The following is a 128990-nucleotide window of genomic DNA, read 5'->3' on the forward strand; positions in this document are numbered from 1 at the left end:
GGTTATTTTGGGTGCACCCTGTTAACGCCCTGACCACATCAGTTTTAGTGAATATGGATTTTTAAACAATTTGACATTCTGGACCGCCCCCTCAGGAAGCGAAATATTATAAAATGCCAATTTTGGTTATTTTGGGTGCACACTGTTAACGCCCTGACCACATCAGTTTTAGTGAATATGGATTTTTAAACAATTTGACATTCTGGACCGCCCCCTCAGGAAGCGAAATATTATAAAATGCCAATTTTGGTTATTTTGGGTGCACACTGTTAACGCCCTGACCACATCAGTTTTAGTGAATATGGATTTTTAAACAATTTGACATTCTGGACCACCCCCTCAGGAAGCGAAATATTATAAAATGCCAATTTTGGTTATTTTGGGTGCACCCTGTTAACGCCCTGACCACATCAGTTTTAGTGAATATGGATTTTTAAACAATTTGACATTCTGGACCGCCCCCTCAGGAAGCGAAATATTATAAAATGCCAATTTTGGTTATTTTGGGTGCACACTGTTAACGCCCTGACCACATCAGTTTTAGTGAATATGGATTTTTAAACAATTTGACATTCTGGACCGCCCCCTCAGGAAGCGAAATATTATAAAATGCCAATTTTGGTTATTTTGGGTGCACACTGTTAACGCCCTGACCACATCAGTTTTAGTGAATATGGATTTTTAAACAATTTGACATTCTGGACCGCCCCCTCGGCGGCATTACTCCCTAGGTTTTTTTCTGTTACATTACTTCCATCAGTTCTACAGTTTTAATGATTCTTTTGGAGATTTCTCCTGGAATGGCTTCAAGTATTGGTAAATAATTTTGTCCACGTCTTATTGCCCTTTACCGGCTATGCCAGTCGGCTGGTATGTCGGAAATAGACAATAAAACAAATTCTGAAGACACAGTGTGTTGTTTTATTGATAAATTGAGGAGGTAATTTGTGAAAAATTACCACTTGTTTTGGTGGGATTCAAACCTACGACTCCGTATCGCTAGTCCGGCGCCTTAACCAACTAAGCCATAGAACAAGTTAAGATTCTGTGAAATAGAAAGCCAAACTGGATTCGAAGCACCACCCGCGTTAAGTGCTCAACGCATATTGATTTCGCACTGACCATTCGGTCGGTGAAGAAGCATGCGGTTGTCGTAGGGCATCAAATCTCTTTGTATAGACAACAATTCGCGCTCATCATTTCGAAGGCGCAACCGCGACAGTGTGGGAGATTGACATCTAAGCCGAAAGAGAGATAAAGTAGTGAAAGACGGACCCGGTTGGGGTGGTGCTTCGAATCCAGTTTGACTTTCTATTTCACAGAATCGTAACTTGTTCTATGGCTAACAGTATGACCCATAAAAAAATGCGAGAGTTTTCAAAGTCGTCGTTCCCTTACTTCGAACTGATTCACCTTGCATGTATTTATTGGATAGTATGGTAGAACCACCAATCTGATAATGGCAAGGGAACATAGACTGATTTCATTCACATGCCTTTGGAAATATAACGTTGAACATATGGATGTCGAAAACGTCCACGCGCCAGAGGTCGTTTTTTAAGGATATAATTTTCTTTAAATTGTTTTCAGTCACATTCAATCAAATTTTATTTTCAAAATAGTGTTTTCATAGCTGGACAAGGTCTTCAGGAGATCGTTGGTTCATCGAACAAGAACGAAAAAAATATTGACTTATAAATTAAGAGACATTTTCTGAAAATTGAATTACTTGACAAATGATAATTTTTAGAAAATATGTTTTAAGCATGAAGTTGTTTTAAGTACTTGTTTTTTGTTCCTATTATAAAGGTAGGTTTAAAGGCCTTCATCGACAAAAAAAAGTTCAAACAGTGTTAAGTTTTTAATTAATTTATCCTAAATACAGTTTTTAATATGTAGCATCTTTTTTAGTTTTTGGTTCCTAAACATTTGAAATTATTTTCAAAATATTTTTCAAACGTGGGCGTACTATAGAGTTCATATTTCTTCGTGGTTTCCATGTGTTTAAAAGTTTTTATCTTAATTCTTTTTGCTCTGAAAATTAGAGCAAAACTTAATTTTGTTTAAGAAATTTTTAACAATTATAAGGTATCCCGTATACGTAACCAATGAATATTTTGACAAAAATTTTAGAGATCCTGTATGACAATGACCTCTCTATTGTATCCTAATCCAAAAAAGTTTAATTCATTAGGATTATTTCACTAAAAATCATCAAACACCGCAAAAAAATAGAATGTCGCATTTTTTATGGGTCATACTGTAGTTGGTTTAAGCACCGGACTAGCGACACAGGGTCTTGGGTTCGAATTCCACCGAAACAAGTGGTAATTTTTCACAAATTTATCTCTCAATTTGTCAACTGTGTCTTCGAATTTTTTTTTTTTTCATCTGCTTCCTCCGTGATTCTCACCCAGAATTCTTTCAAGCATTGCTCCCAGTCCGGAATTCCTTCAAAGATTTCTACTGAGATTTCTCCAGTGATTCCTATCCAAAATCGTCCCGAAATTCCCGGGGTTCTTTCCCGAACTGCGTCTGGGATTCCGTCTAAGATTTCTCCCGGTTTTTTTTTTCTGAGACTGGATTCCCGTGGTTTCTGTGAAAATAAGATGCAAGGGGCAGGAGAAGGTCAACTATTGCAAAAAGACCATAGACCATCTGGAAATTTTAATCCATATGCAACTGGTGCAAATGGTCTAAATGAAAAAGGGTTTAACTTTTTCAAAAAAAGTATGATTGCTAAAAAAAGGATTTTTTTAGATAAGTAGACTTTTCTGTAGTAAGTAATGTATTTTTTTATCTGTATTAACGAAATTTTTAGCCCTAGGCTAGTTTATCTCGGGACCCACGCTTTACTTCCCTTCCAAAGGAAGAACTCTAATTTTGTAAGTTTGTCGGGAGTGAGATTCGATCCCAGGTCGTTGGCGTGATGATCACGTAGTTTAACCATCACACCCGGTCCGCTCCGCAAGTAATGTAATGTAATCAGTCATTTTTGTATTCTTTTAGAGTAGTAGCCATTTCTTCCACTCGTTCAGAGTTGTCTTGTAGCTATATGGATCAGAATGTAATGGTAGTATTAAAATTGTGCTGAAATAGAGCTTGAGAAAATTATCATATGTTCAAAACCTACATTGAAGATCATTTTGTTATTTTTTTTTTTAATTATACCATACATTTTCAACTTTTCCATAAAATTGTGAGTATTTTATTGGACCTTGACTATTGATAACAGTTTTACTTAATAAGAGATGGCCAAAACTGAGTCTACGTAGTTTATAGACAGCGCCAAAGTCACGTCAAGTCACGGTAGATGTAACAAGATTTCAGGGTGTTCCAGGGTGTTGTCTCAGAGGGGCTTCTAGGGGCGTTTCAGGGGTATTTCAACACGTTTCAGGGAGGGTTCAGAGGTGTTTAATGGGGTTCCAGGATGTTTCAGGGGTGCTACATGGGATTTGGGGAGGTTTAAAGGGGATTTCGGAGTCATCTCAAGAAGCTTCAGAGGATTTTCGGCGGGTTTCCGGAATGTAACAAAGGCGTTACATAGGTGTTACTTAGGCGTTTCAGGGGTTTTAGAGGATTTCAGATACATGGGGTCCAATGGGATTTTTGGGGGGGATTTTTTTTAGAAATATTACGAGGCTTCAGATGCGTTTTCGAGGGCTTCGGAGAGTCTCAGGTGCGTTACAAAGGGTCCGACGATATTTCAGGAAGTTCTGGACGGTTTTCAGTGGGTTTAAGAAGCATTACAGAGGGCTTCATGGGCGTTTTAGATGCTTCCAAAGGTCGTTACCCTCTGACACCTACAGCAACCCACCGAAACTCTTCAAAATGCTTATGTGACGCCTCTGTAACGTCTCTGAAATCTACCGAAAATTCTCTGGAACTTCCTGAAATACCTCCGGAATCCCCCTAAAACCCCCTGGAACCCCATGTTGCGTACTTGAATCCCTCCGAAACCCTGATAACGCATATGTAACACCTCTGTAACGCCGCTGTAACGTTCCTATGCAACGCCTTCTTCTCCCAAGCAAAATTAAAATTGTATTATTTTCTATACTTCGTGCTCAGAAGAACTGATTTTGTTATCATTCTGTTATTTATTATTACATAAAAACAACATAACTGACACTGAGGAAGATTACAAGTGGTAGTCGAAATACGCGTATCTGTCAAAGGATAAGCAACATAGGGCGGAATTAAAAAGTACAAAACTGATTACACTCATTCGAACATAAAAACATATATATTTCTTGTTTGTTGATTTTTTTTTCGGTGAGACAATACCTTATCTCACAATACAATAGTATTGTCTCACTGAAAAAAAAATCAACAAACAAGAAATATAAAACTCAACGGTGACCGAAACCCCATAAAGAGAAAAAAAGAACATAAAAACAATTTAAAAAATTGCTATTTTTGTTATGATAACCTTTCTTGTTCTTATGGTACGTGTTTAAAGCTATTCGTCAATAGTAGAAAAATGATAAAATAACCTTTGCTGGCAAAATATGTTATTTTATTATGTGTTTGTTCTTTGTGTCTATTCAAGAAACTCTAGATGACTCCCTCGTTACCTTGACTATAGTGGAGACAGGGAGCTTGGTTCGCATTACGACATCGTCCATGGACAGATCCAGCTAGCCGCCAAGTTATCCGGAGCGTTGTCAGCTCATAAATTTGGAAACGTTAGCGGTGCGACGAGTGAAGCTTCAGCGGCTATTTGTCTTCGACCTCTTCAGTGGGAAAATTGATTGTCCAGCTCTTCTTGGTGAAATCCCGTTGAATGTCCCACCACGGTGATTCCGTAGCTCATCTATTTTGACAATTCCTCGGCATAGGACAAATTATGGTCAAAATAGTCCTTTTTGTGCGTGTTTAAGTGCTTTTTTTTTGTTCTTTTGTCAGGCTAAGACCATGGGTTGGTCCATCTTGCCTTTAAGTGCTTTTAATTAACATTAACATAAACTGTTAACTGTGGTTTCAACATGTTAAAATTAGAATTTAAGAATAGAATTGGGAATATAGGATAATAAAACAATCTGTGCGTCTATGACAAAAATGATGAACAAATAAATAAATAAAATGGCTCAAGGAAGCTTTATAAAGATGGGAGCTGCAATTTTGTGCATAGAAGAATGGTTGGTTATAACTATAGTGCAAAGTGACATACATCAGTACCCCAGGGGCTGTTCATAAACCACGTAGACCAGAATTTGGCCATCTCAGACCCCCCCCCCCCCCCCTCCCCCCTCGTAGACTTTTGTCCATACAAAAATTTTGAAAATTGTATGGAGCGTAGACTTTGGCCAGACCCCCCCCTCCCCCCAAAAAGTCTACGTGGTTTATGAACCGCCCCCCATGGAATTTCTATTGATTTGCTCAGACCACTCTATTGCAAACCCTTGTTCAAACTGAACGAGCGACGACTGACTGATTGACTAATAAAGAAACATGATTCGCGTCACTGGATATGTACCGGTCCGATGGTCACTTTTTTCGATTTTTTGTCGTTCTATTTTTGCCTACACCGTTCAGTCCGCCGTCGAGTGGCCGCATCCACCTCCGCACACCCATCATGCACCACAAACGCCAAGAATAATGCAAATACTTGTACAAAACGTTAGTGGGTATATGGTATGGAAATAAGCTGGACGAACATGACACCGACCAAACCACACCAAAGAGCTTTCCGTCACGTGCTTTGACTGGAAATTGCATTCATAATACCTACCTACCTAAGAGAGAATACCTACCATATGCACGGGTGTGCGTTGGCGTCTGCTCCCCATGTACATTACATATTCTGCATCAAAATTGAATGACCGGTTCATTAGGAAGGCGTGTGCTGGTACCTACGGTAATACAGCTACGTTCTGTGGTTTCCTGCCTGCAAACAATAAAGAGACTCTGGGGGATGCAATGCGGTTCATGTGGTTAACATTCCCATGTCACTTGTTCCTATTCTGACGATTTTCATTGTAAACTATACTTGTTCGGCAGTTCATTTTCGACCAACTAATAAACCTGAATTTCTTCAGAGAAAAGTAAAAGGAATATGATAATACAGCATTGAAAGTTGAAGCATATCACAGTGGATTGCACATAGATAGACAATGAAGGCCAAGGCTAGAAAACTTTACTGCTTCGTTATCTTATCTAATAAAATGCGCAATCGGAAAGTGGGGACAATAACAGTGACGGACAAAATAATAATAGCATTTAGCATTAGCATTAGCATTAAGCGAGTCGCACAAATTCGTAGGTGGTACAGTCCTAGACCGCTGTTATGAGGGTTGCCTCCTTCCCGTCTGAACCAAAGCACAAAGATTTGGGACTAATCTCTGACTCTTAGACAAGACTGACGCAATCCTCCAATGGTCGAGCACTGTCCTGGCCACGTCCTTGCGACTGCTGGGGAATGGGAAAGGATGGTTAGTTTTGGACAGCTATGAAAAATGTAGACAACTCTACGATCTCTCAGGCCTAGGTGTCACGGGAATTTGGGTGTTGTTAGTGGAAGGGTAAACTCCAAAGGATACGCTTGGTCAACGTTCAGGCACACCATTGTTAGCCTTCTTCGAATCAGTTGTCTGCCCGAATCATCCTTGTTTCCTCGTCGTCTTGATGGTATTTGGTTTCTTCGGTTGATAATCTGAAATATAAAATAATATTAACATTGGACGGACAAAATAATAATAATACCAATAATCAATATAAAAAATCGGAATACTTATGTTTCACCGAACAAGAAATAAAATGAAGCTATAGTAAGAACTAAAACATAGAGTGGTAATAAAAAGCACCATTTTTGTTTTTTTTTAGTGAATTACGAGCTTAAGCGAAACTGGAAGCATTCCCTCATTTTTTTGGTTTTTGATTTTTTATTAAATAACGAAGCAATATTTTCAAAATCGGTCTTCGTACACATGTAGAGTATGGATCAAGGTATCTACTGTATTTTTTTGAGGTGTTTTCCTTTTTTGCAGAAACCATTTTTTTGTGAAATTTTGTTCAAACATGGTTTCTGCAAAAATGGCAAACATTTTCCACCTCAAAAAAATTCAGAAGATACCTTGATCCATATTCTACATGTGTACGAAAACCGATTTTGAAAATATTGCTTCGTTATTTAATACAAAATCAAAAACCAAAAAGTGAGGAAATGCTTCCAGTTTCGCCTTAAGTAATGTAACTCAACGCTTCTTACTTTGGCATTTTAAGCATTTAGTACTTGATTTTGATTTTATTCTTATTTCCGAAATATAGATGATGATATGCTGATTACCGTTTTGCACTGCTAGTGACATACTATTTCGTTTACCACTGTATGTAAGCTAAATCGGAAGCAGTGATAACAAGTTGGTATGACACATTCTCTGCTATCAAAACAACGGTGACGTACGTAATTCTCCAAATTTAGACATACCAACCAATTGGGTTACTGTCTAATCCTTCGACGAAATTTAATCCAATCAAACAAACTGTACGTAGAATCGTGCAATCCATGAGCAGTTGGTCACACAGCACGAAACTGGTACAGACGCCCCCGAAATTGATTTCGCCAGACTACGCAAGACAAACATACGTGGCTTGGCGCTCCGAAAATGTTTCTACATATAGCAATGTATCCCACTAAAGAACTCTCTATCGTTCTCCATGTGCGCGGTATGCGTAATCAGATTTGCGCACTACAACTGTTATGCCAGAGGAATAGTGCCAGTGCAAAACTAGGTTCCCGCCGAGCGAGCCGCATTCTCCCGCTATTTGTAGCAGACTTCCTCCGCTTCCACCAGCGCGCACCGTCAGCGATGTGTGCCACCCAACATTTCCATACAATGTGTGTTCAAGTACCCACAACTGCATGGAACGCCATCGGTAAAAAAGTGAACCGTGTGTGCGATTTGTTTCTCTCTATAAGGTGGATGTTAGAAGTCAGCTGAGTCTACACCAGTGATTCTCAAATGTATTCCATGCTACTATGTATACGGTACCGTCTTACTTCGCTAATTCGCTACTCTTCAATTTGACACTTTTTCATATCTCGCTCACTAGCCAAGCCAAGCAACAATAATTCATACTCCGTCAATTGTATTTCAGTGTTTTTTTTCTGCAACCGGTGAGATTCGAACAGTATCTAGAGCCATATATACAATTGGCGAAGTTACCAAAAAGTACCTAAATGGTCCCATGCCCTGCGAAGCTATTGTTTGTAATTTTCAAAATAAGGCTTCATGGAATTACAAGGCGGTAATATGTTAAATGAAGAAAATGTATTAGAATGAGTCAGGCTTAGCGGACTATGACCCATTGTTTGAGAATCGCTGGTCTACGCTCATTCCATCTGCCACACGTGAACTCAACCGATTTGATCTGTGCAATAGGCTGGCGCACACGTGCAGTCAGTGGAGGCGGGATTTTAATGCATACGTTTCTCCGTCATCAAAAGTAGTAACGAGACGTGGTCTACCATATTCACATGAACCCAATATCAAAATTTTTATTTTAGCGTAGCTTCTAAGCACTGAAATAAGGTAGAACCTATTCTGCATACTACAAAAAGTACTCAAAATTCTAGGTGTTGATTTCTTAATGATGACAGTGCTGCCTATATGGTCATCAGAAATATTTCCTTTTTTCAATCATAGACTATTCTTTCTAGCTTAACTGTGAAGCGATTAGTAGGCGTTGAAACTGTGATCATTTTTATTAAGAGATTTTTCCTTCTTTGAATTATTGGCTGTTCTTTCGTATTAAACTGATATAGAAGACAGTTCCATGATCACTTAAGTTCATCACTCCCTTTTCAGTGAAACAGCATTCGGCCAAACGGCGTTCTACCAAATGGCCTTCGACCAAATGACCCGGAACCTGGAACTGGATGTATTCCCACATTTTTTTAGTAGTTTAGTTTTAGTATTCCATGAGGTTTCTGAATGCTCTAGCGGTGTGCCTAAGGTTTCAGGGCGTTCCTGGAGTGTTCCAGGCGTTCCCAGAGAGTTTCCGAATGGCCAAGAACGTTCCAAAGGCTTTCAAACGCTTGAGGTTTTTGAGGGTGTCTAGGATATTCTAGAGGCCCCAGAGCATTGCAGGGGCATCCGCTCCATCCAACGGAAACCTCTGTAGAACCTCCCTGCCGGGCGAGCTACACATCTACAACATATCTGTAATCCCGTTGGAAGCTCTTTTGGAACCCTTCTAAAAACTCCCATGGAACTAGAAAAAGGAAATCTGATATATTTGTTATAGATCAATTGAAATTTTATCAGAGCCGTCGAACAATCAGCGATAATCGACCAATATTAGAATGAGCTAGCTTAAGGCTGTGTTCAACATTTGGGTTCCCAACTTCCGGTACAAATGTTACAGTTTTCCTAGAAAATTGAGTTTAAGATTTTTCAAATTCATATGGCGGTGTAATGAATGACTGGAGCAAAACGATCATCGGATATTTTTTTCTACTAGGTACCGTAAAATTATGCACGAAAAAATAAATAAAAACAAAAACTTCATTACTAATAGTTCAACAATTGACGAATTGCCCTAATGGTTATAACATGATTGTCGCATAATTATACATTTTACTAGAGTCACTCTAACATGTGAAGGAAAACTCTGTTGGGACTGTAATGCCGATAAATCTAGCAGTTTTCGTGATTTTCTCGGCATAAGCTGTTCCATGTCATGCGAGTTTTTCAGCATAAGCTGTCCCATCTTTCAGTTTGCACCATAAGCTGTCACATGTTGAATTTAACAAATGATATCAAGAACGTCCTTAACCCTAAAAGGAATACCTTCATGGCCTCAGTTTCGTCACCTCGCTGAGTGTGTTCCATCAAAGATGAGCTCTGAAAGGCGCCTGGGGTCCAACGGACCCCAGGTATCCCTTTTAGGGTTAAAGGGCTCCTGAAATGCACTGAAACAATCCCATGAAACGCCCTGAAGCGCCTTGGAACCAACTGGAACTTCTTGAAAACAGGCTTGGCCCCACTTCAAATGCCCAGGAGTAAGACCTGTTCTCGCGAACTAGATTCCATCATTAAAGTCCACTCACTATTCGCAACTTAAAATTACAAAACACATAAATTTTATTGATTGTTTTTGTGCTCGTGTGCTTTGCTTTCATTGCTCATTCCTAAATGGTTACTTCTCACTGTTTCACGCCCATTACTGTTCATTAATCACTGCTTACTGCTCAGTCCTCACCCTTCATTGCTCACTCCTCACTCTGAATTGTTCACATCACACTCCTCATTTTTCACTGCTCAGTACTTAATAATTACTGCTCACTCCTATTACTCATTGTCAACTCCTCACTACTCACTCCTCATTCCTCAATACCTCACACTTCAAACTTTATACTTCATTATTCACTTCTCTCCTTCGCCAATCACAGCCCACACTTCACTTAATGCCAAACTTCTCACTTATCAGTCGATATTGCTCACTTGTTACTCCTAACAGTTCCACATTCTGCACTTTTCACAGGTTACACATCGCAACTTACTCAAACTTCTCACTTCACATTCTACATTGGCCATATCTAACTCTGCATCAGGGATGCCATACAAACAGATTGTTTTGTATATTACATATTTTCAAGCATCCGTACAGATTGCGTTTTGTATGAAATACAGATTTTTCAGCTAGAGGGTTTTTTTTTCGCATGGGATACAGATTTTTCATACGAATTTTGTATAGGATACATATTTTTGAAACAGGTGATACAGATTTTTCAAAAAATCATCTGGCATCCCTGCTCTGCACTATCGTCTCTTTACTCCTGACTGCTTACTTCTCATTCCTCATCATTTGTGGTACAACATTTTCGTGCGTATAAACTGAACATGAGACAGCTATTGAGATGTAAAATAAACATGAGACAGCTTATGATGACAAAATTGGACATGGGGCAAAGTAGGTTTATGTTGTTTTCATAGAGTTTCTGTACAATGTATTCTAACCGAGAGTGTAGCCTGAAATTTTACGTAAAAAATCGTCAAAAAGTAACACGGGACGTCTACGCTTACTAAGTGCGCTCAGCGAGTTTCTTTTCATTAATGTGTTTTTCTTTCTTTTATTCCAGGTAAAATGTCACGGTGGTTGTTCTACCATGGAAAATGCAAAACCTGTGTTAAGTATGGATTTATGTATAGTTGTCGTCACCCTGTCTAGAACTATTACATAAAGAAAGTCTCTAATTTGTCATACAATTGAGTAGAGTTTGGAATTTTGGATACACATTGCAGCTAAACATGTCTAACACCATCAGCCCGAAAATCATATTCGCTTTTTTATACTGATGAACAAACGAAGCATGTTCAATCAAAAACTTTTTTTTCGAATAGATGTTCTTCTTTTCAGTTACATTGAAGAAAAAAATAACAATATTTTAAAATCAATAACCACTCAATATGCTATGAAAAAATACAGCTTAGAATTTTTTTTATTAAAAATTTATTAATGCACTTCCCCTAGTGGTTCGTGAATGACAACTCGTGAGTGTTTTTTTTGTTTTCGTGTTGCCTAGTAGTCACGAATCAGAAGGGGGAGAATAAATTCACTCACAGCTGTTTTGTGAACTACTTCATGATGGGAATGCTATCCTTTTCTTCAACTGACTTGAATTCTATAGGAGTATTGCTTCTAATAGATAGCTCAAACAATCTATTTTTATACAAGGAGGCACTAACCTAGCAGCGTAGCTATGATATTCTTGTAATCAAAATATCGAATGAAATGGTCTTGGTTTTGCACATGTTTAGAGGCCGTGCATTTATTATGTTAAACCGTGGGGTACTTTCTGGGATTGCAACTGGAGATTTTCAAAGCATGTGTATATCCTTTGTAGTTCTTTCAGAGACCTCACTTGGAGTTCCTGCATGGATCCTTCCAAGACTTTTCTTATTTTTTTTTCAGACAAACTTTTGGGTATTTCTCCAAGAATCCATAAGAAGATATCCTTCAAGAATTTCGCGTGGAGTTGTTTCAGATGTTACTACACAAATTTCTACAGGGAAGACCTACAAGAATTCCTTCAGGAACCCCTCCAACGAATCCTACAAAAAATGCACATAGCATCTCTTCGGCAATTCCTTCGAGTTTTCCTAGGATTCCTCCAGGAATTCCTGCAAGTATTTTATCAGTAAACTCTGCAAAAAAATCCCTCAGCAATTAATCTACGTACTTTTCCGGTAATCCTCCAAGGTTTTCCAGCAATTGCTCCAAAGGTTACTTCATAATTTCCTCCTAAATTTCCTCCAGAAATTATTTCTTCAGGAATCCGCTGAAAGATTTGCTCAAAAATTAGCACAAGGATTCCTTGAAGAATTCATCTGAGGATTCCTTACAAATCTTCTCCTATGATTCCTACAAGAATTCCTTCTATGATTGCTCAGAAATTTCTACGTTGATTAAAAAATCCATTTAAGATTTTCTTGAACAAATCGTCCCAGGATTTCTCCAAGGAATTCTACAGAAATATTCCCTAAGATTCTTTTGAAATTCCTACAAAGTGATTTCTCCAATAAATTCTTTAAACAATCTTCTAAGAATTCGTTCAGGAATTTCTCCAAGGATTCCCTCAGAAATTCCTCCAAAAGACATCTGCATAAGTTCCTCCAAGAATTCACCATACGTTTTCTGGAAATTCCTCCAAAATTCATTCCACATTTACTTCAAGGAATGTAACAGGATTTTCTTATGAACTTAATCAGAAATTTATCCCAGGATTCTTTGGAGAAGATTTTTCAGGAAATCCTCCAAAATTCATGCAAGAATTTCTTATGTATTCTCCAAAGATTTTTTAAGAATTCTTCCAGCGATTCCTTCAGATATTCGTCTCAAGAAGCATTCAGGATCACCTCCAATGATTATTTCTGAAATTTTCTCATGTATTCTTCCACAAATTCCAGGCAAAGATTTCTTGATGATGATGAGCCTGGGCTTATTAGTGGAATACCTGTAAGTAAAAAAGAAAATCGGTTTGAGTACTGTTTCTTTTAATTCAATAAAATTTTGCATCCTTTGACAGGTACGTATTTCGACCTCAACTGGTCGGCGTAAAGTCAGACCGGACCATCTGTTTTTCAATGATTTTGGGTAAACGTCCTGCAAACACTTGGGATATCAAATCGAGTGCATTATTTTCTGTAGCACTGTAGTTCTTTTATGTAATGACCCATCTGCATCAAAGGAATGCCGAAAAGTTCAGAGTTATCGAATTGCTTCGCTTATCTTTACCTGCCAAAAAAAAATGTGTAGTACACTCTGACTTAACGCCGACCAACTGTAAGGTCGTCTTCAGTGTCTTGTGCTTGACTCGACAAGTACAAGATACTGAAGACGACCTTTCAGTTGAGGTCGAAATACGTATCTGTCAAAGGATGCAAATTCTTAGTGGAATTAAAAGGAACAGTACTTAATCCGATTTTCTTTTTACTTGAAGATTTCTTCATAAATTTCTCCAAAGATTGCTTTAACAGTTTCCCAAGGGTTTCTCAGGAGCTCATTCAAGGATTCTCTTAGGAAAACTTCAACGAAATCTTTCAGTAATTCTTCATGGATTATTTTATGATGATTCTTTCAAAAAAATCTCCAAAGAATTTCAAAAGAATTCATTCAAGTATTCCTTCGAAAATATCTACAATTATTTCTTAACCCTCTTGAAATGATAGGATTTTCGCATCGCGATGGCGAAGTGCACGTTCAGCGTACCTGTCTTGGTCATATTGACTACAACATGTTACTAGGGTTAAACATTTCTTCCAAAACCTCTATTCTCACGAGTCTTCTTGTGGAATTACTCCATAAGTTTCAAGATTTTGTTTTTCAGAGATACCCGCAGAACTTCCTTCAAGAAACTCTCCAAAGATTCTTTCCGGAATTACTTCTATTTCTTCAGGAGTTTTTTTATTTTTTTATCGGGAATAGGAGATTACTGTTTTAACTTTCCTACGCAATTTGCAACCAATCCAGAAGTTAGTTACCAATTAGTGGATTGCGTGGTGGATTTGAAATACGATTTACAGCTTTACATCTGTCCATAAACTACGTGAACTCTGAGAGTGAGGAGGGGAGGTTTGGACAGAGTCTATGGTCTATACATATTTCTAAATGTTTGTATTGACAACAGTCTACGAAGTCTTACACTGCAAAAAATGAGTCTACGAAGTTTATTGACAGCGTCTTTGAAAAAAAAAGTTTCGAAAAACATTTATGACCTTTTGAAATGTTGGCATCGAAGTGTAGAGCACCATCAATTCCAGCTTTCTAAATTCTCTGACATCCCAAAATAGTATCAACGTGGTTTATGAAAAAGGTTTCCAAACCTTCTATGCTCCACACCATTACTCACCTTTATGGAACAGTCACGACCCCGACTCAGCATACGGTGCCAAAGCACATACCACAACTAGGTACCACCTACGTAAGAAATCAAAACAGTAGCAACGTAAACCAGTCGGTACGATTTTTTTTTTTGCGTTCCCAAGCACTACTGGCACGAAGCTATAATTATGGTACCCACAAACCATCCAGTTCCGTACGTGCCGAAAGCATCTAAATTCGCACACACAAATGGCAAATACGGGGCACGTCTGCTGGTGTCTGATGATATTTTGGGCTGCCTTCGCAGGCCGCAGTACCGCTTTTTCAGTTGATTTTCTGTGTGCGATTGGATAAGTGTGGAACAGCTCAATAGATCGGCTGCAACTCGCTCCGTTTGTTTGTTGATTTTTACCATTTTTGCTTTTAAAGTTCTTTCAATGTTCAGTACTTTGAGGTATGGTTTTGGCCTGACTGTTGTGGAATGAAACAATCTAAATCTGTAAGCATTGTGCTTTGGACGTAGTCAAAAGATGGAATTGATTTTCATTAAATGAAATAAAGGAAATAATGGTTTCTTATATGTTTTTTTTTTTGCCAAAAAGAATGATTTGATCAACAGTATGACTTTTTAATAGACAGATATATCTCAATATCTGTGAAAAAGTTATCAAAAAGATCGTCGGCTTGGCATTAAAATGTTCCATGTCCGCTTTCTCGTGCCCGGATCATTCGATAAATCGGAAAAAACGAAGAGAATAAGCATCAGCGCCAATTTTCCCGTTCAATTCAGTATATACCGGGAGTATAGACGCCAAGGCCACTCCACCGCACAAGTTGTTTAGTTCCGAATCTATCGAGTGTGGGAAGTAACCTGATCGATCACCTCGTGCCAACCAGCCAGCTGACTCAATGGGAAAATAATGAGTGTTGTGAAAACATTCGTTCCTCTCTTCCATCTGGGGCAAGTGCATGGATTCTAATTCGAAAGATAGAGCTCGTTGATCCGGTGCGAATTTTCTTGATTCGGCTTTCCACTTGAAATCTGCTCAAGATATGTTAATTAGGAGTGGTTGGTGTTGGCGCATTAGCGTAAAGTGAATTTTGCATACTTCACGCCTTGGATCAATCTTTAGTGGTGGTGGCTGTCGCAGGAAGTGGTAATCTATTTCAGATACACGCTCTGTTTGGTATGCCGCTCAGGGAGACTGCTTGGAGTTTGCGCACAATTCTGGTCGGTCAGCTGCATTCAACTATTATGGATTATAATGACCAAGACACGCCTTGGATGTGGCACAGATGACTCTTTGTGTGCTGATTGTCACGGGCAAAGGAAAGTCAATTAGTATTCCGATGGAAGCACGATGTGTCAGATTTGAATTTAGGCGTCTCGTTGACGTTGTTTCTAGCGAGTCGGCGTGGCGTTTGTTTTCTACACATACATGGTTTTTGGGCATTAGGTACATTATAAACACCTGGTGGTGCTAAGGTTCGTTGGATAAGATTGCCATTCTAGTCGACTTGCGTTATTTTCTTATTAAAACTGCTCCACCATGCGCCCCTGAGTCTGTATTTGATTTGATGCCATCTAATCGTTGGAGATTCAGTTCTGCGCCATCATTTACGTGGTATATACCATCTGTTGATACATATCTTGCAGCTGTTGAGAGTTGTTACCCATCATCTCTCCGAGACTACCAGAAAGTACTGCTTTCGGAGAGGGGATAGTGAAGTTCGCACCCTCGAAGTGCTACATAGTCTTAAAGCTACGGATTTCATGACTCTCTTTAAAGAGGACACCAAGATATAACACTGTATAGACGTTTCCGCGTTTAACTAGCTTACAAATTGGCCTTATACCTCCCTCGGAAAGCGGGGCAAAGTCGGATCCAATCTAGGAAGCTGCCGCCAAGACAGCGATATATCAAGGAATCTTCTGCGTGGCCGAAAGTCCGATATAGACTGTTTCAGAAATTATAAATACACTTTGTTTATTCAATTAAATGAACTGTTCTAATGATTTTTACCAACTTGTTTCAGAGTATAGCATATTGTACTCCATATTTTTATATTTCCTTTCAATTGTCTTGATATTTTAAAGAACAGTCGAGTTCTCTAACAAATGACTTTATTTTTCAAATTTGCATTTGCACAAAGGTGTTTTTTTTAATGATTTCAACATTATTTATAACTAAATACCAAAAATTATCTAAATTTTTATCACATTCGCTTTCTTAACAAGTTGTCTAAGTAATGCCTTGATCAAAATTTGGGAAAAAATGATAAAGGCATTCCCACAACATTTTTTCGGAGATCAAGTTTCTTATTTTTTAAGGTTTTCTACGAAACATAAGAACTACCACAAAGTTTCTTAGCTTTCCTGCACGCATTTAATCTAAACCAACCCCCTGAAGAAAGCGCTAGTTCTTGAAGCCGCCGCCTTTGGTGGGGCGCCACAGGTTTGTTTACGAAATATCAGTCTGCTGACCAATCTGCTACGTGCGGAAGCGAACTTTGTCGTGCGAAGATAAATTCGTGAGCGAAAAACGATCATTTCCACATATTGTTGAATGGGTTCAATGTTCTTGGTTAAATTTACAAGACGCACAGGTATGAAAATACATTTAACCCATTTAAAACAACACTAAAGTCAATTAAATTTGAATGTCGCACCTCCTCCAACAGAAAAAATCACTGTGTTTTCAGCCTTATGCAACCGCCGATTCAAATCAGCACCACGGCCAGCACCATATTTTTGGCTTCAATCCAGTTGTATGTGGATGACAGCCGTTTCATGGGGTTGATCTAAACAAACTATTTTTTCAGCTCATTCGATCCTTCAGATGGCAAAGCTTGTCATACCATAAAAACGAATGCATTAAGTAGTAATTAAGACATTCGTTTGCTTAACGTTTGTTGCCACTGGTGTTGTTGAGAAATTTAAAACAAAAAAATTTGTATTGAGAGGGCCCGTAATGGTGATTCTTGATCAAATATTCCAGTAAAAATTACACTTACCAATCGAGAATTATCTTTTATTATCAATACAGCAATTTTTATTCTGTTTGGAAATTTAATATTTTATCTGTGAGATTTTTTTCTTTTCTACTACGCTACATTTTTTGACCACTTTGTGCAACTTCAAATTTTAATCATCTAGATTACACAGCCCTAGTTTTTAGCTTTTAGCAGAAACATCAACTAAATTAATATTATTTGCTTCGTTAGCATGTTTACCATAAGAGCTAGAAGAAACTTTTTTGGATATTGCGCTCAAATTGAAATGGCCGTTAATCGTTGATGTATTTATAATTTCTGAAACAGTCTATAGTAGGGTCAAGTTTGATCGCAGGATATCGACATGGTCTGTGTAGTCGACTTCCGACCCTAAGACCATCTTTTGGTTCAACTGACATAGCCACTCCTCGTATCCGCGTGCCACACGAGGCCGGCGATGACCATGACCTCAGGGAATTTCAACCACAACACCTCGCCGTATATTACTTACCTTACCGATCAGGCTAAGACCGGGGTGGCCTATGTTGTACATAGTAGCCGTCTCCATTCCACTCGGTCCATGGCTGTTTGTCTCCAGTTCCGCACTATGCATAGGGTCCGCAGATCGTCCTCAACTTGGTCGACACACCTAGCTCGCTGCGCATCACGTCTTCTTGTACCGTTAGGATGACTCTCGAGAACCATTTTAGTCGGGTTGCTATCCGACATCCTGATGACGTGACCCGTCCACCGTAGCCTTCCGATTTCAGGGTGGCCACCGAACCGGGAAAAACGGGAAAACCGGGAAAAAGACGGGAATTTGGAACGACCGGGAAAAAAGCGGGAAAAAGCCGGGAATTTGAGATGATTACCGGGAAAATTGTTGTTAAGAGTAACTAGGTGTGCATATTTAAATGTTTGCACCTAATCGATAATCTACAAAACCAAAGCCAAATCCAAATACATGTATGTTCCGTTTTGGTCAACACGGTTGACGACTTTCAGTTGACAAAAACAGAATAATTTTCTGTAACAAAATATTTTGTAACATTTGAAGCATATGTTTCCTTCTGGAAAGCATTTTTTCACAGATTTCTATAGAAGTTTCTCCTGGGATACTTCTACAAAATCTCAATAAATTCGCCTGTACGCTGTACAATCACTTGGAATTTCCTTAGAACAGAACTTGGGATTCTCCAAGAAGTTCCTTCTCGAATTCCTCAAGAATTTTCTCCTGGAATTCCATCAAGAGCTTTTTTTAATCAATCGGGAGTTCTTTCTGGGATTCTTTACAGAGTTTCTTCTGGTATTTCTCCCGGATATCCTTATGTGAATCATCCATTTCCACGAGTTCTTTGTAGGATTTCTGCAGGAGATCTTTTTTGGTACATATGCGCAGCAGGAGTTCCTTCTGAAACTTTCTGAAACCGAGAGATTTTGCTGAATTTTATCTTTATTTTATATTCGCTTTAGGAATTTCTCCAGTGTTTCTTACTGCGTTTCCTCCAATAGTTCTTCTTGGGCATCCTCCAGGAGTTTGTTCTAGAAAACTCCCAAGGCTTGCTTATGAGAGTCCTCCAGGAGTTGCTTTTGGGAATCCTTCTGCAAATCATCCAGAAGTTCCTTCTGGGAGCCCTCCTGGGATTCCTTACAAAAACTTTACGGTAGCTCGTTCTGGAAATACTCCAGAACCCTGGAAAACAAACTATTGCTAGAGTTCGAGAAATCTTGCAAGGGTTTCTTGGCTAACCTTCTAGATATATGGGGTTACTTTGAGAGCTTCTTTTGGGAATCCTTCAGGAGTTTGTGGGGAAATCCCTAGATCGAATTCTTGATCCCAGACCAAACTTCTATTCCCTTATTATCAACAGACTAAAACCCTATATGACGAATTTCGCGCCAACTCGACCAGTGGTTGGCAACACCCTCTCAGAATCGAATGAAACTTGGTGGGCATATAGACTAGGTTTTTATAAGCAACTTTGCATACTTAAATTTTCGAAAATTTTCAAGAGTAACATTTGAAGAGGGCCTAACTTTTTTTCGAAGATTTTTTTAAAATCGATGTAACTCAAAAATGACAAGACCTATAGAAAAGTGTTGTATGGGGGACTTTTAGAGAATTGTCCAAGCTTTCATGAAAAAATATTTTAAAATTCTTAATACATTTTTACATGCTAAAAAATATATTTTTAAAATTAAAAGTCAATTTACAGAAAATGCCCACTTTTTTATGTTTTGAAATTTTTTTTCCAAGAAAGTGAACATTGTTGCCTAACTTTCCTCCATACATCACAAGATGGGCACTTTTAAGGAAAAAAAGTTTTTCTAACAAAAAATTTTTCATGTTATTTTCTTTAGCGTGTTGCGCATTAACTCGTACAGGATGTATCAAGAATCCTTATACCCATTTAATAACACTCAATGGGCATTACAACTTTGTTTGATTGGGTGCCTTCTTTTTCTTGGCGTTACATCCCAACTGGACCTGTTTCTCAGCTTGTTTTGATATCTGAATGCTTAAAACAGCATTCTGTTTGCTGAAATTGTATTATTGTGTGCCTAGAACCAGTGAACTAACATCATTATTAGAAGCGAATGATAAAGAATCGGTTTTATTTCAACAATGGCTAACCACTGATCGATGCAATTTGGAAACTATTACTAAGACTATAGACGAGTTTGTTCCGTATTTTGTAGAAAAAGTTGATAAGCTTATAACTCATGATTTCATTTATAAAGAACAATCCTCATTTTTGCGGGATAAAAAAGAATCTCTTAAACAGGGTGAAGTATTAACAATTTGTGACTTTTCAGAAAATTATTCATTTATCATTCAAAATTCAGCTCAAGGTTACCATTGGAATCATTCTCAAGCACCATTCACCCCTGTGTACTACAGAAGTGTACTACAGAAAAGAAAATAAGTTGGAAAACTTGAGCTTTATAATAATATCTGAAGTACTTACACACGATACAACAGCAGTTCAGTTATTTATATCAAAACTGCTGGATTTCATTAAACAATCGATTGATTTCTCAAAAATTACTTTCATGTCAGATGGAGCAGCAGCTCATTATAAGAACAAAAAAAAAATTGCCAGTTTGCGCAGTTTTCGGTCCAATTATGGATTGGAAGCAGAATGGCACTTCTTCGCAACTTCACATGGCAAAGGTCCATGTGACGCTGTTGGAGATACTCTCAAGCGAATGGCAAAACGAGCAAGTCTTGCTCGAGATTATGGAAACACAATCACAACTCCTCGAGAACTGTATGACTGGGCAGTTAAACAGTCAGATATACATATAACAAAATTGAATTTCTGCTTTATTTCAAATGAACAATATGCAAAAATGACGGACGAACTTGAAGAACTATACACATACAGTCACGTAAAAACAATACCTGGTACACAAAAATTTCATTCATTTGTGCCAATTTCTGAAAATCAAATTGAAGCGAAAAAGGTTTTGAATTCAAAAGATAATCCAAAAAAGTTTACTTTGTTTCAGATAGACTAAAGATCTAATATTCAAAAAACGTTACAATAGAATGTATAAAAGAAGGATGTATATATTGTAGAAAAGAAAATAATTGAATACACATATACATATGTACATATTTCATCAATACACAAGCGTTTTCATTGATATAAAACCCTAAAAGCAAATTTGTCTTGAGCCCTTTCCAATATCAAGCACGTTTTCAATGTCAAGCACGTTAAGATATTAAAAAAGTAGTTGAGCCCATTAAGTTTTAATGGATTGTCATTAGGATTCTGGATACATTACTGTACGAGTTAATGCACAACACGCAAAAAAAAAATAAAATGAAAAAGTTTTTTTTAGAAATTTTTTTTTTCCTTAAAAGAAATTTTTTTTTCCTTAAAAGTTGTCTTTCTTGGGAAAAAAATTCAAAACATAAAAAAGTGGACTTTTTCTGTAAATTGACTTTTAATTTTGAAAAGATATTTTTTAGCGCGTAAAACATTTTTTTTATATTTTTTAAATATGTTTTCTTGAAAGCTTGGACAATTCCCTAAAAGTCCCCCATACATCACTTTTTTGTACAACTTATCATATTCGAGTTATATTTTTTGTGAAAAAAAAGGCTAATGCGCAACACGCTAAAAAAACTAACACTAGAAAAACTTTTTTTCCTTAAAAGTGCCCATCTTGTAATGTATGGAGGAAAGTTAGGCAACAATATTGACTTTCTTGGAAAAAAACTTCAAAACATAAAAAAGTGGGCATTTTCTGTAAATTGACTTTTAATTTTAAAAATATATTTTTTAGCTTGTAAAAATGTATTTAGAATTTTTAAAATATTTTTTCATGAAAGCTTGGACAATTCTCTAAATGTCACCCATATATCACTTTTTTGTACATCTTATCATATTCGAGTTATTTTTTGTGAAAAAAAACGGTTAAAGAACTTTGACTCTTTTTAAATGTTAGTCTAGGTTAATTTTGAAAAAAACAAAATACGCAAAGTTGCTTGAAAAGGTAAAGTCTTGAAACCTACAAAATTTCATAACATTCTGAGGGGGTGCTGCCAACCCCGAAGACGAGTTGGTGCGAAATTCGTCATGTATTCCCTAAAGTAACCTATGAAGTATTTCCTGGAGAAACTCTCAGAATAAATCCATTAAGGTGAAACGGGACGCCGTGTTATTTTTCCTATCTTGCCTCTCTTTCTAACAATTTGCCTCGCGATTTTGAAGATGGTAATCTTGAGTTCTATCGCACTGAAGATGCTGAAAAACAATCAGCATATGCACTGCAAGTGAGCATACACAGTGATAGGTTTTTGTTGCAAAATATGAAGTAGAATCTGAGATTACCATCTTAGTAGCAAGAGAGCAATGGCGGATATTTCCCCGACCGTCCCGTCCGCCCTTAACACGTTGATGAAATTAGTGTGGTGCTGGCGGTAGTCGCCAACCGCGCGAGTTACGAAAGGTTAAGGAATTTGGAGGAATCTACAAAAGATATACAAGGTGGAATCTCTAACAGGAGTTATTAAAGAGATCCAAGATAGTATTTTTGGAGTAATCAAAAGATAAAATCTCGGACAAAACTCTGTTAGAATTTCCAGGTGAAAGTTCTTGGGGGAATAATGAGTTGAACATCCTGGAGGAATCCCCGGAAACAACACCAATGAAGTTGCGTTAGGGCAAGGTTCGATTACACTTTATGATTTGGATAATCGAGTCCGACTTTTGCTGATTTTATATGCACATCGCACCTATTACAGATCTATCATAGTTAGCTATCGCTTTTACACTTGTTTTTTTTTTTTCTAAAGTACAAGAAACGAAATAAAATGATGCTTTAGGGAATGCTTGAATTATGCACTACATATTTGGAGTTGAATAACAATGTGTTGTAAGCAATTGTGTCGCATACGGCTTTCATGTCATCATTTGTGGTTATTATTCCTTTTCGGGTATCTAAATTACTGCGACCAGTTGTTAGATCTATCATTTGTGGTTACTTCTATTTTGTCCTTAGACACATTGCGTCAAGAATAATGTTAAACTTTAGTATTCACAGGATTGCAAGTGCTTTTTATACATTGTTCGTGTCATCCATATGAAACGAAAATTTAGCGTCACCTACTAAAAAAAATGTGCACTTTAAAAACCGGGAAAAGTTCAGTAATCGTACCGGGAAAACCGGGAAAAAGGCGGGAATTTCAAAACTGAAAATTAGTGGCCACCTTGATTTTCGCGGTATGGACGATGGTTGGTTCTCTCAGCAGCTGATGCAGCTCGTGGTTCATTTGCCTTCTCCAAGTCCCGTCTTCCATCTGCACTCCACCATAGATGGTACGCAACACCTTTCGTTCGAAAACTCCAAGGGCGCGTTGGTCCTCTGCACGTAGGGTCCATGTTTCGTGCCCTTAGAGGACGACCGGTCTAATCAGCGTTTTGTAGATAGTTAACTTCGTGTTACGGCGAACTTTATTCGATTGTAGAGTTCTGCGGAGTCCAAAGTAAGCACGATTTCCTGCCACAATGCGCCTCTGAATTTCTCTGCTGGTGTCGTTGTCGGCGGTCATCAGTGAGCCCAAGTGCACGAATTCTTCAACCGCCTCGATTTCATCACCGTCGATATAAATTCGAGGTGGCGGGCGCGATGATTTCTTCTTGGAGCCATGTACTTTGTCTTCGACACATTAATGACTAATCCGATTCGCCAGGCTTCACTCTTTAGTCGGATGTACGATTCCACTATCGTCTAAAATTCACGATCTATAATATTTATATCATCAGTGAAACCAAGCAGCCGAATGGAATTCGTGAAAATCGTCCAACTCGTGTTTATCTCCGCTCTCCTCATTACACCCTCTAAAGCAATGTTGAACAGCAAGCACGAAAGACCATCACCTTGCCGTTCCTATGCGAGATTCGAAGGGACTCGAGAGTGTCCCTGATACTCGAACTACGAGCATCACTCGATCCATCGTCGCCTTGTTCAATCGTATCAGTTTATCCGGGAATCCGTATTCGTGCATAATCTGCCATAGCTGTTCTCGATCGATGTATCATACGCCGATTTGAAATCGATGAACAAGTGATGGGCACGTTGTATTCGCGGCATTTCTGCAACACCTGGGGGATGGCGAACGTCTGGTTCTTTGTAGCGTGTTAACCCATACATCCAGCCTGATATTGCCCCACGAACTCTCTTGCAATCGGTGATAGACGGCGGCATGAAATTTGAGAGAGTATCTTGTAAGCAGCGCCTTAGGCAGCGCTCAGTGGTGTGGTCGCGTAATTGTTCCCGCAATCCAACTTGTTTTTTTTTTTATAGATTCCAAACATTCCTCCGATAATACTTCCTCCTCCAAAATCTTGGTAATGACCTAATGTAGTGCTCTCACCAGTGCTTCTCCACCGCTTTAGAAGCTCGTTTGATAGTTGATCTGCTCAGGGTCGGATCTAAGAAGGGCGGGGGTCCAGGTCCCCGAGCCCCCACATTTTAGGGGCCCCCACAAAATTCATTTTTGCTTGTAAAACTTTTTTTTTTCATTTTGCTCGAATACTGTTCAAAAACAAAGAAAAACTTGTTTGCTCATGGCATTTGTACCTCCGAGAAGTCCCCACATCCGCTCTGGCTCCGGGCAATCCCTAATCCGGGCCTGGATCAGCTCCAGCGAGGAGAATTAAGAAAATTTGCTCAACAGACATCTAAGTTCATGATGTGAGATGTGGGATTAAAACGGCCTGTAAAGCCAACGCTGGAGACAGGACTACCTTGCAGGACTGAAACCAAAACCATATTGTACGCATACCCTTTATCTCTCCAGGACCACTAATAGCTATTGCTTCGGAGAGCTTAGAACTTCTTCGTAAGCTTTCCACCCGGTTGACCTACATAGAATTCAACTCTCTAGATGCTCTTCTTTTCTACAAGCAATGAGGGGAGGTGATAATATGGAAAAGAAGCTAACATGGTGGGTAACTGAAATGATCTCCAATTTCAAAGAAGGTGACCACCATTATTCGGGACCTCCAGAACGTATTGCTTCGATCAGCTACTGATTTCATGACTCGCTCTTTAAGTGGAACATCAAGGTATGCAGCTGTATTAACGTACTGCCAGCTTCCAAAGTGGCCTCATAACTTTCTAAGTCCTCGGAAAGCGGGGCACAGTCGGATCCAATCTAGGAAGCTGCCTCCAACAGTCCATCAGTAGGGTATAGTTTGACCGCAGGGTATCGACATGGTCTGTGTAGCCGACTTTCAACTCTGAGACCATCTTCTGGTTGTAGTAACTGACAAAGCCACTCCTCGTGTCCGCGCGCCATCTTCTCTGTAGAGTGTAGATCTTAAATGATATGGGCGATAGCCGTCTCTGCTTTCCCTGGACCAGATTGTCCGGAGTCGTGTCTTCAGCATTTGTGGAAAGCATGTGGTTACGAACAAAACGTGTTTCTCGGTTTCTTGAAAACCTGCACAAACACGGCACTCTGCAAAATCATCCGCGTGATAAAAACTGTGCAGATACTGTGGATGTCAGCCATTGCCCGAAATGATCTGATTCAATTGGAATTCTACTTCCCCATGGTGCCTGCGGACCCAACTAGCTACCCTTGGAATGCACCTGTTATGAAAAACTCTTTAAACAGATTCGGAAATCCTAAGAAAAAGTGAGGGACAAATTCTGAAAAAATCCCAGGAGAATTACTTTGCAAACTTATGGAAGAAAAGTTTGAAAAATGCCAGAAGAAATCCTAGGAACATAGCCTGGAGAAACTGTAAAAACTGTACCTAAAATATTATAAATTTAAAAAATTCTTCGAAAACGGTGTAGTGCGCCCTGTGTGTTTCCTTGGAGATTTTTTTTATAAAATATTCTGATAGATCCTCTGGAGCAATCATAGCGAATCAATAACGCGAATATTCAGAGATATTTATGAAAACACTGTGGTAGGACTACATCCATATAATCCTTGGTTGGAATACTCTAATAAATCCTGGAGGCATCATCATCTGAAAAATTTAACTAGATATTCTTGAAGAAAAAACTATTGGAAAGAATCTTGAAGAAGCCTTAGGAGAAAACAGGAAATTGCTAGCAGAAGCAACCGAATTCGAATTTTCAAAAAACCTTTTGAAGCTTCTACCAGCAATTTCTTTGAGGATTTCTCAAGGAATTCCTTCAAGGATCCTTTCTTGCCCAGCCAGCATTTTTTTTTTTTTTTCAAAGACTCCTTCAAAATATTCCTCAAGAGACCTGTACCAACTTTTCAAGCCCTCTAAGCAGAATACCTTCTTCGAATGAGTGTAATCAGTTTGAACCTTTAAATTCCGCCCTCTTACCTTCAGAAATTCCTCAAGAGTTTTACTGGAAAGGATTACTACGGAAACGATTACAAGAAAATGACTTTGGAGACTCATGTAGAAGTACCTTTTAAGATTCTCTTGGAAATAATTGAGGGGTTTCTAGGGATTTTAAGCCAGAATTCCTTCAAGAATTTATACGTAAATTTCTATATGGATTCTTCCGGGATTTTTTATTGCAATCCTCCAGAAATTATTCAAAGATTTCCCCGTGAGTTTTGTGAAGGAATTTTCTAGGAATTCCTTTAGGGTCCCTTCCTAGAATTTCTAGAATGATAACTATAGAATTTCTTGAAGAATTTATCCAATAATTCCTTATACGATCAGGAATAACATCAACGATTCATCGATAGGCTGTGGTGCTCACAAGTGCCTACCACATACTTTCACGGGTCAAACGATGACAAAGATCGCCAGCTAAGAGTGCAGCCTAGGCACTGTTGTCCTTTTGACTTCAGCTAAATTGATGAGGTTTATCTCGAGCGTCTATTTATCATGGAGCGGCGGCTCAAACAGCATCTGTTTAGGCCAGCAACCTACTGTTCCCGAAACCCCAAAAAACGTTACAGAAAACGAAAATGAAACTTTCGGCCCTTTGCACCACCCATGGGTGCCCAGCAGGACTGAATGCATTCATCAAGGAATTCCTTCAAGATTTTCCAGAAGGTTTCTTCCATTTTTTATTTCGTTGGTAAATACATGAGTTCCGTATAGGCTTCTGCCAAGAAATTGTTCATTAATTCCTTCAAGGAATAGCCCATGAGTTCTCTGAAGGATTTCCTCTGTATTTCCTTCGCAAATTTCTGGAGGTATTCCTTCGACGTACTCCTGTAGTTTTTTTTTTTTTCTTCAAGACTTCATTAGCAATTATGTATAGGATTCCTCCAAAAAATCCTTCAAGGATTTCTGAAGTTTCTTAAATATTCCCGTCTAAAATCCTCTGAGAATTACTTTAGCATTCTTACAGAATTCATTCGTGGATCACTCTTTGAATTCCATGAAAAAAACTTCTTGGGGTTTCTTAAAGTTTCTTCCATCAATTTCTACAATCATACCTCCAGTATTCCTAAATATTTATCAAGAATTTTGTCAAGGATTTTAGCAGGTATTTCATCAGAAATTCCTTCAATCCAACAACTCTTTTCAAGCCCCCTTCAGGAATTCATTCAAGTATATATACCTTCAAGACATGCTTCAAGATCTCCGCTAAGGTTTTTTTCAGATATTTCTTAAAGGTTCCTTCTAGAACTTCTTGAATAATAGATCCGGGATGTCCTGGAAATATTTTCCAGGATTCCACTATTAGGTTAGAAGCATCAGTTTTGGCCAGTCGGCTGTTTTGACCGTATTGCGTTATTCAGCCTGTTGCATTCTAAAGTTATTTTTTACTACTAGATCCTAATATAATATAATGCTTGAAGGTGTGAAAACCATAGATTCACGAACAAAGAAAAAAAAAACCATAGATTTTGATAAAACAAAATGCAAGAAAAAAAATCCTTAAAAAATCAGTTCTCATATGTCTATTTTGGCAAGGGTGCCAATGTGGTCACTCCTATAAGATATACACGTGATTGGCCAAAATAGAAACCAATGTTGAGAATCTGGCCAAAGCTGATGCAGTGCTTATATTTTGACCAATACCGCTTTCAATACGAAAATCAAGTATAAGCTCGGTTTCAGCATTCTTCCTACACAATCTAGAATAAAACCATTCATTTGACACATAGGTAGCCCGAGCAAAGTCCAACAACAAAATTACAGCAAATCGAAAACATGATTTGTATTCAGCAACAAATTGATATCATATTTTGATATCATTTTATCTTTACTTAATTTGATTTCAAATTTTGCTTTCAGTTTGCTGTCATGTTGAATTAATGTGAATATTTAGTGTTTTTAAATCTTTTTAGTAAACTATGTGAAGTAATTCTAGGGATATATCATTAGTGCAATTGCATTATTGCATTTAGAATTTGATATCAACCGAAAAACTCTACATTTAACGATTTTTCATTTTTCTTGCGCTGATAACAAAAACAGTTATCAATTTGCTATCATCGATAGCAGGAATAGTTTTCAATTTGCTGTCACAGGAACATTTTTCTGCTCTCATTTTTGATGTTTTAACCGTTAAAACGACCAAAACGACAACAACCTGAGTTATCAAAATTTGCAATATCACAACATCAAAATTAGTTTTCAATTTGCTATCAGACTTTGTTCGGGAGGTTTCATAGGATTATAAATTATGTTTATAAAAATGATTACCCTTAGAGTAGCTGAAACCAGCGCACGTACACTTGTTTTTTTTTAGGGATATCTAAAGCGAATCTCTTCAAGGATTCCTCAAGGTCCCTTCCAGGATTTTACCAGTAAATACTCAAGAAGTTCCTCCTAGAAATCATCCAAACAGACCTTTAATTATAATTTCAAAGAATTTTCCAGCAATTTGTCTAATGCAGTGGTGCTCAGGCTGGAGGATACCACGGGCCAAATTTGCAATTCGGGATCGACCTGCGGGCCGCATAAACCATCGATGCACAAAAACAACAAAAAGAACAATTCTAAAGCATATTTATTAAAAATCTGAACTGTTCAATTTAGATTCATAAATTTGGTTGAGAAAAACAATTGAGCTTCAAATTGAAATTCGAACAAACAATTTTGCAATTATTGCTTTGAAGCTTGAAGCCACTTCAGGAACTTGTCAAGCAGCTTTTACAAGAATTTCTTTTGAATCGCTCCAACAAGGTTTAGTGGATTTTCTTCTGAAATTTCTTGTGGAGTTGCTCCAGAAGGATTTCGAGAAATTTCTTGAAGTTTGTTTAGTATTTCTAGAATTCTCTTGGAACACCTTCAAGAACTCTTCTTAGATTTGCCTTTGGAACTGCCCTTGAGTTACTTCAGGATTTTCTCATAAATCGTGTCCAAGAATTTCTCCTAGAATAGCTTCCGGAATTTTCCGAAAAGATTTTAGTAAATTATTTCCATAAGTCTCTTCTAAAGTTGATGAAATACTTCATCATCAAATTTCTTCTAACATTAGATTTTTAACAATTGATCCCGGAAATTTCTTCAACATTATCTTCTAAAGCTGCTGCATAATTTGCTTCAAATTTATTATTCAAATTTTCCTCAGGCGTGTCTTGATGCAAAAATTTTTTTTTGTTCTTCGAGGAATTTGTTCTAAAGTTGTATAAGAAATTTCTGTTAGAGTGGCACCGGATCATTTTTCTAGGAAATGCTCATATAATTTCCATGCAGTATCGCCACAACTTTCTCATTGAGTTTCTTCAGGTTTATTTTCTCCAGGATAATTTGAGTTTCTCCATATATTTCGAAAAGAGTTGCATAAATTTTTCTCCAATAATGTGTCCTGGACTTTCTCCAAAAATGTATCCAAAAGTTTCTCCAAAAGGGCACAGGAGTCGCTTTATGAATCTCGCCTTAGATTTTCTTCTTCTTTGAGTTCGTTCAGGAGTTTCGCTTGGACAATTCAAATTGGATTTGTAAGTTTTGTTTCGAAAAATGTGTGAGTCTTATAATAGAAATTTAAACAAATAGTGAAAATTAAACAATATTGGCAACCTAGTTGAGATTTGTTGAGAATTTTGTCAAAAACTTCGGGCTTTGTGTTTTTATGTACTTGGGAAAAGCGAAATGTGAAATATTTGCTCAGCGTTGCATTGACTGCGCTTAGAAACTGCAACAAATTTTTAAATGATTCAAGATTACATTTTTAACAAACTTTCATTTGATTCGTACCACTTATAAATAACTATAAGCTGGCTTCGTGACTTAGCTGAAATGCCGAAATATTTTGGAGTTGCGATTTTGAATCTTACCAGAACGGATTGTTTTTTTTTTTGTTTATTTATCATTTAATTTGTGTTCAACACTATGAAAATTTATCAGCTTTTTTTTGTTTGATTTCTTAATAAATTTAACGAGTTATTTCAAATAATCGTTCAAAAATTTCGATTCGTCTTAAGGACAAGGTATTTGGAGTACATAGCTCAAAATTTCTAGAGCACTGTTTTTTGGCATCGTTGAACGGATTTGGATGAAAACGCATCACGCTAATTGTTCAGTGGTTGTCAACAGCGTAATGCATTTTAATCCAAATCCGATCAACGGTTCTAAAAAACGGTGCTCTAGAAATTTTGAGCAATGTACTCCAAATACCTTGTCCTTAAAGTACTCCGCGGGCCGCATCTTAAGGCTTGGAGGGCCGCATGCGGCCCGCGGGCCGCAGGATGAGCACCACTGGTCTAATGATACCTACAGAAATTCCATCATGGATTTATCCTAGAATTCCTCCCAGAGTTTTCTACGAAATATCTTTTCAGATTTCCTTTAAGAATTTTTCCAAAATTTTCTCTATTTTTCTGTGAATATTCCTTTCGGAATACTTCTTCACATTTTCTTTAGAAAATGAATTTCCCAGAGTTTTCTACGAAATATCTTTTGAAAGAATTTCTGGAAAAATCTTTAACATCAGTTTTGGTAGTATTCATGAAGAAATTTCTGGAAGATTTTTTTTGACAATTCCTAGCAGAATTTTTAAAAAAATCGTGAAGAAATTCTTGGTGAAATTATTGGAGGAATCCTTGAATGAATGAACATTGTGCTCTTGAAAATTTAATCGTCTAAAATAGTTTTATAGCACTATACTTAGATGTTGGCTTCGTAGCCGTGCGGTTAGCGGCGTCAGTCGTCTAGGCATTTCGTAAGCTTCGGAGTGTGGGTTCGATTCCCGCTCCAGTCGGTGAAAACTTTTCGACAAACGAAAAATTCTCCACTGGACCACAGGATGTTTCGTGAAATGTTCGTTGTCTTATGTTAGTTATCGGTACAGCCTGTGCATCCTCTGGTTGAAGACGGTGTAGTGTCTTTTAAAAAGTTGAAGTATTGTGAAGCAATGTGTGGTTTAGCGGAAAAATTGGGAAATATTTGTGAAAAAAATATCACTTGTTTTGATGGGGATTTGAACCCACGACTCCGTATCGCTGGTCTGGTGGTATAACCAACTAAGCCACAAAACAACTTCAAAATTCGATGTTTATAAAAATGCTGTTTCCCCATTTCGAATACGTTACATTTATCCGTCAGTTATTCTTTTCTTATTCAAACGAATTCCAACTCGCCGCTCAATACAGAATGTATGCCGAAAATAAAATGGCCCTTGATTCGTACATGACCATCATCGGCTGATTTATATCTCTATTAGTGTTGGCTTCACGCTTTTTGATTTTAACCCCAGTCAAAATTGCATTCATAGTAGGTATGCATGATTATCTATTTCCAAACAGCTCCTAAAATGGACCAGTATTGTACCCACAAGATGCTCGCATTTCCAAACCAATTCACCGATGATTGTTTGCAAAGCGCCAACTCAAGCAGTACAGTGTGGCTAACACAAAGACTCTTGGTTCCGCTGCGGAGAGCACACTAAGGCAGCAGCAGCAGCGCAACTATAAAATGGGGTGGCCTCCCAATGAATACATCATAAATCACTGACATCTTTATTATTATGGAGGTAGGTATTGCCACCGACAGACCAAACGACCGGTCACCACCATCCACCATGTGTATGGGTGGTTGAATCTGCTGCAAATTTCAAGAATTCAGTAGAGCCCCATAAAAACTCCCCTTTGCGCTTGACTGCATTTGGAATTTGAGCTCTTTTTGCAACGTGTGTCCACGTTGTTGATTTGGTTTTGAAACGATGAATGGTGTGTGTAAATAGCAGTTGTTAGTAACCAACATTCTTAAATATAAACTCATGAAATTTGAAATTTTCATGCAAATTGGTAATGCTCCACCAAGTTTTCCAGTATGCCCCATGAAGTTTTAATTTTCAAATATCTTTGAAAGACGAACTTTTTTTCTTAGGCCGATGCAAATATTTAATTTGTTTTATGTCACCCCCCCCTTCAAGAATCCCGAAATTTTGAAGGGGCGAAAAAAAACATGGCGGCTCATGACTCCATCTTCAACAGAAAAAATGTTTTCAAGCAACAATTTTTCAATAGTCGAAAAATATTTTTTCAATAGTGGATGTAATTTTTAATTTTTCAATAGTTTTTTTTTCGTTTTTATTTTTTTGTTCCTTATTATTTTTTGTCCCCCCCCCCTCGTACCCGATGAGAGGTCTCGGACATAAAAGAAATATAATATTTGCATCGGCCTTAATTGATGTAACTAATTCCAAATTAAGTTAGACTTTTTCTTTTGATATTCCTGAATAAGTTTGCTTGCCATGCTTTTTTGGAAATATTATAAACATCGAAGGCATAGTGATTCTAAATTCAATAAATTTATTTTGAATGTTATATTATAATGGCTTTGTATTATAAGGATGCCATTATGAAGCTGCCATATTGAAGTTACCAAGTCATATACACTTCATTTCTCGTTTGTTAGTTCACTGGATTTTGGTTGCCGTTGCCAGTCACTAGAAAAAGAGGTTGAACACGTGCATGAAATTTAGACACTGTGTGCCTGAGCTTTGTTCAGCAAATTGTGGTTTATGCACATTGTCGTCGTCACCGCATACCTTCTACCTCTAATGGATTGTGGATGTTGCCATTCTCGGGATGCCCCCATCATAATGCTGCTGAATGAAAGGTGCGCAATAAGTCGCAATTGTTTCTTCGCCATAAATCTCAGAAGCTCGTCGTACGGAGCAGGGAGAAAATGCATGCTGGTTACCTTGAGATTCTCTAACACCCGATGAATACCAATGAATCCAGGTGATGAATATTCTAGTGGCAAAAAAAGATATATTGCAATTGTGCTTACGTTGAAAGCAAACGACCGTAGATTAGATTCTTTACCGGTTTGCGAACAAAGTCGATCAAATTGAACCATTTGAACTAACCACCTTCACGAGTCTCATTCACTCATCCACGCTTCGATGATCAGTAGATCCTTGGAGGCACACCGCCGCTTTGTTGAAACAGTGACCAACTGCTGATTTAATCAACTCATGGACTAGCGCAATACTCCTCCGAACAACGGCATCGTAGGTTGTGGTAATTTAGCGGTGCCATTAGACCTTTTCTTGGTACAAAACAGCAGCGGCACTACGCATGACGTGAATTTCAAGATATTTACCGTCTTAGGTACGTCCACTGTGGAATCTTTTATTTTTCTATTTTTGCACACTTGGAAACCGTTTGCCACGATGGATGACAGTGCAGTACTCGTCAAAGTTGCATCTAGAAACTGCATCCACTCTGCATTATATGCATATGCTAATTAGATTTGAATCACCACCTGCCCAGAACTGGACAACAAAGTTTGTTAACAAACAGCGAACGAGTCATCATTGCTCAGGGGTTATTCACTAACCACGTAGAGTTTTCTCTTATAACATTGTGAAAACTAGTAGGGGAAAAGCACTAATTTTCGCCACTGCTCTAGTTTTTGCGAAGATTAGAGCATTTCTCGGACACCATCCGGAGGTTCGAATATTGACTCGGATCATTATCTTGTACTCGCAAAAATTCTGGCGTGATTATCCAACTTCACAAAATAAACATTTATTTTAACCATGCGTTTCAATATCCAACGCATGTCGACCGAAAAGATTGACACACAGTAGCAGACGAGAGGATAGTAGAGATCAACGGTTCTGGTGATGTCAACAGTTTATGGGAGCTTATCCATGAAACACTGACAGTCACAAAGGGCTCATATTCCTTTCGGGACGGAGCGCAAAAAAATAAAATCTCCCATCCAAATAAATAGATCAATTTTGGCTTTCCAGAACTCTTAGATTTCCCAACAAAACAACAATTATTTTTCCACATTTAAAAGATGTACTCTTAATCTTTCGATTTCTAGCTTTGACTATCTACATACATACATTTATTTGTTCAACATCACATTTAAGACAAGACATAATCAACAATAGTACGCCATCATATTCGCCATAATCGACCGATCCATCCTCGGTCGCGCCCAATGCTCGCGAGGTCACGCTCCACCTGGTCCGCCCATCGTGCTCCCTGCGCTCCACGCCTTCTTGTGCCAACCGAATCAGTTGCAAACACCAGCTTTGCAGGGTTGTGGTCCGGCATTCTTGCAACATGCTTGACCACCGTATCCTTCCGGCTTTGACCACCTTCTGGATGCTGGGTTCGCCGTAAAGGGGCTGTCCATAAACCATGTGGTCATAAGGGGGGGGGGGGTTCGGCCAATGACCATTTTGTATGGACCAATAAAAAATTTTGTATGGACTAATGACCACGCGGGGGGGGGGTGGTTGAAAAGTCCCAAAAAAATGACCACGTGGTTTATGGACAGCCCCAAAGTGCAGCGAGCTCGTGGTTGATCCTTCTCCGCCACACACCGTTCTCCTGCACACCGCCGAAGATCGTCCTTAGCACGCGTCGCTCGAAAACTCCGAGTGCTTGCAGGTCCTCCTCGAGCATGGTCCATGTCTCGTGCCCGTAGAGCACCGGTCTTATTAGCGTTTTGTGGGTGAATCTTTTTCGACCGCAGTTTCTTCTGGAGCCCGTAATAAATTCGACTTGCGCTGATGATGCGTCTCCGAATATCACGGCTCACGTTGTTGTCAGCAGTAAGGATCCGAGGTAAACGAATTCCTCCACCACCTCGAAAGTATCCCCGTCTATCGTAACATTACTACCCAGACGGATCCGGTCGTGTTCGGTTCCGCCTACCAGCATGTACTTTGTTTTTGAGGCATTCACCACCAGTCCGGCCTTTGCTGCTTCGCGTTCCAAGCGGGTGTACAGCTCTGCCACCGTTCCAAATGTTCTTGTAATAATGTCCATGTCGTCCGCAAAGCACACAAATTTACCGGATTTTGTGAAAATCGTTCCCCGCCTGTTGAGCCCGGCTCGTCGCATCACACCTTCCAGAGCGGTATTGAAGGGTAGGCATGAGAGTCCATCACCTTGTCGCAGTCCCCGGCGAGATTCGAATGAACTGGATAGTTCACCCGAAACCCTTACGCAGTTTTGCACACCGTCCATCGTTACTTTAATCAGTTGAGTCAGCTTTCTAGGAAAATGGTTCTCCATAGCTCTGTGCGGTCGATACTGTCGTATGCCGCTTTGAAGTCGATGAACAGGTGATGCGTTGGGACCTGGAATTCACGGCATTTCTGGAGGATTTGCCGTACGGTAAAGATCTGGTCCGTTGTCGACCGCCCGTCGATGAAGACAGACGACGGAAGATGACCTGGGATAGCACTTTGTAGGCAGCATTCAAAATAGTGATCGCCCTGAAGTTCTCACATTCCAAATGGTCGCCTTTCTTGTGAATGGGGCAGATTACCCCTTCCTTCCACTCCTCCGGTAGCTGTTCGGTTTCCCAGATCCTAACTATCAGCAGATGCAGACAGGTGGCCAACTTTTCTGGGCCCATCTTGATGAGTTCAGCTGCGATACCATCCTTACCAGCTGCTTTGTTGGTTTTGAGCTGGTGAATGGCATCCTTAACTTCCCTCATCGTGGGAGTTGGTTCATTTCCGTCCTCCGCTGCACTGGCGTCGTGGTTTCCTCCGTTGCCGTGGGCTCCCGTGCCTACGTTCTCCACGCCGTTCAGGTGCTGATCGAAGTGCTGCTTCCACCTTTCGATCACCTCACGTCCGTCCGTCAAGAGGCCTCCGTCTTTATCCCTGCATATTTCGGCACGAAGATCAGGCACTGTAGCTGCTGCCTTGGTTGTTGCTGTTTCTGGGAGGTGGTGATGCCTCCCGCCACCCCATGCAACAACGGCAGCAGCAGTGCTGCTGATAAAAGAAAACAAAAAGCCGTTTGTTGGATCACTAATCAGTAATAAATCAATAACTTTTTCCACAAGCATCCAATCGTTTTGCGGTCTTCGAAGGAAAGTTTCATAAATGATTTTCCTACAAGAAGCGGTGATCGATTTGAATTAAGGAGACAAAGGGCGACCTCTGGGATTTTGTGTTTGAAAGTGTAACTTTTCCCATAGTAAATCATATGCAAACTTTGAACCGCTTGCGCTAAATTATATGTAGTTTCACCGATTGCGCTGAAATTTTGTACAGTTCATATGGAGCCTAAATGGGATCTAAAAAGTCGACCGGAGCGAGGATTTATTTTTTTCATACAAGCGTGTCCCATACTACTGTGCACGTTTATTATGCTGAAGTTGAAGAATCGGCTTTTTGATCCTCAACCTGCACATTCTTTCGTCGATCGGCCACCAACCGATCACGCGCCTCTGCATATCACCCATCACGATGAAAGCTGTTCCCAGCTCGCGTGTGTTGCCGCAGCTCTGGTAGATGGTATGATTACCTCTAAACGTTCGCACCATGGATCCTGTCCAACACACCTCCTGCAGCGCTACGATGCCGAACCCGCGGTCCTTTAGTAGATCGGCGAGTATGCGGGTGCTCCCAATGAAGTTGAGAGATCAGCAGTTCCACGTACCGAGTTTCCAATCGCATGTCCTTTTTGTTCGCTGGGGCGTTGCCGTTGGTCTCGGTTCGTATTATTCTGTTGCTGGTTTTCCGTTACAATGGTTTTTTTACGGCTGGCTCGTAGGGCCTGACACCAACTCCCTACTTTCCGGAGGACCATAGTGCACAGTTGAGCTTAGAGTCCTTCCCTGGCACTCGGACGTAGATCAGCCGCCCCTAACATGGGGATCAGACGCTGTTGTGAGCCGCTCCTGGAGAACAGACGCTCAGGTTTACCGAAGCAAGCCCCCTCCCTTCCCTGTCAGCCTACGACCAAAGTTCCCACCGGGGTTGGTTACCCGATCTTCCCTAAGGTTGCTCATAGTTTTCGGCCGGTACCGCGTGGAGGTAGGGATAGGAGTTGCTGGGCAGAGGCTAGTGGATCACCATTTAATATGTCGAAAACTGTGTTCAAAAATAGGTTAACAAATTTAGAATAATATGTTTTTTGTTTAGTTTAAGTTTTACAATCTGTGCGACTATGTTGAAGATGGAGTGAATAAATAAATAAATAAAATGTAGCAATAACAAATTTCAAAAATTCATAAACTGCTCCAATGGCTGAAACGATCCCTAGAATGCACTAAGGGCCAGAATCGCAATCTAGCGGAACAAAATTATTTACTCCAAAACGAAGCATTTCCGACACATGGTGTCTTCGACAAAGTTGTTTGGCATCAGCAGCGGCATCTATTGCTAAGAACGTAGCATTATTTGCTGAACATACAGTCAAAAATTTGGAGAGGTATTTTTTTGGTGTTTTTGAGATAACTTGCCGTCGAACCCACCGTCTCCGGATTGACGATCCATAGCCTTAACCACTAGGCTAACGGGACAACCGCGCAAAGACAACCAGTGCGATATAGTAGAATTAGAATAAAATAAAATTGGGCGCTGTACAAAAATCTCATTAACATTGAAAATATCGGCGTAACGGCATTTTCCGTGTTTTGGGCTGAAAATGCTCTGTAATAGAATTGACATTAGTGACTATAATAGTTTGATCTTTCTCATAATTTTGATTATCCCGTAAGACTTACACTGACATATGTTGCCGTTTACTGGCATTTACCAGATTTGATGGTATGTCATAAACATACAGAAAAACTTATAGTTAGAAGGCACGTGGCTTCGTGGTCGTGCGGCTAGTGTCACCAAGCATTTAGTCGCATCGTGCTAGGAGCGCGGGTTCGATTCCCGCCGCAGCTGTCAGGAAAAGTTTTCGGCTGTGCCACTGGGCGTTGCACGCTAGTCCGTTGTCTAGTGTCGTGCTTCCTTCAAAGAGCGAATAGAGCTCACTGGAAGTACTAAACGTGTCCGTGTCTTTTTTTTTCTTTTAATTTTGTCAATTGGCTTCTTTACCGGTGTTGAGATAATTCCATATTCTGAATCTGCATGCAAAACTGAGCCGAAATCCAATTTTCATGAATTTTGGTGCCCGGGAACCTATTTAAAAATCAATTTGAAGTAGGTACCAAAATAAAGTTCTAAAAATCTGAAAAAAAATCATACTGGTTCAGGAAAAGGTGCTCTTTCGTATGAAATCAAAAAATCAATACATTTTTCTTAATTTAAAAACCCAATTGACATATTGAGAGAGGAATTTGTGAAAAAAATCGCGTTCTGGTGGGATTCGAACCCACGACCAGAGTTGATGTACACGTGCTGTAGTCCCATGTACGGGAGCCACATGGCGAGCGAGCTCCCAGGAGCTCTGTACATTTTGAGACTGAAAGTTGTGTGCCTCATTTTTCTCAAGATGTGTCTCATGAGCTTCGTCTCATGCGCTGATTAAATTAGAAAATTTCACGACAAAAACTTCCTAAACGAACGAGAATTGATACCTTAACCTTTGCATTGAGAGTCCCTAGTCGTATCGTATAGACCAACCAGACACTTGAGTTGTGTACGGAAAAAAGTTGTTGAGGTTCTTCGTTACCAAGAAATTGTTTTTCACCTTAGATACCAACAGCTCACGCAGCGCATGAGACGAGCTCCTCGGGAGCTAGGCGCTAAGCTCGCACCCACAAGATTTTCGTGAGCCTCTTAGCAGCGCAGCACACTGCGATTTTGAAGAGCTGGGAGACAATTTGGTAGGAGGCTCGCTGTCACATTTATGTACACATGAGCAATTGGAAACTCTGCCCACGACCACGTATTCGCTAGACCGGTGCTTTAACCAACTAAGCTACAGAACAGGTAATAAGTCTACACCATAAACATTCCTTAAAGCACCGGTCTAGCGAATACGGGGTCGTGGGTTTGAATCCCACCAGAACGCATTTTTTTCACAAATCGATTTGTCAATTAGCAACATTCTGTGCCTTCCAACTACAAGTTTTTCTGTATCCCTAAGACTTGTTATACTATTTTCCCCATTCTTGATTGATTGTTTAGTTCCTTGCATGTTTTTCAACTATACTGCATTTGCCGGACTGGTGGATATAAATGAGCAAAGCAAGTACTTATAACTTATAAGGGGAGCTTGGTGTTGCCGGTTAATGAAGATCGCGGCGTTTACTGCTCGTATTGTTATTGCTGAGAAGAGGTCAATGTTCTTGTTGAACACGCACATCGCGATTTTATTGTTGTTTCGATGCATGTATGTAAGTAGTAAGTTCGTACATCTCGTAGGGTAATCAGCTTCAATCGATTAAGTACAAGAAAATTAAATTAGCATATCAGTACAACTTTTTCAAAACGAGTTTTATTATTCAGATGTGTGTTTATTCTCCATTCAATTACTGTCGTGACAATAAATTTATTTTCGGTAAAATAATGAGTTTATAATAAAACAAAGTTTGTTTCAATGATCGAAAGCATTTCAAAAGTGAATCACTCATTCGTTCACTCGACGCATTTGAAACTGCATTCTTTCGAACCTTTTGAAAGTAGCATTCCTGCCTTGTTGACGGTCCACTAATGATCCCATTTGGTGGTTTGATTGATGTGTTGTTTTGTGCTTGCATTGGCTTTTAATGATCGAACATGATTGGGAACGAGAGAATTACATTTTGATGGAATCTAGCGTCATGTCCCAATCAGATTTCGATGGTCAAACGTTGATCAGTAAAAAATGCTTAATGACTTTTTTTTTCTGTTCATTTCATCGAATGGGTGATCTGAGTTAGCTCCAATATCGAAGTGTTTCTTTTTGTACACTAAGACTCACTCTAAGCTACGACAAGCATGTTTTGATATGGATTGGGGCTTCGCTCCCTAGATGGTGGTGATGCGACAACGCAGGCAGAGCGTGGAACTTTTCTCATGGGACACAATTATGCCAACCGTACCTATAGGCTGTCGAACATCAACCACCGGGTCCACTGCATACCGCCACCGCGCCGGATGCAATAACAATCCGAAAGCCCCCGTGCGGAAAGCATGCATCAACTCTCACTGTCTTTTTACACTGCCGATCAATAGTTTCCGATATTCCCTGGTTGTGCAAAGCCTATACTTTTCCAACATTAGTTAGAAAGTTAAGCGCCTTTCAAACTCAAGAACATGGCCATTCGTAGAACCTTCTTACAACACAGTCTCTCTTAGTATTACACCTGATGGAGATTAGACAGAATAGATCATCAACTACGTTTTGAATAACGGACAGAACTTCTCCGAAATGATCGACGTCAGGACCTACCGCGACGCTACATATCGACTTTGACCACTACCTGGTGACGGTCAAACGGTACTCAAAAGTCTCCGTCTACAACAATATACAGTACCGACGGCCGCCTCCGTACAACCTAGATCGACTGAAGCAATCGGATGTCGTCACGTCACTGCATATGCGTAGAGTTTCGTAAAAGATCGCAGTGAGAGCGGTAGTGCTGCAGCATGGAACATGTAACGAAAACAAACAGAAGCAGCAGAGACATTTATGCTGATTTCGGGACCGGGGGACATTGCAACGAAGACGAGGAAACGGAATTGAGCGTGATTCCAAACTTTCAATCGAGAGTGTATGCCGGCTGCAGTAGCGGGCAAACCTCCAGCTCCTCGCGGGTGATAAAACGCACGATTGTCTTCCCCGTGATTAAGTATGAAGAAAGGGTGCAAAACAATTTCATGGCATCTTTACCAGCAGCAGCGGGCCCGATGCTTTGCCATCCTACCTGCCTGCGCACCTAAAGGGTGATCTTGCTCTTGCATTTTTCGGGGGAAAATTACCACCAACAAACGCTTCAATGTTCCGGCCGGCCGGCAGAGGGTGAAATGCCTTAGCGGCAGATTTTTGCTTTACCTATTATCGTATGTCTGCCGCAACAGCAGGCAGGTTGTTCCTAGGCTATCGACTTGCGCAGATTACGACGCGACTGCGGCGCGTGGTTTAGCACCGTGAAGGTGGGACCCCTGTCGACTTAATCGAATTTTCCGTTGTTGTTGTTGTTGTCGCCCGGTTCGTCACTTGAATGCGTGAAATAGTAGCGGTGCGAGGTCTTTGAACGTCGGTGGGCACGTACCGGTTAACGGGGAAACGGATGCACTGTTTTGTCGACATGAGCGGAATTTCGAGAGAATCTAATGGAGTAGGTTCCCATGCGTGGCGTTTGTGGCTCTGTGTTAATTTATTTGGATAGTTGAACACTCTCTTCGAGAGGATCGGTATTGTTTCTGGTTATTGTCGCTTTAATTGAGAAATCTTTGTTGGGTTTACGGACGTTGAACCTTATATCCTAAGATATAATAACAAATATGGATATCATTCAGTTATAAATGCAACTCAAGCATTAACTCTCATTTGGTCATATCTCATAATTTAGATCACCAAGAAAGTTCGTGTCTTTATTCGTTATGGTTGAGATTTGAGCGGGATATTTAGGAAAACAAAATATTGCTGGCAGTCCACTATTGGTAAGAAGTCCGTCATCCTAAAGCTTAATGGTTGCTGAATGAACTCTGGATTGGATCTTTGGGGGAATTTTTACAGGAATTCGTAACAGAATTCTTAAAAATCCTGTATATTTTTGGGAATTTTCTTGAAATAATCCTTAAACAATTCTTGAAAGTTATTCCGGTATGAATTTCTCGAGGGGTTCTCGAAGGAGTTCTTGAAGCTTCCTTCTTCCTGCAGGAATCTTTAAAAACAATTCTATTTATTTTTTTTTGTTGGGCCATTCCTGAAGAAATCCTTGTAGAAGTTCCTGAAGTATCCTTTGGATAAATTTCTGATGAAAACCCTAGGAGGAGTTCATGAGAGAATTCCTGAAGCAGTCCTTTAAGGAATACGTAAAAAAGTTTTTGAAGAAACTGCTTGGAAAATTATTCGAGTGATTCCTTGAGCAACCCTGGGAGAAATGCCGGAAAACATGTTTGCAAGCGCTTTAGAAAAAGTCATGGAAGAATTAGTCAAGAAATTCTTAACGGAGTTCCTGAAGCAGGAATTGAAGAAATTCTTCAATTCTGAAAGGAGTCCAGTGATTTGCTGGACAAATCATTGAAGGTATTAACGTAAGATCTTTAAGAAATTTCGGAATGAAGTGTTGAAAACTGAAGAACTCTTGGATAAATTCCCAGAATAATTCTTGAAGAAATTCTTGAAAAACAATCTTTGGAGAAATTTCTTATGTATTCCTTGAACAAATACCTGAAGGAATTTTCGTAGACATTTTTGAAAGAATAGTAGGAGTTCCGGAAAGAATCTTTGGTGTCAATTTCAATGTAATTTGTGCAGAAGTTCCTAAAGGAGTCCTTGGCGGAATTCATGGAGGAATTATTGATGGGATTTTTGAAGAATACTTGGGGCAATCCTTGGATAAATCTCAGAAGAAATTCCTGGAGAAATTCATAAAAGAATCCTTAGAGGAGTTTCCCAAGGAAAACTTAATTGAGCTACTACTGACATCCTGCCGAAGGAATTCTTGAAAAATACTTGAAGTATTTTTTTCAGGAAACCTTTGGAACTGTTTTCAAACCTATACATAATGATACTTATGAAGGAATCCTTGTAAAAGTTCCTGAGGAAATACGCAGAGGGTTTTCCGACAAAACATTCTTGGAAAAGTATCCGAAGCATTCGCTGAAGGAATTTTTCAAATAAGTTGTGAAACAATTCCTAAAAGAATAAGCAAGAAATTTTCAGAATCGACCAACGCTTCTGGTAGAAAATTCATCCATGAAACTTTCCTTCGAAGGCTGCAAAACGATTAGATGACTGTGAAAAAAGTTATTTAATAATGTTTTATCTGTAGCACTACAGCTGCTCTTTCTGGGGGTGGTGATGTCTCCCAACTCCCCATGCAACAACAGTAGCAGCTGCTATTGCGCAGCTCTGCGTACAATTCCTGGAAGAGGCTGGGAAAGAATTCCTGCATGAATTGGACTTTTCAACGGAATCTTTAAAGGAATAGCTGAGATCATTACTAGAGAAACCCCTTTTGGAATGACAAGAAGAATGTTTTGAGAAATTTCAAAAGAAATCCCAAAGGAAAAAAAACTTGGAGGAATTCCTGGAAAAATCAGTGGAATAACTCCTGGAAGTGTCCCTACAGAAAATTCTTAAGGAATACCTGATTGAAACTATTATTCGAGGAATGTCTGAAAGAATCGTTTAGAAATATTCTTAACGAATTTCAGCAAGAATTATTAAACGAGTTTTTGGATGAATTCCTAAAGAACCTCTTGGAGAAGTTCAAGTTTCTAGAAAAATCTATTGTGACATTTCCATGACAATCTGTAGATAAATGCTATGGATAAATTCCTGGAAGAATTCCAAAAAAGATTCTCTGGAGAAATTCCTGGAGAAATTTCTAAAAAAAAGGGGAGAGGAACTCATTTTCAACTTTCGGAAAATTTAAGCAGATACGCAATAGGAAAGGTACAGGTACAGTGCGAAAAAGCAACAAAACAATATTTCGAAGTAAATCAAAATGAAAAATTTCATCTCAAAATCTATTTGAACCTGTGTAGGCAAAGATATGTTTTATTTAAATTTTGTTCACTGCTAAAGGTGGTATCAGCAATAATCTCGAGACAGAAATGCCACCATAATGTATCAGTAAAATGGTTCGAAACATTAACAGAGAATTCATTGGTGTATGTTTGTTATTTAGGGTTCAGCTTATTTTTCAAAAACTTTTGACACATAGAAAGAGAAACTATAGTTTGGGTCAAGAGTGTTTAGATTTAGAGATGTCACAAAGGCCTTTTAGAGTAATGAAAATTTGCTTTCACTTTATCATAAATTTGTCAATTTTCAAACAAGTTTCAATATTTTGGCATCATTTCCTTAGAAATTGATTATTGAATAAGCTTGGGTACTAGTTGTTTTCAAAAACCAGGAAAAAATATTAGATTTACAAGATTTTCTTTATTTTTTCTTCTTACTTGAAAGCTAAACTTTGTAGAAAACTAACTTTTCAATTGCTTGACCAACTTTAACACTTCAATCGTACTTTCAATGTTATTTTTGTTAATAAAATGAATTACCAGTTTCTTTTAAAATTGTAGCGCCCAAAATCGTTTCATCGCTTAATATTTGAATCCTTAGCTTTATTTTTTTTAGTATTCTGAAAAATGTTCCTATTTATACCATAACCCTAAATATGATGCTAAGTTTCTTATTATGCAGTTTTTAACTTTAAAAACAAACTTCCGCAAATTTAATTTTACATTTAATGCAGGTTTTTCGATAGAGTTAAAATTACTGAAAAAAAGCATAAAAAAGTGTTTTGACATGTTTTAACAATGTTTGCCGAAGAAAAGCTTCATAGTATTAATAAATAACATCTTGTACCGACTTTTCGAACCCTCTAAGCAGAATACCCTCTTCGAATGAGTGTAATCAGTTTCGTACCTTTTAATTCCGCCCTGTGTTGCCTATCCTTTGACAGATACTCGTATTTCGACTACCACTGGAGTGGATAACTGACACTGAGGAAGATTACAAGTGGTAGTCGAAATACGCGTATCTGTCAAAGGATAGGCAACATAGGGCGGAATTAACAGGTACGAAACTGATTACATTAAACTGATCTTCCTCAGTGTCAGTTATCCACTCCAGTGGATAACTGACTTACTTACCTTACCGTTCAGGCTAAGGCCGGGGTGGCCTCTGCTGTACATAGTAGCCGCCTCCATTCCACTCGGTCCATGGCTGTTTGTCTCCAGTTCCGCACTCTGCGCAGGGTCCGCAGATCGTCCTCCACTTGGTCGACCCACCTAGCTCGCTGCGCTCCACGTCGTCTTGTACCGGTCGGATGACTCTCGAGAACCATTTTAGTCGGGTTGCTATCCGACATCCTGATGACGTGACCCGCCCACCGTAGCCTCCCGATTTTCGCGGTATGGACGATGGTTGGTTCTCCCAGCAGCTGATGCAGCTCGTGGTTCATTCGCCTTCTCCAAGTCCCGTCTTCCATCTGCACTCCGCCGTAGATGGTACGCAACACCTTCCGTTCGAAAACTCCAAGGGCGCGTTGGTCCTCTGCACGTAGGGTCCATGTTTCGTGCCCATAGAGGACGACCGGTCTAATCAACGTTTTGTAGATGGTTAACTTCGTGTTACGGCGAACTTTATTCGATCGTAGAGTTCTGCGGAGTCCAAAGTAGGCACGATTTCCTGCCACAATGCGCCTCTGAATTTCTCTGCTGGTGTCGTTGTCGTCGGTCACCAGTGAGCCCAAGTACACGAATTCTTCAACCGCCTCGATTTCATCACCGTCAATATGAATTCGGGGTGGCGGGCGCGGTGATTCCTCCCTGGAGCACTTTGCCATCATGTACTTTGTCTTCGACACATTAATGACTAATCCGATTCGCTTGGCTTCACTCTTTAGTCGGATGTACGTTTCCGCCATCGTCTCAAATTTACGAGCAATAATATCAATATCATCGGCGAAACCAAGCAGCTTAACGGACTTCGTGAAAATCGTCCCACTCGTGTTTATCCCCGCTCTTCTTATTACACCTTCCAAAGCAATGTTGAACAGCAAGCACGAAAGACCATCACCTTGCCGTAACCCTCTGCGAGATTCGAAGGGACTCCTGGCGGATGGCGAACATCTGGTCCGTTGTAGCGCGTTCACCCATAAATCCAGCCTGATATTGCCCCACGAACTCTCTTGCAATCGGTGATAGTCGGCGGCATAAAATTTGAGAGAGTATCTTGTAGGCAGCGCTCGCTCGTGAGAATATTCCCGTGATTATCTCGGCACATGTCGGCTTGTGGCACAAAGCCTCTGCGCGAGCGGTTCAGCTTCTCGTAGAACTTTCGTGTGTCCACGATCTCGTTCTTCCTGCTGGCGCTTCTTCATCCGGAAGACTGAGTTCTGCCTGTTCCGCGCCTGTTTGTAACGTGCCTCATTCGCTCTCGTACGGTGTTGCAGCATTCTCGCCAATGCTGCATTCTTCTCGTTTTTCAACTGTTCACATTCGCCGTCGTACCAGTCGTTTCTGTGATTCGGAGTCGCGAAGCCTAGTGCTGCAACCGAGGTACTACCTATGGCGGATCGGATATCCCTCCAGCCATCTTCAAGTGTAGCTGCGCCAAGCTGCTCTTCCGTTGGTAGGGCCACTGCTAACTGCTGCGCGTAGTCTTGAGCCACTTCTACGTTACGAAGTTGCTCGATGTTGAGCCGCGGCGTTCGACTTCGACGCGTGGTGATAACTGTCGAAAGTTTTGAGCGCATGCATACAGCGACTAAGTAGTGAACCGAATCTATATTCGCACTGCGGTATGTGCGGACGTTGGTTATATCTGAGAAGAATTTACCGTCGATTAGAACGTGGTCGATTTGGTTTTCTGTTTGATGGTCGGGTGATCTCCAGGTGGCTTTGTGGATATCTTTGCGGGGAAGAAGGTGCTTCGGACTACCATACCACGGGAGGCTGCAAAGTTTACGCATCGCTGGCCGTTATCATTCGATACGGCGCGGCGTGCAGGCTGTTTCGCCCGATTACCGGTCTGTACATTTCCTCCCTTTCTACCTGCGCGTTCATGTCGCCGACAACGATTTTCACGTCACGCGGCGAGCAACCAGTCAGTCAGTCAGAGTGAACCAAGTACAACAGTTCAATATCACATAAAGGGTAGTCAATTAATGAGCTATTCAAGAATTTTTAACTTGAACATTTAATAGCTAACAACTTTTGAATGTTTGTTGTTTGTTTGTTTTTTTATTAACGACCCTTTAATCAAACATGATCATTCGGGTCGGAATACGAATTCAATACATATAGCAAAAAACACAATTACAAATCACACATTATTTACTATTGGATTTGGAGTCTCGTCTACGCATTCCTCTATCAATGCTGTTTTGCACCCAGGCAAGCCATGCATCCATGTCGTTGCGGTCGGGCTCGGGCTCCGACTCATCATCCTTCCAATCGGTACTCATATCAACATCTGGGATGCGCTCTCCGTCTCCCTGCTTCACTTTACGAAAAAAGTTCCCATCCTGCTTTTTTCTCGGCGGCGACTCTGTTGTTTGTCCAATCATTTGCACACACGCGGGCTGCTGTACGCATTGTTGCTGATCTTTCTGCTTCCTCCTCTTTTTTCCACCGCCGGTAGTTGCGACGTCGTCGATCGATGGCTTGTTCTTCGGGTTCTCGTCCACTGCACTGGAGCTTGAACAGATGTTCGGCTCGTTCAATTCGGTCACTAGATTGCGTGTCGGTCTATCATCGCCCGCGAGGTCGTTGGATGTTGATTGATTGTTGCGTTTGACTTGGAGTGTTTTTTTGTGTTGCACACATGTAGGGTCAAGTGGGGTAAAATGCCATTTTTCAAACTTTCATCGTTTTCAATGATAATTAGTCTCATTTGTTAGGCTTTCAAAGTGGTAACAGCAACTAGACAATATTTGCTCGATACTTCAGAAAAAATATTCACTAAATTATTGTATTTTCATCGATTTTTAGCGACTTTAAAAACTGATTCGTAAAACGGAAGTGGTGCAAAACGACCATCTGCCGTGGGGTAAGATGCCACTTCATGAAAACATTCAAAAATTACGTCCATCAGTTTTCGGGCATTTCCGACTCCTTTTCCCTCCTCTGTCCCGCTTTTTCGTATACTCAATAAATGGAGTGTTACCCCCCTCCCCGCAAAACGATGGTCGTAATATTTGAATGACCCCTAACATGAAAAACGTAGACATCAACAACCATGCGTCTCCATGCGTGTCTCAATCTCGTTGGAAACACTTGGCTGGTAATAAAATCAACAGAAAACCTTAATTGCAAGCACGAAAAACCGGAAGTTGCCAGTTTTCATTGGGAAATCAAAAGATTTTTCGTGGGTTTCGTGGCCTAGCTTCTAGAAGAATATTCGATGCAAACGTATCTTGACACCATTCACCAATACTATTGATCAAGTCCCATTCAGGAATGATTTTATGAGTTGGGCCATTTTACCCCATCTTGGCATTTTGGGCTCTGTTCCCCTACTACCGGGGTGTAGGGGTTGGGTGCAATGCTTACATGAGGCTGGTTGATTTCGGTAGGTAACCAAAGTTTCTTCACCTCGAATCGTAACAAACGATCGTATGTGGCTACGAAGTGTCATCGTTACTATGCGTACCCCAGAAGAAACATCTTGGTAGGCAAATGAGGGACCCCAACTCAATTCTTTCACACTGTGAACTTCGCCGAAATGACGAAGAAAACCAGCTACATCTTCGTTGCTCACACTCTCGGAGAGGTCGTGAACTTTGACCTCAGTGCAACCACTGTCAATCGTTAATCGTATTCGATGTTTGCTGCCTTGCACTTCCAGCTCGTGTCGTCCGTCGTGTTCTTCTACTATTTTTTCAGCCATCGCTTGGTCTGCACATTTAACATGCACACATTTCGCAGCATGATTGATTTGCAGGCGTTTCACCTGATTAGGTTGTAAGCCAAGTGTTAGCCTAACAAAACCGTGGATTTGTTCATAACTTGGCCGTCGCGTGAAGTTTGACAAATCTACTTTAAATGTGTGCTCTCGGGAATTGAGAGCCATCACACCACACTACTGACAGAAAAGCTTCTCGCAATTGAAAATACGTCCAACCGATACGAAGACTGATCGCAAACTGAACTTTTGAATGTATTTTCATAGTTCGGTACGTTTTTGAAATACTGTAGTTACACAGTGTTCATAATAATTTATTCAGAGGACTGGCATTTTTCAAAAATTCGTTCAGACAGAGTGAACCAAGTACACAATTCTTAAATAATCGGTAAAATCAATTTCTTCATGAAACGGGTATTGGTACATTTCAATATGATGCCCAACAGCTACTTAACAAACACATTTTGATTTGGAAAGGATTACGAAGAATAAGATAATTTCAACTATTTTTCTTAGAGACACATGGTCCACTCTGTCTGCGAAATGCCACAATATGATTCAACACGATGATCTGTAAAATACGATATTGATTATAATAAAATGGAATTTCACATGCTTTCTTGATCAATATTCATCAGAAAATACGTTAGGGAGTCATACGATTTAGAAACGTATCACTTTTTGATGATAAACTATTTCATTTATTGGATTTTAACCAATACACATTATTTCAACTCTCTTGACAACAAGCATACGGTACACTCTGACTGCACATTATTATCGATTTTTGCAGTTCAATCAAAAGAAAATTGTGCTACAACTCTCGTTAATTATAACATTAAGAAAATTGGGTGAATGTTCCAAGTAGCTTAAGTAATTCTTCATCAAATGCCCTAAAAATCTAAGTTTCGTCAATGTTGTTACTTGGTCCCCTCTGACTTAACGCCGACCAAGTGGTAGTCGAAATACGCGTATCTGTCAAAGGATAAGCAACATAGTGTGGAATTAAAAGGTACGAAACTGATTACACTCATTCTAAAAAAAATAAATAACATGTTTATGACATTTCTAAAAAAAACAAAAATATCTGGAAAAGCATGTAATTTTTTTTTACAATTATAAAACCGTTGAAAAGTTCTCGGTCCCAACAGCTCTAGTTTTGAGTAAAAAGAAATAAATAATATGATCATACATTACGCAATTTATGGAAACATGTACGTTTTACAAGTTTATTCAAAACATAGTTTTAATAACAATGCTAAAAGTTTAAAAAATGAAGGAAAATTGTCAAAATTATGACAATTAATGCATCTTTGTATTAGTTGGAAATTCATCTTTAAAACGTTTGCGGCACTTCTAAATCTCTATCAATGTGTTTATTACCTAGAAGAACGAAAACATTCAAATTTTCAACAACTTTCAAACAATTCCATCAATTTTGTAAACTTGTTTGACAGCTATCAGCATTGATGTGAGTGAGTATTTGGGATCAGTTTTCGTGTTTTTCATATGTGATGTATGCAGGTTTTTTTTCCTCATCTGTAGGGCCTTTCAACCACTGCGTCCATTATTTAGAAATATTGTGGTATGACCCATATTTAATTTGGTGCTAGTCAAGTATCCTGTCACAATTGAGCTGTGATGGACAATGGTTGATGTAACACCTGATCCCAACTAGGCACAACTCGTTTTATAAAGTTTATTACTCTGTTGGGATTACTTCTCCAAATTTCCAAGGGCTCTAGAAACCTTTTACCAAATATGTATGCAGGTTCGTTACATTTGAATTTATTGCTAATTCTTATGAAATGTTCACAGAAGGTAGTTGATTATGTATATATTATGCCTGCCAAATGTCATCATTATTGAAGCAATACAATTGCATAATAACAATACTTCGAGCAGTACTATAGCATGCTTGGTCCCAGAACATGTTTCAACTATAAAATGGTTGATAGAGTATTGCTTAATTAATTTTAATTTTGCTGGTGGAAATAAATTATACTGAGAGGTTTGAGTTCAGCCATTTTCAGTTAAGTTTAATATCTAGAAGAGTACATAAAAAGTAATTTGTAATATTTGAAAAAAAAAACAATTAAAGACAGGATTCAGTTGTTTAAAAATTTTCCGATGAAACTGATAAAAATAATCTTGAAAATATCACGAACTTTTCGTGGAGAAAGTCTGGTGGCATTTTTGTTCCAGGCAGAAATCCAATTCTGGCAAAAAAAAATCTGAAGAAAAATCTGACTTCAGAAATCACTGTCAGAACTTAGCGGAATTTCAGCAAGAATCCACGAAAGGAAAATTTTAATCGAAACTCGTAACGGGATAATTTAGTAAATCGCTGTTAGCTTTCCTAAAACCATTCTTAGTCTTGTTCTTAGTAGAATTCATGATAGAATTTTCAGCGCAATACGTGAAGGAATGTTAGAAAGCATACCTCCGCAAATTTATTTCAGGCTTTCAAAAGTAGTACCGGATAAATATCTTGCAGAACTCATAGCACAATTTATGAAATTCGAAAGGCAACTTTTTAGCAAGAGGAGATTCAGGTGATGCAAAATATAGCATGAATAGTCCCTAAAGGAAGACATATAGAGTAAGGTGGGTGAAAGGTTCGCGTAATGGGCCTCTCATTTGTTTGTTTTAATTGCGAATTCTGTAATGTTTGTCTCTCTTATATAACTCGATTCCAACCAATGCTTATACTGTGTATTATTTGTGTTTTCTATGAGTTATACCATTTTGTAATTGCTTTATTATAATATAATAATAATAATAATAATAATAATAATAATAATAATAATAATAATAATAATAATAATAATAATAATAATAATAATAATAATAATGTATACAACCAATGATTTGGATCACTAAAAGTATTTTGCAAGTTGTTGTGGTTCTTTAATAACTTGATTAGAGCTAGTGATAATTTGAAAGTTGGTTCGAACCAGCTATGTCTGAAATTATTAGCACTACAAGTGTATTATAATGCATCTTATACAACCTGCAATGACGCGAATGACCCGCGAGGTTAAAGCGTCTATAATAATAAAAAAAGAAAAAAAAACCTGCAAGATGTTTTATAAGCCGTAATTTTTTGCGCTGTTTTGAGTTTATAGGTGTACATTTTTTAATCAAAATTACAGGGAAAATACGACCAGTTATGTAACTGAAAATTGAAATTTAAACTCTTATATAACAAGCTGTGTTATTATTTCGTTTGACCAAAGTTGCCCCTTTATGGGTCCCTCCTGACTACATCACTGGTCCATCATCCGAAAGGATTTAGATTTATTCACATCTCCACAAGTAGAATCATACAAAAATAAAGCCTGTATCCGCAATAATCGGGACACAGAAATACAGCTGTAACTCTGCAATAGATACATTAAAATTGTTCTAATTTGGCCTAATAACATCTTAAGATGTGTTCATTTTACCTACAAAATTTAATGTAAATCGGTGCAGTACTTTTTGTTGAAGCAATGAAAGAGTCGAATGTGCGCCATTGAATTTTGTACAGCCCCTAGTTTTGCTTGTCAGTGCTGTAACTTTTGAATTTGGCAAAGGAAATGGCTAAAATTTTAAACACAAACCTCTCAATCTCAATATGTTGCATGGGCAAAATTTCAAAAAAATCGATGCACTATCAAGAATTTTATAGTCGAAACATATATTGGAACTGAACGTGATTTTAGCCCCTCAGACAGCAATTAGTCAGCACCCTTTATTTTTTCGATTGTACTATCGAAAGTACTATACCAATAACCATCAAACTTTGCAGGCATTATTTACACGTAATCAACTACCTTCTGTGAAAATTTCATGAAAATTTGCAGAGAAATTTAAAAGTTATGAATAGGCAAACATCGCACATGGAAAACACGAAAAATATTCACTAACACTCACCCCTATCAACACCAGTAGCTTTCAAACCAACTGATCAAAGTTGATGAAATTTTGCAAAAAAGTGTCTCTATAAGTATCATAACTGCTAACGAAATTCCATAATTATCATCACAAAGCTATGAACTGTAGTGTAAAATAATCATCTGTTATGCAAATGAAAATTGGTCATGATTGTACAAAATGCATAAAACCACGTCTGTTTGTTTTTCACCCACAGTCAAAAGTAATGCATCGATTTTTATGAAATTTGGCACAAATAATGAACATACACCAAAGAGTTCTCAGTCAATTATTTGGCCAATTCTACCGATTCATTACAGAGTTACAGCCTTACTTCTGTGTACCGATTATTGCGAATACAGGCTTTAGTCCGGTTGATATCCCCGGGGACACCATCATAACCATCTCTTGTTAGGTAAAGTGGGCAAGTTACGTGTTCATATATTGTTATAGGCACTATAGATTCCGTAGACTCACGGAGACTGACAACTGTCAGTTCGTGTAGCCAAACGAGAATGACGTCACGATTTCAATAGCGACAATGGATTGCGTGACGTCATATTCGCTCGGTACACTCTAATTTGACGGTAAAACACATTAAATTTATATTACTCAACCATTTCTCCGCGAGTCTATAGAATCTATAGTGTCTATAATGTATTGTGCGTTGCATGAAAAGCAACATTATGGCGACTACATTTCAAGCCCATATATGATGGTCGAAATTCAATCGCGGTACAAATAGCACGTATAGTCGCAGGCGTCATCACATCATGCGGCCATGTGGTCACCCTTTTTCTAGAATTATAATAGCCCTGTGATGGAAAATTTGAAAACAGGTCTGTTTCCTTAGGCGACTATCTAGCGCGTATCTTTGATTGCGGGTATACGTAGTCGCTGAAGTAGATTTTAATTTGATACGTATAATAAAACAATTCAATATTTGTTTAGTTTTTACTTGGCATGCTTCGGCAGTCGGTTATATTTAATTTGATATGGATCGGTGGACGCTATACTGAATCAATTTTTAATAACATAAATTGCGATTATTTTGAATCATTATTTAATCATTCATGATAAATTGTTGCATATTCTTCAAATTGATTGTTGCAGAATATCCGGCAAATTAGTTTAACAAATAATTATTTATTATCCTCTATTCAAAGCCGTGTATAAATCTCGCGTGCAGTCTTCCTGCTTAAATAGGGGAACGTTCATAGAACTATGTATATAAAAGTACAAAGAAACTAAAAAACAAAACCAACCATAACATCCAATTACTGACCTGACCACGCTTCCAGCGCCTAGATTGGGTCTTTTGTTTTGCTCTAATCATGACTTGCCGAAAAAAACAGAGACAGAACGAACCGAAAAAACGCCGTCTGCGGCCAGTGGCCGGCAGCAGCCCTCATTATCTAGCCGAAAACCATTCTATCCCCCGCAAGATGCTCATGTTCACTTTTGTTTCTTTTTTTTTCTTTCTCCCTTCCAACAGTGTTATGCCCTCCGCTGACCGCGTCCGTCCAGGTCGAGAAGGAAGCCTACTTCAACGGTTCAGCGTACCTTAGGTTAAAGACGCCAATGACCCTGTGGAGCCATTCGGCGATTAGTTTTAAGACCTGTCGAGGTGAGTACTTAGCCGGACCTTTGTTGTCGTTCCGGTGGAATGCTTTTCTTTTAGATTTTCCCCGTCAAAAATGTGTTATCAATCATTTACCGACTATCTACGTATGTTCTAGTTCGCAGTTTGAACCCATCACAGCTTTTCCCACTTAGAGCTAGGTGCTGTTTTTTTCTTCATGGTATTTCTAAGTTGTAGAAATACTTGCTTGATCAAGAGAGCACGGTCTTGCTTGAGAAATATGTGTAATTACAGCTAGTAGTAAATTCCATCCAATCGTAGGGTAGATTTGAGCTAAATAGAGTGTTAAGCTTCAATCACTGAAATTTTGTTCATAACTTCATGCAGTATGAAAAAAAAAACAGTCAAAACACTGAGAAAACTATGTAAAAAAAATGAAACGACCTCACTATCTACTCCTAACGAAACCCCAACGTCCCCTACGCCCTTCACTGGCAATGAAGTTGAATTCGGCATTTCTATTTTCGGGGTATAATCATCGAGCATTAGCGCCTCAACACCGGGATTCGGGTTAAATACCAACAAAGTTGCGTAACTTTGAACGTATGCTGTGGAGGAGGTGGAGGTGGGCGCACTCGATTTAACGGTAGCAAATTTACCAGAGTTAACGGAAGAACGCGAGGAGGAAAGGTGGATGGAAATTTGAGGTGAAGTCTATGAGCTAAGGTCCGAAGTAATTTACGCAGACAGCAGTTACGTTTATTCTTCGGAAAGTGTTGGGTTTACGAGGCGTTGTGGGTTGTAAGATTTACTTTTCTATTTATATTTATGAGATGAAAACAGTCAATCTATCGAATTTCGGAGAAACCCTTCTGTAGAATTTCTCCTGGAGAATCTGTAGAATCTCTCCTGGAGATTCTGTAGAATCTCTCCTGTAGATTATGTAGAATCTCTCCTGTAGATTCTGTAGAATCTCTCCTAGAGATACTGTAGAATCTCTCCTGGATATTCTGTAGAATCTCTCCTGGATATTCTGTAGAATCTCTCCTGGATATTCTGTAGAATCTCTTTTGGAGATTCCGCAGGATCCCTCCTGGGGATTCCGTAGAATCCCTCCCAGGGGATTCCGTAGAATCGCTCCCGGGGATTCCGTAGAATCCCTCCCGGGGATTCCGTAGAATCCCTCCCGGGGATTCCGTAGAATCCCTCCCGGGGATTCCGTAGAATCCCTCCCGGGGATTCCGTAGAATCCCTCCCGGGGATTCCGTAGAATCCCTCCCGGGGATTCCGTAGAATCCCTCCCGGGGATTCCGTAGAATCCCTCCCGGGGATTCCGTAGAATCCCTCCCGGAGGTTTCGTAGAATCCCTCCCGGAGGTTTCGTAGAATCCCTCCCGGAGGTTTCGTAGAATCCCTCCCGGAGGTTTCGTAGAATCCCTCCCGGAGGTTTCGTAGAATCCCTCCCGGAGGTTTCGTAGAATCCCTCTCGGAGGTTTCGTAGAATCCCTCCCGGAGGTTTCGAAAAATCCCTCCCGGAGGTTTCGTAGAATCCCTCCCTGGAATTCCGTAGAATCCCTCTCGGGGATTCCGTAGAATCCCTCTCGGGGATTCCGTAGAATCCCTCCCGGGGATTCCGTAGAACCCCTCCCGGGGATTCCGTAGAATCCCTCCCGGGGATTCCGTAGAATCCCTCCCGGGAATTCCGTAGAATCCTTGCCGGGAATTCCGTAGAATCCCTCCCGGGGATTCCGTAGAATCCCTCCCGGGGATTCCGTAGAATCCCTCCCGGGGATTCCGTAGAATCCCTCCCGGGGATTCCGCAGAATCCCTCCCGGGGATTCCGTAGAATCCCTCCCGGGTATTCCGTAGAATCCCTCCCGGGGATTCCGTAGAATCCCTCTCGGGGATTCCGTAGAATCCCTCTCGGGGATCCCGTAGAATCCCTCCTGGGGATTCCGTTGAATCCCTCCTGGGGATTCCGTAGAGCCCCCCCGGGGATTCCGTAGAATCCCTCCCGGAGTTTCCGTAGAATTTCTTCTGGGAATTCCGAAAAAAATCCTTCTGGAGATTCCATAGAACCCCTCCTAGAGATTTTTTTAGTAATCCGCAATCATTATTTTTGGTGATTCCGAAGATTCCGAAGAATCTAGACCCAAAACTATTTCGAAAACTGTTTCTCAAAATTCAACGCCACTCGCATGACCAGATGATCCAATTTACCCGCGAATGCAACGGTCTCTGCGTGAACTGGCGCGCACCCATGAGACTTTGGAAACTAGGTCTTTCACGCGCTTCGTGTCTCTCGTATTCACACGCGCCCGCTTATAATGACTTTATCACTGCTGGCTGAGGCGGCCGACAACGGCGGCACTGCTCCTCATAATAATGTGTTTACGAGCGGCTTAGGTACCTACCTTCTTGGTACATTTCACATCACGAATGACGACCCAACAACAACAACAGCACCGAACCGATGACCATTGCGACTACGAAACAAGGGAGTAGCGGTTCGTCAACGCCAGGTTCGTACATATGTAAGGCAATGATGACGGGTGCGACTCCCGTTGGCAATGGCACTTGCACTAGTAACTCGGTGCTTGGTCTTAATGTGACAATCGGGATTTTTTTATGTGCCTTTAGCTGTTGCTAAATCTGGTTCACTCATTATAGTCGCAAGTGACACCTTTGTCGGTGTTTTTATTGGTTGTGGATTTAAGCCCTGAACTGTTTTTTTTTTGCAGTAGGGAAGTGGAGTACATATTCACTGAAAACTAATAGGCTAAGCTGACTTAATTTGCCAAATAAAAACTATTAGCTCTTATTTGTGGGATAAATCTACTGAGTATTGTGCTACTTATATAATACTTAATAGTTTTCTACTTTTTTTTCTTTTTATAAAAATTAATTCAAATAGAATTATTATTTTAGTTTTCAAAAACATTTTTTATAAATTATATAGATCAAATGTTTACAATACTCCTAGCAACTTTTGTAGCTATCCGAGAAGACTAATTTAAGCAATTATTAACAAATATACTCGAATTGGTCATTCGAATCTACGAATAAAAAATGCTTGCCAACTAAATCTCAAAAGACAAGATATTCTCGTTTTAATCCACAGATTTTTAAAATGCAGCCTGAATACAGATTCTCAAAAATTATAATAGAGAAACAAATTGCAGGCGTATAATTAGTTTGTTTGAACAATTCTTCGGTTATAAAAACATATGTTTCGGGTAGTAACCTCGATGCGTCTTTGTTGAGCTCACTTCAGCAAAGAAGTCTGTGCTGACATATACCCTATTCGGAACAAAGAGTCAGCCATCATAATAAATTAAAAATGCATCACCCCTGCATTAATCATTGTCCCAGTTTTGCATCTTCCGCTGCTAAGCCAAAAAAAGGTACGAGCGTGCATATCACATTTCATTCTTGAAGGTCTTGATTGCCTAGCAGCATTTCCTCATCATCATACACCGTTGACAGATACCAACCTTGGCGGGTCCCACGAAGTAGAACCTTTGTCTTGTTGATCGTAACTCACAATGAGACCCATTCATGATTTCGAACCTCACGCTATGTGTGTAGGACCGACCTCTATCCTACATAAACATTCGCAGCATGAAGCAATGCAGAAACGTTTGAATCATGCTACCTAGCAGCATACCACTCGAAATCATCACCTTTGCATTCAAACCCAAGCCTACGCCATACAACATGCGCGCTGCGCTCAGTTATGCACGGTTCAGTCCCCGATCATGACTCATGCTAGCATGCATGCGCTTTGTTGGATTAGGCTGGTACAGTAGCGCCCAAAGGTTAGTACACCTTATCCTTCAGAGATACTCTTTTAGTTATCTTAAATACTACAATATAGAAATGCTTTGACAATTATGTACACAACAGAAACACATGTTTGATGGAAAAATAGAGATTTAAATTACGAAAAGAAATCCACGTGTTCCCGCGGGAATTGAACCCACGACTCCCAATTTGCTCAACGGGCACATCTATTTCCCCAAGCTACGCAATCACTCGACCGTCTCCGTCGCCTTATGGCGTAGAACTGAACACGACGGACCTTTAAGAAAATCTAGTTCAATGCTGTCATATATCATCATTTTACACGTTTTATTTATTCTCAAAAAAATAATGCCAACTCATGCGGAGCTGACCTGGTGTGATGGTTAGAACACGTGACTATCACGCCGTGGACCTAGGATTAAACTCCACCGCCGACAAACTCACAAAATGTGAGTTCTTCCTTCGAAAGGGAAGTAAAGCATGGGTCCCGCGATGAACTAGCCTAGGGCTGCAAATCTCGTGAATACAGATAAAAAAATACCAACTTATGATACCGTCGTGCGGGGCTTCTTTATACACTTTTTCATGATTTTTCAAATTTATGACATTATAACTCCCAGAGTAGTGAATGAATTTCCTCAATTTTTACACACAATAATCGTGAGTATGTATGTTAGAGTGGGTCATCATTTATAAGGAAAAATGAAAAATTCTATGGTATCCCATCAGATCAAAGCTTTTTTGATCCCATTTCAGGACCCAAAAAAGTGTGCAGAATTTGAGCACGATCGGTTATGTCTACGTTTTGCGCATCGTGCTTAAAGTTTGTATGGGATTTTACATGGGAAAACACACTTTTTTGCATTTCTCTCATGACAAGCTCGAATTTCTCTAAAACCATGTAACCAATAAAGTGAAAACACAGCCTAGGGTGTCCTGAAAAACTTTTTTGAAGACCGCAAAGTGATCTGATGCTTATGAAAAATGTTATAGCGTTGTCATTGCTTGCCGAAATAGCATGATTTTGTTGCTATTGTTATTCCTTTACATGTTAAAAGTAAAACATAAACACATGCATGCGGTTTGTTTCTTATAACTATTTTCACAAGCATCGGATCGCTTTGCGGTCTTCAACAAAGTTTTTCAGAACATCCTAGGCTATCATTTTACAGTATCTATTAAAAAGTTTCAGACAAACCGCCCAAAAGTTTCAGACAAACTTTTTCAATTTGTAACAAAAATGCAAAAAAAGTATGTTTTCCCATACAAATTTCAATTGCAATGCGCAAAGTGTAGACGCAACCGATCGCGCTCAAATTTTGCACAGATACTCAGGACCCGAAACGGAACCAAAAAAAGGTTTGATCTGAGAAAACGGTTTCGATGACCCATGCTATGTAGGATGTTTGCAAAATTTTAGCTAAAGCCATCAATAAACAAAAAAGTTCTTCATACACCAATCGAACACATCTCAAATTGAACTGGATGGGGGCTACTTTGGACATTTTTAACTATAACAAAACTGCATTTCAGATTTCAGGGTTATTTAGAAAACTACATTGTACCGATACTGTAGCATACTATGTCGTACATAATTTCAATAAATACATGCGTTTTCAGATGATCCCGTGCTATCTTTGGTATTATGCGCGGCGTGCTATTGTTATATAGACATTCTTAAAAAAAGGGACCATCAATCCGTTATTTAGGTGAAAAGGTCATTTATAATGTATAAAGATTCAAATATTCGATTTTATATGCGACGTTGATACATTTTGAATGAATTGATCATTCTTTTGAAATTTTTAAAATGTAGAAACAATGCATACAACAAATGTTCTGATACGTTATATCTATTTTTTGGTTTATTCAATGTTTTTCGCGTCCTGACAAGCAATAAAGGGTTTGTTTGAAAAACAATTTCAGCTAAATGAAGGGAAAAGCATTGCTTTATAATAGTCCCAAAGTCATCAAACAGATTTGAACCATATTTTGAATTAAAAAAATCCATACTCAAAAGTATCCAAAGTAGCCCCGTATTTCAAAAATAGCCCCGCACGACGGTGAATATTTTTGTGGATTTATAAAAGTAAAGCTCTGAGCGAAGTATGAACTTGAAACCATCCTGAGGTCCCTCTTGGATTTCCAAGGAGATCCTTCTGCAAATAATTCGGTAAAACGTTCTGTAGTACTTCCAAAAGTCCATCTGATAATTAAAGAATTCTTCCAGAAACTTCTCCTGAACTATTTTTATAATATTTTTTTCTGGAGCTCCCCCTGGGTTTTTCCTGGGTTTTTCCAAAATATTCTTGAGAGATTCCGCCAGAAGATCTTTCTGAGATTCCTCAAGGAGTTCTATTAAGAGTTTCTACCGGATTTCTGGAATTCATACTGTTTTATTTTTGTGGAATTTCACCATATTACTCTTCTGGAGATCTTTCTGATAATTCCCAAGGAGTTTTTTGTGACTCATCAACTTTATTTTAGGATTCTTTCATTTGATTCTTCGTGTTTTCGTCCTGTGACGATCGACCTTTTTGAGGATCGCAGAAGGAATGTTTTAAGGAATCTGAGGAAAATGTGCTAAAAATCTCCCAAAGAAACTATAGGAGATGATACAAGAAAGTATTTTTAAAAAAATCCAAAAAGAATGCCTTGACGAGTCTCAGAAAGGTCTTCTTGAATTATCCCTGGATATCTGGGGAGTACCAGAAGTAACTACACCCATGGGACGCGACACGAAAACGGACACAACACGTATCGTTCTTATAAACAATTTAAAGGGTTTTAACACTCCTCAAAAGGTTATGTTAGGCACGTGATGCACGTTCAGCGAGCCTGTCTGGGTCAGTTTTCGTCAACCGATTTCGGGCCTACCGACTCCAATAAGCTTCACCGAGACCAAACCGGTCGGCTAAAAAGTTAAATTAAAACAAATCTTTAAATCGTTTGTAAGAACAATACGTGTTGTGTCCCTTCTCGTGGGTAGTTATAGTTCTTATGTGAGCACAAACCCATGAAATTGAAGTACCAGAAGAAATTCCTGGAAAAAATCACACAAAGCACTACTGCTGGAATTTTTGAAGATCTTTCTGAGATTTTCTCGAAGTTTTATTTTTCTGGAACCACACTAACCATTTCTTTTGGGAATCTGGAGGTACTTCAGAGATTCTCTTACGAATTCATTCTGGAATCCCTCAAAAAATGTTTCCTGAGATTCTTCCAGAAGATCCTACTGAGATTCCTCAAGGATTTCTTTCTGGAGTTTCTCTTCTACTTTCTTTTGATATTCCTCATGGAATTTCCTTTTTCAGTCCCCAGGACCCCTCCAGAAGCTCCTTCCTAAGTTTCAAGAGGATATCCAAGAGAAATCCCTGAAGAAACTTTTTGAGGGTTTCCAGAACTCCTTAAGGATTTTGAGAAGAAACTTGTTGAAGAATTTCTGAAGAAATTTTTGATGGAATTTCTCAATAAAATTTCAAGGGATCTCCAGTGGCAGCAGCAAAAGAAACACTAGGAAAAATCCCATATAGTTTTTTTTTTATTTGTAACTTAACCCCTAGCTTAACCCATATCTGCCCAGCATCCTATTTAAAGGACTTTCGGGGTGAATATCTTGAGAATTTCACGATATTTCAGTATAATGTCTTCGGAGAAGTTGTTCTAAACAGTCTGTATTTCGTACATTCTGAACAATTAACTGCAGCATTTGCCCGTGTAGCTGCCGGCTTAGAATAGCACTACGGACCACCTGTTCCGGGGGTAAAAGTCCACCAAACAGGTAACCCCAATCCAAGGTGTCAGGCGACCCGTGCTGAGGGATGAATGATTGAGGGGGTTTAAAAGATGCTCAATCTTTAACGGAGCCCGTAGCGTGGGTAGATCGCCTTTTTGGGTTGCGTTACGGTGATAGATCTACCAAACCGAAATCTAGTGTCGTCCTATTTTTCAATTTTGGAATATGTGTTCTGTTAATTCAAGGAATTATAGTATTTAGTCCTTACTACTGGTGTTTTGGTGACTTCCAGTTTTTGAATAAAACTGAGTTTACCAACTTAACTTTGCATATAGTTAAAAACCTCACCATCTGAGGCTAAACTCAATGCAAAGGAAATCAAATTGGGTTAGGGATCCATGTATGTACTAACTCTTCGAAGACTGGAAAGTGCTAGTACGCAAGGAACATACTAGAATCCTTATTGCTGAACACACGTTCCATTATTGGAATGATATTGCTGCTAATGTTAAAACCCGGGTCCTAAACTTCCTACTGGGGAGAATTTAGCAGTAAAACAAGGGTGATGCTAGGTTTGCGATGCATGGCCAATATCAGTACTCTTGTTTTGTTTTCTAAGAAAACAGAACAAAAACTGTATCAAAATCGATACTTTATTGCCCCTCAATGGCAATTGAGTAATGCGACATGCACTACACTAAGGATACGGGTAATGTCACAATAGATCTAAAAACTGGTCGCAGTGACAAACCCGAACAGGAAAAAAAAAAAACTGCAGAATTGGTTCACTAGGTGACGCAAACGTCGCTGCAAAGATTACATATGACCGCGCTTTATGAGTCAGACTTCACATGCAAAGCAAAATTGTTTTCCTGATATCTTAACTACCTATTGTTTAAAATTTGAAGTTGATACCTTCGGGAGAGCTGTTTCAAAGATTTTTAAGTTATTATATTTGGCTGTTTGTATGGATGTGAATCTTCTATTCAAATGATCTTCTCACTAAATGTACTGTAGTATAATTGATTTGATTTTATAGTGCCTTTTTATCAACAAAAAGAAACAATTTTGATGTTTTCTGCAAGAACGTTTTTCTGGCCAAACTTAATCCGGTAAAATAATTAATAATCATTAAAACAGGTGGTACTGGGGAGAAAACAGCTACTGTTGCAATATCTCCAATCCATGAAGATATATAAAGATGGCGTCTTCAACCAAACCGTCCAAATGCATAAGATCCATGTGTTGGAAAGATTTCTAGTTAACCCTTTATAAGGCAGTGGCAACTATATTGCCACCTCATAACAATATTTTTTTCTGCTCACTTAGAAAATCTTCTCAACTTCTGTTTCAACTATTGGACACATTTGGCCTTTGTCATCACTCATTATTTTTTTGAGCCATAACAAACATGAATTGGCTATTTTAGAACAAAAAGTCTTTGACAAAACTGCCATTTTTGAGCCAATGAAGGTTTATAAGCTCGAACTTTGGTTGTGGCAAACAAATCAAAAATCTATTGATGGCAAATAGAAGATATATGTTCCTTCTACTCATGGACAAAATTTCAACTTGTTTGCTTCACTACTTTTAAAAACTCAGCTTTTTGAAAAATTGTACTAAAATAAATGGTCATGTACTAAAATGACAATATCTTTCAAAATAATCATCCAATCGTGTCGCAATCCAAACATGTAACTCATGAATGTTAGAGCAATTACCTGTCAAAAAACCAGCATGATTGATTAACGCATTACGAAGCTACAGAATTTTAAACTTTCTTGCCGAAAAAACTGAAATTTAGACCATTTTTTCATACAAAATCGATCGGTGATTTTTTTGAAAATAAAATCGTTTTTGTTCATCACACCACAAGTGCTTCATATTCCAATGTAGTACGAGTTCGTTCCGTGCCTGGTTTTCTCGGCCTTATAAAGGGTTAAAAATTACCGCATTTGATGTAATCTATTTCACGGATATTTTGGTCTGCATACCAATGTTTATCAGTGAAAATTATCGACAATTCCTCCCTGTAATTTTTCATGAATTTCTCCTAGGATTCCTACCAGGTTTCATCTTGTTATTCTTCCATAGAAATCTTTAGAGATTTATACCATATTTTTTCCTGAAATTTCTCCCGTTATTCCACTCTGGTTTCCTTACAGGATTCCTTCAAGTTGTCTTCTAAGGATTCCGTCAGGAATACCTCCCAGTATTCTTTAAGAGTTTCCTACAAAATTCTTTCAGGGATTCCTCCTGGGATTCGTTCAGCTATTTCTACTGGAATTCCTTCTGAAATCCTCCCAATAACTCCAGCTGGGGTTCTTTCATTGTTTTTTTTTTAACTGGATTCCTCCTGGGATTTCTTTAAAAATGTCTCCTGGGTTTCCATCAGGGATTCCTTGTGAGATTCTTCCTGGGTTTTCTATAGATGTTATTGCCGGGATTCCTTAAGGCGAAACTGGAAGCATTTCCTCACTTTTTGGTTTTTGATTTTTTATTAAATAACGAAGCAATATTTTCAAAATCGGTTTTCGTACACATGTAGAGGATGGATCAAGGTATCTTCTGATTTTTTTCGTAGTGGAAAATGTGTTTCGTTTTTGCAGAAACCATTTTTGAACGATGGTTTTTGGGAAACTTTTTCAACACGAAAAAAAATCAGAAGATACCTTGATCCACCCTCTACATGTGTACGAAAACCGATTTTGAAAATATTGCTTCGTTATTTTTAGAAAAATCAAAAACTGAAAAAATGAGGAAATACTTCCAGTTTCGCCTTAAGGGTTTTTCTGGGATTCCTTCCTCGGTTTTACCTCCTCTCGAGATTCATTCAGGGATTCTTTCCAGGATTCCTATAGGGATTTTTCGAAATCCGATTCCGAAAATCCTAGATTTCTCCTGACATTCTTTCTTTTATATCATGATTCGATGATTTTTTCCGGGATTTTTTTTTTAATTTCTTTCAGCATTTTCCCGGGATTCCTTCAACAATTTTCCCCTTGATTCCTTTCCCGCGTCGTCCCATTAGTCATTCCCGCGTTTCCTTTAGGAATGTCTTCTGTGTTTCCTTCAGGGATTCCTTCTGATTTTTTTTTCTAGAATTCCGTTGGGAATTCCTTCTGAGAATCTTTCATCAATTCTTCCCGCGATTCTTTTGAGGATTTCTTCCAGGTTTATTTTACGGATAATTCAGAGATCTCTCCAGGATTCTTTTTGGTGTTTTTCACGGGCTTCCTCCAGGGATTCCTCCCAGGATTTCTCCATTGATTTTCTCTGAAGATTCTTCCAGAAATACATTCAGGGATTCTTTCTTGAATTCTTCCCGGGATTCCTTTGGGGATTTCGTCCAGAATTCCTTATAAAATTCCTGAATGGACTTTCACAGGGACTCCTTCATTGATTCCTTTCACGGGACTGCTTTATGGATTTCTTTTGGGATTCCATCTGCGTTCTTCAACGGATTATTCCCGAGATACTATCAGGAATTCCTCAAGGATTCTTTCTAAACTTTCTCCCGAGATCTCCTCCGAGATACATTCTGGAATTTCTTTCAGACTTTCTTTAGGAATTCCTCTCAGAATTCCTTCGGTGGTACCTCCCATGATATAGAATTTTATTTTTACCGGAATTGCATTAAGGGATTTATTCCAAGATGCATTTTTTCTGCACCGTTTCAGTGACTCCTTCGGAGATTTCTTCGGGGATTACTTCATTAGTTGATATGATTCTCTCGAGGATATTTCCTGAAATTTCTCCTGAGTTGTCATCAAGGATTTCATCAGGAATTTCTCCTTGGCATTCTTCAGAGATTTCTCCAGGAACTTCTTAATTGATTTCTTCCGAGATTCTTCAATGGATTTCTGTTGGCATTTTTCTCGGATTCGTGCAGTGATTATTTCCACGAATCCTGAAGAGATTTTTCCAGGAGTTCTTCAGGGATTTAGGGATTTCAGGTATTACTCCCGATATTTATTTAGGGATTTCTTTGGAAATTTCCTCATTGATTTAACCCAAACTTGTTTCAGGGATTCCTCCCGAGATTCTTTCGAGGAATTTTTCTGAGATTATTTCAATAATTTCTCCAGGAATATTCTCGGCATTCCTTCAAGGATCCCCTTGGAATTTTTACTTAGCTTCTCCTGGGATTTCTTTCGAGAGTCTTCAGGATTCTCTCAGACTCCTCTTAAGATTCTTTAAGGGGCTGCTCCCGAGATTCCTTCAAGAATTTGTGCTGGGATAACTCCTGGATTCTTCCAAAGATTTCTCCAGAAATTTCTTCCGAGAAGCATTCCAAGACTCCTCCCGGGGTTCCCTATAGGATTTCCTAGTTACCAGTTACTAGTTACTAGGTTAGTGTTTTTTTTTTAAATAATCACCAAGGACACCATGTTCTAATGCTCATATTTACGACATGAGAACGCTAGTATTACCTACTCATACTAAATGATCGAAAAATTCAAACATCTTTTGACAGTAAGTGGTCGTGGTACTAACACTTTTACGCCGTAAGAAAAACACTACCCTGCAAGTTTGCCGAACATCACATTACATAACAAGGTAACAAGCTTCTGAACAGAGCTTAGACAAATGAGTTAAACGAATGCCGGGTCAGTGAAACCATGTTGGTCTGGTTCTGGTATGAGTTCACGACTTTCGTTTTATTTTGTAAACTAGTGTAATCAGTCTGGAATCGATACTGCGTCGGAGAGCGACCTTATGAAAGTTATCCTAATAGTTATGAATTATTTAAACACTGTTTTATATGTTAGATCTTATGAAGTTCTTAAGTAAATTTGACTGAGTTTACAGAAAAAGTGTTTAAAATTTCAAAACGATCGGTGTAGTAGTTTTGAAGTTATGAGGGCCACCAACTTTCAAAACGTACAAAAATTGTGGGGGAGACGATTCAATCTTCTGGAAAATCTGATGATTAAAAAAACAAAACTTCGTAATTTTGCTTCATTCGACTTGAAATTTTGACATAAAACCCCCTTTGTCAATTTAGTTCCAAACACTACTGTATGGGCCCATACTCACGACGACCGACCAATAAGGGGCTGTCCATAAATCACGTGGTCATTAGGGGGGGGGGGGGGGGGGTGGATCGGCCAATGACCATTTTGTATGGACAAATAAAAAAATTTGTATGGGGGGGGGGGTTTGAAAAGTCCCAAAAAAATGACCACGTGGTTTATGGACAGCCCCTAAAAGACGCAGAGAAGGGAACACTTTCGGTTCCCAGTGGTGAGCACACGAACTCGTCGACAAGTCACCGGTCGATTGGTGGTAGCAGAGCGGCGGGCGGCACACGAATCTAGGTCTGTAAAACCCAAGAAAACATGTTTTGTCATGCGTTGGTTGATGGCTAGGAGAAACGGGTCCGGGCCGGGGAGGAAGCTAACTGGGCCGCCCCGGGCGGCGGTGTGACCAATTCTCAATAACTTTCCATGTGGTGTCGCGTCGGACTACGACGACGACGGTCACTTTATTTAGAAACTGCAATCTGGCCGCTGCTGTCCAAACACTTTTCCCGCTTTCGGGGATTTTACTGTTGCACCATTGCCCACCCGCAGGCCACCTCCTGCTGATGGCACGCTTGGCTGGAGATGTTGGAAAACGAAATCGAAATCGATTTAGTTTAGTTCACAAATGCGCGGTTTTGAAAGTGATAGGTAAAGTACCGTAAAACGGGGTATCTTTGATAATGCGGGTAGCTTTGATAGTTCGGCTGGCATTGTGTAATTTATCTTATAACTATGATTCCTTCAACCAGTTAAGGAAAAGGTAAATGTAAATCAATTCTATACATATGAAAGTTCATCTTAGACGTATTTTCATTAAAATCTAGTTTATATACAACTTTTTGGACAAAGAATAAAAATTGTTGATATTTTTGTCATTTATCAACCCCTTCAAAAAATCTGCTATACGACTTCGTTACAACTATTTTTTCAATGAATGGACTCTTATTCTCGATAGATTCATCATAGTAGATTCCAAATCTGGCCTTGAATCTCTTAACGAAGTGTGTTTTTACGAATTGGAAGCAATTTTGTAAATTGAGATATTAATCTCCATACATTGATAAACGCCCAAAAGTATGCAATGCCCTTGTAATTACATGTAGATAAATCTGTGTTGTTCAAAATTTGTTAATAAAACATTAAAAAACTACCCAAAAGAAGAAAATTAACCATGGATAGCATGTAATCATATGTTAATGTACCGTTAAGCATTTATTATTACAAAGATAATTATTTTCGATACCTAAATTTATTGTGTTTTGCACTCAATACTCCACAAACTCATTTTTATATGTAGAATTTAGTAAAAAATCAATGTTTTGATATCAAAATTCTATGTAATATATTCCACAAGCCTTCTCTCATCATGTTCATACTCCTAAGATTTAAATCTGTGATTATTTTTTTAGATTTGATGTGTTTTTAGGGCATTATCAAAGTTACCCCAAAATGAAAATCTGATTTTCGGTTTTATGAAAAACTAAAAGTTATCCAAAATATTTCAGATTGTCGAATCTTTTAATTGCAATTGATAACTGATACCCCAGTACTTGTTTTAAAAATATAAAACTCAGGGAAATACTGTTACATGTAAAAATATTGAGAAAATTCGCTGAAAAACTATCAAAGTTACCCCATTTTACGGTACCTAAATGCCTGTTCGAAGAAAGTGAAGCATAACAAGTCTATTATGCGGTGGAGCATATTGATGTTTCTCTTCGATCGGCACCTCTCTGTAGACAGATTTTTTTTCCTTCATCTGGATTATTTAGTTGAAGGTTGATTGTGACTAATGCTTTGCGGAGCCGATTTTTTTTGTATTTTGTATACAAGATGATTACTAGTACCTACAATGGTTGGTATGGAATGGGTGCAGGCGCAAAATACTCTTTTTTACTTGAGACAAAGCCTGTTCCTCAACTTGTTCTATACACTCCCGATCAAAAGTTTGGGGTCACCCCTCATAAACATGTCATTTTTATAGGCCCATATCTCCGCCAATTTGCATCCGATTTCAAAACCCTAGGTTTCATTCAAAAGATAGTAAGTCAAAGAAACTTTGAACATGATTGAAAAGAAACTTTTTCAAAAAAATGTGTATGTAAACTTAACCCAAAGTTGCCAAATTTTCTAAAAAATAAACTTACAGTAGTGTCGCTGGAAATTGGGTCGACCAAATTTTAAGATGAGAGCGGTAATATAACCCATTTTTTATAAGCTTTCAACTGCTTTTTACAGATCTTAGCTAAAAAATCTAGAAAAAAAAGTTATTATGTAAATTAACTCTTCATGTCATCGACCAAAAGTTTGGGGTCACCCCTCAATATGACGTATCGGCCAAAAGTTTGGGGTCACTATCGTAAAACATGGAAAAGTGATTTGGTGATATCTTCGTCATCTATAGTTCAATATTAGTTCTTTTTGGCTCATTTCAAAGATAATTAACTACATTTACGTTTGCTATCTTTAACTTAACGTATTTAACGATTTTTGTATATAAAAATGTTATGTAAAGTTAACACATTTCACCACACTTGTTGTAGTATGTAAATTTCAACAATTATGTGTGGTTCAATGTCTATGCAGTAAGTATCATTCATTTTGTTTCAAATAAGCCAAGAAGAATTAAAATTGAATGAAAGATGACAAAGATATCAACAAATCACTTTTCCATGTTTTACGATAGTGATCCCAAACTTTTGGCCGATACATCATTTTGAGGGGTGACCCCAAACTTTTGGTCGATGGCATCAAGGATTAATTTACTTAATAACTTTTTTCTAGATTTTTTAGCTAAGTTCTGTAAAAAGCAGTTGAGAGCAAGGGCGTAGCCAGCTTTTCGGCCAGGGGGGGCGAGCATCCTTACACTGAAAACCACTTTGCAGTAACAAGGAGTTCAAATACTTAAAAATAAAAGTGATGTATGAAGTATGAATGTTTCAATGGAAGAATCAAATATGATTATAATCCTGAGGAATTCCTCAAGATATTGCTTCAGGAATATCTTAACAAATGCCATCATGAATTTGAATTTATCCAGCAGTTTCCCCAGAAATTTCTTTAATATTTCTCCAGGTTATTGAAATGTAGATATTCCAGCAGAAATTACCTTCGGAAAACTTGCAGTAATTCCGTTGGGAATACCTTCAGAAATTACTTCAATAATTCCTCCAGAAGTTTTATTACGAATTTCACCATGCATTCTTTTGAAAATTTCCTCAGTAATTCTTTACAAATATCATTCTTAATTCCACCAGAAATCCGTTCGAGAAGCTCCAGAAAATACTTTAAGAATTTCTCCGGGAATTCTTTCAAAAATTCCAATCAACCTAAGATTTCTTTCCTTGGAGAATACCTTAAGAAATTTGTGGAGAAATTTCTTCGAAAAATCCTTTAATGAATTCCTTCGGAATTACCGGAAAAATTTCTTTGAAAATTTCTAATGGAATTCCTTCAGAAATTCCTGGAGGAATATCTTTGGAAGTTGCTAGAGGAATGCATTCGGAAATTTTTAAAGGAATCAATTTAAAATAATTTCAGGAATTTATTTCGAAAATCCTTGAGGAATTCCACCGAAAATTCCTTGACAAATTCTTCAGAAATTTCTTGAGGAATTTCTTCATTTCTAAAGCTCCTTGAGAAATTCCATAAGACAATCCTTCGAGATTTCTTCTACGATTTCCTTTAGAAGATTCTTCGGGAATTGCTTGGGGAATTTCTTTGAAATAGATTTAGAATATTTCTTGAGGAACTCCTTCGGAGTTTTCGTGAAGAATTCTTTCGAAAATTCCTTGAGAAATACCTTCAAAAATACTTGGAGGAATTCATCCGGAAATTTCTGTGAGAATTCCTTCCCAAATTCCTGAAGCAATTCTTTCGAAAATATTGAAAAAAATTCCACTAAAAAATCTCATGAGATATGCCATCTGAAGTTCCATAAGGAATTTCTTTACAAATCTTTCAATCTTTCGGAAATTCCTGAAGAAATGCTTTTTGTGATTATTTTATTTCCTAGAGGAACTCATTCGGAAATCCTTTGTAGAATTCTTCGTAAAATTATTTTAAAAATGCCTTGATAAGGAAAATTCGGAAATTGTTAAAGGAGTTCGTTTGAAATTTTTTTTGACATATGTCTGAAATGTCTTATGAAATACCTTCGGAAATTTCGTGAGAAATTGTTTGATAAGTTCGTTGAGGAATTTTTTCGTTTTTTTTTTTAATCTTTACGAAATTCCTCAAGGAATTCCAGCGAAAGATCCTTGAGAAGTGTCTTCGGAAATTCCTTCAAAAATGTATTGCGGAACTCCTACGAAAATTTGAGAAACTTCTTCAAACATTCCTTCAGAAACACGTTTGGGGATTATGTGAGAAAATCCTAAGGAAATTTTTTTAAGACAACCGTCAAAATTTTTTGGAGGAATTCATTCGGAAATTTTTGGAGGTATTTCAAGGCAAATCCATAAGAAATTTCTTTGGAAATTTCGGGAGGGATTTCTTTGGAAATTCGTAGAGGAATTCCTTTGGAAATTCAGGAGAAAATCCTTTGAAAATTCCAGGAGAAATTCCTTTGAAAATTCCTGGAGGAATTCCTACGGAAATTCCTGGACAAACTCCTCCGGAAACTCATGGAGGAATTCTTCGGGAAAATCCTGGAGGAATTCCCTCGAAAATTCGTGGAAGAATTCCTTCGAGAATTCGTGGAGGATTTCCTTCGGGGATTCCTTGAGGAATTTCTTCGGAAATTCCTGGAGAAATTCCTTCCTGAAATTTCTGGGGGAATTCCTTCGGAAATTCATGGAGGAGTTCCTTCAGAAAATCCTTGAGCGATTCCTTCGCAAAAGTACTGGAGGAATTCCTTCTGAAATTTATGGAGGAACTTTTTCGGAAATTCGTGAAGGAATTCCTGGAGAAATTCTTTCGAAAATTCCTGGTTGAATTCCCTCGGACATTCATGAAACAATTCATTCGGAAATTCCGGCAGGAAATCCTTTGAAAATTCCAGGTGAAATTCCTTTGAAAATCCCTGGAGGAATTCAACCGAAAATTACAGCAGGAATTCCCTCGGAAATTCCAGGAGGAATTCCTTCGAAAATTGCTGGAAGATATCCGTCGGAAATTCCTGAAGGAATTCCTTCGGAAATTTATGAAGGAATTCCTTCGGAAATTCCAGGAGGAATTCCTTCGGAAATTCCAGGAGGAATTCCTTCGGGAATTGCAAAAGGAATTTCTTTGAAAATTCCTGGAGGATCTCCTTCGGAAATTCCTGGAGGATTTCCTTCGGAAATTTCTGAAGAAACTCATCCGGAAATTCATGGAGGAATTTCTCAGGAAATTCCTGGAGGAATTCCTTTGAAAATTCGTGGAGCAATTTCTTCAGAAATTCGTGAATGAATTCTTTCGGAAAGTTTCTGGAGCAGTTCCTTTGGAAATTCATGGAGGAACTCCTTCGGGAAATGCTTTAGGATTTCCTTCGCAAAATTCCTGGAGGAATTCCTTCGGAAATTCATGAAGGAATTCCTTCGGTACTTTCTGGAGGAATTCCACCGGAAATTCCTCGAGAATTTCTTCGGAAATTCGTGGAGGGATTCCGTCGAAAAATTTCTGGAGGAATTCCTTTGGAAATTCATGTAGGAATTCCTTCGGAAAATTCTTTAGAAATTCCTTCGTAAAATTCCTGGAGGAATTCATTCGGGAATTCATGGAGGAATTCCTTCGGACATTCATGGAGGAATTCCTTCGGAAATTCCAGGAGGACATTCTTTAAAAATTCCAAGAGGAATTCCTTTGAAAATTTCTAGAAGAATTTCTTCGGATATTCTTGGAGGAATTCCTCCGGAAATTCCTCGAGGAATTTCTTCGGAAATTCGTAGAGGAATTCCGTCGGAAAATTTCTGGAGGAATTCCTTCGGAAATTCATGGAGGCATTCCTTCGGAAAAAAACCATTAGAAATTCCTTGGCTAAATTACTTGAGGGATTTTTTCGGCAATTCAAGGAGGAATTCCCTTGAAAACTCCTGGAAGTATTCCTTCCGAAATTCCAGAAATTTGTGGAGGATTTTTTCCGAAATTTCCTGGAGGAATTTCTCCGGAAGTTCCTGGAAGATTCCCTTGGAAATTCCTGGAGGAATTGCCACGAAAATTCCTGGAAGAATTCTCTCGGAAATACATGGAGGAATTCATTCGGAAAATTTTGAAGGAATTGCTTCGCAAAATTCCTGGTGAAATTACATCAGAAATTCATGGAGAAATTCCTTTGGATATTTCCAAAGGAATTTCTCCAGGAATTTCCGACAGAATTTCTCCTGGAATTTCTGAAGGAATTCTTCCTGGAATTTCCAAAAAAAATCCTTCAGGAATTTCCAAAAGAGTTTCCAATGGAATTCCTCCGGGAATTTTTAAAGAAATTACTCCAAGAATTTCCGAAGGAATCCCTCCAGGAATTTCTGAAATAATTGCTCCACGAATTTCAGAAGGAATGCATCCAAGAGATTCCGGAGGGACTTCTCCGGGAATTTCCGAAGAAATTCTCCTAAGAATTCCCGAAAGAATTCCTGCAGGAATTTACAAAGGAATTCCTCCATGAATCTTCAAACGAATTCGTCCAGCAATTTCCGAAGGAATTCCTCCAGGAATTTCCTAAGGAATTCCTCCAGGTATTTTCGAGGGAATTCCTCTTGGAATTTCCAAAAATAAAATCCAAAAAGACTTTTCGAAAAAAAATTCTCCAGGAATTTCCGACAGAGTTCCTCGAGGAATTTCCGAAGGACTTCTTCCAGTAATTTCCGAAGAAATTGTACCAGCAATTTCCGAAGGAATTCTTCCTGGAATTTCCAAAGGAATTCGTCCAGTAATTTCAGAAGGAATTCCTCCAGGAATCAAAAAAAAAACATTCCTCTAAGAAGTTTAGAATGATTTTTTTCCAGGAATGTCCTAAGGAATTCATCCAAGGATTTTCTCAGGAACTTCTCTATAGATTTCTGAAAGAATTCCTCCAGAAATATCCGGAGGTATTCATCCAAGATTTTTCGAGGGAACTCCTCAAGGAATTTCCGAAGGAATTCTTCCAGGAGTTTGCGAAGGGATTCCTCCAAGAATTTTGGAAGGAATTCCTTCTGGAATTTTTCAAGGAATTCCTCCAGGATTTTTTGAAGGAATTGCTTCAGGAATTTCCGAAGCAATTCCTCCCGGAATTTCCGAAAGAATGCCTCCAGGAATTCCTAAAGAAATTCCTTCTGGAATAACCGAATGAATTCCTCCAGGAATCTCCAAAGGAATTCGTCCAACAATTTCCGAAGGAATTCCTCCCGGAATTTCTGAAAGAATTCCTCCAGAAATTTCCGAAAGTATTCATCCAAGATTTTTCGAAGGACCTCGCCAAGGAATTTTCGATGGAATTCCTCCAGTAATTTCCGAACGAAGTCCTTCAGGAATTTCCGATGGAATTTCTCCAGAAATTTCCGAAGGAATTCTTCCAGGATTTTGCGAAGGGGTTCCTCCAAGAATTTTGGAAGGAATTCCTCCAGGAATTTCCAATGGATCTCGTCCAGCGATTTCCGATGGAATTCCTTCTGGAATTTCCGAAAGAATTCCTCCAGGAATTCCTAAAGGAATTTCTCCTGGAATTTCCGAATGAATTCCTCCGGGAATCTCCAAAAGAATTCGTCCAGCAATTTCCGAAGGAATTTCTCCTGAAATTTCTGAAAGAATTCCTCCAGGATTTTTTTTAAGGAATTCCTAATGGATATTCCGAAGGAATTCCTCCCGGAATTTCCGAAAGAATTCCTTCAGGATTTACCGAAGGAATTCTGCTAGGAATTTCCTACGGTATTCCTCCAGGAATTTCAAAAAAAAAAATCTAAAAAAAATTTCCGAAAAAAATCCTCCAGGAATTTCCAATAGAATTCGTCCAGCAATTTCCGAAGGAATTCCTCCAGTAATTGCCGAAGAAATTATTGCAGGAATTTCCGAAGGAATTACTCCTGGAATTTCCAATGAAATTCGTCCAGCAATTTCCGAAGGAATTCCTCCCGGAATTTCCGAAAGAATTCCTCCAGGAGTTCCCAAAGGAATTCCTCCTGGAATTCCAAAGGAAATCGTCCTGCAATTTCCGAAGGTATTCCTCCCGAAATTTCTGAAAGAATTCCACCAGGAATTTCCGAAGGAATTCCTCCTGGAATTTCCGAAGGAATTCCTCCTGGAATTTCCGAAGGAATTCCTCCAAAAATCCAAAAAGTATTTCCGAAAAAAAATCCTCCACGAGTTTCCGAAGGAATTCCTCCAGGAATTTTCAATGACATTCGTCCAGCAATTTCTGAAGGAATTCCTCCAGGAATTTCCAGAAGCATTCCTCCAGAAAGTTTGGAATTATTTTGTCCAGGAATTTCGTAAGGAATTCACCTAAGGATTTCCTCACGAATTTATCTATGGATTTCTGAAAGAATTCCTCCAAGAGTCTCCGAAGGTATTCATCCAAGATTTTCCCAAGGAATTTTCGAAGGAATTTCTCCAGGAATTTCCGAAGGAATTGCTCCGGGAATTTCCGAAGGAATTGTTTCAGGAATTTTCTAAGGAATTCCTTCAGGAATTTCCGATGGAATTCTTCCAGGAATTTGCGAAGGGATTCCTCCAGGAATTTTGGATAGAATTCCTTCAGGAATTTCCAAATGAAGTCCTCTAGGTATTTCCGAAGGAATACCCTCAGGAATTTTCGAAGATATTTCCGAAAGAATACCCTCAGGAATTTTCGAAGTATTTCCGAAAAAAATCCTCCAAGAATTTCCGAAGGAATTCCTGCATACATTAAAAAAAAATCGAGGACGCAGGATAATTTTATTTTTACTAGTCAAAAACAGCTCAGATCATTTAAGTTTTTCGGTTAAGTTAGAATATAGTTGCTCGGTCAGGGGGGGGCCACGGCCCCCCCCTGCCCCCCCCTGGCTACGCCCTTGGTTGAGAGCCAATAGAAAATGGGTCATATTACCGCTCTCATCTTAAAATTTGGTCGACCGAATTTCCAGCGACACTGCCGTAAGTTTATATTCATTTTTTAGAAAATTTGGCAACTTTGGGTTAAGTTTACATACATTTTTTTTTTTGAAAAAGTTTCTTTAAATCATGTTCAAAGTTTCTTTGACTTATTATTTGAATGAGACCTAGGGTTTTGAAATCGGACGCAAATTGGCGAAGATATGGCCCTAAAAAATATGACATGTTTTTGAAGGGGTGACCTCAAACTTTTGATCGGGAGTGTAAGTGCTTTCATAGTTAATAACTATAATACTTCTGTGTTACCTATTGGCGTAGCTAGACTGGAAGCCCGGGGACCCTGGGAGAAAGAGTCTTCTCTGGGTGAATTCCTGTAAAAAATTCTTGAAGAAATATCTGAAAGCGCTTCTAGCATGTCAGTACCTATATGTTTAAAGTAAGCCACAGTGACTGTAGAAGAATAACGGAATATATTCCTGAAAGAATTGCTGGACGAATAGCTGAAGACACTCCTTTGCAGGAGCTGCGGGGGTATTCTGGAAGGAACTCATGGATGTATTCCTGAATAAATATGTGGATGAACTCGTTGAACTCATTGAAGATTTCTTCAAAATAATTGTGATAGAATTCCAGGATAACTTATTGGAGAATTTCCTCTAAAATTATTTCAAAGTATTCCAATACAAATCTGTGGAGGATTTCCTCTATAAATCCATCAAATAATTCAAAAAATCTTCAAGTCATTCTGGAAAAATTGTAGGATAAAGCCATGGAAAAGATGATAAGCGAATGCCTGAAATTTCTGAACGAGCCCTTGAATGAATTTTTGAAAAGATCCAGAGAGGAATATCTGAAGAAATTGCTACAAGAATTCCTGGAACTCCTAGAGCAATCCCTAGAGGAATTCCTGCAGGTATTCCTGGAGGAATTTCTGAAAGTATACCTGAAGAAATCCCTGGAGGAATCCTTAGAGCAAATATAGGAGAAATCCTTAGAGAAATGTCTGACGAAATCGCTTGAAGGACCCTTGAGGAATTCTTAGACAAATTTGGGAAGAGAAATTATTGAATGAATTTCTGGAAGAATTTATAGCGGAATTCTTGGAGAAATCCCTGGAGGAATTCCTGAAAAAAATCCGGGAAGCAATTCCTAGAGGAATCTCTGGAGCAAATCCTAGAGGAGCTTCTGGACAGATTCCTGGCGGATTCCCTGGAAAAAATACTAGAATTTCTGAAAGTATACCTGAAGCAATTCCTGGAGAAACTACTAGATGGATTCTTAAAGAAATCCCTGAAGGAATTTCTCAAGGAATAATTAGAGGATTCCCTGGATGCATCTCTGGAGAAATTCCTGAACGAATGCCTGGAGTGTTTCCTGGATAAATTTCTAGGAATCCCTGGATGAATTCCTGGAGGATTCCCTGGAGGATGAATCCTTATGGGAGGAATCTCTGGAGAAATTTCTAAAGAAACCTCTTGATAAATTCCAGGAGCAATCCTTAGAGAAATTTTTGGAGAAATTTTTGGGAGAATCCTTGGAGGAATTTCTGGAGGAATCTATGAAGCAATTTCTGGAGAAACCTCAGGCGAAGTGTCTATGGACAAATTCCTGGCGGATCTCCAGGAGGAATTCCTTGAAAAATCCATGGTGTAATTCTTGGGGTACTTCCTAGGAACTGAATGAAATTTTGGAGGAATCTCTAGAAGAATTCTGGGAGGAATCCCTGGAGAAATTTCCGAAGAAATTCCTAGATAAATTCGAATGAAATGAATGAAAGTCTAGAGGAATCTTTAAAAAAAGTTCTGGGAGTAATCCCTGGAGAAATTTCTGAAGAAATTTCTAGAAAAAAATTCGGAAGATATTCCTAGAGAAATTCCTAGAGGAATTCCCAGAGGAATTTCTGGAGAAATTCTAGGGGGAATTCTGGGAGGAATATCTGGTGGAGAATTTCTGGATAAATTCCTGGAGGAAACCCTGAAAGAATTTCCGGAGGAAAAATTCATGGAGGAATTACTAAAGAAATTGCTGTGGCAATTTCCGAAGGTATTCCTAGAGGAATTCCTGGAGAAATTCCTGGGATAATTCCTGGAGGTATTCTAGGTGAAATTCATGGAGGAATACCTGGAATAATTCCTAGATAAATTCTGGAAGCAATTTCTTGGGGAATTTCTGGCGAAATCCCTGGAGGATTTCGGAAGTAATCCTTGTAAGAATCCCTAGAGGTATCTCAGGAGGAATTCATACAGGAATTCCTGGAGGAATTCTTGGAATAATGCCAGTATAAATGGATGATTTCCTAGAGAAATTGCTGCAGTAATTTCTGAAGGTATTCCTGAATTAATTCCTGAAGGAATTTCTGCAGGAATTCCTGGGGCAATTCCTGGTGGAATTATTGAGGATATTCCTGGAGGAGCCCCTGAATGAAATCCTGGAGGGATGCCAGGATGACTCCCTGGAGGTAACCCTATAGAAATCCCTGGGGAAAGTCCTGGAGGAATGCTTGGAGGTTTTTCTAGAAGAATTTCTGGAAGAATTCATAGAGTCATCCCTAGAGGATTCTCTAGATGAACTCCTGTAGGAATGACTGGAGCAACTCCTAGAGACATGCCTGTAAGAATTCCTGGAGGAAACTCTACAGAAATCTCCATGGGAACTCCTGAAAGAATCCCTAGAGAAATCCCTGGAGGATTTTCTTGAAGAAACACTGGAGAACTTTCAGATAGCATTCCTGGGGGAATCCCTGACAGAATTCCTGGAGTAATCCCTGGTGGAATATCTAGAGGAATTCCTTGAGATATCTCCAGAGGAATACCTGGTAGAATCTCTGGAGTAATTTCTAGAGGAATCTCTAGCATAATTTTTAGAGGTATTTCTGTACGAATCCCTGTAGGAATTTTTAGACGAACCCCTGAAGGAATCCTAGAACAATTCCTGAAGGAATTTCTGGAGGAATTCCTGTGGGAATCTCAGGAAGAAATCCAAGGATCAATTTCTGAGAGAATTACAGAAGGAGTTTCTGAAGAAATCCCAGGAAAAAGTATTAAGGAATCGCTGAAATTCTTGAGAAAATCCTGAAGAAATCTTAAAAAAGGTACGTGGAGGAACTCTTGGAGGAATCCCTGTAGCAGTACCTGGAGGAATCTCTGGAGGTGTACCTAAAAAAACCCAGGAGAAATCTCGGAAGCAATACCAAGAGGAATTCCTAGGGAAATCTCTAAACAGTTTCTGGAGGAGTTTCTGACAGAATTTCAGGAGGAATTCATGAAGGAATCCCAAGAGGAGTGCTTGAAGGCATTTTCAAAATAATCTCGGAAGTCGTTCCTGAAAGTATCACAGAAGGAATTCCCGGGTGAACACTTGGAGGAATTCCTGAAGAAACCTCATGAGGAATTCCTTAGGGAATCACAGGAGAGTTTTCTAAGCGAGTTCCTGGAAGAACTTTTCTAGGAATCCCTGCATAAAAAATCTGAAGAAATCCATGTCTGTAGTAGTGTTTAGACGAATTAATGAAGGAATAATTGGGCGGGTTCCTAAAGGTCTTTTTCTAAAAAAAAAATTAAGCAATTCCTGGATTATTTTTAAATACTCTCTAGTAAAATTTTCTGAAAAAAAAACTGGACGGCATTTCTGCAGAAATACTTCGAATAATTCCAGATGGAATCATTGAGGGAAACCCTTGTGGAAACTTTTAGTGGATTTCTAGAAGGAATATATGAAGAAATCCCTGAAGAAATATTTGAACCTGCAGAAATTCCCGCAAAAACAGCACTGGAACAGTCACTAGAGAAACCTCTAGAGATATCCCAGGACAAATCTTCAAAGAAATGTCTGGTGGAATCCATAGATGCATTCTTGATGAAATCTCTGGAGGAATCCACGATGGAATCACTGCAACAAGCTTTAGAGAAATTCCTGGAGGAATTGGTCATACTCAACAAATAGTCTACGGAACTAGGAACAAACCTAAAACAGTAATTTTGATGCCTCAAAACTGCAACATCGATTTGCATATTCACATATCGGGAGACCATGCCACTTAAAAGTCATCTCAAGTCAGCCCCCCCCCTCCTGGCCACCCCCCGGAAAAAAAACCTTGCTACGCCAATGGTGCTAACTATTTTTTTATATAATTTTCATTTGCATCTCATTCAGATATTGCATTCATCAACCTAAATTTAGGTGACGTTCCCATTCATTTGGTGGATACGTGTTTAAACATTTAAACGACGTTTTCACGAGTATGGCAGAGCAATCCCATCAATACAGTCGAGGCGTTATAAATCTGGACATCAATCTTTTCGTAACCTCACAATTTTTCATCCAAAATATGAAACAATAACTTCATCAACCACATCAAAAAGCCAAAACTGGGTCAAACTGCGAACGAACGTAGCAAAATTATTAATGACTTCCTGCGTCACGGTTTGTCCAAGAAGACAATACCGGCGATGCAGCCGGCCAACTCTAGCTCAGCCCTAAAGCCCATATCTCATCTTGAGCGTATTGTATTCAACAGGTGGAGAAATCCTATCCCAGCGCTACGCGGGTCATGCACTGCTGGTGTCGGTGCTGCCGGACTCGGTTTCGATAGTGCTGTCGGCGCCAAGTACCCAGCCCATCGAGGCACGTGTTCCGGGTCGCTACCTGGACAATCGATGGCACACGCTGCAATTTGTGTACCAATTGGGGGCGCTGTACTGCATCATCGATAAGCAGTCCATGACTATCGCCAACCAAACCCACAATGCTCAGCTGATCCTGGATCAAGAGATCAAGAACGAAGCGGCCGTTCTGATCTTGGGCAAACAGTACTCGGGCTGTTTGCTGCATGGGCCTGGACTGGTGTTCAACTCCAGCGCCATGAACGCCGAAGCGGTGGTGTTCGGCCCGTGTCCTTTGGCACCGGGACTTTGTGCAGATCATGACATTCTGACCGGAGTGCCACCGGACTATTGTTCCCATGATCCTTGCATGCAACATGGGACGTGTATTTCAAGGTCCGACGGATACGAATGTCACTGCACTGCCAGGTTCAAGGGTAAGAACTGTGAGGTTGATACAGGACCGCCGTGCCAATCGTATCCTTGTCAGCATGGTGCCACTTGTACAGAAGACTCCAAGGGGGACTACAAATGCACGTGTGCTCCTGGCTATACTGGGACGTTCTGTGAAACGGAACTGAGCGTTCATCCACTGTGCGAGAAGAACCCATGCATCAACAACGGGACATGCCGGGTTCCTCCAGGAACAAACTCCTACGAATGTGAATGTCTGAAGGGATTCATCGGAACGAGGTGCGAGATCAACTGGGACGATTGTAAGCCCAATTTATGTCTGAATGGAGGACGATGCGTCGATGGAGTAGATGCATTCACTTGCGACTGCAAAGGTACAGGATACGGAGGAACTCTGTGCCAAAACAATATAGATGAGTGCCTTATCAACCCTTGCCTGAACGGAGGAACCTGCTTCGACACATACGGATCTTACCTGTGCGAGTGTCCTACGGGTTTCACCGGTGCCAACTGCCAGCTGAGTATCAACGAATGTAAGTCCCAACCCTGTCAGCACGGTGGAACATGCATCGACACTCAGGAAGGCTTCGAATGCCGCTGCCTACCTGGCTACGCTGGACTGTATTGTGAACTAGAGCCTGGCTGCGGCCAGTGTCCCACCGATTCGGACTGCATCGCTGGGCGATGTGTTTGCAAACCAGGTACTACGGGTAAGTTCTTACTATCAACGCTTCAGATCCTAACTCAATTAATCACCCTGCTTAGTTCGTACGTGCTTCCTCTGTATCCGCATACACACTTCCTTCTAACCAATCAATTTTGGCCAATCCATTCCTAAACGCGCAACACGTAACACCCTGACTAATTACAAGGGTGGGTCATTGTCGTTGAATTTGGTTGACGACAGTAAAAACACAATGACACATCCAACTAACCGCACCCACACACACACACACATCGCACGAAATTCAAAATTTTACCCATCACCACTATCAACAAAATTCGATTCTTTCGTAGGCTCGGCTGGCCACTGCATTGAGCAGCACGCCGCCGGCACTAGCTCGAACGCCCAAAAAACGGCCCCCAATGCATGTTCAGAGTATTGCTTCAACGGCGCCAGTTGCGCCTCCGCCGCCGGCCTTCGGATCGCTAGTGCCAACAGCAGAAATTTCACTTGCATTTGCGCTACCGGATTCACAGGTTGGAATTAACTTGTCACCGAGTTCTTTTTACAAATAAACTGCAATATCCTATAAGGTAAACCGCCCGAGCAAGATCTTGACTAACACGCCCGTATCCTTCTCAGGTTCCCGCTGCGAATCGCCGATTGCTCTGCCCTATTCGGATGAATGCAACTGCCTGAACGGAGGCAGCTGCACCCCAAACAGCTCCACCTGCATCTGTCCGCAAGGATTCGACGGGCCTCGCTGTGAACTGACAGCAGTCTGCACGCCGTCCAACTGCCAGGAACCTTACCGGTGTATCGCCGGAAAGTGCCAGTGTCCCGATAACACAAACTGCGATAACGTGTGTGCTCCGAACCCATGTCTCCACAACGGATCCTGTTACCCGCAGGGCCAAGACTACGTCTGCAAGTGTCCTCCCGGGTTCGAGGGCAAACGATGTGAAAACGACATCGATGAGTGCAAAACGAAGGACAAGATCTGCGTGAACGGTATCTGCCAGAATACGCCCGGGTCGTTCAGGTGCTTCTGCACCCCGGGTTATACCGGGTTGAATTGTGATCTGGATGTGGACGAGTGTTTGAGTCATCCGTGCAAGAACAATGCCCAGTGTGTGAACAAGGAAAACGATTTCGAGTGTATATGTCCGCCGGGATATAGTGGGAAGGACTGCAGTACCGATATTGATGAGTGCGAGAGCAATCCATGTACGAAGGGTTCGACGTGTCGTGATCGGGTGGCGAACTTCACGTGCGTGTGTATTCCGGGAATGACGGGACGACTGTGCGAGATCGATATCGACGATTGTGAGGTGAGTTATACAGCAAAAAAATATGAAAATTAAACAGCACGTAAATTGAAGATTCAACACACCCTAAGAATCCGAGTTCGATTCTCGCTCGGTATTCAATTTTAATTATCATTTTCTAACAGTCACCTGCGTTATAGTTTTAAGGTCGCACACAAATTTGAGCGTTGATAGTGGTATCTAGTTCGCGAGAAAAAGTCTTGCTCCTGGATATTTGAGGTGGGGCTAATGTGCATCCAGAAAGTTTCCAGAGAACTCAAAAAATGGGGTTCCAAGGGGCTTCAGGGGCGTTTCTCAGGGGGTTGCTTCAGGGGATTTCAGCAGCTTTTTTGAAGCAGATTTTTTTTTGAGAATTATTTCTACATATTTCTGTGGTTTTGGTGCTCAACATCATAAAAGGGTAGAGTATGATACAGAATATTTTTTCTGGATATCTTATGCCATTCAAACTGTTTTTAAGTTTAGATCCTGGAGTGTACGGGTGTAGCAGTAACTTGTCTCATTATGCAAAGCTACGATTTGTATTCTATCATGTCCAGTGAGTCTTCTGAAAGTTCAGTAGACAGTATCAGATCAGTCGGGATATCCTAAAGTCTACGGGTGTAGCAGTAAGTAACTTATTCCATTATACAAAGCTAAGACTGTTGTATTCCATCATGTCCAGTAAGTCTTCTGAAAGTTTAATAGACCGTATCAGGTCAGTTGGGACATCCTAGGTCTACGGTAACTTTTTTCATTAATGTAATCTGTTATGTCCAGCAAATCTTCAATGAACATCATCCGATCAGCTGGGCTCATCCAAACTATTATGATGTTTAAAATCTAGCATCTACAGAAATTGAAGTTTCTGTTTAGGCTATAATAGAGTTATGTTGTATAATCTATTATACTTACTCGAACTAACAGAATACAATCTAATACTATGACATATCTTCGGGATATTCAGAATAGTACCTGCAATATATTACATGGAGTCTACAGCCGTAATATTTTTTTTTCTTTGCTGTTTTGAGTTGGACAACATTACCAATTGTAATGATTGTATCTATTTCCTTAATTTAGCGTGAATAACAATTATAGTAAAACTGAAACAACAATACGTATAAATACTTCACCACAACACTCGGTTCGTGGCTACAGTCCTTATCCTCAGTCGCGTCCTACATTTGCCTTCAGATTTGTGCTCGAGATGTGGTTTCGTAATATCTTAACCTTAACTGAAAGTTCTTAGTTGTAGCGAAATTTAGTAATCCTGAAATATCTCAAAAATGTTTCGGAATGGATCTGAGTTTCACAGAAGTTCACGGATCTGGGTGTGTTAGACTACAGCTAACTAAATTATCGCAAAACTATCATGAAGTGATCCTTGAGAGATAAGAGGTCCATGGATCCTATTTGGTTGTGTAACGTTACTAATTGCAACGAAATCACCTCATGTGACAGTGGTTGTTTTTATCACAGTGGATTATGTAACACTACTTAACGTAGTGGCAAAAGCTATTACACAAGTGTAGACCTGAAGCTATGGTTTCCGAAGTAGTTTGGCTGATCTGGAATATCTCAAAACTATCTTGCAATGGCTCATGAAATGCCAGGGGATTGCAGTTGGATGTGTAATGTTACAGTTCATTGTAAGAATAACTACTATTACTCTCAAGAGCTTTAGGTTGGACCAGTGATTATGCAACGTTACTCAGTATAACAGATATGGCTGCTGTTACTAGTGAAGACCAGATGTTCTGAACTCCAAGATGGATTGACTGACCTGGAATATACCTATAGTGTCTCTAAATTACATTTGAGATTTTGATAGCTTCACGGATCCCAGCAGATTATGCAATGCTATTATTTATAGCGAAAACACATAAAAATATTCACGTAGATGTGAAGGACTTCACTACAGAACAGTCGGAACACCTAGAACATTCCAGAATACAAAACACCTTTTGATATTTTTGACGAAGGTTAAATAAATACATATGAACGTGACCAAATTCAGATTTTAGAGCAACTAGTACGTCAGTTTTAACCAAACTTCATGGTGTTCAGGATGTTCTAGGTTATCAGTAAAGAATTTATACAGCCGTTTCTATGTTGAGGTCATATATGACCCCTCCGGTTCCAAAAAGTTAAGAGCGGTCTGTCAGTATCAATTGGCGTTTTAATGAGATTACGGGGAATTCAGGGACATTTCAATAGTATTAAGAGGGTTCAAGGGCCTTTAAGGGCCTTTAAGGGCAATTCAGGGGATCTCAGAGACCTTTAAAGGGCGTATTTCATAGTTCATTTTAGAGAGTTTCAGAGTGTTTTAGAAACATTAAGAGGACATTCCAAGAGGTTTTAGGGGCGTTTAATAGCATTTCAGGGGCGTTTCAAGGGGTTTTATGGTATCAGGTATCAGGTATCGATCAGGTCGTATCTAAGGTTTCAAAAACACCTTTAAATCAAAGGCGATCTCTGAAAATCCTCTGAAACTTCCTGAAATGCCTCCAAAATTCCTCTGAAACCCCCTCGGACCCCAGTAACGCCTCTGAATCCCGCCGAAAATGAACTGCGACTTCCTTAATTGCCTCCAAAATCCCCTTTAAACCCCCTCGGTCCCCATGTAACGCACCTAAGACACTCCGAAACCCCCGAAAACTCCACCGTAACACTTCTATAATCCCGCCAAAGATGCTCTGAAATGTCCTGAATTGTGTTCAAAATCCTTTTAAATCCTTAGACCCCATGTAACGCATCTGAGACCCTCATAAACCCCCAAAAACTCCTCCGCAACAGGGGCGTTTAATTTCGTTTCAATGATACACTTTCATGCAACATTTGAATGAGTCACTTTATCTGTTTGACACACTATTCGAGTCTTTCTTTTCGATTCGGAAAACGTTCTCATTCATCGTAGCACTTGGTAGTCTCTCTTCGGGGTGGCGTTGCTTGTGCTTCACTCGGCAGAGCAGTAGTGCCTCACTCTTGTGCGTTAGTCTCTCAATGGTTACGGGCACCGGTTAATTGGATTTAAGCGGTCGAACTTGTGTTCCTTTTTCATAAAACATAATGATCATTCTATTGGCGTACACCACTATTTGAAAAATTGTTTTAAATAGTGTTTTTAGCACATTGAAATTTTTCAATGACCCACAATTGAAACGAAAATCCAAAGTGTTTCACTTCAATTTTCAAACACACTTGTTTCAGTAGCAATAATAAACGAGACTTCCTGAAATGCCTTGGAAACACCCTTTAAGACCCACTTGGACCCCATGTAACGCACGTGAGACCCTCGGAAACCGCCGGATACGTACCTGTAACGCATCCAAAACCCATCGAAAATCCTCTGAAACTCTGCAATGCTTTCGAAAACTCCCTCAAGCCCCCGAAACCCCCCGGAGATCTCCTGGTACCCCACTGAAACCCCTTGTTTTTTTTTCCTTCTAAACCATAGGAGGATAATCTGCTCAATAGACACCCTAACAGAAGGTTAGGGTAGTGTAGGTCTGACAGGCCGTCTTCTACAACAAAAGTAAAATCCAGGACTACTCTCTCCTCGACCCACTAAAACACATTCCTATGGTCGCCAAACCCTACGTCTCTCCGGAACCACCAAGAAGGTATCGCTTCAGAGAGGGGCTAGTGCACATCGCACCCACAAGGTTAGCTGCGTAGCCTGCAGCAACGAACATCGATGACTCGCTTTGGAGAGTCCATCACGGTAGCATGCTGGCGCTGAAACCCCTTTGGAATCCTTGTGGCATGTCCCGTTTTGATATTCGCATCTAGCCAGCTAATTACCATGTTTCAAGTAATCAGCTTCTGCCACGACGCGTCGTCTCCCAATCAGGTGCAATGGAATTAATAAACCCCAAGACCTTCCCAGGTTCTGAAGACCGGATCTCACTGGGTTGCAAGCAACCACTATTTAGAAATCTTTGCCTGCACATGTATAAAGCACCACAACTGCAAAGCAGATGTTCCGAGGTTTCACGTTCCGTATTACAGAAACGACAGATATCACTCTGAATATGGCCAATATTTTTCAAGTGATATCTGCTCGGGCAGTGTCCAGTTACTAGGCCAGTGTAAGTACATAGAGCTCTCTTGTTGAGCTCTAAGATCTTTTTGGTTTTATAAGCATTTGGTGTTATAAATCGTTTAGACTGATTGCAATTTTTGACATCCATCCAATTGGATATCACCCTCTGCTCAGCCCAGCATTTCAGGTCCATTTTAATTGTACAGTTTGATATACCGCAGAATGGTTCTGCACCAACAAATTGTAAATTGGAACCACTTTTAGCAAGCTCGTCTGCCATTTCATTCCCTTCAATGCCGCAGTGACCTGGAACCTCCCTTTACTCTCCCCTATAAACACCCCTGGCCAATGTTACAATAGTTATTGTCATTATTGAATTTCCTTTGTGCACAATATTGGTTCTAAATTAGCTTTCCCTCTTTTTCTGCAAGGCATAAAAAAGTTCACAAATTGAAAGTCCATAAAAATAAAAAATTTTTATTTGTATTTACGAGATTTTTAGCCCTAGGCTAGTTCATCTCGGGACCCACGCTTTACTTCCCTTCCGAAGGAAGAACTCACATTTAGCGAGTTTGTCGGGAGTGGGATTCGATCCCAGGTCCTCGGCGTAGTCAAGTATTCTAACCATCGCACCAGGTCCACTCCTCAAGCATAAAAAGTGTGAAGAATTAGCCTAAGTAAAAATTAACAAATGAAAAAAAACATGCATAAAAAGAGGTTTTAGTATACTTCGGTGCTTTATTTGAGAATTCTTTCCATAATTTGCAAAGAAAATCTTTCAGAAATTCCTTTCTCTTCCTTTCCTTTCTTCTTCGAAAATTTCATGTGCTTTTTTGGAAATTTCTCTGGAAATTTTTTTATTTGTGAATTTCTTCGACTATTCCTTTAGAAATTCCTAGAAAATTTCTTGGGAAATTTAGAAATTCTCATTTGGGCCTGCTCAAAGAATTTACAGAAGATTTTTCATTTCCGAAAGAATAGCCGAAGAAACTCTAAAAGGGAATTGCCGCATCATTTTGCAAAGGAATTCTCGAAAGGATCCTCAAAGTTAAACCCGAAAAACTTTGTTATAAAATATCATCAAAATTACCTTAGAAGATTCCAAAAGAGTTGTCAAAGTAATTCATATTTATAAGAATTGCCAAAGAGATCCCAAAAGAAATTATGAAAGTTGACCAAATCCAATCGCAAAATAAATTGCCGAACTATATTCCAAAGGAGTTGCCAAAGAAATTTGCATAAACATTTCCGCAAGTATTTCCGACAGAACTCTCAAAGAATATGCCTAACCTGTTTCGGAGGGAATTGCCAAAATAATTGCTTGAGAAGTTTCCTCAGGAATTACCGAACGATGATCATGCCATGCCAGAGAAATTCTTAAAGGAACTGTTGGAAAAAAAACATCAAAGGAATTTCTGAAATAATGCCCAAAATAATTAAAAAATAATTGTCGAACATTTTTTTTTCAAAGGAAATCCCAAAGGAAATCTTTAAGAAATTAGTCTAAGAAACTGCCAAAGTTATATTTGAAGGGGTCTTCAAAAAATTTGTTTTCAAGCGTTTCAAGGGTTACGTGGAATTTCCAGGGGGTTTTGAAGGGTTCCAGGGATTTTCATGGGGCGTTCCAGGGGTATTCAAGGAGTTTCAGGGGTGTTTCAGAGTGTTTCAAATGCATTACAGGTGGCTTTGGGGTCTTTAAGAATTTTATGGAGGTTTTCAAAGCTTTTCAGGGGCGTTACAGACCGTTCCAGAGAGTTTTTGAAGACTTTCACGAGCGTTCTAAAGGATTTCCGCGGCGTTCCAGGGCCTTCAGGAGTGTTCCAAGGAGTTGCATTGGTTCAGAGGTGTTCCAAGCGGTTTCTGAGTTGTTTTCAAGGGCGTTTCAGAGGATTTCAGAGGCGTTTCAAAGGGTTTCAGAGATATTCCATGCCGTTTCAGTGGTATTCCAGGTGATTTCAATTGCGTTCCCGGTGTATTCCCGGGTTTTTTAAGGTTCAGACTGTAAAGTTTTTATAAACTGCGATCAGTCACAATCAATATTGTTCCAAGGGACATGCCAGTGTTGGGTGTTCCAGTGAATTTCAGGAACGTTCCAGGGTTTGTGAAGTGTGAAGTGGTGTGATAGCGTTCCAGGTATGTTTCTGGGAATTCAGTGTGTTCCTGGAGTTCTCCAGGAGTTTAAGAAAGGTCAAAGTCGTTCCGAAGGGTTTCAAGCACGCTCAGAAAAGTTCCAAAGATGTCTGAGGGGTCCGGGAGGTTTCAGGAGCATGCCAGAGATGTTCTAGGGTTCTCAGGGGGTTGCATGACGTTCCAGAGAATTTCAGAAGATTTCGATATTTCATGATATTCCAGGTGATTTCAGTGGCATTCCAGGTGTGTTCCAGAGGGTTTCAAGGCTGTTCTAGGGGGCTTCAGGGGCGTTTCAGAGGTATTCATGTGGATTTCAGGAGCGTTCCAGGAGTTTTCCAGAGGTAGTTTGATAGCGTTCCAGGAATGTCCCGGGGGCTTCCGCGTATTCCAGGAGAATTCTTGGGAATCTCAAGAAGTTTAAAAAGGGCCAAGGACCTTCACATGGGTTTCAAGCGCTTTCAGAAAAGTACCAGGGCGTCTCAGGGGGTCCGGGAGGTTTCAGGAACATTTCAGAAGATTTCGAAGGCGTCTCTTCGGATCGCTCCTGAAATTCCCTGAAAAGCTATGATACGCCTCTGAGACATATCTGAAATTCTGCTGGAAGTCCATGTTATCCTCGAGAATCTACCCCAAACCCTCTGAAACTCCCATGGAATTTAAAAAGTTTAAATCGGACATATTTGAAACAGATAAACTAAAATGTCAACTACCAGTAGTGTGAACCGTTCTATAATTAGCGAGAATCGGTTAACTTTTGGATAAGATAGCTTAAGGAAGCGTTCAACACTTGGGTTCCCGACTTCCAGTACAAATGAGGGGGTTAGAAGCAAAGGGGTGTAAGTGACAAAAAACCCACTTTCGTAAATGAGGTTTAAAGATGTTCACCAATTGTTCATCCCATACAAAATGTATGAAGTTTCAAAATAGACCCAATTTTCAACGATATATTGTATTGTATGCTCAGCTCAAAATCGACAAAACGGTCACTTACACCCATTTGATTCTGGACCCCTCAAATGTTTTAATTTCTCTAATAAAATAGAATTTTAGGGAATTCAAATTCAATGGGAAGTGTAAGAAATGACTGGATCTAGACGATCACTCGATATTTTTTCTACTACAATGGCATTATGCGTGGAAAAGTAAATATAAACGAAAATTCCCATACTAACCGTACAACAATTGGTGAATTACACTAATAGGAGGCAATCAGTGAAGTACTAGATTGAAAGTAGTGAGCTGGATTTTTGTATGGTGAGATGATCAGTTCTCCTTTTCTGCAATGAAATGGTGCAAACAGCGTGGGTTATATGATTTCTTGCCTGATTTGATGCTGTATGAGCAAAAGTTTGGGTAACTGTGTTGTTGTATTATTTATTTCTTGCAACTTCAACAACACAGTTACCCAAACTTTTGCTCAAACAGCATCAAATTAGACAAGGAATCATATAACCCACGCTGTTTGCACCATTTCATTGCAGAAATGGAGAACTGATCATCTCACCATACAAAAATCCAGCTCACTACTTTCAATCTAGTACTTCACTGATTGCCTTCTATTGTGAATCAACAGTTTATTTCAACTCAAGTTCATACCGTTAACACTAACCATACATTCCATTCTCTCTTCCACGCAGTCTGCACCCTGCCAGAACGGAGGTCGCTGTATCGATCAATTGGGAGGCTTCCTGTGCGATTGTAATCAGACTGGCTTTTCGGGATCCTACTGCCAGCACAACATCAACGAGTGCGATTCGAATCCGTGCTCAAATGGAGCCGAATGCGTGGATAAAATAAACGACTATCAGTGCAAGTGTTATCCGGGTTACACGGGGAAAAACTGCGAAGAGGATATCGATGAGTGCGAATCCAATCCGTGCCAACATTCCGGAAAGTGTTTGCAGCGATCGAACGTCACGCTGTACTATTTGCACAACTATTCGAAGAATCTGCCGGCAATTTTCTCGCAACCGTTCTCGTTCGAGAATGCGAGTGGATATGAGTGCATCTGTGTTCCCGGTACGGTGGGTAAGAACTGTGAAATCAATATCAACGAGTGCGACAGCAGTCCATGCAAGAACGGTAACTGTATTGACGGTATCGGTAACTATACGTGCGAGTGCGAGCCAGGTTTTGAAGGGGCGCACTGCGAAACAGACATTGACGAGTGCTTGAAGTACAAACCGTGCGTCCATGGAACGTGTCTAGATGGACGGAACAACTACAACTGTGATTGTGACGAGCTGTGGGGCGGGAAGAATTGTTCGGTGCGACTGACGGGTTGCGTCAACGAACCGTGCTTGAACGGAGGAGGTTGCATACCTTACCTGGAGAATGAGACCCAGCACAAGTTCAACTGTTCGTGTAAGCAAGGTTTCCAGGGAATGACTTGCGATACGGTAACGACAATGTCCCTGGCTGCTAACAGTTTACTGATCGTTAATACTTCTCGAGATGAAGGCTACGATATACAATTAAGATTTAAGACGACATTGCCGAATGGAATCCTAGCATTCGGCAACGGAGCTACCTCATACATTTTGGTTCTTAACAACGGCCGACTGAATCTGCACTCAGCTTTGCTGAATAGATGGGAAGGTGTTTTCATTGGATCGGGGCTGAACGAAAGCAAGTGGCAGAAGGTGTTTGTTGCCATCAATTCGTCTCACTTGGTTCTGTCTGCCAACGAAGAGCAAACGATCTACCCAATCAACTCTTATGAAGGTACAAATGGCAGCAATACTTCCTTCCCAATCACGTATCTGGGAGGTACAACGCCAACCCTTGCTCAACCCTACCTAAAGCACATAGCTGGAGCAGTTTCCAGCTTCGTCGGTTGCATGGAAGATGTTGTGATCAACGGCCAGTGGGTTCTGCCGGGTAGAGAGCAAGAATTCACCACATTGCATAACATCGATACGGGATGTCCGAGAACTCCTCAGTGCGAGCCGAATCCTTGCAACTCAAACGGTCATTGTACCGATTTGTGGCACACGTTCTCCTGTAGCTGTCAGCGACCTCATCTTGGACATACCTGCAAGTACAACATCACGGCGGCAACGTTTGGACATGAAAACACCACACGATCAGCTGTTAAAGTCGTCGTCAGCGATACTGCTCGACGAGCGATACGTTCCGTTTTGGATATTTCAATGTTCATTCGAACACGTCAAGCTGCGGGAACTGTATTCTACCTGGGTAGTGATCCGAACATGAATAGCACACCAGGAGATGACTCCTATGTGGCCGCTTACTTATCTAAAGGAGAACTGTTGGTGCGGATGATCTTCAACGATACCCCCGAAGGGTACACAGTTGGTGGCAACAAGTTAGACAACGGGTATCTGCACTTGATAGAAGTCATCCGGAACGCGACGCTAGTGCAGGTCAAACTAAATGGTACCGAATACTTCCGGAAGACACTTTCCTCATCTGGTCAGCTGAATGCTCAAGTGTTGTACCTTGGTGGACCTCCGCCGTATGCCGACTCGATCTACAGCTTGTACAAAGACGAATCGGAAAAGACACCTTTCAAGGGAGTCATTCAGGACGTTCGAGTTTCCAGCGGGTCTCATGCGATGATCGTCGAGCTGTATCCCTTGAACGAAGAAGGCCTCGTGCTGCCACCTCCCTTCGGAGAAGTTACCTTCGATCGGACCTCGATCCTGGAGGGCGTCGTCACGGATGATCTGTGCCGAACTCAACCCTGCAAGCACGATGCCATATGTGCCAACACGTGGAACGATTTCGTGTAAGTAGCCTGTTGTGATTACCCCTAGTATCTTTTACTAACATCTACTTCAATATCTATAAATTCGACTTACTAACCTAAGGAACAAATTGTTTCAACTTTTTCTTGCACGCTGGCACTTATCTTCTTTTGCCTAAATCATACGCGTCGTGCACTCGTAATAAACCATCCACTAATTCCATTCTGACTGCTGTTAACTAAAGACGTTGCAAGTGGACCGATGTAAAGGATACTTTTAACGAGCTCAAGCAGTTGATGTGGAGTAACCGTTCTGCTCTACTGTCTAGGTAACTGAATGTAGAATCGAGAATACCCCTTACGATGACTGAAATTAGGCTAGGAAACGACAATATACATTTTTTTCTTTTTATTTCATTTCGAATCTTGTGTATTTTAATTACCAATTGTATGAAGAAAACTTCTGTGTAATTTCAGAGTATTTTCACCTAATAACATTCACTACCGTCGTGCGGGGCTACTATGGACACTCATGAATACGAATTTTTCGAAATAAAAATATGGTTCCAATCTGTTCGATGACTTTGGGACTATTATGAAGCAATATTTTCCCCTTCATTTGACTAAAATTGTTCTTCAAACAGAGACTTTCCTACTTTTCTGGACGAGAAGAAACATCGAATCGACCAAACAAAATATACAACGCATCAGAACATTTGCTTTGTAGGCATTGTTTCTACAGTACATAAATTTCAAAGGGTTGTTCAAGCATATGCAATCGAGTATTTTTCGTTATACATTGTAAATGACAGTTTCCACTAAATAAATGACTGATGGTTCCTGTTTTAAAGCTGTCTATATTACAATATCATGTTGTTCATAATTCCTGAAATAGCACAGAACCATCTAAAAACGCATATATTTATTGAAATCCTAATTCAGTATCGGAACAAAGTGGTTTTCTAAATAACTCTGGAATTGAAAAAAAAAAAGACACGGACACGTTTAGTACTTCCAGTGAGCTTTTCGTTCTTTGAAGAAACCACGACACTAGACAACGGACTAGCATGCAACGCCCAGTGGCACAGCCGAAAACTTTTCCGGCGAGAATCGAATCCGCGCTCCTAGCACGATGCGACTAAATGCTTGGTGACACTAGCCGCACGACCACGAAGCATGCAGTATTGTTATACTTCAAAAATTCTTTATTTAAACCTCACACGGTAACCTGTAACAGCAATGCACAGTTATAAAAAGCAATGGCTGACATCTGAGAATTAAATATATTTATTATATGAATTGCCTTAACGACAATAAATCTATCCCACTACTGAAAATTTATGAAACGCTGTTCATTTAATTGATAAATTTCGTTGGTATAAGAAGTGTATAAAGTAGCCTCCATTCGGTTCTATATGAGAAGTGTCCGATTTGTGTATGAACAGCTTTTTTGTTTATTGATGGATTTAGTTCAAATTTTGCATACATCTTGCATACATACTCACGGTTATTATGTGTAAAAACTGTGGAAATCCATTCACTACTCTGGGAGTTATAATGTCATGAAATTGAAAAATCATGAAAAAGTGTAAAAAGAAGCCCCGCACGACGGTATAAAAAATCTACGGTGATTCTGGTTACAGTTTACAGAAATAATAAACAAATTCGTTAAGGTGCTGAAGCACAAATTTGAAGAACCAAATGACGAATTGCTCTAAAAAGCTGATCATTTGGTAATCAGCTGGTGGTGACCAATCAATCAAATTTTCTGTGCAAATCAACATTTGGATCTGCAGCCAGGATAAAGAGATTTGGCATCCTGATAACTCCACCTTAATGAGTTTTGATTGAATTCATACTGAAATTTTTGAGAAAATTCTCTATAGAAGCCATTGAAGATGTTCTAGTTGCATTTCTGAGTTGCTGGAATTCTTGCATTTCTTGGGTGATTCCGAAAGGAATTTTAGAAAGAATTTATTGTGCTTTAAAAAACATCTCAGAGAAAAAAAAAATAATAAATGTTTTTATGAACCTTTTTGCCAAGTTTGGGCATTAAATTTAACTGAAGTTTTCAAAAGAAATCATTGAAAAAGTTCTAGTGTGATTCCTTAAGAATATAACAATATTCACTGCAAACGAAAAAGTAAAATAAAATCTACCTAGGAATAATTTTTCAACTTCTGATCAAATTTTGAATGAGTTTTAGCGAAAACTACTCATAAAATTTTGCCAAATGTTCAGTAAAAAAAATCTGAACCCTTCACTTCGGCAAAATTCAACAAAATTTTGCTGAAAGCGTCTTGGTGTGTAAGTTTGTTATTACCAGAATTAGTGAATTGGTAAGTCAGTGTGCATGAATTAGTGAGTGAATGAGTTAATGAGTGGGGCAGTGAGTAAATGAGTTGGTGGGTTAATGAGTATGTGAGATCTTTTAAGAGTAAATGTATTGGTGAATGAATTAGTAAGTTAGTAAGTGAGTGAGTGAATAAATGGGTGAGTTGATAAATGAGGAAATTATGAGTGATTGAGTGAAGAAATGGTGAGTTGGTGAATGAGTGAGTAAATGAGTTAGTGAATGAGCAGAATGGATGAGCTAGTAAACTGACGAGTAAGTGAAGCATAAGTGATTTTATGAGAAAGTGAGTTTGAGTGTTAGTGGGTTAGCTGGCATAAATGTCCCAAATTGAGGATAACGTGCCTCTGGACCCGACCTTCTGATAGTGGATTAGCTATAGATGGTGCGTTAAAATGCAAGTAAGTAACTTAGTGAGTTAGTGAGAGGAGTAGTGAATTAATAATTATATGAGTCAGTGAGCGAGTGAGCTAGCGAGTTAGTGAATCAGTGATTGAGTGAGCTTGGTAGTGAGTGAGTGCGTAAGTAAATGAGTGAATTAGTAAGTAATTAGTGTAAGTTAGTGAGTGATGTGGTGAGCGAATTAGTGAATATGTGAGTGATGTAGTGAGTTTACAGCTAAATGAGTCAATGAGCGAGTGAATGATTTAGCTAGTGATTTAGTGAATTAGTGAGCGAGTGAGTTTGTTAGTGAGTGAATGTATGGATAAGAGTATGTCCTTGAGTGACACAAATTTCACAAATGGAGTAAAACGTACCTCTGGAGTCGACTTACTGATACCTGATGAAGTGTGTGAGTAAGTAAAGGCTGTTAGTAAGTGATGAAGTGAGTTGGGGAGTGAGTAAATGAAGGATGATAGTGAGTTGAAATATTGATAATGTGTGCGAGTGAGTGAATTATAATGATAATTAAAAGTTGTAAATAAAAGTTTACAAATAAAATCTCTGGTTGCGTACCCGAGTAGATTTTCTGCTGGGATAGTTTCAGTAATCATGCTGAGAAATATCTCTAAAATTATCTCCAAAGATTTTCCCCAGTTTTTTTTCAGAGATTCCACCATAAATAAGATTTCGTCAAGAATTCTTCTTTTCCTTCAAAAATTCGTGGTAGAATTCCTCCAGAATTTCTTTGCTGCGATCTTGTCAGGAGTTTTTGCTCATATTCTTACAGGATACCTCCGTGAACGTCCAAAGCATTACAGGAATTCCACCTGGAACCTGGAGATTTTTGAAAGAATCCCTTGAGATATTGCCCTAAGATTTTTTCCAGGCATTCCTCCTGTGGTACCTCCAAAAGTTTTCTTGGGATACCTCCAGAAACTCTGTTGAGATTTCCTTCGAAATTCTTGATTATATTCCTCCCGAATTTTCCCCAGAATGTCTACAGGAACTCCTTTAAAGATGTATCCATGAAATTTTGAAGGAATCTTCACAATGATTTTTTTAATTACTCCGTGGATTTATCAAGGAATATAGAGGGATATTCTTAAGAATTTTTTCAGAAGTTCCTCTTAAAATTCCTTCAGGAATTTCTGCTGAGAATTCTTTCCAGAAATTTTACTGATGATTTATTAAGGGAACCATTCTAGGAATTTTGGATTTCTCCAGGATTGCACAGTATATTTCCGCATAGGGGAATTCTATGGAATTCCCTGGTATTCCTCTTGGCATTACAAAAGGAATATCTTTTGACATTGTTTCAAGCATTTCTCTTGTGATTTATTCCTGTTCCCGCAGAGATTTTTCTAGAAATTATTGTTGGGAATTTTCCTGGTATTCATGCTAAAATTTTTCAAGCCATTTCTGTTGAGATTTCTCCGTGAACTGGTACGGGGCAACGTACAGGGGATGGCCAAAATGTTTGGGATAGGCAACTTTTTTTCTCCCACAAAAAAAAATCAACATGCTGTAACTTTTCATAGAGTGAATAAAAAAATCTCAAATTTTGACTGTTTGTCAACCTATTATATGTGCATCATTGGTACAAATTTGGGCTCGATTGATTAATGTATCGCAAAGTTTGAACCGTTCGCGTAAAACACTATTTTTTAGACAACTCATTTTTGAGCTGTCATATCTCGGAAACCAGTGAACCGAATTGAATGATTTTTTTTAACGTTTATCAACAATATATTGATACTTAATACGACGTTATAAAATGTTATATTTTCTCACGGCGAATTAAGTTATACCGGGTTGAAATTTTTACCCATATAGAGGAAAATAAGTAAAATTTACAATACTACACAAAAATTACTAAATGTGTTCTTTCTTCAATCTAAATAGGCTCTAATATATCTGATTAGAGATAAGTTGAGGACAGAAGTGGAAAATCTTTGGATATCATCACTAAAATTTATTGACATTGATGTAAAAATATAACGTTTTTTCGAGAAAAATCCAAAAAGTGTCAATCCATGCTAACTTTTTTCAACGTTCAAAAAATATCTATGTTTTAATAGTTTGTGAAGCATTTGTAAATTGTTAGTGTACGTTCAAAATTTCATTCAATTCGGTTCACTTGTTTCCGAGATATGACAGCTCAAAAATGAGTTGTCTAAAAAATAGTGTTTTACCCGAACGGTTCTAACTTTGCGAAAGATTAATCAATCGAGCCCAAATTTGTACCAATGATGCACATATAACAGGTTGATGACAAACAGTCAAAATTTGAGATTTTTTGATGCACTCCATGAAAAGTTATAGCATGTTGAACTTTTTTGTGAGAAAAAAAAGTTGCCTATCCCAAACATTTTGGTCATCCCCTGTATATCAGTGCTCCCTAGCTTACGTCGCAGCAGCAAAGTTGGTCGTCGAATGTGCGACCGTGCCGAGCTATCGATGATTACTCAATTAGACGAAATGCGAAAGTAAGTCACAGCTTCATAAAAACTATTCGGATAGATTTGTGAAAAGACGGAGTGTTCATGGTGTGGTGGATTTTTTTTTTACAAATTTATATCTCTTTTTCTTATAATTACAAGTTTTTCAGTATGTTTAAGACATACCAACAAATCTGGTAAATTTTAGTAAAGGGCAACGTATATCAGTATTCCCACAGAACTTTTTCGCTAATTTCTCCGTGGACTTCTCTAAGAATTTCATCGAGAATCCCAACAGGGATTTTTTCAGAGATTTCAAAAAGAATTTCTCCAATCATTCTTCTAAGAAATGCTCCAGGATATTTCCAGGAATTTCTCAGGGGATGCCTCAAGGGGTTTCTACAGAAATTATAGCATTCCTTCAGGAATTCATGGATATAGGGTTGCGCCCTTAATTTCTTATGCATTTTATCCAGAAATTCTTCAAAGGATGCCTTCAGAAATTTCACCTGGAATTTAACCAAGGATTTCTCCGGTGAATCCTTATGGGATCTTCAAAAGGATTCTTCCACAGCTCCGCCTCCAAAGATTGTTTCAGAAATTAGTCTATAAATTTCTCGAGGGATTTCTTCAGGAGTTACACCCATTTTTATGATAAGCGTGCTGTTGCGTTGTCTGTAGCCTGTTGCAGAATCAAATATTTGGGCCTGTCTATAAACTACGTAGACTCTTAAAGGAGGGGAAGGAGTTAATTGAGAGTTCCAGAATTTCGGAATTTTTGTAAGGTCTAAGATCTACAAGGGGTAGGGGAAGCCTGAGATCAGAAATGAGTCTTCGTAGTTTATTGATAGAGCCTCGTCGTGGCCACGCAGCAGGGGATGTTCTCAACGCAGATGATTTATTCGAATCAATGCTGGAGTATTCCTCGTGGTAATCCACAAGAGTCAATGAATTCCACCAGTATTCCACCACAAATTAAACAAAAAAACATCAATTCATGCATCAATTCCATTCAAGTATCTACACGGTGTTCAATAAGTTCGGATACACAGTAAAATTGAATTTATTTCCCATATGTAATTCAGTTTTGCAAAGTGGATGTACCAATTGAAAGCTTACAAAATACTGATCAAATACAGTATATGTTTTGAAATGAACTGTCCTTTATCCTTTTGTAATAATTGCAAATGTGTCTCAAGTTCCTTTCGGCCGGCACGCATGTCTGTCATTGGTATTTCGTCTAGTTTTTATTGAGTAATGGTGTTAAGTTAAATCAAATATGGTTGTTGTCCTCAGCATTAGTGGTAGCAACTATGGCCATACGAAATAATTTATAAGATTCAGATTGGGTGAAGAACGGACTCATTTTATTTTGATCTTTAAAATTGCTGAAATTGCCGCTGTACTTGTTTAAATGATTTTTGTTTTGTCAAAAAACAAGGCTGCGTTATATCTCAGTTTAATCCATGATTATCTTTTCCAAAACTTGATTATATTCCTATTGTGGCAAATTTGAACCAAAATTGGCTTTATATAATGTATTTATGCCTTTTTCATAGATTTCAGCACATTTTGACTAAACTTGCAAATTTATCACCATGTCATCACTGAAATAGCAGTGTACAGCTTTTGTCTATTAATTTTGTTATTTTAATTTAGTATAGTGAGATGTAAACTCAAAAGTTAACGTTTTAGACTTCTGTAGCTTGAGCAACTTATCGAAAATTATTCCAGCGTGCCGGAGCTAACAAACTTTAGATACATCTAAGCCTTATGAAAAAAAGTAGAAAAAGACTTTATTCAAAACCATATGCTATATTTGATCAGTGTTATATGACCTTTCAATAAATACATTTACTTTGAAAATCTGAATTACAGATGTGAAATTAATTCAAGTTATATGGTGTATCCGAACTTATTGAACACCGTGTAAAGCAGTTCCTAATCTGATAGAGCTCGTATTAAAGTTTCTTGCAGAATTTATGCCATACAGTGCTAATCCTTAGATCTTGTTAGACAAATATATGGGGAAGCTGCGTAGTAAAATTGAAGGTACGTGGGGAATTCTTCCAATACATCCATGTTAAGCCATCCAGGATATCCATTTCCACAAAAGAAAATCTATGAAGAAATTTATTATGAACAATTTTATTATGTACCCATTCTCCAAAATATTATAAAACTGTTCATCAGTAGTATTTGTAGCGACTACATACTAGTTTTTTCGTTTGTGGCTTCGTGGTCGTGCGGCTAAGGTCACCAAGCCTTTAGTCGCATCGTGCTAAGGAGCGCGGGTTCGATTCCCGCCGCAGCTGTCAGGAAAAGTTTTCGGCTGTGCCACTAGGCGTTGCATGCTAGTCCGTTGTCTAGTGTCGTGCTTCCTTCAAAGAGCAAATAGCTCACTGGAAGCATTGAACGTGTCTGCGTCTTTTTTTTTTTTATTTCACAAGGAATTTGACTCAAAATTCTAACAAAAATGAAAAAAAATACCACGCATCTTTTGCATTCTGTGTGTAACTAACAACTTTTTAGACTTGACATCACAAAAGACTTCAACGCAAGATGTAGAAACAAACCCCTTCTGAAATATGTACTGTATACAAAATTCTACAATCTTCCACCAAGCTCCCAGAATGCTCACGATCTTCCCCCAATTTCCATCCACCAGGTGTACCTGCCCGCGAGGATACAAGGGCAAACTTTGCCAGGAGATTCAGTTCTGCGAACTGCAGAAGTGTCCCTCCAACGCGACGTGCCAAAACTTGGACACCGGCTACGAGTGCATCTCCAACATGACCTTCCACGATGACAACGAACCGCTGAAGTTCGTGTTCAATGCCGGAGGTGACCACATGCAGCCGTACACCAAGGACACCAACATGGACACCATCGAGATCTCCTACAGGACCAAGTTCGGGGGGACGTTGCTCTACGTGCAAGAGAGCGATATGTACTTTGAGATTTCGACGATCAACAAACTGGTGACCATTTCGTGGAAGCTCACGTTGGATCTTCCGCAGAACAACCGGTTCGAGTATGACGAGGACGACAACTACGGATGGCACACAATTTTCATTAAGGTTTCGAACAACGGCAAACTGGAGGCCGGCTGGAAGGGATGGGAAACGATGCTTGACCCGCAGCCGCCGATTTCCGTGGACATCGACTACTTGGCGTACAAACATCTATTCTCCGGAAAACACTACATCTATCTGGGTGGCATGCCTGCCATTTCCCACATCGAGAACAATTCCATAGTAAACGGTGGAATCGACAAGGGTTCCACGTTCAAGGGATGTCTGGGAGAAACCAGAGTCGGTGGTTACCTGTTGCCGTATTTCCCACATGACGTCATCTATCCGGACACGTTCCAGTTCACTGGTCCTCATTTCAATCTGAACTCCAGTCAACCGGAAGAAGGCTGTATCCTGTGTTTCCAACAGTCTTGCAAAAACGGCGGCGTTTGCAGCAATCCATCGGAGAAGTACGCCTGCGATTGTCCCGCTGGATACGATAGTGATGACTGCTCGCAAAACATCGACGAATGCCTGACGGCCAACTGTACGAACAACTCGACCTGCATTGATGGGGTGGCCAGCTTCACGTGCCAATGCCTGGAGGGTTACGAAGGCGACCTGTGCGAGTTCGAAATCGACGAGTGCATGTCCAACCCTTGCCAGAACGGAGGCTCCTGTACGGATCTGGTGGCTGGATTTTCGTGCGAATGTACCGAAGAGTACGCAGGGACGCAGTGCGAAATGTTCCGGCTGATAACTTGCGAGAACCTGCCCTGCAGGAACGGGTCGATCTGTATCGATGGATTCAGTGAGTGTTGTTTGAATGCTGGGTCAAAAAGTATGTGGAACTAATTGACTTTCATATTAACAGATTCCACCACGGGTAATAACTTTACATGTTCTTGCAAAACCGGATTCTCCGGGCCACTTTGCGATGTCCCATTCTGTCAACTGGAGGAATGCCAAAACGGAGCGATTTGCATGACGAACGACGAAAATGTAAGTAACTGGGAGTCGAGTCACTGAATCAAAATGATTAAATTTTTTGTCAGTCGCGATTTATGAATGTGATGGAATCCAGTCCTAATTTCTGTATCCTTCATCTCCCGCCACAGGTTCCGGTGTGTCGCTGCATACCGGGCTACACGGGACGCCTGTGCGAAATCGAAATCGACGAGTGTGAATCGATGCCGTGCTTCAACGGTGGCCGGTGCATCGATTTCATCAACGACTACAAATGCAACTGCACCGGGACGGGCTTCGAAGGGAAGAACTGCGAGGTGGACATCGACGAGTGCTACGAGCTGCGGATAAACTGCGGCGGACGAGGGTCCTGCATCAACACCAGGGGATCGTTCAAGTATGGCTGTTGCAGACTATGATTACTAACGAAGAGAATTAAGTAACATATTTGGGGTGATTTTTTCAGGTGTCAATGTGACGAAGGAATGTGCGGAAAGGAATGTGCCCAGGTGGATCCCTGTATACAGAATCCGAACCTGTGTCAAAACGGCGGGGAATGCATTGAAGATTGTGATAAGGAACACAGGTATTACTGCAACTGTACGGTTGGATTCACCGGAATCAACTGTTCCGAACAGGTACGTTTCTAGTTGTTTGCTTCACCAATCATAATGCTTTGTACAACGCTTCTGAGCAACACGCTCACCACGCCTATACACCCTTAAATGAAACAACACAGCGCACGAGTAACTTTCACGCAGCGAGCAAAAAGACAAAAGAATTTTCACGCAGATTTGTGTAACACCGGATCAGCACATTTTTTGTGTTGATCCGGTGTTACACAAATCTGCGTGAAAATTCTTTTGTCTTTTCGGTCGCTGCGTGAAAGTTACTCGTTGCGCTGTGTACATCGAGTTCTGCGTGTATCCATATCATCCATCTCATTTTCTCTCTCCATAGGATGGCGAGAATCAGGTTATTGAATTAACCTCCTTTATGGATACGGTGTACTACTATGTCGATAAGATTGTGGGGAGTGTTCTATTCTTTTTCTAAACTGTTTTGTGTCCGCGGTGGTGTTTGATCTCACAAAACATAACCATCACGCATCAATGTACATATTGCACAAGTTTGGTTATGTTTCTGTTTTCTACTAATATGTAGTTTCACAATTAACTAACCTTCATGTCTAACCCGCAAATTTTTTCTCAGGGAACGTCCATAAATTACGTCACGCTTTTAGGAGAGAGGGGGGGTTCAGTAAAGTGTGACAATCCATACACAAATTTCAGAGGTCTCATACAAAAAGTGTGGCATAGGGGGGAGGGGGGGGGGTTGAAAATGGGCAATTTTCGCGTGACGTAATTTATGGACGCTCCCTCATCTAACTTACTAGTCTACTAAGCATATCTGTACTATGTTGTTTGTCTAAGAAAAGTTTTTGACATACACAACTTGCTGTTGGTCAGCCTGCCATTTCTCTGTAGTTCAAGCATGATTCAGGAGACCAGAGAACCCTCTACTTGCCACCCCTGTACATATCCTTCCAACAATGTTACCCGGAATGATATATCTACCGTATACTTGTTGCATACTCGACCTTTGATCCACGAAGCGTGGGCATTCAAGGAGCGCGTGTTCCAGCGGTCTTGTCGCAAACTCCGGACATGCGGGGGAGCCTTTTTTTCTTCTTAACCATGGTGGGATAATTTGAATAAATGAATCTGTAATAATGCCACCTAAAGTGAAGTGAAGTGTGTCCTCCCATCTACCCTTACTAGAAATCCCATTCCCTTTGCCACTTCAACATAGACGATGTTCTGGCGATTCGTCTCGCGCCTCTTATGCCGCGTCGCTCGAAGCATTCTTCAATTCTGCCCCCATTAGTGAATCATGCCCACTATCACACATGCCGCGTATTTTTAGACAGTGCGGTATGCGCTGACCACTCTAAGGCACATCCCGGTCAACCATATCTTTAAAAATCTTTACATGTCTTTATAACGATCTTTAAAGACGTTCATATCTAAAATCGATAGCGATCGTCATCGTTTCTTAAAGAAATTTAAATAAGAGCAAAGTCACATCGTTAACGATAGATAAATATTTTTGAAGATAAATCGGTATTGAAAATAGTGGGTTCTGTTTTATCGACCTGTCAAAATCATCAAAAAACTAAAAATAACAACTACCTCACCACCCACCCTTCCTGATCATATATGTATTGTGATTTTTTTGTAATCATTTCCTAAATTGGGTATTGAACTTATATTCATAGGAACTTGAAGGTATTATGTTGATGCTTACTTACTGAGTCACACACTATTTCTAAGATTATGGCTGGCCAAAGGCATATATTCCTTCATCGCAACATAGAACCAATTACCAATTAGTAATTTACGATAATTCCCAAAGATGCAACAGCGCTAAGGTATATCAAGCATTTATGAACTGAATCTTTGTTGGGAAATCTCAATTTTTCAAATCAAATAAGATCCACATAATTTCATAAAGGTTCCCGCCCGGTCAACCTTTAGCGCAGGAGTAAGTTTTCCTGGAGCACGGGAATCATCAGAGGGGTAATCATCCAACCAACACGACGGTGCGGCGCAGTGGCTTCCTACTGCGAATGAAATTTCATATGTACCTACCGACAGCATAAACTCCTGTCCTGGATTGCTGTCCCGGGGAGCAATCCGGTGAAATCCGGCCTTATCTGGACCTAAGAAACCGTCTTTTCACTTTGGTTTCTTTTTTTCTAACTCGGGCAAAACCAAAACATTCATCCTGTCATCCAAAGTATCAGAATACCCAGAATACCTTTGCTCAGCTTCATCAAACGATACCGAGCAGAACGATAAAGGAGCATCGTGACTGATATTTGTGTTTCGATACCAATATGCAAAGTTACGTTGATATCGGAAAATGAATATTTTCCGATAAATATTCATAAAGGAAACCGAAGTTCCAGCGACAACATGGAATTTAACGAAATAAATTTGACGGCTTTTCGGGCCCGTATGAAGTTGATCACCAATATTAACTTCTTTTCCCGATCAGCCTAGATAGCTGTGTAGTGTCGGTAGCGGTTAGTTCAACTGGCTAAGAATAGCACTACGGACCGCCTGTTCCAGTGGTAGAAATCCACTAATCAGGTGACCCCTAATTCATGGTGTTATGCGGCTTTACGCTTACCGTGCCTAGGAATGAATGGCTAGGGGGGTCTAATAAAAACCTAACCGCAAACGGAGCCTGTGGAGTACCAGGGCACCCTCCACAGTATTTGCCCTTACTGTGCTAACCGGAACAATAGCGCGGTGGACCTTGTGTTTCTCCGAGACAATCAGCTGCCCTTCTTCAATCTCATACTTGAGGCTGAATAAGGGCGGGATTATGAAGATGTTATTAATTAGTTTAAATTTTCACCTATATGGTTTCGCATTATGCGTTTTACACAGTGTATTCTGTGCATCCTCGCCTTTGGCGCACTCAAATCGATACCGATCTGGCTTTATTGTTGCTGTTCTTTTTTGTGCTGTGATTGTTAAGAGTTTATTCTTGCCTAGTTTGGGTAGTGGCTACGGTTAGGATAGCTCAGATCAATCTTCAGCACAAAAGAACAGCAACGATCAATCTTTGTAGACTTATGCAAAATGGTACAGCCCAAGTGGCGTTAGTCCAAGAACCTTACTTTCGTAAGGGGAATTTCTATTTAGGAAACCTTGTGAATCCGGTGTTTGCTACTTTCAGTAAAAATGAAATGGCAAACTCACGTGTCATGCCTCGAGCATGTGTGCTTGTCAACAACGCAATCGTTGCTACACTCATCTCTGAACTAACTACCAGAGATGTATGTGCTATCACAATAGATGTATCTGTTGGAAACCTCAACAGGAAATACGTTTATTGTTCGGTTTATTTACCGCATGATGAACCATCCCCTACGGATGCTTTCAAGCAAGTCATTGCATACTGCACTTCAAAAGGCCTTCCGCTAATTGTTGGTAGTGATGCTAATGCTCACCATATAATCTGGGGCAGCTCAGACATCAATTTGAGAGGCTCCAGTTTGATGGAATACTTGAGTAGTACAGATCTTGGATTACTTAACATAGGCAACCGCCCAACCTTTATGGTATCTGGTAGAGAGGAAGTGTTAGACATAACGCTTTGCTCTAGCAGAATTAGTCATGAGCTGACCAATTGGCATGTGTCAGATGAAGAATCTTTATCTGACCATCGTTACATCTTGTTTGAACATGTGAATGTTACTTCGCAAACTTTGCGTTTCAGGAATCCCCGGTCAACCAACTGGGATCTCTTTACCGATTTGGTTGCAGCCAAATTTCAAGGATACTCACCATCAATTGACACTCCAAGTGATTTAGATGATGCCGTTGATACTACAACGGCCTTCATCATGGAAGCTTTTGAAGAAGCCTGCCCTTTGCGGTCTGTGAAGACCACAAGAGGAACCCCTTGGTGGAACTCCGATCTGGCGAAGCTCAGGAAACAATGTAGAAAGAGTTGGAACAGACGACGTTCGGCTGGATCGGAGGCTTTCAGGTCGGCTCGCAAGGCCTACCAGAAAGCTCTTCGGTCTGCTGAACGATCCGGCTGGAAAAACCTTTGTACAAATGTTTCCAGTCTGAGTGAAGCCAGTCGATTGAACAAAATCCTTGCAAAATCTAAGGATTTTCAAGTGAACGAACTTCGTTTGCCAAATGGTGATTTCACTTCCTCTGATGAGGAAGTTTTAGAATGTTTATTCAGTACACACTTCCCCGGATGTGTGGATATTACATCTTCGGATGAACCTGATGTCTTTTCTTGTAGTTATGATTCTTTAGCTTCGGCTCGGAGTATCATAACTTTAGAATCGATTGAATGGGCACTTAATAGCTTTGCTCCTTTCAAATCTCCTGGGGCAGATGGGATTTATCCTATTTTGCTTCAGAAGGGATTTGATCATTTCAAACATGTTTTGAAACAACTACTTGTTTGCAGTTTTGCTACAGGGTATATTCCCAAATCCTGGCGGGATATTACTGTGAAGTTTATTCCGAAAGTGGGTCGCGCGTCGTATGAAGAAGCAAAGAGTTTCAGACCTATCAGTTTGACCTCTTTTCTTCTGAAATGCTTAGAACGCATAGTCGATCATCACATCCGTGATGTTCATCTGGCCAATGTGCCTCTTCATGTGAACCAACATGCTTACCAATCTGGAAAGTCCACTGTGACTCTTTTACACAAAGTTGTTTACGATATCGAGAAGGCATTCGCTCAAAAGCAATCTTGTTTGGGTGTTTTCTTAGATATCGAGGGTGCCTTTGACAACGTGCCTTTCGATGCCATATTGGAAGCCGCACGGGGTCATGGTATATCTCCAATGATTTCCAATTGGATTCACCAAATGCTCAAAAACCGACATCTCTTCTCGACATTGCGTCAAGCGGCGATTAGGAAATTGAGTGTTTGTGGATGCCCCCAAGGGGGAGTCTTATCACCACTTTTATGGAATCTCGTAGCAGATACGCTATTGAGGCAACTCAATAATAGCGGTTTTCCTACTTATGGTTTTGCCGACGACTACCTAACATTGTTAGTCGGTATGTGCATCAGCACCCTTTTCGACCTGATGCAAAACGCTCTTCAGGTAGTTGAGGGTTGGTGTCGCCAATATGGCCTTTCGGTAAATCCGAGTAAAACATCTATTGTTCTTTTCACGGAAAAGCGAAACCGTAATGGTGTTCGAACTTTACGTCTCTTTGATTCTGAAATCAATGTGACTGAACAGGTAAAGTACGTTGGAGTCATTCTTGATTCCAAGCTTTCCTGGACACCTCATGTTGAGTTCAGAATCAAGAAAGCTTGTATGGCCTTCGGGCAATGCCGGCGAACCTTTGGTACAACTTGGGGTCTAAAACCCAAGTATATCAAATGGATCTACACAACTGTTGTTCGGCCAATATTGGCCTATGGATGTCTTGTGTGGTGGCAAAAGGGCGAAGTGAGAACGGTCCAATCAAAGTTAGGCCATCTCCAAAGGATGTGCTTAATGGCGATGTCTGGAGCGTTCTCTTCAACTCCCACGGCAGCGCTCGAAGTTCTCTTTGACGTTGCCCCACTACACATTCATCTCAAACAAGAAGCACTTTCTTGCACTTACCGCCTATGGGTACTCGGTTTACTAGAGGAAACTCCTGTGAACCGCAGTTCAACACACACCTCGTTGTTTCCACTTTTGGTGAATTGGGACAAAGTTGTCCTTGCTTCAAGTGATCTTACAATTGCTTGTAATTTTCCATATAGGACATTTTCCACGAAATTCCCTTTCCGGGAAGAGTGGACATCTGGTTATCTGGAGAGAAGTATTTCAGACGGCATCGTATGTTATACTGATGGCTCCCTTCTCGAAGGTCGAGCAGGTGCTGGTGTTTATTCTCGTGAGCTAAGGCTGTATCAGTCTTATTCACTTGGCAGACACTGCACCGTTTTTCAGGCCGAAATCTTTGCTCTTATGTGCGGAGTGCAATCAGCACTTCAGCAGCACGTAATGGGCAAAGTAATATACTTCTGTTCAGATAGCCAGGCTGCTATTAAAGCACTTGCTTCGGCCAACTCCAGGTCGAAGATAGTTATCGCTTGTCGAACTCAAATTGAGGAGCTGAATTCAGCAAACGCTGTTCACCTTGTATGGGTACCTGGCCATTCTTCCATCGCTGGAAATGAATTGGCTGATGAGTTAGCTCGCACTGGAGCATCACATGACTTCATCGGCCCTGAGCCAGCTATTCCGGTATCCAAGTGTTGGGTGAAGCTTCAGATTGACACCTGGGCTGCCACTCAGCACAAACAATACTGGAATAGTTTGGAGTCATGTCGTCAAACAAAATTGTATTGTACTGAGCCATCTCTAGGGGTGGCAAAGTATCTAACAAATCTGTCAAAGCAGAATTGCAGCATGCTGGTCAAAGCATTGACTGGCCACTGCCGACTCAGTTATCACATGGCGAATATTCAGCAAGCTGATTCATTTGCATGTGATAGCTGTGAATCCGATTATGGAACTTCGTATCATTTAATATGTAACTGTCCAGCTTTTGCGCAATTGCGTTTCCGAGTACTCGGGAAACACTTATTAAGTGAAACTGACTTCAGAAACCTGAATCTTCAGGATGTTCTGTTGTTCTTGACCCGCTGTGGTAAAGAGCTATAGGCTCTCTTTACGCTTTATGCATTATCACAGTGCCCTTCTCAGGGCGCTGTTTGAACCCATTGTGGCACGCTTATGCGTTATTACAGTGTCCTTTTCAGGACGCTATGTGAACCCATTGTGGTACGCTTTTGCGAGTATGACGACCCTATTCCCTTACCTGTCCTTTCCCATGTCCTATCCTTTTTCCTTCCCTTCTCCGTCAGGTAAATGATGAATAGGCTCGTGTTCATGGCGATGGCACAAATTTCCCGAATGGAGGAGAACGTGCCTCTAGAGCCGACCTACTGATACCTGATATATTCATAGGAACTTGAAGGTATTATGTTGATGCTTACTTACTGAGTCACACACTATTTCTAAGATTATGGCTGGCCAAAGGCATATATTCCTTCATCGCAACATAGAACCAATTACCAATTAGTAATTTACGATAATTCCCAAAGATGCAACAGCGCTAAGGTTTATCAAGCATTTATGAACTGAATCTTTGTTGGGAAATCTCAATTTTTCAAATCAAATAAGATCCACATAATTTCATAAAGGTTCCCGCCCGGTCAACCTTTAGCGCAGGAGTAAGTTTTCCTGGAGCACGGGAATCATCAGAGGGGTAATCATCCAACCAACACGACGGTGCGGCGCAGTGGCTTCCTACTGCGAATGAAATTTCATATGTACCTACCGACAGCATAAACTCCTGTCCTGGATTGCTGTCCCGGGGAGCAATCCGGTGAAATCCGGCCTTATCTGGACCTAAGAAACCGTCTTTTCACTTTGGTTTCTTTTTTTCTAACTCGGGCAAAACCAAAACATTCATCCTGTCATCCAAAGTATCAGAATACCCAGAATACCTTTGCTCAGCTTCATCAAACGATACCGAGCAGAACGATAAAGGAGCATCGTGACTGATATTTGTGTTTCGATACCAATATGCAAAGTTACGTTGATATCGGAAAATGAATATTTTCCGATAAATATTCATAAAGGAAACCGAAGTTCCAGCGACAACATGGAATTTAACGAAATAAATTTACGTTTCGGTAAAGGTTTTTATCTTATGACCGATAAAGGATATTTTTCAAGTTTCGTTATCGATCGATGAAGATGTTTGAATTTTTGTAACGAACTAACTAGTAAAGAATAGTCGACATTAATCTTTACATTTTGGTAAAGAACTTTAACGAAGTTTGTGAAATGGTTGACCGGGATCAGCCTGTAGGTACTCTCGAGTCACTTCATGTTTCGGTTGACCCCTTACCTTACCTTACCTTACCGGTTAGGCTAAGACCTGAGTGGCCTCTGCTGTACATACCTAGAAGCCGTCTCCATTCTACTCGGTCCATGGCTTTGTGTCTCCAGTTCCGCATTCTGCGAACGGTCCGTCGAAGATCGTCCTCCACCTGATCGAACCATCTAGCTCACTGCACACCACGTCTTCTTGTACCGGTCGGATGACTCTCGAGAACCATTTTAGTCGGGTTGCTATCCGACATCTTAATGGCGTGACCATCCCACCGTAGCCTCCCGATTTTCGCAATGTGAACGATGGTTGGTTCTCTCAGCAGCTGATGCAGCTCGTGGTTCATTCGCCTTCTCCAAGTGCCGTCTTCCATCTGCACTCCGCCGTAGATGGTACGCAACACCTTCCGTTCGAAAACTCCAAGGACGCGTTGGTTCTCTGCACGTAGGGTTCATGTTTCCATAGAGAACTACCGGTCTAATCAGCGTTTTGTAGATAGCTGTTGAAGACCATCACCATGCCGTAGCCCTCTGCGAGATTCGAAGGAACTCGAGAGTGTCCCTGATACTCGAACTACGCACATCACTCGATCCATCGTCGCCTTGAACAATCGTATCAGTTTATCCGGAAATCCGTATTCGTGCATAATCTGCCATAGCTGTTCTTCGGTTGACTCCTAGCGCACTCGATTACGCGGCGGCGCCATACCGTAGTATGGAGACCGCCACTGTCACGAGCAGCTAACGCTTTCTCGAGCTATTGCCGAGCTATATGACAATGCGCCATCTTACGCCGTGTTTCATAGCTCAGGGTCCAGGATGGAACCCTGAGGTACCCCACGGAGATGTTGTAGCTCCTCTCGCCTTCCTCGGTGTCATTAGAAAAATTTAAATTTGTAAGGAGCGTAGACTTTGGTCAGAACCACCCCCCCCCCCCAGGTCTACGTGGTTTATGAATGGTCCCTTAGCACCCTATTCTGGAAGTAACGCTCCAGTAATCGGCAAAGGCTATCCGGGACTCCTAGGTGGTGTATACGGCACTCGATGCTGGTCCAGCTGACGCTGTTGAACGCATTCTTCACGTCCAGCGTGACGACCACTGTCGTTTTGGTTACTGCCCTAATAGCGTCCACCATCGATATCAACCAGCCGAACTGGTTATCCGAGAGGCTAGAATCATCGGATTTCTCAGTATAGACCATCAGCCTCGACAGAATGACCCGTTCCAACAGTGTTCTAGCGGTGTCAAGAAAGCAGATAGGTATGTATGCCGACGGGTCGCTAGGTGGCTTCCCGTGGTGCTTGGCTGCCTGGCAGAGATTTTCGAAGCATGCCCACTTACGTGCCTTAATCTCTTGGTTCAGAGCCAATTTGGCCGCCCTTTAGGCCTCACTTTGTTCAATTCTACCCTCATCTGTGTGAACTCTTTGCACCCTCCTTCTAGCGCTTAGGCAAAATGTGCAGAGTTCTGCAATTTCTGGACACCACCAGTACACTTGTTTGCATCCATTTCTGGGTAGGAATCACCTTGGCATTGCCACGTCACATGCACGGCTTAGGGTTCCGACTAGAGATCATCGCAGGCTAGATCGTCGATGTTACCCTCCATAAGCAATCGCTCCACAAATGCCGGCTTATCGAAACGCGAGGTCAGCCCTCCCCGATGACGGTCGGCGACCTTCGGCTGTGGCCGTCTTCCTCCGTATTCCACCCTGTATCGAATCGCCAGATGGTCACTGTGCGTGTATCTATCGTCGACCCTTCGGTCAGAGCTAGGGTTTAGACCCGGGCTCCAGAAGGTCACATCGATGTTGAACTCTGCATCGTTCCTACTGTAGGTTTTTTGTTGCCTACGTTTGCAACATCCACGTTCAGTCTAGCCACGAGTAGAGCCCAGTCTCTCGCGTTAGTTGAGCGACTACCCCACTCATCCGCCCAGGCATTTAAGCCTCCATCGATGACCATGGGACTCAATCTCACTAGTGCGCGTGATAGCGAATCTAGCATACCCAAGTAACCAAAAGTTCAGATAAAAGGGTACTTTATAAGCTAAGCAGCTTGTTCGAAGTTGCTCATTAGCCTTCTAAGCAGCTTCATTTTTAAGTAATTTTGGAACTTGAAAGTTCACATAAGCACGCTGGATAGCCTTCTAAGCAGCTTCTGACAGAACTTTGACAAAATTCAAAAATGTGTTTTTCAGAATCACAACCCTGTTGGAGGGTTTGTGTTTCACGTCTAGAAATTGCTTTTGATAATTATAATTTCACACATGTCGCTGCTATGTAGATTTGAACTGGATCCTCCTGCGTGATAGCCTGCCGACTTACCGCTGCGCTGCTGAAGACACTTGACAAAGTCAAGCTAACTTCACTACTGTACAAATGTGCAAAACTAGCTGTCGAAAGAAAATCGATTCAAGATAGACTTTACCTACTGTCCACTCAATCGCAGCTGTAGTACTGTGGTAGAGCATAGGGTTCTCACGCAGCGACTAACGGTTCGAATCCGATGGGTGGCATTTTTTTTTTTGCTCAAGCCTAGTATTCATTGATTAGATAATTTCATATTTGTCTTTTATTTGTGTAAGCATACAGTTGTTTTCTGTAAAAGAAATAAATTTAATCTTCTTTGAAACACAATGCTCCTGAACTGAACTTCAATGAACTTGAAAGTTCCGACAAAGTTCCGAGTAGCATCTTAAGCAGCTTTAAAGTTCCGCGAAGTTCAGATAAAGTTCCGTATGGAACTTTCTGGCTGCTTAAGAGGCTAACAATGAGCCTTGCCGGAACTTGTGTCCGAAGTTCCAGCAAGGCTCATCGTTAGCCTCTTAAGCAGCCAGAAAGTTCCATTTGGAACTTTATCTGAACTTCGCGGAACTTGAAAGTGCATTTTGTCATGGGAAGCGGAACTTTTGGTTACTTGGGTAGACTGGCCACCTGGGGGTGCATAACCACTGCAGTAGTATACCCCGTTAATCTTCGCGATTGTGAAGCCCACATGCAACTCTAATCTTGCCGACTACAGCCAGTGGCCTTGTTCACATCTCCTTCCAGGAACTTGGCCGTGGCGATCTGTTTGCTTACCGGGACTTTCCGCATAGCCTTTCGGCATCGATGCACTTGGTGCATCTAGCGCACACTGCTGCTTGAGGGCGGTTGCAAGCTGCTCTGAAGCAGCGGTGAACTCATCCAAGATTTTAAACTGCCTGCCTCCACAGAAAAAAAAATTCATGTGAAATTCAGCGAGAAATAATGCACATAAAGGGAATGCTAGAGTTAGTGCATATTTACATGAGATATCATGTAAAATTACGATACAATAGTGTAAATTTCCGCTAATAGTCACGTAACCGGTTGGAATCCATGATGGTTCACGCGATGATTGGCGGAAATTTACACGATGGTAATGTAATTTTACATTACATCTCATGTAAAAGTGCACTAACTCTAGCATTCCCTTTATGTGCATGATTTCTCGCTGAATTTTAATTACATATTTTTTTCTGTGTCCTTCTTGAGCACTAGCATCATCTCTCCGGTCCTGGTACGCCGGAGGTTTCTAACTTCCATACCCAGAGGAGAGAACCGTTTTTCACCCTGCATGGCCCTCGGTAACTCGCCGTACGTATCCATCCGCCTTAAATTTGAAGTCCAGCACTTGCGGGTTGCCTTCACTTTTCTCAACGCCTTCTTCTTGATCCGTTTGGCCCCTACTTCTGTTGGGGTTGGCCTCCTGGGGCTTTGTTTCCCTACCTCTTGCGCGTTTCGCAGCCGGCTTACAAGTCTAGTTGCTTGCGCTGGCCGTCCCCGTTCTTCTCTTCGAAGTTCCGCGCACTTCTGTCGGACTTATTCATATTTTAAACTCTTTATTATGAAGAAAATTCAGCCCGAGTTTTCAGCCAGGTTTAGGCTATGAAGCTCGAGTCGTGGGGCGGTTTGCCCTCTCCCATACGGCTCCGGTGAGCTTGGATGGTATCATGCGCCATCTTTGCGCTGCTAGCAACGAAGAAGTTTTCCGTTTGGGTGGACCACCACTCCTTGCAAGACGTCGACAGCGCTCCGCTCTTCGGTCAGAAGGTCGTACTACTTCTTGGCTAGAGCCACTGATTTGCGAAGTTTCAGCAGACCTTGTTTGAGGTCTTGCTGCTGTTGTTCCACCCGCTGCTGGTGTTCCCGCATCGAGTTGTTCAGCGACTACCAACACCTTCGGTATGCGTTTAATGTTGCGCCCGCGTGAGGTCTACGCCACTTATCTTCGATTTCTCTGCTAGCGCTGTACCTCTTCGTGCTGCTCCGATCTGCTCTCTGGGGGTACTCCAGATATTACTCTAATCCCTTGTGTCGGCGATCTCGCCAGTCCAACCTCTTGCGCACGGGTTCTCCGTCGGTCTTTCTACCTTGTCGCTTACGCTCTCTTTTTGGTTAGCTGTGAAATTTATGTCAGTTGGGTCCCCTTTAAAGCCGCTAATCCTCCCCAAGTAACCACAAGCATTATAACATTGCACGAATTAGACTGAATATCAACTTTTGCAATGCGAAATGCAGTAATTCCACACTTGTCATGCAATAATCCTTTAGATTGGCATTTTTCTTTACATTCGGGTTTATTAAAAGGTGATATAAGATAATTCAATAATTCAACACTGCAAAAACTGAATAAATGCAATGTACAAACTAGCAAAGTTTGCTCTAACAATACAATTACAAAAGCTTGACTCTAATGGTAAACAAATGAAATCAAGAAGATTGAACAATGCCGGGGCCCGTGGCGTAGTTGGTCACACGTTCGCTTCATATGCGGATGGTCATGGGTTTGATTCCCAGCCCCGGCACTTGCAATTTTTCGTCAGTTGCTCTTCCCCCGAGAGCGGCTGGCACTGACCCTCTTCTGAGCCCCGTGGCTCAAACGGACCCGGATACCTGGACATCGGCGAACTGCTACTCATAACGGACCCCCAATCGGACTGGAAAGGAACAACGGCCATCCATCATCCTTGTGCTCATCCTTCTACCATGTATAGAGTAGAAAAGTGAAAGCAGCAGAAAGGCAACCAGTTCGATAAGGTAGAATAGAATATACATCTAGGCGCTGCACAAAAAAAAAATGTAAGTGCAGCTGTCAATTGAAATCGCTCACGTAGTGCCCTAGTGGACAATAGAGCTGTAAATTAGGTTAAGTGATTAAGAATAAAAAAAAAAAAAAGATTGAACAACTTTACGGTCAACTCTAGTGGTCTTCAACATTTCTGTTTCGACTCCCGACCAACTGATTCCCCGTTTGAGCCACCGATCGACGGCAGAAAAACCTATTTAGAGATGAACTTTTCTCTTTTCTGTAGGCTGCTATCACATGCCAATAACGATGGAAATCACAATTAGCATATGAGAAGTGTGCGAAGGGTGTTTTAATCGAGGTTTTAATTTTCTTATGTTGATTAAATATCTTCTAATGCATTATGTATTTATCAGTAATTTATCGGAAAGTGATAGTTTACTGTATTCTATTACATATGACATAGTCGTTTTACCCTCTACTACAATGATTGAGACAGAAGAACAGTTTCCTTTTAGTTAATGAAATATCTGTTGTTATCACTGCAGCAGAAACGGTCCAAGGTGCCAGCGCGTATGAAACTTATCTCTAGCGGTCTTCAACACTTCTGGTTCGACTCCCGACCCGGCGACAAAAAAATAATGGGTAAAACATTCATGTGTGGGGGCATCAGCACCGTCAATAACGAAACGGTGCTAAAAATAGATTTTTGTTTTGGTTTTTCGTGTTGCACGTATCAAGCATGTGAAATGCAAATGTACAGCACATGCATTTATATTACTTTAGCAATGGCTGTCAGCGTGCTGCAATATGTGGCACTAATTTGATTTTAGTGGGGCCCTTTTCGACTTTAATATTGCTTCAATGAGGTGTTTAAAGTAATGCAGCATTATATTCATAATTTTAATTATCAATATATGACAAAATTGATGCACTTATATACGGCTTCGTGGTTACTTGGGTCTCTACCAATGAGGTAGTCGCCAATGATGCTGGTTGTTATCTATGCAAGAAAGGAGGCCACCCCAGGAGAGGTACAGTCCCTTATGAGAACTGAACTCAGAGACCAAGCGGTGCCGTTCTACGCACAGTTATCCCATGGTTCATGAGATTCCCATATAACATGAGACGATTATGCGTAGAACGGCACCGCAGAACGGTACACCAAATTTCTAAATTTGCAGAGGACTCGTTATCAGTCGCCCGCAAAATGAGAAATAGACCTAGAAATAGATAAAAAATACACTGAAGTTTTATACGCGGTTTTTTAAAGCTGTCCGCGTAAAAAAAACGCGTAATTTCGAAAAACATTGAAAAAAGCCGCGTAAAAAATTACGGTACATGTGAAAAAAGACTAGAGGTTTTAGGCGATTCAAGGATGTTTCAGGGGGGCTTTAAGGGGCGTTTCAAGGGGTTATAGGACGTATCAGTGATGTTTCAGTGGCGTTTTATGGGGATTCAGGGGGTTTCAGGGAGCTTCATGATGTAGGCTTTAGGACCGTTTCAATGTGTTTCTAGAGATTATATGACGTTTTAGGGAGATTCAGGTGTGTTTTAGCGGTTTTAGGCGGGTTTCAGAGGCGTTACAGAGGTGTTACAATGATGGTTTCTTGGGTTCCGGATGGTCTTAGGTGCGTTACATGAGGTCCGAGGGTATTTTCGGGGGTTTCTGAGGCTTTTGGAGAATTTTCGGCGGGTTTCCGAGACGGTATAGAAGCGTTATATAGGCATTTTCAGGGATTGAACTACTTGGGGTTTCAAAGGGTAGAAAGATGCATTACATGGAACCGAAGGAATTTTGGGTGAATTTCTGAGGCATTTCGGAAGTTTCAGAGGGTTCGGCGAGACGTTATAGAGCCGTAACAATGGCATTTTAGGAGGTTTCAGAGGGTTCCAGGTGCGATACATGGAGTCCGACGGTATTTCAGGGTGTTCTGGACGAATTGCAGTGCATTTCGTCTTGAAACGCCTCTAAAAGCCCACTGGATACGTCCGGGAGCCCCTGAAACCCTCTGAAATAGCCTCAAACGCCGCTAAAATCACCCTGAATATGTTGTAACTAAAAGCCCTCCTGAAACATCCTAATACTCCCTGAAGCTCCCTTCACGGCATCGTGGCCGTGTGGTTAGCGGCGGCAATCGTTTAGGCGTATCGTAAGCCTCGGAGTGTGGGTTTGATTCCCGCTCCAATCGGTGGAAACTTTTCGTCAAACGAAAAATTCATCACTGGGCCACTGGGTGTTCTGTGTTATCCGTTGTCTAGTGTAAGTAATGTGTTCAGTCTGTGCAGCCTCTGGCTGAAGACGGTGTGAATTGTCTTTCTAAAACCCCATGAAACACATCTGAAACCTCTCTGAAATGTCATGTGACCCATTGAAACGCTCTAAAATGCATTGGAACGCTCCTAAAAGCTCACCTGAAACATCCTGGAACCCCCTGAAATCCCTTGAATGCCGTTGAAACGCCACTAAAACGCCGCTGAAACTTCTATAAAACGTCCTAAAACCTCTATAAAACGTCCTGAAACGCCCCTAGAAACTCATCTGACACATCCTAGAAATCTCTGAAACTCTCCAAATTTGAAATGTCCTGTAACTGCTTTGACACCCTGAAACACATTAAAACGCTTCTTAAACCCTCTGAAGCATCATGGAGCCCCCAGAAGCTCCTTAAACCTTCTTAAGCGCCGCTTAACCCTTCCTGAAACGCCCTGTAATCCCTTGAAACGCCTCTGAAAGCTCCCCCTGGGAACATCCTGGAACCCTTGAACACTTCTGAAATCTCCATGAACGTCCTGTAACCCCTTCAAGTGCCCCTGAAAGCCCTCTGAAACATCCTAGCATCTCTTGAAATTTCCCTAAACGTCTCTAAAACCCCCTGAAACGTCCCGCAACCCCTTGTCTCCCTCTCTCCCTAAAAACCCCACCTGAAACATTATGGATCCCTCTGAAACTTATAGTTTTTCACATCTTCCGTGACTTGACTTGTTTACGCATTTTTTCTTTCTCGTACACCAAAGTGTGGCAGCTCAAAATTCAAGATGGCGTATGTTTAATGTTTAGTTTTAGGCCTTGGAACCATGCAATATGGGGTATATTTGGTATGGGGAAGATGTCTGGAGTCCAGAAAGGGCGACCATAATATCAAAGATGGCGGTCTAACATCCGAGATGGTGGCTCCAAATTTAAGATGGCAGCTACTTAATGGTGTTTAAAGCTCTAAATCTACACCCAAATATGGGTATATTTGGAATGGGGAAGTTTGGAGTCTAAAAACAGCGACTAGAATATCCAATATGGCGATCTAAAATTCAAGATGGCTACTCCAAATCCAATATGGCGGCTGTTTAATGAAGTTTTAGGCTCTAATACCATGTAATATAGGCACCATGCAATATATGGGTATGTTTGGTAGGGAATATATCTGGACTCCGAAAATGGCGACCAGAATATCCAAGATGGCGGTCTAAAATCCAAGATTGCAGCTCCAAATTTGAGATGGCGGATGTTTAATGATGTTTTAGGCTCTAAAACCATGCAATATGGGATATATTTGGAATGTGGGACATGTCTAGATTCTAAAAACTGCCGACCACAATATCCAATATGGCGGTTCCACATTCAAGATGGCGTCTGTTTAATGAAGTTTAAAGCTGTTAAACCAAGCAATATGGGGCATATTTGATATGGAGTAGATGTTTGGAGTTCAAAAATGGCGACCAGAATATCCAAGATAGCAGCCTAAAATCCTAGCTGATGGCTCCAAATTCACTGGTTCCAACTGGGGTCGTTCATTCGTTCTTCGCTAGTATAACTGTACCTCAGCTTATTACACGAGGAGTTAAGCATAGCAATTAAGAGGCCAAGATCTGTTAAAGAAGTTTTATTTCTTTAGATATTCAACGTACCTATGGCAAATATTACCCAGCCTTTACCAACCGCATCGTTTTGTACAGACTCAATTTGGTTTGCGGAGGCAAGTTACGGAAATCAAGCTGTTTACTTAGTCTGTAGATGGCCCTATTCGTAGCTACAATACGTCGTTCACTTCACGGGAAACATTATAAACACATGTAATTTGGATAGTTCAGCAGCACACTACTTTAACCATCTAAGGTCACGAACCAGGTGGTCATTTCGTCTACAGTCTGAACCGTTAGTTTTTATCCACTTCGCGAGGCATGCATCAACCTTATTAGTATCGCAGTAAATCCTTGACCTTCCGTAAAACATTGAATGATTTTTATGCATATATGAGAAATTGCACAACGTGTTTTCATCGAGATACTCGACAAAATCTTTGCAAGTTGTTTTGCGGATTTCTAGAAATATTTTAGGGGGAATATCTTTGCATCGCTAAATAATGCGTGTCGGTGAACGGTGAACATTTCTATTAATAATTTTCCATAGTTTAATATTGTTTACAATGGCATGATTGCCTCTTTTGGTGCAACTAACACATCATCATACGCTATCATAAGACGCATGTATAGATTAACTCAAATGCACGAATAGTATTCCTTCTGGGATTACAAGTTTAAACATGCATGATCAACAATTTTGTCTCCTCCTCCCCATCAACAGGCCACGCTGGAGGCTGAGGGAGCATCCGGTGCGGACATCGCTCTCATCGTGGTACCAGTGGTCATCGGTATCCTGGCGATAGCGGGTGCCCTGATCGGAGCCTTCCTGGTGACGGCCCGCAACAAACGGGCCACCCGCGGAACGTACAGCCCCAGCGCCCAAGAGTACTGCAACCCAAGACTGGAGATGGACAACGTGCTAAAACCGCCACCCGAGGAACGACTCATCTAATAGGCCAAAACAAAAAGCGGGACTTATTTTTGTGTATGTTTCTTTGTTGTACCTTTACTCTTTAGATACTTTGTAAACTTTGTTTTATCGCGAAATTCAAAACAGAGAGGAGACCTGAGGAGGTCTTCTTGCTACTGGGTACACACCAAACCGTTCCGGTATCGTTTGTAGATATGTGGAAATATTATGATCTTGTTGAAGGCACGTGCCCATCCGTTTGTTGGTTACATTATATTGTGAATAGAAACAAATCTTTTACTCAAATGTAGGCTAAGGCAAGACTTACTTAATTAATCCACACCTCGAGTGGCGTGGACAGAGAAGGAAAAATAAACCTACTGTGACCACCTGTAGGTATAAAGGAAGCTAGTTCAATCAAACTATCTGAATGCGAACTGATGTGTTTTACTAGATTGAAAAAAAAAACAACTGGAACGAACAAACGAAAGGCGCGAGAAAAAAAAACATTTTAATTAATACTTAGAAAAGACATATTGTGATATAAATCCTACCCTCTAGATGCAGTACGATAAGAAAGAAAATATTTTAACATAAAGCGAAGCACTTTCTTCAGGAGAACGAATCTTTTAATAGAAACTTTTTATACCCTAATGAAATTATAACATTCCTTCGAGCTTGCAGGACTATTACAAACTCCGTCCATTAGTCTGTGACCTATCCAGTAAGCATGCATGAACAAGAAAGCTAACATCTAAATTCAAGTGCCGTATTTTCCTTCGGAAAACAGTCGAACTGACTGCACCATTCCAACCATGTTCTGGATTGTTTTTATTTATAACTCCTACTACATATGGACGAACATGCAGCGTTGAAAAGCTTCTAGTGTCGCCTCATGGAAACCGTCTCTCGGATGTCTGACTGCCTCAGATTATTCTGAGACCGTCTAAATAAATTTACCTTAAGTACCGCACGACCTATTATTTATGTTTCAAGCCCTTTGCTGCCGACTGACATTCCTGAAGCGAAACGATGATAGATGATGCCTTACTTTTAAAACTAACTATCTTTTAATGAAATGTAGCATTTTAAGCAAATCGTAGATATAGTCAGACAATACAAATGGTCCCAAATGAAAAAAAAAATACAATTTTGAACCTTCAAAGAGGCAATGCAGAAACGATAGGGAACCGTTGCAGGTTTGCTTCTAACAGACCAGAGCTATTGGTGAGCAGTATGCGAACAATATCTAACTTTTCTTCATCTTCTTTTTGTTTTTAAACGTTAGCGGAAGGCAGAAGAAATCTATATTTTGTAAAGTAGATCGTAGAACGTATATTTTTAGATCTATACCTGCGTCGTCGTTGCTAGGATAACTATGTAAAATAAAACAGATATTTAAATAAATGAGTCTAGTTTCCATTTGGATCAGAAAAATATCACAAGCATTGGTAACCTTGAATTTGTAATGACCTTTCGAATTCAAAACATTGTTTGAAATCTTGCTTTAACCCAACGGGTTACAATAGAGCATTATCTTCGTCGGTCTTGAGAGATGTTCCCCTATTTTCCCCAAACGTTCAGCCTGGGAAAGTCTTCTTCAACCGCGCACGTTATCCATGAAGTCGCCGACCTCTACCTGATTCCCTGTTGAATATTGCTTTGACCTTTCTTCCGACATTCACACTACGTGTTCAATCCTCTGAAGTTGGCCGTATTTTAATCGTATCACAATAGAAACTGGCTTCTTTGTACACTTGATACAACTCGTCATTCATGCTTTTCGGTCTATCTGCATAATGTCTACTCCTCAACGGCTATCGGAATAATCAGCGTCTTATACAGAGCGAAGTTGCGGGGTACGGGACCTAAGTTATTCTTCCAAAAGTAGCTGCTGTGATTTCTTATCTACGAGGTTTACTAAAGAAATTTTCCTAGAATGTTGCCAGTAATTCCTGTGGGAAATCACCTTGAGATTCTTTTAGGAATTCTCGATGGTATTGCTCTATTCCTTGAGGATTTATTGAGAAATTTCTGATAGAATCTACCACGAAGTTTGGCTGGAATTTTAGAGAAACCCAAGTACCTAGGAATATCTGCAAAAGAAATTTACAAAGGAATCGTTGGAAAAATCTCTGGAGGAATTGGGAAACGAATTTCTATAGGAATCCTCAGAGAAATCTCTGGAAGAATCCTTGGAGAAATAACAGTAACATATGTAAAAGAATCCATGCAGAAACCTCTGAAAACAAACATATTTAGACTTTAGAGGAATCCCATCACCAATTTTTGGAGGAATTCTAAGAATAACTGTGCCTCCAAAAATGCTTGATGGAATTCTCTAGAAATTCCTGTTGGGATTACAGAAGAAATACCTGCAAGGATTTCTCCAAAAATTTCTCCCGTGATTCCGAACAGGGATTCTATTTGAAGTTACAGTGATTTGTCTAGGAATTGCTCCAAGAATTTCTTCATAAATTCCTTGAGGGATTTTTTCAAGAATTCCCGTTATTTCTGCTGTGATTCCTTTTGAGATTGTTTTAGAACTACTACAGGGATTGCTTCAAGACTGCTACTGGGATTCCTGAAGACATTTCTAACAGGAATCCTCCGTGATTTTTTCTGTGTTTTCCATACAATATCTGCAAGAAACCCTCTTGGAATGCCTGTGGGACTCTTAAGAGTATTAATTAGCAATATTCGTGCTGTAAATCCTTGAAAAATCTCAGCACGAATTCCCCATGAAACCCCTTCCAAGGGGAATCTTTCGAAAAATCTGTGAAGAACTTCTGAAGAAAACTACAGGATCCTAGACGATTATCTAGAAGAATTCCTGTAGAAACTCTTGGACTCCTGCTTGGATTCCTATATATGGCTCCACAGCTCCACAGCTGTTAAAAGCATAGATATACAGCATGGCCATGCTGAGGGTGACGGGTTCGATGCCCGGTCGTTCCAGGAACTTCTCGTTGAGAAAACTTTCTTAGCTTTCTTGAATAGTGTCTTTCAGTTAATAACTGTGGAAGTGCTGAGAAGCAGGCTTTGTCCCAGAGGAGACGTTATGCCAAGGAGAAGAAGAAGATGATTCCTCCAGACAGACGTCCCTACTAAGATTTTTATCAGAAATTCTTGCTGAGATTTTTCAAGAAAAAAAAACAGTTGTTTTTTCAGTCATTGATGTTATGAGGAGTCCTGGAAGAGTTCCAAAAGGAATTTACCGAGGAATCTCAGCAAGACTTCCTAGTGTATTTCACTAGGAATTTCCAGCATAAATACCAACTGCACTCCTGGAAGAATTTCTAAAGAATTACGAAGAATTGCCAGCTGGAATTACTTGGTAGGTTATTTGTTTTTGTAATTCCTGTAGAAATCTCTGTAGAAATCACACCAGGAAATTTTGGTTGAAGCACAGCAGATTGTTTTTTAAGAATATCAGCAGTAATTACATGAAAAGTTCCAGGAATAATTTCGTTTCAGGAACTTTTCGTAAAGAATACATTCTTAGCTTCCTTGGGTATAGAGTGTCTTTCAGCTAATACCTGTAAGTGCTGAGAAGCAGGCTTTGTCCCAGTGGCGTTATACCAAGGAGAAGAAGAAGATGATTCTTCCAAAGAGACGTTCCTACTAAGATTTTTTCAGAAATTCTTGCTGAGATTTTGCAAGAAAAAAAAAGTTGTTTTTGTTTCAGTCATTGATGTTAGGACCCGCGTTGTTTTTGTTTCAGTCATTGATGTTCAACCCGCGGTTAATTCACATCGGGACCAACGGCTTTACTTCCCTTCCGAAGAACTCACATTCGTAAGTTTGCCGGACGTGGGATTCGATCCCAAGTCGTCGGCGTGATTAATAGTACAGTGGATATTCAAAATAACTGGGACAGGTAAAATTTTCACTTCTCAAAAAATGTTCAAAAGCTGTAACTTTTCGAAAAGCGCATCAAATATTCTCAAATTTTTACTGTTAGTTCATCAACTAGTTGTGTATCAGTGGTCCAGTGGTTGGAAAAGATCGAGCTATTCTACACGAAGTTAAAAAGATTCTAGAAAAAGGTAAAATTATCCGATAGGCAACTTTTAAGCTGTTATATCTCCGGGCTCAACTAACCGAAAGCAATGAAAGTTTGATCACTTATGACTAATATAATGAGCTATTAGAAAAAAAAAGCTTTCTCAAGTTGATGCACTTACAGTAAAAATTTGAGATTATTTGATGCCGTTTTCGAAAAGTTACAGCTAGTTGAACATTTTTTGAAATGTGTCCCAGTTATTTTGAGTATCCCCTGTAAGTTCACTCAGCTCTGCGCAAAAGGCCCTGCAATAAGCCTTTTCACTTCACAATAAGCGTCATTATAACATGTCCCAAGTGTTCCAAGTAAAATTAATCCTTCAACAGTTTTGAACACATCCCCATCAAACATTACCTCAGAACGAACACCACTAGGCCTACCTCTATATTTACCCGCAATCATGTACTTCGACTTGGTCGAGTTTATCATCCAGCCTATTCTCGTTTTCTTCTTTTGACAGTGCGTCACTGTGTCTCAATCCATCCAAGGTCATAAATGAGCCAGACACTTCGTCTATGATCCGAACACTTGATTTTGATCTATCAGCTTAATTTGTTTCCCCGGAAACACATGTTTCGACATAATATGGCAAAGCTAATTTCTTTTCAGTGAATCTTGGTCTGATTTAAAACCAATGAACAAATGGTGAGCTATACTTTCGAAATATGTCATAGTATCATCCGCAGGTATTAAAAACATTTTCGTTGATCAGTCCTCACGAAAATTAGCCTGGTATTCGTCAACGAAGGGTTCTTCAAAAGGTTGCAGTCTGTTTAACACGCGACAGTATTTTATACGTCGAATTCGAAAGGGTAATCCATCTGTTATTAGCACCCTCTAGCCTATATCCTTTTTTGTAGATTGGGGCATGGGGTTTACATATGAGGGCATCCAACTAACTGGCGGGTAATTCTTCATCCTCTCATATATCTAGACGTTGTCCATTGACTACGTAGACTTATTTTTGGTCAACTCAGACCCTCCTCCCTCTCGTAGAATATTGTCCCCAAAATTTTCGAAATTTGTATGGCGCGTAGATTTCGACCAGGCCCCCCTCTCCCTAAGAGTCTAAGTAAATTATGGACGTTTTTTTATAAAAAAAAATCGTAGGCGTTATCTGATAGATTGTCACTGTGCTGTGAAGGTTGGAAGAAAAGGAAACGGCTTTTTTTTTCAGGAAGTTCCATGGAGTTTCATGGGTATCAAAGGCATTCCAGAGGTGTTTCAAGGGGCTTTCAGTGGTATTCCTTGAGGATTAGGTGGATTTCAGAGGCGTTCCAGGGGTATTCTAGTTGGTTTTAGGAGCGTTCCAGGGGTATTCCAAGAGGTTTCAGATGGTTCCAGGACTTTTCAAGGGAAATCAAAGGCATTCAATGCGGTTTCAGGCGTTTCAGAGAGGTCCCAGGGGTGTTCCCAGAGTGTTCGTGGGGGTATTAGAGGGTTTAAGAAGCGTTCCAGAGGGTTCATGGATGCTCTAGGAAGTCTCGTGTGGTTTCATGGGCGATCCATGAAGTTTCAAGGGGTATCTCAGCCATTCTAAAGGTAATCCATGGGATTTCAGGAGCGTTCCAATGTCGCAACCTGAATTTGTTGCGATAATCCACCCAATGCAACATACGTTTGTCCCAACTTGAAAAGAAAAGGATAAAGATCCTACACCACGAGTTTAGAGATTTTTAAGCCTTGCACTACGATTTTCGAACGGTGAATTCGAGTCTAAACACTGCAACGCTTTTAAGGATCTACCATCAAGCAGTTACGATTTTGGATTAGTAATAGCCCAAGTAACCATGAAGCCGTATATAAGTGCATCAATTTTGCCATATATTGATATATAAAATTGTGAATATAATGCTGCATTACTTTAAACACACCATTGAAGCAATATTAAAGCCGAAAAGGGCCCCACTAAAATAAAATTAGAGCCACATATTGCAGCACGCTGACAGCCATTGCTAAAGTAACATAAATGCATGTGCTGTACATTTGCATTTGCACATGCATAATACGAGCACACGAAAAACCAAATCAAAATAGTTATTTATGCAACAAGTTGCAAAATGATGATTTTTTCAGCACGAGTCGTACATTTATCCAACGAGGCTTGCCGAGTTGGATAAATACGACGAGTGCTGAAAAAATCGAGTTTTGCAACGCGTTGCATACAAAGTTTTTTGTAATTGCAAAAAATACCCATCCAGTATAATACTTCATATAATCTTGCTACACGTACATGTATCAAGACGAACCACGTGGCAGCATCCATGCGCGTCAGCGTGGTGCTTTTGTTTGATCAGGTAGGCTATGATAGGGTAGGTGTCAGAAATTTGCAAACTTCCGTCGTCGTCATTCCGCAACCGCACCATGAGCAAGATCAAAAGTAGCTTCAGCTGCTGCTTCTACGCCTGATCTGCAGTCTTAATCTGAATCTGGATAGTCCTGATTCGGATTCGAATTCAGAAGAGGATGTAGAAGTAGCAGCCTTGTCTACGGTAGCCTCGAAAGTTATCGAAAAGTGGGTTCTGGCAAAGGTGCCGAAAAGTGCTACTTTTCAGCACTCTTAAGAGTGCCGAAAAGTAGTACTTTTCGGCACTTTTGTTTTAGTGAAGAAAAGTAGGCCGTTTCAATGTTACAACCGATAGTGAAAAGTAGGGGAAAACGCAACGCAATTACAAAAATCTATTTTTAGCACCGTTTCGTTATCGACGGTACTAATACCCCACACATGAATGTTTTAACCATTATTTTTTTTGTTGCCGGGTCGGGAGTCGAACCAGAAGTGTTGAAGACCGCATGATGAGTTCCATACGCGCTGGCACCTTGGACCGTTTCTGCTGCAGTGATAACAACAGATATTTCATTAACTAAAAGGAAAAAAAACTGTTCTTCTGTCTCAATCATTGCAGTAGAGGGCAAAACGACTATGTCATATGTAATAGAATCCCTGTAACCACATTCTGATAAAATACTGATAAATACATAATGCATTTAATCAATAAAAAAACACCCTTTGCACACTGCTCATATGCTAATTGTGGTTTCCATCATTATTGGCATATTTGATAGCAGCCAACAGAAAAGAAAAAGGTCATCTCTAAAAACATTTTGCCGAAGAAAGTCATCGATCGGTGGCTCAAACGGGGACTAAGTTGGTCGGGAGTCGAACCAGAAATGTTGAAGACCGCTAGAGTTGACCGTAAAGTTGTTCACTCTTCTTGATTTCATTTGTTTACCATTAGAGTCAAGCTTTTATAATTGTATTGTTAGAGCAACATTTGCAAGTTTGTGCATTGCATTTATTCAGTTTTTGCAGTGTAGAATTATTGAATTATCTTATATCACCTTTTAATGCACCCTAATGTAAAGAAAAATCTAATGCATCATTACATTGATAATGCCAATCTAAAGGATTATTGCATCACAAGTGTGGAATTACTGCATTTCGCATTGCAAAGGTTGTATTCAGTCTAATTCGTGCAATGATATAATGCTTGTGGTTATTTGGGAGGTAATCGATTATCCACGAGTTGAATAGTGCACAACAAATTCAGCTTCCATTTTGCCCCCAACATTTTTTTTCGAAATCATGTCATTATCTGTTAGTAGTTGGAATCTAGGATGTTGGAATAAAGAGTAATCGCAGCGCCTTCTTTGTTGCATGTTTTGTGTTTCTGTTGTCTGACAATTCTCTTTTTGGATCTCAGAGGATTTCATGGAATTACAGAGGCGTTGGTCTGTCAGAGGCCCAACGGTTTTGAGGTGCGTTCGAGTCAAGGGGTTGGTCACTCGGCACATTGTGCACGGCACACATGCCGGCACTTCTCGGCACAATTCGGCACACTTCTGGCACACATGGGCACAACAACTTTGCGGTATAGAATGAATCTGTCAACATACTTACGATTACAAAAATCTCTTTATATTGATTTTAGACAAGTGTTCTGGGTGGGATTTTGTTGGTAAACACCGATTAAATTAACAACAGTTGTTAAAAACAGAAAGGGTTTCAAACAGCGCATAAACATTCGAAGAAAACACTCCGCTGGACACATGCGGCACAGCTCCCGGCACGTTCGGCACACTCTGAAAAATGATCGGCACAGTTTTGGCACCCATTGGCACACGCTCAAAAATAACGGCACAAATGAAGAGTGCTGAATGACCAACCCCTTGGTTCGAGTGGTATTTCCGGGGTTTCAGGGGGTTACAAGGGCTTATCGCTGATATCACCTGAAATCCTGAAAGGCACTTCTATGCCTTAAAACCCCTTTAAAACAAACTCCAAGAAGTTCCTTAAAAGCCCCCTAGATTCCCCAGAAATCGTTCCGGAACCCTTCTGAAAGCCCCTGAAAGGCTGTGATACATATTGAAACTCAGCTGAAATATCCCTGAAATCCCCCTTAGAAGCCCTAAGGAACCCTAGAGTATTCCTCCGAAACGTTTCTGTAACTCCCATGAAACTTGAAAATGAAAATCCGATAAATTTGTGAAATTTCGAGTACCGAAGTGAGCCGTTCCACAATTAGCGAAAATTGGTCAATATTAAGATGAGCTAGCTTAAGGTAACGTTCAACATTTGGGTTTTAGATTTCCGATAAGTGTTATATTTTCTCTTAAAAAAAATATATTTAATTTAACGCGCTAAGTACCAACAGGCAAAAAAAACGTGGAACTATTTTTTTTTTGCACATTCATATCTCAGTAGTTAGTGAACCAAATTTCAATCTCTTTGCGTTACCGGAATCCTACACTATCCTAGAAACGACACCTTTCTAGGAAAGTGTAGGATTCCGGTAACGCAAAGAGATTGAAATTTGGTTCACTAACTTCTGAGATATGAATGTGCAAAAAAATGGTTCCACGTTTTTTTGCCTGTTGGTACTTAGCGCGTTAAATTAAATATATTTTTTTTAAGAGAAAATATAACACTTATCGGAAATCTAAAACCCAAATGTTGAACGTTACCTTAAGGCGAAACTGGATCCATTTCCTCACTTTTTGGTTTTTGATTTTTGGTAAAATAACGAAGCAATATTTTTAAAATCGGTTTTCGTACACATGTAGAGTATGGATCAAGGTATCTCCTGATTTTTTTCCTGGTGGAAAAAGTTTTTCGTTTTTGCAGAAACCATTTTTAAAC

The 128990-nt window shown here is 40.1% G+C and overlaps 1 protein-coding gene across 3 annotated transcripts; it reads left to right on the forward strand.

Annotated features, from left to right (window-relative positions):
* Positions 1-53819: 53819 nt before the first annotated feature.
* Positions 53820-121191, forward strand: LOC109405715 (protein crumbs). 3 transcript variants are annotated; one of them, XM_062856283.1, is made up of 11 exons: positions 53820-53972; positions 79995-81194; positions 81511-81693; positions 81800-82488; positions 90280-92393; positions 92597-92680; positions 100195-101351; positions 101415-101542; positions 101659-101903; positions 101973-102144; positions 119596-121191. In XM_062856283.1, the coding sequence occupies exons 1-11, from the start codon at positions 53927-53929 to the stop codon at positions 119824-119826; spliced, it is 6249 nt and encodes a 2082-aa protein (XP_062712267.1). In that variant the 5' UTR covers positions 53820-53926; the 3' UTR covers positions 119827-121191. The 3 variants fall into 3 exon arrangements, with proteins under 3 accessions (XP_062712267.1, XP_062712268.1, XP_062712269.1); XM_062856284.1 differs by lacking the exon at positions 81511-81693 and having other exon boundaries at positions 79995-81203; XM_062856285.1 differs by lacking the exon at positions 81511-81693.
* The last annotated feature ends 7799 nt before the right edge of the window (positions 121192-128990 follow it).

Source organism: Aedes albopictus, chromosome 3 (assembly GCF_035046485.1).
Source record: "Aedes albopictus strain Foshan chromosome 3, AalbF5, whole genome shotgun sequence".
Taxonomy (NCBI): Eukaryota; Metazoa; Arthropoda; class Insecta; order Diptera; family Culicidae; genus Aedes; species Aedes albopictus.

Coding starts and splice junctions, on each gene's coding strand:
- LOC109405715 (XM_062856283.1), top strand. CDS start 53,927: ATGACCCTGTGGAGCCATTCGGCGATTAGTTTTAAGACCTGTCGAG. Junction 92,681..100,194: donor CGTTCTGCTCTACTGTCTAG/GTAACTGAATGT, acceptor TCCATCCACCAG/GTGTACCTGCCCGCGAGGAT. Junction 101,904..101,972: donor AACACCAGGGGATCGTTCAA/GTATGGCTGTTG, acceptor TGATTTTTTCAG/GTGTCAATGTGACGAAGGAA.